Raw genomic sequence first — 144179 nt, forward strand, 5'->3', positions numbered from 1 at the left:
AAATAGGACTCTAAATATAGCATTCTATATGGATCTCTTGTGATATGGATATTGCAAGAGATCTGAATTCAATTAATCGTGCAGCCTTATCTGTAATCCCTTTTTGGAGCCGGTGGAACCTATGTGTGCTTGGACTGCCGGGGGCCTCCTAGTTTGGTACCCTCTGAGCCGGCTTGGGGTGTGATCGGATGTCCCCATAGTATGTTATACCAAGTGACCGACTGAAAGGGAACTTACAGTTATGAATATAACTACTGTTCCCTGAAGGAGGGAACGAGGTATAATATATTTTGGCCCCGCGCTGTCAGGGGGTTTGGACTCACTGAAGAGCGGTACTGAATTGAGGAAATTAATTTGAGCCCCGGTATTATAACCAGGAAGGCGGGGATCCCGAGGAATATGATTGGTCGTTGACTCCCCATAGTATTTTATACCTTGTCTCTTCCTTCAGGGAACAGTAGTTATATTCATAACTGTACATTTTTACACTTTCAAGTTAGGGATTTATGATGTGTAAATTCTGGGCCAATAACTATATCAATTTTTTTTATTTGCAATATCGACCAATACCGATATTTCTTTCTTCATGTTATGTACTTTTTAACCATTCTACCACAGATAGGCCGTCGTAGAGGGAAATACTAATTTGCCTCTCTTTTGAATATTGGCCAACTGACAGGGCTGGCATTTCCTCTTGAACTTTTTCTGACACTAACAGGAACAGTAAGTTGGGAAACGCCCCCATGATGTATCATTGATGGACAATTATTATTATGTTTTATTTAACCTTTATTTTATCCAGGTTAGTCTCATTGAGATAAAAATCTATTTTTCAAGAGAGACCTGGTCCAACCAAGAAAGCAGCAGGGGGGGATCAATGTTTGAGACAAATATCAGACATACTGTAACAACTTAAAGACACACCATACAAAAAAATAAAGAAATTGAAGTAGACACACATACATTTAAATTACAGAAACATACAATCCTCATAAATTAAACATCTATTATGTACCACCGCATCAAGTCCTAATGACAATCACATTCCTCAGTAACATGTGAGTCAACCAAATGTTTAAACTCCTACAACTAAACAAGATCCTGGAGTTTCAAGCTGGTCTGGAGAGAATTACAAGACCATGGAGCTTAGTTGATAAAACACTTTTTGCCATGATCCGTTCTGATTTTAGGAACCGTTAAAAGTAGGAGTGAGAACGTAACTGGTATTTATTTTCTGACCAAAATGGCCTTATAGATCATAGTATACCAATGTTTAAGCCTAAGTAGAGTCAACTAAGACCTAAGAGCTGCATGATACATGGAATCAATTGCCTTCAGAGTTGTGCCTGAGGTCTGCATATAAATTACATCACTGTAGTCCAAGACGGACAGGAATGTACACCGTACCAGCTCTTTTCTGGCCTCCAACGAAAAACAAGCCTTATGCCGTTAATAAAAACCTATTCCTATTCCGCCTTCAATTGCTCTATGGATTTTCCTTCCAAGGTAGAAATGATATGGTTTTCATAGTGTTTAGTATTGGAAAATACCATGCATTTTGTTTTAGAGGAATTCAGAAGAAGCTTCAAATCTGTTGAACATCGTTAAAAGCTGTTTGAGTTTTTTCAAAAGCCAAAGTCAAACTGCTGCCACTTGAATAGAGAACAGTGTCATCCGCGTAAAAATGTACGTCAGCTGTCTCAATAAGTCTCCCAATGTTGTTGGGTCCACCAACAAAATGAAGAACCCTAGTATAGATCAAATTCAAAGTATGGGAAGTATTTAAGATGCATTTAATGGTATCAGACCGTTCTTCTTTAAAAAGGAAATGTCTGTCACATAGAGAAGCTAGATATCAGAGCGAGAGACGTGTGGTTGAGGAAACAAGGAGTAGGTTCACGTAAAAGGTCATAGTGTGGTCAGAGCAGTAAATGATATGGAGAAGATGGTTGAGAATGCTGTGAATGTCTCAATAATAAGACTGTTATAGCGTGAGATGAAAAAAGTGGTGGGTCACAGTGTCATAGTTGAGTGTGTGAACGTGGTGAACTGTTCTTGTTCTGGATAAAAACACTCCCGTAAACCAAGAAAAAAAACTGCTTTAGTGCCATTAGTACGTCTGAATTAACTGACTTAACTGCTAAATGGTTTACTAGCTAACATAACCCTCTCAAAATAAAAAAGTCCATAACCCTCCAAAATAGGTTTCTAACCTCAAGGGCCTTTCCTGGTTAGATAAAGGATAAAAAAATACAATATTTATCTCTAATTGGTAATATTTCTTTCATAAATATGTTTTTCTAGAATTGATGTAATGAGTCAATATATAAAAAACGGTTTACTGGCAACATATCAATATTCCATTCAAAGTAGCCTAATATTTACCAAATATTCTGTATGTGAATATTTGGTATGGTGGTATTAATTTTAAGATTTTATAGGTTCAAGATTTACAACATTTCTTAGCCTTAAAAGTTATGCTCACTTACTCAGTCCTCTTATTCCCGTGTGGGACATTAAGCCGCAACAATCTTCTACCTCTGGAGTATGTCTTTGACCACAGCTTGTGCCCTGTATGTCCCATGACCATGAGAGACCCATCTCATACAGCTCAGCAGCCACCACGGTCTAGTCCAGATTCTACTCCACAATCCCTCGTAAATCACAAACTACAGGCTCTGCTCCAAAATGAATAGGGCAAATGAACACTATCCAATAGCTGTCACACCCTGGCTCTGGGGACTCTATATATTGAGCCAGGGTGTGTATATTCTATGTGTTGTGTTTCTATGTCGGGAGTTCTAGTTGTTGTATTTCTATGTTGGCCAGAGTGGCTCCCAATCAGAGGCAACGAGTGTCAGCTGTTTGCTGGTTGTCTCTGATTGGGAGCCATATTTAAACAGTCTGTTTCCCTTAGTGTTTGTGGGATCTTGTTTCTGTTTGGTTTGTTTCCGTGTTGGTTGTGTAAACCGTAGGACTGCACGTTTCGTTTGTTGTTTTGTTGTTAGATTATCACTAAAGATAATAAAGTTCAAGTATGTTTGCAACTAACGCTGCGCATTGGTCTACTCTCTACGACGATCGTGACAGAAGATCCCACCATACCAGGACCAAGCAGCGTGTCCAGGAGCAGGCAGTCTGGACGTGGGAGCAAATATTGGACGGGCAGGGGTCCTGGACCTGGGAGGAAATCCTGGCCGGGATGGATCGCCGTCCATGGAGTGAGACGGTAGAGAGGCGACGGAGAGAGGAGCAACGGCGTCAACAGTGTCGTCGTCGGACGGACGAGAGGCAACCCCAAAAAAAATTTAGGGGGGGGCACACGGCATGGGCGACGGGGCTGACGGAGGCAGACAAGGGGCGAATTCAGAAGGCCACCAGGTTACGGGAGCCATTGGTGAGAAGAGGGAAGGAAGATGTAGAGGCGCGGCGAGAGGTACTGAAGTGTATTGCCAGTCCGGTCCGGCCCGTTCCTGATCCCCATTTAAGGCCAGTGGTGTGTGTTCCCAGTACGGTCCGGCCTGTTCCTGCCCCTCGCACCAAGTGTACGGTGCGCGTCACCAGCCCGGCCCGGCCTGTTCCTGCCACTCGCACCAAGCCTACGGTGCGCGTCGCCAGCCCGGCCCGGCCTGTTCCTGCCACTCGCACCAAGCCTACGGTGCGCGTCGCCAGCCCGGCCCGGCCTGTTCCTGCCACTCGCACCAAGTGTACGGTGCGCGTCGCCAGCCCAGCCCGGCCTGTTCCTGCCACTCGCACCAAGCCTACGGTGCGCGTCGCCAGCCCGGCCCGGCCTGTTCCTGCCACTCGCACCAAGCCTACGGTGCGCGTCGCCAGCCCGGCCCGGCCTGTTCCTGCCACTCGCACCAAGTGTACGGTGCGCGTCGCCAGCCCAGCCCGGCCTGTTCCTGCTCCCCGCGTCAAGCCTACGGTGCGCGTCGCCAGACCGGCCCGGCCTGTTCCTGCCATTCGCACCAAGCCTACGGTGCGCGTCGCCAGCCCGGCCTGGCCTGTTCCTGCCACTCGCACCAAGCCTACGGTGCGCGTCGCCAGCCCGGCCCGGCCTGTTCCTGCCACTCGCACCAAGCCTACGGTGCGCGTCGCCAGCCCGACCCGGCCTGTTCCTGCCACTCGCACCAAGCCAGGGGTGCGAGTCGTCAGCCCGGTAAGGCCCGTTCCTGCTCCACGCACCAAGCCAGGGGTGCGCATCGTCAGCCCGGTCCGGCCCGTTCCTGCTCCACGCACCAAGCCAGGGGTGCGCATCGTCAGCCCGGTCCGGCCCGTTGCTGCTCCACGCACCAAGCCAGGGGTGCGCATCGTCAGCCCGGTCCGGCCCGTTCCTGCTCCACGCACCAAGCCAGGGGTGCGCTTCGTCAGCCCGGTCCGGCCCATTCCTGCTCCACGCACCAAGCCAGGGGTGTGCGTCGTCAGTCCGGCACAACCCGTGCCTGGAACACCGGTGCCTGATCAGGTACCGGTCAGTTGCTCCACTACGGAGCTTAAGCAATCCGCTCCTTCGATGTCCAGTCCAGCTCCAGCCAGCGGGGCCAGACCGGACCAGGGGCGCTACGGGGGGATTATTGAAGGGTGGTGGTCAAGCCCGGAGCCGGAACCGCCTCCGAGGAGGAATGCCCACCCAGCCCTCCCCTGTTTGGGTTTTGTTGAGGCGCGGTCGCAGTCCGCGCCTTTGGGGGGGGGGGTACTGTCACACCCTGGCTCTGGGGACTCTATATATTGAGCCAGGGTGTGTATATTCTATGTGTTGTGTTTCTATGTCGGGAGTTCTAGTTGTTGTATTTCTATGTTGGCCAGAGTGGCTCCCAATCAGAAGCAACGAGTGTCAGCTGTTTGCTGGTTGTCTCTGATTGGGAGCCATATTTAAACAGTCTGTTTCCCTTAGTGTTTGTGGGATCTTGTTTCTGTTTGGTTTGTTTCCGTGTTGGTTGTGTAAACCGTAGGACTGCACGTTTCGTTTGTTGTTTTGTTGTTAGATTATCACTAAAGATAATAAAGTTCAAGTATGTTTGCAACTAACGCTGCGCATTGGTCTACTCTCTACGACGATCGTGACAATAGCCCTATACTAACGTCACAAAAGTTGAGAAAACCAATCAGATTGCAGGTGAAACCCATCTGTGGGGTTATCTGTCAGTTCAGCTGTTACAAGAATGCATTTAACGAGCTGTAAGGAATGTGAAGAATGAATGAACGTTTCTTTGACAAAGCTTATCTAGGTAGACATATTTGCTTGACATGCGTTATTTAAGAATAAAAGTCAATAATCAATAATAATACAATTAATTTTGAACATGCTTTTCATTTAAAAACAATCTCAAAGTGCTAAAAAGTAAGCATATGTTTACTATTGAGAGTAACTGATTTTAATTAGCTTTAAGCCACGTTCACTTGCTAGTCAGAACTAGGACATTTCTGACTTGCTAAGTGGTTGAATGCGGCTCATGTTTAACTACAACCAGTTAGCAAATTGGACATTTCCGAGTTACCTATTACCGACTAGCACATTAATTATGTCTTAATGGTACAATCCGGGATATTTCCTGCACATTAACCAAATACATTATCAACGTTGTTCTCTGATAACATAAGGCTAATAATGTGCAACCTATGGAGATGGGAGCTTGGTAGTGTTAGGTGTTGGGTTAGGTAGTTTAGTTCTTACAGGGCCCGATTCAGACCGGAGATAAATTGACTAAAACATGGACTTAAGTACATTTTGGGGGACTTAAATCCATGTTAAATCACCTCATCTCAAGTTTGAATGGGGCCCTCAGTGCCTAGTGAAAGTCCACATACCCTTGCACAGTTTTCACATTTGCCGCCTTAAATTTAAATCTTAAAAATTATTAAATTGGGATTTCTTTCCACTGATCTACACAACCTATAACACATTTTCAAACTAAAATATATATATATAAAAAAACAAAGAAGTCTTGATTGAAGTCTTCACACCACTCTCACACCCCATGCACATTTTCATAAAAAATAACACAATTTGTTGAATGAGGTCCATCTGTTTGCAAAAGTGGTGGTATAGATCAGGGGAGGTTAAGAAATAATTCCAAGCCACTGAATGTTCTGTTGAGTATGGTCAAGTACGGACCGGTAATTAATCTGTGGAGGGTGTATCATATCACTCAGACACTGCAAAGATCGGGCCATCCTTCTTAACTGAGCTGAGGGACAAAATGGAAACTGCTCAGGGATATCATTATGAGGCTGAAGATGATTTTAAAATAGACAGAATTCATAATTGGCTTTGCTGAGAGAACTATGCATGGATCAACAGCATTGCATCACTCCACATTACTGGCCTGTATGACAAAGTGAGAATAAGGACGCCTGTGTTCAAGAAATCCATTCCCAATCATGCTGTTTGCAACAAGGCCCTTTAAGTAATTTTGTAAGACAACATTCACTTTTTGGCCTAAAATGAAAGTAATGTTTGGGTCAAGTCCAACACAACACCAAGTGAAACCCTGTAGGGTCATATTTGCGAACATTAGAAAATGTTTAAATTCAAGGTTAAGTTTAAGCATCAGCCAATTAAAATCGTTGACGTGGTGTCACGTAATAGAACGCTACATTGTAGCGGGTCTCATCAGATAATCTGGCACACGTTAGCCCTATGCTAACCTCACCAGGTGGCAGTGATTATATCATGTAACATATTCCTTATCAGCCTATCAAAGATCTTAAACTTTTTCTCCAGAAACCAATGGCATTTTTTAAATAGGTCAACTCGGCCACCAGAAGGATCCCACTGGACACACACACTGGTTTAATCAATGTTGTTCCCGCTACATTTAACCAATGTGGAATAGACGTTGGGATACATGTAAACCTTCAATTTGTAAACCTTGAAAGGGTCTAATCATATAATTATTTTTAGAATCCATTTTAATTTAGTATGATCTCTGTGGGACTAAAAGACCTAGTAGTAGTGTCATATAACTTTTATCATGTATTAACTTTTAATGTGGCATAAACACAACCAGTCATGTTTTCATCTGATTGTCAAACAACTACTTTAAAAAGGGTCTCCTGTTGGCTACCTGCGCACCTTTGTCCACTCACAAAATAATTCCAGCATCCAAACAGTGCACTGTGCACCCGCAATTTGATGAATGGAAAGAGACAAAATCTGTTACAAAAAACGAAAAGTGTAATGACATTCAGCGATTGTCATTAAGCACACTACACTTGTAGCCTAAATTGATACATACACTGTGCGTCTCGGTCACTTATCTCCGCCTTGTCAAAAAGTTTGTGTTCTCCTCAAACCACAACATTTGGAGGGTATACTGCCCGTTTTCAAGTCAAGTCACTCATTATGATGAAGCTGACATGCGGTAATGGTAGATAATGGTGTAAATGCCTATAATTTTCTTGGCATTTCATTTTAATTATTGTGCAAGGCTCACGTTTTACAAGTACCCCCACTATTTCCCCAAATACTTCATTTCTATTGGGCACAAAATAATCAACCAAACCAAAATAAACAGCAAATGCATTCAGCACATTTGTAGGGTCACAAGCTTGATGTAGTCATTGAGTGCTATGAATATGGGACCAAGTACATTTTGACTACTTTCATACATAATATGAATTTGTCCGAATACCTTTGGTCCCCTAAAATGGGGGGACTATGTACAAGAAGTGCTGTAATTTCTAAATTGTTCACCCAATATGGATGAAAATACCCTCAAATTAAAGCTGACAGTCTGCACACACAGACACTAAACACATTACGCCCTGTTCAAATTGATCATTAATGTGTCACCTGGTCAAATTGTTAACAACGCAGGATGGTGAATAATTCACAAACATACAATATCCTTTAAATAAATGCATATAAAAAATTAAAATTAAAGTTTAATCAAGAGTGATTAGAGACTGTCCCCGGCTGTTCTCTCTCTCTCTTCCCCTTCTGAACAGCGATTACTCACCTCGAACTGGACGAAGATTTTTTCTTTAATGAGTCCGACGTGAAGGATATTCTGCTTCCCGGAGACCAGGCCCAAACCCCTGTCAAAAATCCCTGTCATTTGCTTGAAGAAAAGATGGAGAAACAGGTCGGGGTGCCTTGTGAGGATTCGTAGACGAGTGAGTAAATTGCCACTACCATCCGTTCCATTGGCCAAAGTGCAATCACTGGAAAGCAAACTGGTTGCTCTACGGTCGAGACTATCCTACCAACTGGACATTAAAAACTGTAATATGTTTCACAGAGTCGTTGCTGAATGACGACACAGATAAAATAGAGCGGGCTGGGTTTTCCGTGCATTGGCAGGACAGAGCAGCTACGTCTGGTAAGACGAGGGGCGGGGGTGTGTGTCTATTTGTCAATAACAGCTGGTGCACAGTGTCTAATATTAAAGACATCTCAAGGTATTGCTCGCCTGAGGTAGAGTACCTCATGACAAGCTGTAGACCACACTATCTACCAAGAGTTCTCATCTATATTATTCGTAGCTGTCTATTTACCGCCACAAACCGATGCTGGCACTAAGACCGCACTCAACGAGCTGTATAAGGCCATAAGCAAATAAGAAAATGCTCATCCAGAAGCGGTGCTCCTAGTGGCTGGGACTTTAATGCAGGCAAATTTAAATGAGTTTTACCGCATTTCTACCAGCATGTCACATGTGCAACCAGAGGAAAAAAAACTCTAGACAACCTTTACTCCAGACACAGAGATGCATACAAAGCTCTCCCTCGCCCTCCATTTGGCAAATCTGACCATAATTCTATGGAAGTGGTCAGATGATGCGGATGCTACGCTACAGGACTGTAAGAAATCCCGCTATGCCCTCAGACGAACCATCAAACAGGCAAAGCGTCAATACAGGACTAAGATTGAATCCTACTATACCGGCTCTGACGCTCATCGGATGTGGTAGGGCTGGCAAACTATTAAGGACTACAAAAGGGAAACCCAGCCGCGAGCTGCCCAGTGACACTAGCCTACCAGACGAGCTAAATGCCTTTTATGCTTGCTTCGAGGCAAGCAACACTGAAGCGTGCATGAGAGCACCAGCTGTTCCGGAAGACTGTTTGATCATGCCGATTTGAGTAAGACCTTTTAAACAGGTCAATAGTCACAAGGCCGCGGGGCCAGATGGATTACCAGGGCGTGTACTCAGAGCATGCGCGGACCAACTGGCAAGTGTCTTCACTGACATTTTCAACCTCTCCCTGACCTAGTCTGTAATACCTACATGTTTCAAGCAGACCACCATAGTCCCTGTGCCCAAGAATGCGAAGGTAACCTGCCTAAATGACTACCGACCCGTAGCACTCACGTCGGTAGCCATGAAGTGCTTTGAAAGGCTGGTCATGGCTCACATCAACACCATCATCCCGGAAACCCTAGACCCACTCCAATTCGCATACTGCCCCAACAGATCCAAAGATTACGCAATCTCAATCGCACTCCAAACTGCCCTTTCCCACCTGGACAAAATGAATACCTATGTGAGAATGCTGTTCATTGACAACAGCTCAGCATTCAACACCATAGTGCCCACAAAGCTCATCACTAAGCTAAGGACCCTGGGACTAAACACCTTCCTCTGCAACTGGATCCTGGACTTCCTGATGGGCCGCCCCAGGTGGTAAGGGTAGGAAACAACACATCTGCCACGCTTATCCTCAACAACGGGGCCCCTCAGGTGTGCGTGCTAAGTCCCCTCCTGTACTCCCTGTTCACCTACGACTGCATGGCCAAGCATGACTCCAACACCATCATTAAGTTTGCTGATGACACAACAGTGGTAGGCCTGATCACCGACAATGATGAGACAGCCTATAGGGAGGAGGTCAGAGACCTGGCAGTGTGGTGCCAGGACAACAACCTCTCCCTCACTGTGAGCAAGACAAAGGAGATGATCATGGACTACAGGAAAAGGAGGGCCGAACAGGTAGTTGAGCGGGTCGAGAGTTTCAAATTCCTTGGTGTCCACATCACCACAAACTATCATGGTCCAAATACACCAAGACAGTCTTAAAGAGGGCACGACAACACCTTTTCCCCCTCAGGAGACTGAAAAGATTTGGCATGGGTCCCTAGATCCTCAAAAAGTTTCTACAGCTGCACCATCGAGAGCATCCAGACTGGTTGCATCACCGCCTGGTATGGCAACTGCTCGGCATCTGACTGTAAGGCGCTACAGAGGATAGTGAATATGGCCCAATACATCACTAGGGCCAAGCTTCCTGCCATCCAGGACCTATATATTAGGTGGTGTCAGAGGAAGGCCCAAAAGATTGTCAAAGACTCCATTCACCCAAGTCATATGCTGTTCTCTCTGCTACTGCATGGCAAGCGGTACCGGAGCGCAAGGTCTAGGTCCAAAAGGCTCCTTAACAGCTTCTACCCCCAAGCCATAAGACTGCTGAACAATTAATAAAATGGCCACCCGGACTATTTACATTGACCCCCCACCCCCCCTTTGTTTTTACACTGCTGCTACTCGCTGTTTTATTATCTATGCATAGCCACTTTACTCCTACATACATGTACAAATTACCTCGACTAACCTGTGTGTCACGATCGTCGTTAGATGAAGCGGACCAAGGCGCAGCGTGATATGCGTACATACTTTATTTCTAATACACACATGAACAAAAACAACAAAACAAACGATACGTGAAGTCCTGGGTTGAACACAAACCTTCCGGAACAAGATCCCACAAATAACTAGTGCCAACAGGCTGCCTAAGTATGGTTCCCAATCAGAGACAACGAGCTACAGCTGTTGTAGCTGGACTGGACACCTGTGGAGCGGAATGCTCTGGCTCCGGAGTGGAGCAGCTGACCGGTGCCGGACCAGGCACCGGTGGAACAGGCACGGGCCGTGCCGGACTGACGACGTGCACCACTGGCTTGGTGCGGGGAGCAGGAACGGGCCGGACCGGGCTGACGACGCGCACCACTGTCTTGGTGCGGGGAGCAGGAACGGGCCGGACCGGGCTGACGACGCGCAACACTGGCTTGGTGAGGGGAACAGGCCGGACCGGGCTGGCGACGCGCACCACCGGCTTGGTGCGGGGAGCAGGAACGGGCCGGACCGGGCTGGCGATGCGCACCACTGGCTTGGTGCGGGGAGCAGGAACGGGCCGGACCGGGCTGGTGACGCGCACCACTGGTTTGGTGCGAGGGACAGGAACAGGCCGGACCGGGCTGACGACGCGCACCACTGGCTTGGTGCGGGGAGCAGGAACGGGCCGGACCGGGCTGACGACGTGCACCACTGGCTTGGTTCGGGGAGCAGGAACAGGCCGGACCAGGCTGGCGACGAGCACCACTGGCTTGGTGCGGGGAGCAGGGACAGGCCGGACCGGGCTGGGGACGCGCACCAATGGCTTGGTGCGGGGAGCAGGAACAGGCCGGACCGGGCTGGCGACGCGCACCAATGGCTTGGTGCGGGGAGCAGGAACAGGCCGGACCGGGCTGGCGACGCGCACCACTGGTTTGGTGCGAGGGACAGGAACAGGCCGGACTGGGCTGACGACGCGCACCACTGGCTTGGTTCGGGGAGCAGGAACAGGCCGGACCGGGCTGGCGACGAGCACCACTGGCTTGGTGCGGGGAGCAGGGACAGGCCGGACCGGGCTGGCGACGCGCACCAATGGCTTGGTGCGGGGAGCAGGAACAGGCCGGACCGGGCTGGCGACGTGCACCACTGGTTTGGTGCGAGGGACAGGAACAGGCCGGACTGGGCTGGCGACGCGCACCACAGGCTTGGTGCGAGGGACAGGAACAGGCCGGACCGGGCTGACGACGCGCACCACTGGCTTGGTGCGGGGAGCAGGAACGGGCCGGAACGGGCTGGCGACGCGCACCACAGGCTTGGTGCGAGGGACAGGAACAGGCCGGGCTGGACTGTGGAGATGGACTGGAGGTCTGGAACGGAGAGCTGACACAACCCGTCCTGGCTGAATGCCTATTTCCACACACTCTGTGTGAGGCATCAGCACAGGACGTACAGGGCTGTGCACTCGTACTGACACTACAGCACGTGGCACTGGCGCAGGATATCCGGGACCGAGGAGGCGTACTGGAGGCCATGAGCGTTGAGCCGGCACACTCCGTCCTGGCTGCATGCCCACCTTAGCACGACACGTGCGTGGTGCTAGCACAGGACGTACAGGACTGTGCCGGAACACTCGCGGCACAGTATGTAGCTCCACATAACTCGGAACCTGCCCAGTCTCACGCTGCCTAGCCTGAGTACGGGGAGTTGGCTCTGCTCTACCTCTAGGCTCCGCCAACCACCCTTCCAGCCCCCCAAACCTGGTGGCCTCCTCTCCTAAATCGCCGATGCGCCCTGTAGCTGCCTCCAGCAGCCCCGTCGTCCATGCCGTGTGCCCCCCCCAAAAAAATTATTGGGGTTGCCTATGCGTGTCCGTCGTCGGCACGGTTGGTGCCGTTTCTCCTCTCTTGCCAGGGCCTGTACCTTTGCCCAGGGCCCTCTGCCCGCGAATATGTCCTCCCAAGACCACCATTCGCCCACCTGGGACATCGCCAACTCCTCCTGCTTGGCATGCTGCTTGGTCCTTTTATGGTGGGATCTTCTGTCACGATCGTCGTTAGATGAAGCGGACCAAGGCGCAGCGTGATATGCGTACATACTTTATTTCTAGTACACACACGAACAAAAACAACAAAACAAACGATACGTGAAGTCCTGGGTTGAACATAAACCTTCCGGAACAAGATCCCACAAATAACTAGTGCCAACAGGCTGTCTAAGTATGGTTCCCAATCAGAGACAACGAGCTACAGCTGTCTCTGATTGGGAACCACCCTAGCCAACATAGAAATAAACGATCTAGAATGAAACACATAGAAAACTAAACAATAAACCTACACATCCTGGCTCAACATGAAAGATTCGCCAGAGCCAGGGCGTGACACTGTGCCCCGCTCATTGACCCGATACCGGTGCCCCCTGTATATAGCCTTGTTATTGTTATGCAATCTTATTGTGTTACTTTTTATAAAAAAAATTACTTTAGTTTATTTAGCAAATATTTTCTTAACTCTATTTCTTAAACTGCATTGTTTGTTAAGGGCTTGTGTCAAGGTGTGCAGTATGTGGAAGGTGCGGGAATCAGGCGCAGGACACAGAAGCTTCATACAACAGTCTTTAGTGAATAAATACGAGCAAAAGTGCCCGGAGACGAGCGATACGCACACAGGCGTAAACAAACTGGAAAAATACTAACGCGCACACCAAGTGCGAAAACCTCTCCTAAAACACAAGGAGGGAAAACCAATACCGACACGAAGACAGGAAGCTCAATAACACACAACACATGACTAACAAAACGAGAACTTATAGGACACATAATCAACGCTAACTAACCACAGGTGTACAACAATCAGACAAAAGCAAACGAACATAGAAACATACAACGGTGGTAGCTAGTACTCCGGGGACGACGACCGCCGAAACCTGCCCGAGCAAGGAGGAGGAGCAGCCTCGGCAGATTCCGTGACAGTACCCCCCCCCTTGACGCGTGGCTCCAGCCGTGCGCCGACCCCGGCCTCGGGGACGACCAGGAGGACGCGGTGCAGGGCGCGTAGGGTGACTACGGTGGAACTCAGTCAGGAGAGACGGGTCTAGGATGTCCCTCCTCGGCACCCAGCACTGCTCCTCCGGGCCGTACCCCTCCCACTCCACAAGATATTGGAGACCGCCCATCCGACGTCTCGAATCAAAGATGACCGAACTGTGTACGCCGGAGCCCCCTCGATGTCCAATGGGGGCGGAGGAGTCTCTGCTATCTCACCTTCCTGGAGTGGACCAGCTACCACCGGCCTGAGAAGAGACACATGGAACGAGGGGTTAATATTCTTATACTCAATAGGTAGTAGTAACCTGTAACACACCTCGTTCAATCTCCTCAGGACTTTAAAGGGCCCTACAAACCACCGACCCAGCTTCCGGCAGGGCAGGCGGAGGGGTAGGTTTCTGGTCGAGAGCCAGACTCGATCTCCAGGTGCGTACACCGGCCCCTCACTGCGGTGGAGATCGGCGCTCGCTTTTGTCGACGGATGGCCCGCTGCAGATGGACGTGTGCAGCGTTCCCACGTCTCCTCCGAGCGCCCTACCCACTCATCCACCGCAGGGGCCTCGATCTGGCTCTGATGCCACGGTGCCAGAACCGGCTGGTAACCTAACACACATTGGAAAGGGGTTAGGTTGGTGGAGGAGTGGCGAAGATAATTCTGGGCCATCTCTGCCCAGGGAATATACCTCGCCCACTCCTCCGGCCGGCCCTGGCAATACGACCTCAGAAACCTACCCACATCCTGGTTCACACGTTCTACCTGCCCATTACTCTCCGGATGGTACCCCGAGGTACGGCTCACCGAGACCCCCAGGCGCTCCATGAACGCTCTCCAGACTCGGGAGGTGAACTGGGGACCTCGATCAGACACTATATCCTCAGGTACCCCGTAATGCCGGAAGACGTGGGTGAATAGTGCCTCAGCGGTCTGCAAGGCAGTGGGAAGACCTGGCATTGGGAGAAGACGACAGGCTTTAGAGAACCGATCCACAACGACCAGTATGGTGGTATTCCCCTGAGAGGGGGGAAGGTCTGTAACAAAGTCCAACGAGAGGTGAGACCAGGGTCGTTGTGGAACGGGCAGGGGTTGTAACTTACCCCTGGGCAGATGTCTGGGCGCCTTACACTGGGCGCACACCGAACAGGAGGAGACATAAACCCTCACATCCCTGGCTAACGTTGGCCACCAGTACTTAGCGCTAAGGCAGTGCACTGTCCGGCCAATACCTGGATGTCCAGAGGAGGGTGACGTGTGAGCCCAATAAATAAGTCGATCCCGAACCTCGAGCGGAACGTACGTCCGACCCACCGGACACTGTGGAGGGCTAGGGTCGGTACGCAACGCCCGCTCGATTTTAGCATCGACCTCCCACACTACCGGTGCCACTAGACAAGACTCCGGCAGTATGGAAGTGGGCTCAACGGACCTCTCCTCTGTGTCATACCGCCGGGACAGGGCGTCTGCCTTACCGTTCTGGGACCCAGGGATGTACGTGATTTTAAATACAAACCGGGTTAGAAACATGTTCCACCGAGCCTGGCGAGGGTTCAGTCTCCTAGCTGCCCGAATGTACTCCAGGTTACGGTGGTCAGTCAAAATGAGAAAAGGGTGTTGAGCCCCCTCAAGCCAATGTCTCCACACCTTTAGGGCTTGAACCACGGCTAACAGCTCCCTGTCTCCTACGTCATAATTCCGCTCCGCTGGGCTGAGCTTTTTAGAGTAGAAAGCACAGGGGCGGAGTTTAGGTGGCGTGCCGGACCGTTGTGATAGCACGGCCCCTATACCGGCCTCAGACGCGTCTACCTCTACCTGAAATGGTAAGGCGGGATCCGGATGCGCAAGCACTGGAGCCAAGGTAAACAGGGCCTTCAGTCTCCCAAATGCCCTGTCCGCCTCCGCTGACCACTGCAATCGCACCGGACCCCCCTTCAGAAGAGACGTTATGGGAGCTGCCACCTGTCCAAAACCCCGGATAAACCTCCGGTAGTAATTCGCAAAACCCAAGAACCGCTGCACCTCTTTCACGGTGGTTGGGGTTTGCCAATTACGCACGGCTGACACCCGGTCAACCTCCATCTTCACCCCTGACGCGGATAACTGATAACCCAGAAAGGAGACGACTCCTGGAAAAACAGACATTTCTCTGCCTTGACATACAGGTCGTGCTCCAACAGCCTACCCAACACACGACACACCAGGGCTACATGCTCGTCTCGGGTAGGCGAGTAAACCAGGATGTCATCTATGTACACGACCACACCCTGCCCCTGCATGTCCCTGAAAATCTCATCCACGAAGGATTGGAAGACTGAAGGAGCATTCATCAACCCGTATGGCATGACGAGATACTCGTAATGACCCGAGGTGGTACTAAATGCCGTTTTCCATTCATCGCCCTCCCTAATGCGCACCAAGTTATATGCGCTCCTGAGATCCAGTTTCGTGAAGAAACGGGCTCCGTGCAAAGACTCAGTCATGGTCGCAATCAGAGGGAGTGGATAACTGTACTTCACAGTGATCTGATTGAGACTACAGTAATCTATGCACGGGCGCAACCCTCCATCCTTTTTCTTCACAAAAAAGAAGCTCGAGGACGCAGGAGAAGTGGAGGGCCGTATGTATCCTTGTCTTAGAGATTCGGCTATGTAAGTTTCCATCAGGGGCGGTGTGTTCATTAGGGCGATATGGGCGACGCACTGCCAAACGGGAAAAGGAAGGGATTTTTTTTCTAATCAATTATATCACGGCAACAGTAGTTATCAGTGTTCTAATCTAGACGTCTGATCTGCCACTAAATGTCCAATCAGGCTAAAGTCGTGCTTCAAATGGCCCCGCCCCCTTTGGGGCGATTTCAGTCAGGTTGAAAATCGCCCAGGAGTCTCTCATAGACTCTCATGTAAAATCTTTTTTTTTCAAATATCAGAGCTTTCAATACAATCTCTATGGGTTCCGGGAGGGCTTGCACTTACGCGCTTTCGTCATACGTAACATAAGTAACCATGAACATAACTAAGAAAAGAGCGGGTAGCAGCGTCAATCAATTCACGTACTACTGTCAAGATGGCTAGCTTTGCGAGGCAAAGATGAAACTGAGGGCTCCACCAACCCTGGTATTTTTCTTGGACTTGTCAACTTTGTGGCACAATTAGATGAGGTGTTTGATGACCATCTTAAAAATGCTAAAGTTTTCAAGGGCACATCAAAGACCATTCAAAACGAGCTACTGGAGTGTATGCTAGCGGTCATGAGGGAACATATTGTGGAGGAGGTGAAGTCAGCGAACTTCGTAGCTATCCAAGCTGACGAGACCACGGACGTTTCTACACAGACACAGCTGGTGCTTGTGCTGAGGTACATAGATAGCAACCACAAAGTGCAGGAGCGCTTTTTTGAGTTCCTTCCCATCTCGGAATCAACCTCAGTCTCAATCGCCAGTGTGCTTTTGGAGAGACTGAACGGTCTTTTTGCCGACGACGAGAAAGTCAAACTCATTGCGCAAGCTTACGATGGAGCCAGTGTGATGAGGGGAGAGAAGGCTGGTGTGCAGCAAAAGGTGCGTGAGCATTTCAAGAATTCCCATTACGTGAATTTGATCATGCAGCAAGCTAGAACAGGTTCAGTACAAGTAATGTAGCCTCTCTCTCTCTTTGTCCCTCCCTGTCTGTCTCTTTAACACACACACGCCCAAATCAGGTCACAGTTGATGTTGTTTAAAATAGTTATTTTTCATTTTTTTTTAAGTAAAAAAAAAAAAAAATCTGTTCATGTTCATTTTTACAAATCTATACAATTGGCCAGAATATGGTTGTTCATATTTACAAATCTATACAATTGGCCAGAATATGGTTGTTCATTTTTACAAAGCCATACAGATAGCTGTGTTTACCTTTTCTATAAATTATTTTCAAATTCTGTTTTCAGGCAAAATGTCTATCACTGTTCATTTTCACAAATCTATACAAGAGGGCAGAATATGGAAGTCTATAAAAATTTCTTATTACCAATAACTTGCATCAATGTTTTCAGTAGCCTCTATCAAAAGCTCCTGCTTGCTTGTTGTGAATTATGCTCAGGTGCACATATTTCCAATTCAACCATGAGGCCTTTTGAAGCAAGTAATGTGTATATCAGTATTGACTTATATGCTGCCCCTGTCTTCATGTTGTTGCTGGACATATCTTTTTTAAAATGTGTGTAGGTCACCTAAATCATCAGAAAAATTGCCCCCCCTGAGAATTTTTTCAGGAGCCGCCACTGGTTTCCATAGCCCTCTTCTCCTCTTGGGACAGAGGATACACATGGCTCCGCGGAAGCGCTGCTCCTGCCTGGAGGTCTATCGCACAATTCCCCTGTCTATGAGGAGGCAAACGCGTCGCCCTCGATTTACTAAACACAAGTGCCAAATCCTCATACTCAGTGGGAATGCGCAGTGAGGACACCTGGTTTGGACTCTCCACCGAGGTCGCCCCCACGGAAACACCCAAACATCTCCTCTCACACTGGGCAGACCACTCCTTAAGAGCCCTCTCTTGCCACAAAATAGAAGGATCATGGGTACTCAACCAGGGAATTCCCAGCACCACCGGATACGCAGGAGAGTCGATAAGATATAGCTGGATAGTCTCCTCATGACCCCCCTGCATACACATCCTAAGTGGCGCTGTGACTTCCCTGATCAACCCCGATCCCAACGGACGGCTATCTAGGGCATGAACAGGAAATGGGATTTCAACAGGAAGTAGGGGAATCCCTAATTCTAAACAAAATTTACGATCAACAAAATTCCCAGCTGCGCCTGAATCTACTAGCGCCTTATGCTGGGAATGAGGTGCAACCTGTGGAAATCGCACAGGTATACAGAAGTGCACAACAGAGAGCTCTGGGTAAGTGGGACGCCTACTCACCTGGAAGGACTCCCCAGTGCAGGGCCTGCCGTCCTCTCCCCTAGGAGACCCTCCCCAACACCTGGCCGCGGTGTGTCCTCCACGGCCACAGTTGGTGCAGGGGATGGCCCCCCTCGTGCTCCTTCCCCTCTTCTCTCTAGCGCCAGCACCCCCGAGCTCCATAGGGCTCGGCTCGGAGGTGCTGGAGGGTGGAATGGACGAACCCCACTCGGAACGTCCGCGGGTGGCCAGCAGGGTGTCCAGCCGGATGGACATGTCCACCAACTGGTCGAACGTGAGACTAGTATCCCTGCAGTCCAGCTCTCGACGGACGTCCTCCCGAAGACTACAACGATAATGATCGATGAGGGCCCGCTCATTTCATCCTGCGTCAGCCGCTAGAGTCCGGAACTCCAGTGCAAATTCCTGGGCGCTCCTCCTCCCCTGCCGGAGGTAGAATAGACGCTCCCCCGCCGCTTTCCACTCAGATGGATGGTCGAACACAGCCCTGAAGCGGCGGGAGAACTCCACGTATGTGATCGTGGCGACGTCTATCCTCCTCCATTCGGCGTTGGCCCACTCCAATGCCTTGCCGGTGAGACAGGAGATGAGGGCGGAAACGCTCTCGTGTCCCGAGGGCGCCGGGTATACGGTGGCCAGGTATAGTTCCACCTGCAGGAGGAACCCCTGACACCCGGCAGCGGTACCATCATACGCCCCCGGGAGCGAGAGCCGAATCCCACTGGGTTCCGGAGCTTGGATGGGCGGACTGGCCGATGGTGATGGCAAGGTAGGGGGAGATGTGGGTGCCCCTCTGTTCTCCCATCGGTGCAGAGTGTTTATTACGTCCTGAAGGGCGGTCCCGATGCGGTTGATCTGGTCGTTCTGCTCGCGGACGCGCTCCTCCAGGAACTCGGATGCTAGTGCTGCTCCTGCTGATTCCATCTTGGTGTGTTATTCTGTCAAGGTGTGCAGTATGTGGAAGGTGCGGGAATCAGGCGCAGGACACTGAAGCTTCGTACAACAGTCTTTAGTGAATAAACACGAGCAAAAGTGCCCGGAGACGAGCGATACCCACACAGGCGTAAACAAACAGGAAAAATACTAACGCGCACACCAAGTGCGAAAACCTCTCCTAAAACACAAGGAGGGAAAACCAATACCGACACGAAGACAGGAAGCTCAATAACACACAACACATGACTAACAAAACGAGAACTTATAGGACACGTAATCAACGCTAACTAACCACAGGTGTACAACAATCAGACAAAGGCAAACGAACATAGAAACATACAACGGTGGTAGCTAGTACTCCGGGGACGACGACCGCCGAAACCTGCCCGAGCAAGGAGGAGGAGCAGCCTCGGCAGATTCCGTGACAGCTTGTAAGTAAGCATTTCACGGTAAGGTGTATTCAGCGCATGTGACAAATACAATTTGATTTGAAGGTGTCGTTAAACTCATTTGTGACACTAGTCATTTAGGCTACCTGATGCTTTATACAATTTTATGGGACTTCCATTGTTATTTCAGGCATAGCCCACACACTCAAGTTACACAAATGATATAAAAATGAGGCTTCGACCCATTTGCTAAGGTTGTAGGGAGTTTTTCTGCGCAAAAGCAATTACACAAGCATAGCCGCAGAAAGTAGTTTGATGGTGGGGCCGCTGTTTTTTGATAGTTTCTTTATTTCTTTTTTTTTATTGATTTGTTAGGGGGTGCTGCAGCACCCCTACTTCCCATGGCTATGTACACAAGCATTGATGGATACACTCAACAACAGTTGGGTAAAACAAATTGTGCAGACAAACTATTTCGGGGAGAGGGATACTATCTAGTGTGAGATAAAAGTTGTTATGCCAATAGTGTATATATATATTTTTTTTGTCATTTTTCGCAGACGCTCTTATCCAGAGCGACTTACAGTTAGTGAGTGCATACATTTATAATTTTTTGTTTTTTCATACTGGCCCCCCGTGGGAATCGTCACGACACGTTCGTTTAAGGACGGGTCAGACCAAGGCACAGCGTGAAATGCGTACATGTTTATTTAAATGAAAAAACACACGACAAAACAATAAACCAAACGAAACGTGAAGTCCTAAGGCTGAACACAGAACAAGCCTATACACGGAACAAGATCCCACAACTAACGAGTGCCAATAGGCTGCCTAAGTATGATCCCCAATCAGAGACAACGAGCGACAGCTGTCTCTGATTGGGAATCACACCCAGCCAAACATAGCAATACAACACCTAGACTGAAACATAGAAAACACTACATAGAACACCACACCCTGACTCAACATACAGAGTTCCATAAGTCAGGGAGTCAGGGCGTGACACCCACGGGGGGCCAGTATGAAAAAAAATATATATAATAATAATGTATGCACTCACTAACTGTAAGTGTCTCTGGACATGCTCTACCAACTGAGCTACATCCCTGCCGGCCATTCCCTCCCCTACCATGGACGAATTGTGCGCCGCCCCATGGGTCTCCCGGTCTCGGCCAGCTACGACAGAGCGCCACTCGGGAGAGCATTATTGATTGTATTGATCAACTTGGGTAACTAATTTTAACAGGCAGGTGACTTTGTTATCTCTTTCTCTGAGACTAATGATCTGACTGCAATCAATTTGCCTCTTATTTGAATGTTGGTCTTGAATGTGAGCTCACATAAGTCATTCCCCACTGTGTTCAGGATGGAGAAAAGAGAGCATTTTCTCTTGATAATAAGATTTTATCAACTCACATCATTAGATGTTTCTCCAACTTGCCTAAAGCAATGCTCTTGAACGACTTCCCTTTTCTGAACCCACAACCGTAGCTTTGCAAGCACCATGCTATACCAGCTGAGCTACACGGGACCAGACTATGTTTAGCAACAGCTGTAATATGAACAACTGTGTTTATGTTTTGTATGATGTTTTAAAAAAGTATTGTCATGATAAGAACTAGAGTTGGGAATCTCCTCAAAGGTGCTGTATTATTAAATGACAATGAGCATTGGTTCATCAACAAAATGACGAACCCCCCGTAGATCAAACATTCAGGGGGGTGCATTGTTTGGTATATTCAGTGTATAGGCAGCCAGCCAGGCCTGCACTGCATTTTGTATTCAACCCTTCTTCTGATTTCAACAGACGTCCCTCATTTACCCACAATTTTTTGGCCAACCATATGTACATCTATATCAGTCACTGGTTAAATTCCATCTACCTAATTCAAATACCTGTGTTTAACAACTGTCCAGTAATACAGAACTAAACACCTGCAAATGGCTGAGTATATATCTGGAAATTCTAAGATGTACAGGATGTGCTCAAAGGCTGGCAACTAGATAACTAGCTAACTCTTAAAACCTTGTACACACAATCAAGACGGTGGCTGCCTATCCCGGTATATACAGCACATTTGGAAAGTATTCAGACCCCTTTACTTTTTCCACATTTTGTTACGTTACACCCTTACTCTAAAATGTTTTTAAATTGTCCCCCCCCCCTCATCAATCAACACACAATACCCCATAATGACAAAGCAAAATCAGTTTTTTAATTTTTTTTTGCAAATGTATCAAATTAAATAAACGGAAATATAAAATTTACGTAGGTATTCAGACCCTTTACTCAGTACTTTGTTGAAGCACCTTTGGCAGCGATTACAGCCTCTAGCCTTCTTGTGTATGACGCTACAAGCATGACACACCTGTATTTGGGGAATTTCTCCCGTTCTTCTCTGCAGATCCTCTCAATCTCTGTCAGGTTGGATGAGGACCGTCACTGCTATTTTCAGGTCTCTCCAGAGATGTTCGATCGGGTTCAACTCCGGGCTCTGGCTGGGCCACTCAAGGACATTCAGAAACTTGTTCTGAAGCCAGTCCTGCATTATCTAGGCTGTGTGCTTAGGGTTGTTGTCCTGTTGGAAGAAGAACCTTCACCCCAGTCTGAAGTCCTGAACGGTCTGGAGCAGGTTTTCATCAAGGATCTTTCTGTCCTTTCCCTCGATCCTGACTAGTATCCCAGTCCCTGCTGCTGAAAAACATCCCCACAGCATGATGCTTCCACCACCATGCTTCACCGTAGGGATGGTGCCAGCTTTCCTCCAGACGTGACGCTTGGCATTCAGGCCAGATAATCTTATTTCTCATGGTCTGAGAGTCTTTAGGTGCCTTTTGGCAAACTCCAAGCGTGCTGTCATGTGCCTTTTACTGAGTAATGGCTTCTGTCTGGCCACTCTACCATAAAGGCCTGATTGGTGGAGTGCTGCAGAGATGGTTGTCCTTCTGGAAGGTTCTCCCATCTTCAAGGGATGGGAGAACCTTCCAGAGGAACTCTGGAGCTCTGACAAAGTGACCATCGGGTTTTTGGTCACCTCCCTGACCAAGGCCCTTCTCCTCCGATTGCTCAGTTTGGCCGGGCGGCCAGCTCTAGGAAGTGTCTTGGTGGTTCCAACCTTCTTCCATTTAAGAATGATGGAGGCCACTGTGTTCTTGGGGACCTTCAATGCTGCAGACATTTTTTGGTACCCTTCCCCAGATCTGTGCCTCGACACAATCCTGTCTCATAGCTCTACGAACAATTCCTTCGACCTCATGGCTTGGTTTTTGCTGTGACATGCACTGTCAACTATGGGACCTTATAAAGACAGGTGTGTACTTTTCCAAATCATGTCCAATTAATTGAATTTACCACAGGTGGACTCCAATCAAGTTGTAGAACATCTCAAGGATGATCAATGGAAACAGGATGCACCTGAGCTCAATTTCGAGTCTCATAGCAAAGGGTCTGAATACTTATGTAAATAAGGTATTTCTGTTATTTATTTATTTAGTAAACATTTCAAAAAACCTGTTTTCGCTTTGTCATTATGCGTTATTGTGTGTAGATTGATGAGAAAAAAAAACAAAAATCATCCCCCTTAATCTTAATAACGAGTTGTGCCACGTTAGCTGCAATGACTGCAACCAAATGCTTCCTGTAGTTGTTGATCAGTGTCTCCCATCGCTGTGGAGGAATTTAGGCCCACTCTATCATGCAGAACTGCTGTAACACAGCGACATTTGTAGGTTTTCATGCGTGAACTGCTCGTTTCAAGACCTGCCACAACATCTCAATTGCGATTAGGTCTGGACTTTGACTAAGCCACTTCAAAATTTCAAATGTGTTGCTTTTAACCATTTCATGTAGACTTGATTGTGTGTTTTGGATCATTGTCTTGCTGCATGACCCAGCTGCTCTTCAGCTTCAGCTCCTGTAGAATTCTCTGATAAAGAGCAGAATCCTGTCTGGACATGTCAATTTGACGTGACGCTGTGTCAATGCTAGCCATTTGTCTATCTTTAAGTTTCACCAGGGCTGAACTCGTTGAAATAAGATTAAACTTAGACTTGAATAATATACAATTGTTAAATAGCCATGCGACATAACTATAGCTAATTTGTAGGAGTTTCACAAATTCACTATGAATTCCAAGGTTTGATACGGAGCTCAGAGAAAAGTGTGTGCTCACAGCTTTTTCCTTTCGACACACCCACTCGCCCATACTCCGGTCGCCATATTGGGATGCAGCTACCCACTTCTTCTTCGGCAAGGTTTTTTTTGGCTGTTCGTGCACACAACGATTTTTCTCCAGACAAGCCGAAGTCTACGCCCATTCGTCGGTGATTGGTAAACAGTGGGGATTCTTCAATTAGATGTTTGTTTTCATTCAATGATAGACAACTCATTTTCATGCAAATTTTTCACTTGATAAATACTTAACCAAACATCTTAGTTTGATGTAAAATTGCACGACTAACATTTCCTGAGTAAAAAACATAAAAATGTATGACAGATTAATTATCTCAGATTAATTCTGACTATTTTGAGGAAGTCTGGACAAGATGGACAAACTATTGCTGCTTTTTTCTCATTCTTCTTCTTATTTGATGTTATGGCGGTCCGTAAACAAATGATATGTCCTTGCCGCCCCATACTGTTTTGGCTGTATATCAGCCTACTATTTGTAATATTAATTAATTACACTTTCTGGAAAAACAAACTAAAAACTAATGCCCTACCAACTAACCCTACACCCATTAAAACCTCACCACAATTTCACTACTTTGGCTCTATCTGATCCAATCCCAGGCCAACAGCCTAGGTGGATGGGACACTATCATTCAAATCTGGGGCCTGAAGGGAACCGCATCTTCAGAGAATATTCCCTGCAATTTTTCAGCAGTAAAGTCCTGGAGATCCAAAAACCTTTTTACCGCATTCACAATTATGTCAGGTTTCTTCAATTTCTTGTTAGATTGACTTGTACAATTTATCACCTGCGCAATAAATGCAACAAAATCCACCTTCTTCACTATCAATATGTCAGGATCCCTCAACTGATGAACAACACTTTCTGCAGGCTGTGAGGCATCCATTGCCATTTCTTCCTCATTTGTACTCACTCCATCCGCTATTTGCATTGCATCTGCTTAAGAGACCAGGTGGACAGCCTGGATTCTTGCTACTTCGACCTCCTTCACCCTTACAGGGCATTCCTGGAACGTGGTTCCCCCCACAATTGCAACACCATGTATCCACTGACTCTTCCACAACACACATTACATGACCAAAAGTATGTGGACACCTGCTCCTCGAACATCTCATTTAAAATCATGGGCATTAATATGGACTTGCTTCCATTCAGCCACAAGAGCATTAGTGAGCTCGGGCACTTATGTTGGGCGATTAGGCCTGGCTAGCAGTCTGCATTCCAATTCATCCAAAAGGTGTTCGATGAAGTTGAGGTCAGTGCTCTGTGTAGGCCAGTCAAGTTCTTCCACACCGATCTTGACAAACCATTTCTGTATGGACCTCGCTTTGTGCACGGGGACATGCTGAAACAGGAAAGGGCCTTCCCCAAACTGTTTCCACAAAGTTGGAAGAACAGAAACGTCTAGAATGTCATTGTATGCTGTAGTGTTAATATTTCCCTTCACTGGACCTAAGGGGCCTAGCCCGAACCATGAAAAACAGCCCCAGACCATTATTCCTCCTCCACAAAACTTTACTGTTGGCACTATGCATTGGGTCAGGTAGCATTCTCCTAGCACCCGCCAAACCCAAATTTGTCCGTTGGACTGCCAGATGGTGAAGCGTAATTCATCACTCTAGAGAACGTGATTCCACTCCTCCAGAGTCCAATGGCAGTGAGCTTTACACCACTTCAGCCTACGCTTGGTATTATGCATGGTGATCTTAGGCTTGTGTGCGGCTGCTCAGCCATGGAAACCCATTTCATGAAGCTCCCGATGAACAGTTATTGTGCTGACGTTGCTTCCAGAGGCAGTTTGTTACAACAGAGGACAGACAATTTTTACGCGCTGCACGCTTCAGCACTCGGCGGTCCAGTTCTGTGAGCTTTTGTGACCTAGGGAAAAATCGTGGCTGAGCCGTTGATGTTCCTAGACGTTTCCACTTCACAATAACAGCACTTACAGTTGACTCGGGGTCTGAGTGTCCTCCCATTTTTGGGGGCATCTAAAGTTGATTTCCTGAATTTGTAGCCGTCTCTAAAAAAAAAAAAAAGTTGCCAAAAATGCCCACAGTCATCAAGCTAGGTAAGAGACCATTATTAAATATGTTTAAGTGATTGATATGACCGAACTAGATCAATGATAATTCAACAATCAATATTGTGTTGCACCTTTAACCAATCACCTAACAACTGAACAACAGTTACAAACAAAGACTTAACTTTTGATTGTCTTTATTAAGACATCCTCTATATCAAATTTCAGCCAGAACGCAGAGCCAACCCGAGCTGCCTGCACGCCCGACCCCCACCAGTCTAGTCGATAATTCAACTGTCTCCCCAACACAACTTCCTTCCCATCTTTTTTATTAATTTTTTTGTCTCAAATGAAAGGTTTGGCCGGCCACCCAACAACCTGCCCGATTGACCCTATCCCCTCCTCTCTTCTCCAGACCATTTCCGGAGACCTTCTCCCTTACCTCACCTCGCTCATCAACTCATCCTTGACCGCTGGCTATGTCCCTTCTGTCTTCAAGAGAGCGAGAGTTGCACCCCTTCTCAAAAAACCTACACTCGATCCCTTCTTTCTTTTCTCTCCAAAACTCTTGAGCGTGCCGTCTTTAGCCAACTCTCTTGCTATCTCTCTCAGAATGACCTTCTTGATCCAAACAAGTCAGGTTTCAAGACTGGTCATTCAACTGAGACTGCTCTTCTCTGTGTCACGGAGGCTCTCCGCATTGCTAAAGCTAACTCTCTCTCCTCTGCTCTCGTCCTTCTAGACCTATCTGCTGCCTTTGATACTGTGAACCATCAGATCCTCCTCTCCACCCTCTCCGAGTTGGGCATCTCCGGCGCGGCTCACTCTTGGATTGCATCCTACCTGACAGGTCGCTCCTACCAGGTGGCGTGGCGAGAATCTGTCTCCGCACCACGTGCTCTCACCACTGGTGTCCCCCAGGGCTCAGCTCTAGGCCCTCTCTTATTCTCGTTATACACCAAGTCACTTGGCTCTGTCATATCCTCACATGGCCTTTCCTATCATTGCTACGCAGACGACACACATGCATCTCTGGCAGACATATCAGTGTGGATGACGGATCACCACCTCAAGCTGAACCTCGGCAAGACGGAGCTGCTCTTCCTACCGGGGAAGTACTGCCCATTCCATGATCTCGCCATCATAGTTGACAACTCTGTTGTGTCCTCCTCCCAGAGTGCAAAGAGCCTTGGCGTGACCCTGGACAACACCCTGTTGTTCTCCGCTAACATCAAGGTGGTGACCCGATCCTGTAGGTTCATGCTATACAACATTCGCAGAGTACGACCCTGCCTTACACAGGAAGCGGCACAGGTCCTAATCCAGGCACTTGTCATCTCCCATCTGGATTACTGCAACTCGCTGTTGGCTGGGCTCCCTGCCTGTGCCATTAAACCCCTACAACTCATCCAGAACGCCGCAGCCTGTCACACCCTGACTCTGGGGACTCCTATTTGTTGAGTCAGGGTGTGTATATTCTATGTTGTGGTGTTCTATGTTGTAGGTTCTATTATGTGTAGATCTATGTTGGCCGGGGTGGTTCCCAATCAGAGGCAGCTGTAGCTCGTTGTCTCTGATTGGGGCCCATACATAGGCAGCCTATTGGCACTAGTGGGTTGTGGGATCTTGTGCCGTGTAAGGTATGTTGTGTTGTGCTGCCTTGGACTTCACGTTTCGTTTCGTTTGTTATTTTGTTGTGGTGTTTAATATATAATAAACATGTACGCATATCACGCTGCGCCTTGGTCCGTCCCATCTATAAACGAACGTGACAGAAGGTCCCACCAAACGAGGACCAAGCAGCGTGTCCAGGAGCAGACAGCCTGGACCTGGGAGGAGATCCTGGACGGTAAGGGATCCTGGACTTGGGAGGAGATTCAGGCCGGGATGGATCACCGTCCTTGGGAGGAGACGGTGGAGGCGCGATATAGAGAGGAGCAGCGGCAACGCGGAAGGCGCCGGTCGAGGAAGAAGCCCGAGAGACAGCCCTAAGAATTTTTTTTGGGGGGGCTAAAAGGGTGGTTGGGGGAGCCTAGAGGTAGAGCAGAGCCAACTCCCCGTACTTTTTTTTTTTTTTTGTCATTTAGCAGACGCTCTTATCCAGAGCGACTTACAGGAGCAATTAGGGTTAAGTGCCTTGCTCAAGGGCACATCGACAGATTTTTCACCTAGTCGGCTCGGGGATTAGAACCAGCGACCTTTCGGTTACTGGCACTACGCTCTTAACCACTAAGCTACCTGCCGCCCCTGTATCTTTTTTTCACTAACTGTAAGTCGCTCTGGATAAGAGCGTCTGCTAAATGACTAAAATGTAAAAAATTTTTTTAAAAAACAGACATTCACCTACACATTAACACACAGAAACAGTACATCTTCCATATAATTAATATCATTGGCCTAATAGCACTGTAGTGCTCTTTGTACTTGCACAGAATATAGCTGGGTCACCCCGTCCTGCCCCTAGGTGTCCATGGCCCTGCAGCGCCCCAACATACCCCACTCAGCTTTAGAATCTTAGTGAAACATTCATTATTGGTTTCAGGTGTGTTAGGCCATGGCCAGAGTGACAACCAACAGTATGGCAGACCCCCAGGGCCAGGACTGAGCAGCCATAAATGTTTTCAATACAGACTCCTTTTGTCGTACAGTATTCCATATAAGGCATCCAGAACCTTATGAAAGTTGTACATGCTGAGATAAAATAACATACTCTTTGCCAGAATTCAGCCAGCTTCACAAGACCATAACAAATGCAAAAATGTCCCCTTTTGTGTTTTACACCTCCAGCAGAGGAATAACATTTCTGAGTGCATGATATTCAGTTTAACTGGCATATAGTACGTTCTATGGATGGTCTTAAACTGCAGCAATTTATGTCTGAGATTATATGAACATAACTGGGCATATCTGTATCCATTCATCCTTGTCATGACTTGCCCTCATGGGTTGAAGATCAAAAATGCCGGCTAGGCAAAGGTTTGAACACCCCCTTTCCTGGGGGTCAGTTTTATGACCGGTCGTAAATACCGTGCAGACATTCTCTTCCTTGCCATGAAGTATTGGGAGAAAGGACTCCTTTGTTAACAAAGGAAGTCTTCCCGCCAAGACTCCAACATCCAAAAGTGGATAATGAAACAATATTCCTACTTAAAAGATGTGGGAAATGGTTCGTGGGGACAATCATGTCAAATTAGTTACTATGTTGTGATGTCATTAAAGACAGTGGAACAACATATCTGTGTCTACTGACTGTGCACCATGACAGTGAAGCCTGCAGAGCTGTTTATACCGTGTCAGTGTGAAAAGTAGAGAGTTAGCTAGGGATACTGACAGATCAATAACGTTACATTGCTATACTGACTAATAGAAACTCACATTATGCTTAAGAAACTACAGAATATATCTGTCTTCAATTGTTTGGCTGCTGGTTTCATCGTTTGATTCAGGTTTAGTGTGATTGAGGCAAAAATAATAGCTAAAGTTAGTGAGCTAGCTAGCTAACGTTAACCAACTTTTGCCTAGCTCTAGCTAATGTTACATCATCAAATGTACTTAGGTTGAAACGGGACAAAACAAAGGCTACAAAAGATTTCCATACACACAACAGCTGTTAGATACTGCTACCTGACAGATAGCTAGAGGCTAGCTAGAGCTGAACTGGCGGTGGTAGCTACTAGCTAGCTAACTAGCTGCTAGTAGTTCATTCACTTCAGTCGAGAGGGGATGAAACATTGGCTAACGTAACATGTCAGTTACACTACTAGCTCAGCACTGGGAATAAAACATTGTTTTCTGTAAAACAGCAGTTACCTTGCCAGCTAGATCAGTCAACTAAAGAGTAGCCAGTTTCTGCTCTGCTTGCTTTTACAAATCTGAGAAAAAGCGCAACACAGACAGCAGCTGCCTCTGATCATCTCTCCAGTGCTGGTCCTATACACCAGCGTTTCAGAAGCTTTGCCTTCATCCAGCCTGTCCGCACGCTCTGTGGTGTGGTGTCAGACCGTTCCCTGAGGAAGGATGCAACGATCAAGGCTTTAAATGGTCAAATTTGGAGGATGACAAATACAATAATGTTTGGTATAAACTACTCTTGTAAAAAAATGTCTGACAACATGCAGACTTTCTCCATCAAGAAAACAGAGCTTATGATTCAAAAAGGTTTAAAATCAATGAAAGTCTCAGATCCAGGGTTAATACAATTGTGTTTGTGTATATAAGACATCACACAGGTGTGCCAACTAAAATATATAGCCCAAACAAGACGGAATAATAGGACAAATAGGCTGTGTTTTGACTGGCAGCCCAATTCTGATATTTGTTTCACTAGTTGGTATTTTGACCAATCAGATCAGCTCTTGGCATCCATGAATACACGCCACTGCCACAGTGGGCAATAATTTTGTTCCAGGGCCACATCAGGATTTGTTGTCAGACCGATTTGTTAATCAAAGCAATTTGCGGACCAGAAAAAGGGCATTTATTTTCAAATCTATAGGTCCATTATCATTTCTACATATTTTCTATATGGTTTTAGATGTTAATGTTAGGGATGCACCCTAGACTTAGATAGATGACTCAGCTTTGTATCTGTCCCATTCTGGCATCTGTGAGAGCACGGGCAGCTCCTTTGAGTATGAAAATGTATGCACTCACTAACTGTAAGTCGCTCTGGATAAGAGTGTCTGCTAAATGACTAAAATGTAAATGTAAATGTGTGGTCCTAAATCAATGTTATTTTACCTGAAATGCATAAGGTCGTTTTTTTCCTGGATCTTTGTACAATTTTAACCCATTTTGAGTCACACAAAATCGTGTGTTCCCTACTCTACAATTACTCCACAGATAAAGGGGGAAACCTAGTTAGTTTCTTGTAATCTCTCCTCCTTCATGGCTTCTTCTTCTTCGTCTTCTTCTTCTTCTTCTGTGGACTTTATATGGCGGTTGGCTACCAACTTTAAAGTGCATTACCACCACCAACTGGACTGGAGTGTGGACCTCAGTTCAGCTTTCAATCACCCAAGTGGGAATATGTTCCTAAAAACGCGAGCAGTTTGGATGAAATGATTGAATAACATCTATGTGTAACGCCTCAATCACACCGTGAGTCTATTTGCATTTTTGTACACCAGAAGTACATTCATTTCCAATGTAACGCTGCGTTTGCCTTGCAGCAGTTGCAGTGCGTTCTGTCGCCTTGATCACACCAACAGCGTTCTTGGGCTAAATGGGACACAACATTCTCTGGATATGTCTTCACAAAAGTTCAACATTCGCCTTCCGTTACCATTTCTTTCAAGCCGGAACGCATACAGTTTGCATAAGTTCGATAAATCCAACATATGCACCAAACAGAACTTTTGTTGCACACATATCCAGATGATGCTGTTTACTATTTTGCGCTAACCATATTTGTGTGATCAAAGCGTAACTTTATTTTACTACGATGGCAGAATGACGAATTCGTGAGGACTCAACAAGGAGGAATGTAGCCTACACTATAACTGTCAGCTTCCTGCTTCCCCTGTTTGTCTCCTGGCCTCTAGAGGTCAGCTGTGTTCCCCTTTGCCTTAGTTTTTCCTCATGTGTCCTAATTAGCTTATCTATGTCACCTGTGCCTTGTTTCCCCTTGAGTATTTTAGCTGTGTGTTTTCCCCTTGTTTCTCACTTGGTTATTGCGTCCTGTCTATGTGTCTCCTGCTTTGTCCCACCGTATCAGTCCTAGTAAGTTATTCGAAGTTATCTTTTGTTTGTTTTTCTCCCCTCGGGGAGTTGTTTTGTTTTGCCTCCTGTTTTGAACATTAAATCTACTTACCTGGAGTTTTGCCTGGGGTGTTTCATTTGGGTCCTACAACATCTCCTCTGTGGCAAGGGGTAGTACCCCCAGCTCTACACATTTGAGACCGGAGTTCTAGCCCGGCTTGTGACAGAATAACCAAGTCAATCATGGACCCAGAAACACTCAGTTCCCAGGACCTGTTGGCGGTGATCATTCGACATGAGGCTTCTTTCCAGCGCCATGAAGCCGTTCTCAGCCGACAAGAGGAGCTGATGGCTAGACATTCTCAACTCCTGGCCGAAATGATGAGTTCCCTTCACCAGCTCTTTGAACGCCTCCTTGGTTCTCCCCCTTCCCCCGGTCACCTCCCAGTGACGACAGGCCTTCTCGGTTGGCGGAGCCCCGACTACCACCTCCCAAGCCCTTTTCTGGGGATCCAAGCTCTTGTCAGGGTTTCCTCACCCAATGCTCCCTCACCTTCGAGCTCCAACCCTCAAGTTTTCCCACAGACCGTTCCAAGATTGCCTACCTCATTACCCTTCTTTCAGACAAGGCGCTCGCCTGGGCCTCTGCGGTGTGGCAGTCCCAGGAGGCCTGTTGTGACTCCCACGCTGCATTTGTAGAAGAGTTCAAGCGGGTGTTCGATCATCCTGTCAGTGGGCGGGAGGCTTCCAAGCGCCTACTGTCTCTCCGTCAGGGCCCCCGAAGCACGGCAGATTTTGCCATTGAGTTCGAACCATAGCAGCTAGGAGCGGATGGAATGATGAAGCGCTGAGGGTCTGCTTTCAGGGAGGGTTATCTGAGCCCCTTCAAGATGAGTTAGCCACCCGTGAACCAGCTGAAGATCTCGAGTCCCTCATAGCCTTGGCCATCCGCCTGGACAATCGTCTAAGAGAGCGGAGAACGGCTCGCCGTCAGGTGTCTCAGTCCCAAGTTCCTCTGAGCAGCTCTGTTTCTCCTGTTTGGACTCCGTCATTCAGAGCTGCCCCGGCTCCTGAACTGCCCCAGGATTCCCCGGAGAGCATGCAGTTAGGCCGTTCCAGGCTTTCTTCCAACGAAAGGGAACGTCGCATGAGGGAGCGTCGGTGCCTCTACTGCGGGGTTGCCGGCCACTTCCGCTCCACTTGCCCCGAGCTTTGGGAAACGCCTGTCCCCGCCCAGCTACAGGAGGGTTGTGATGGGGAAAATTAGAGCTCCTCCTACTAACGCGGTCCTAGCTATTCCAGCCACTCTGTCCTGGGAGGGCCACCAGCATCGGGTCCAGGCTATGATCGATTCCGGTGCCGCAGGTGATTTTATGGATGTAACCTTGGCTAAGGAACTTAAGATCCCTACCCAACTACTTCCTCAACCCCAGGCAGTTACAGCCTTAGATGGCAGACCTCTGGAACCAGGAAAAGTTACTGAGGCGACTCAGTCCCTGCGACTTACCATCTCTCAACACCAGCAGGAGGAGACCTTCTATCTCATTGACTCTCCCGAGTATCCTATTATCCTGGGTCACCCTTGGCTATGCAGACATAATCCCCAGATCGACTGGCCTACTGGCACCATTCTTAGCTGGGGTCCCACTTGCCAACTCACCTGCATGCTTCAGAGTTCCTCAGCCCCTAGTACCCAGTTTCAAGAGTCTGTTGACGTCTCCCGAGTCCCCAGTGTTTACCATCGGTTCAAAGCAGTGTTCAGCAAGGCCCGGGCTACTGCCTTACCGCCTCATCGCACTTATGACTGTGCCATTGATCTACTCCCTGGGTGCTGCCCTCCTAGAGGTCGGATCTTTTCCTTGTCCTCCCCCGAGCACGCAGCTATGGACACCTACATTAAGGAGTCCTTGGCAGCCGGCCTCATCTATGCCTCTACTTCCCCGGCTGGGGCGGGCTTCTTTTGTTGAAAAGAAAGACGGGGGTCTGAGGCCTTGTATTGATTACCGGGGACTCAACAAGATCACGGTTCGGAATCGATACCCTCTTCCTCTCATGGCCACTGCTTTTGAGCTGCTTCAAGGGGCTTCCATTTTTACTAAGCTGGATCTCCGCAATGCTTACCATCTCGTGCGGATCCGGCCAGGAGACGAATGGAAGACGGCGTTCAACACGCCCACGGGACACTATGAATATCGGGTGATGCCGTTCGGGCTCACCAATGCCCCCGCAGTATTCCAAGCCCTGATTAATGATGTTCTCCGGGATATGCTTAATCTGTTCGTCTTCGTGTACCTGGACGATATCCTCATCTTCTCGAGGTCACTGAAGGAGCATGAGGGGCAGGTTAGCCGGGTTCTCCAGAGGCTCCTTGACAATCACCTCTACGTTAAGCCTGAGAAGTGTGAATTTCATGTTTCTCAGACTCAGTTTCTCGGGTTTATTGTCACTCCCGGGCACCTAGAGATGGATCCCAAGAAGGTCAAGGCGGTCCACGATTGGCCCACACCTGCCACGGTCAAGGAGGTTCAACGGTTCATTGGCTTTTCTAACTTCTATCGGAAGTTCATTAAGAATTTCAGCTCGGTGGTAGCCCCCTTGACGACGCTTACCAAGGGAGGAGGGACCAAGATTCACTGGGGTCCGGAAGCAGCAGGGGCCTTCGAGGATCTCAAGCGCCGCTTCACTTCTGCTCCGATTCTGGTGACCCCTGACCCAGAGAGACCTTTCGTGGTGGAGGTGGACGCCTCAGAGGTGGGGGGTGGGAGCCGTCCTGTCTCAGAGGGGTGCGGATGGGAGATTACACCCTTGTGCCTTCATGTCTCGCCGCCTGTCTGAGGCCGAGCGCAACTACCACGTGGGGGATCTAGAGTTGCTTGCGGTTAAACTGGCCTTGGAAGAGTGGTGCCATTGGCTTGAGGGGGCTCAGCACCCTTTCCAGGTTCTCACAGACCACAAGAACCTGGAATATCTCCAACAGGCTAAGCGGATGAACCCTCGGCAAGCACGATGGTCCCTTTTCTTTAATCGATTCCAGTTCATCCTGACTTACCGACCTGGCACCAAGAACGTCAAGCCGGATGCTCTGTCTCGAGTCTATTCTCCCGAGGTACAAGAGAAGCCCTTGGCATCGATTATTCCGAGGTCTAGGATCGTCGCACCTCTTCAGTGGGAACTAGAAAGAGGGGTACGAGAAGCTCTTGCCCATGAGCCCGATCCAGGCGGTGGTCCTGCCGGTCGCCTGTACGTTCCTCTCTCGGTTCGGGCCCGCGTCTTGCAGTGGGGTCATGAGTCGCCCTTGACATGCCATCCTGGCAGTGCTCGCACACTGGAGTTCCTCCGACGGCGGTTTTGGTGGCCGGCCATCAAGAAGGACGTGCAGGTCTATGTTGAGGCCTGCCCTGTGTGCAACCAGGGAAAGTCGACACGCCAGCGACCCCAGGGACTGCTCCATCCCTTACCTGTTCCTCGAAGGCCATGGTCACACCTTTCTCTGGACTTTGTTACGGGACTTCCTCTATCCCAGGGCAACACCGTCATCCTTGTGGTGGTAGACCGTTTCTCTAAGGCTGCCCGGTTTATTCCCCTGCCCAAGCTGCCCTCGGCTAAGGAGACTGCGGAGCTCCTCATGAACCATGTCTTCCGGATATTTGGCATTCCCCTGGACGTGGTCTCTGACCGAGGTCCCCAATTCTCGTCCCGGTTTTGGGGGGCCTTCTGCAGGCTTATTGGGGCCACAGCCAGCCTATCGTCAGGATTCCATCCAGAGTCTAATGGCCAAACGGAACGGATTAATCAGGATCTGGAGACCACCCTGCGGTGTATGGCGGCCAGTAATCCCACGTCTTGGGCCACCTATATCATTTGGGCTGAATATGCCCACAACACCCTCCAGTCCTCAGCCACCGGATTGTCCCCCTTCGAATGCCAGTTCGGTTACAACCCTCCTTTGTTTCCAGAGGAAGAGGCGCAAGTTGGTGTTCCCTCGGCCCAGCGCTTTGTCCAACGCTGTAGGCGGACCTGGAAGAAGGCCAGGTGTACCCTCCTTCGGACCTCCCAGAGATACCAAAGTCAGGCTAATCGCCACCGCCGGACGGCCCCTAGTTTCCGAGCTGGTCAGAGAGTTTGGTTGGCCACTAAGAACTTGCCCCTCCGGGTCGAATCCAAGAAGCTTTCCCAGAGATACATCGGCCCTTTCCGCATTTCTAGAAAGGTTAACCCTGTGTCGTATCGTTTAGTTCTGCCTCGCTCCCTTAGAGTTAACCCCACTTTCCATGTTTCACTCCTTAAACCTGTCTTGTCTTCTCCTTTTGCCCCCCCACACAGACCCCCCGCCACCTCCCAGGATCATAGACGGCCAGCCAGCCTACACAGTCCGCCGGATACTGGACTCCCGGAGGGTCCAGAACTCTCTGCAGTATCTGGTGGACTGGGAGGGCTACGGGCCAGAGGAGCGCTCCTGGGTTCCGGCCAGGGACATCCTGGACCCAGGGTTGATCCGAGATTTTCGCACCCTGGGGCCAGGGTGTTCTGGAAGGAACGTCAGGAGTCGTTCCTAGAGGAGGGGGTCCTGTCAGCTTCCTGCTTCCCCTGTTTGTCTCCTGGCCTCTAGAGGTCAGCTGTGTTCCCCTTTGCCTTAGTTTTTCCTCATGTGTCCTAATTAGCTTATCTATGTCACCTGTGCCTTGTTTCCCCTTGAGTATTTTAGCTGTGTGTTTTCCCCTTGTTTCTCACTTGGTTATTGCGTCCTGTCTACAGTGGGGAAAAAAAGTATTTAGTCAGCCACCAATTGTGAAAGTTCTCCCACTTAAAAAGATGAGAGAGGCCTGTAATTTTCATCATAGGTACACGTCAACTATGACAGACAAAATGAGGAAAAAAAATCCAGAAAATCACATTGTAGGATTTTTTATGAATTTATTTGCAAATTATGGTGGAAAATAAGTATTTGGTCAATAACAAAAGTTTCTCAATACTTTGTTATATACCCTTTGTTGGCAATGACACAGGTCAAACGTTTTCTGTAAGTCTTCACAAGGTTTTCACACACGGTATTTTGGCCCTTTCTCCATGCAGATCTCCTCTAGAGCGTGATGTTTTGGGGCTGTCGCTGGGCAACAAGGACTTTCAACTCCCTCCAAAGATTTTCTATGGGGTTGAGATCTGGAGACTGGCTAGGCCATTCCAGGACCTTGAAATGCTTCTTACGAAGCCACTCCTTCGTTGCCCGGGCGGTGTGTTTGGGATCATTGTCATACTGAAAGACCCAGCCACGTTTCATCTTCAATGCCCTTGCTGATGGAAGGAGGTTTTCACTCAAAATCTCATGATACATGGCCCCATTCATTCTTTCCTTTACACGGATCAGTCGTCCTGGTCCCTTTGCAGAAAAACAGCCCCAAAGCATGATGTTTCCACCCCCATGCTTCACAGTAGGTATGGTGTTCTTTGGATGCAACTCAGCATTCTTTGTCCTCGAAACACGACGAGTTGAGTTTTGACCAAAAAGTTCTATTTTGGTTTCATCTGACCATATGACATTCTCCCAATCCTCTTCTGGATCATCCAAATGCACTCTAGCACGGGCCTGGACATGTACTGGCTTAAGCAGGGCACTGCAGGATTTATGTCCCTGGCGGCGTAGTGTGTTACTGATGGTAGGCTTTGTTACTTTGGTCCCAGCTCTCTGCAGGTCATTCACTAGGTCCCCCCGTGTGGTTCTGGGATTTTTGCTCACCGGTCTTGTGATCATTTTGACCCCACGGGGTGAGATCTTGCGTGGAGCCCCAGATCGAGGGAGATTATCAGTGGTCTTGTATGCCTTCCATTTCCTAATAATTGCTCCCACAGTTGATTTCTTCAAACCAAGCTGCTTACCTATTGCAGATTCAGTCTTCCCAGCCTGGTGCAGGTCTACAATTTTGTTTCTGGTGTCCTTTGACAGCTCTTTGGTCTTGGCCATAGTGGAGTTTGGAGTGTGACTGTTTGAGGTTGTGGACAGGTGTCTTTTATACTGATAACAAGTTCAAACAGGTGCCATTAATACAGTTAACGAGTGGAGGACATAGGAGCCTCTTAAAGAAGAAGTTACAGGTCTGTGAGAGCCAGAAATCTTGCTTGTTTGTAGGTGACCAAATACTTATTTTCCACCATAATTTGCAAATAAATTCCTTAAAAATCCTACAATGTGATTTTCTGGAATTTTTTTCCACAATTTGTCTCTCATATTTGACGTGTACCTATGATGAAAATTACAGGCCTCTCTCATCTTTTTAAGTGGGAGAACTTGCACAATTGGTGGCTGACTAAATACTTTTTTTCCCCACTGTATGTGTCTCCTGCTTTGTCCCACCGTATCAGTCCTAGTAAGTTATTCGAAGTTATCTTTTGTTTGTTTTTCTCCCCTCGGGGAGTTGTTTTGTTTTGCCTCCTGTTTTGAACATTAAATCTACTTACCTGGAGTTTTGCCTGGGGTGTTTCATTTGGGTCCTACAACATCTCCTCTGTGGCAAGGGGTAGTACCCCCAGCTCTACACATTTGAGACCGGAGTTCTAGCCCGGCTTGTGACAATAACGATAACTTGAAAACGAAATATGATAAAAAGTATTAAGGTGAAATGGGCCTTGCTTTGGTGTCATGTTTCAGGTAAGACACTTATTCCATCATAAGACATTGTCCGGGTTTTGGTGTGTTTTTTAGAGGACAAGCACGGAGCACCATACATTAGCGTAAGATAAGGTGTAATGCAATACATTATGACTGTTGTCCATTTTAATAGCCTATGTATTAATATATATATGTATATAGTATCTCTCCCTAACTATATAAACTATTTAAAATCATGCAGCAGTACACAAGATATTGTGGCCAGTTCTGAAGTTATAGGATGGTGCAACAAGTCATGCATGCAAAGAGCTTTTCTCCTCTTTTGTCCTGGTCAATTTTGACGAAGATTAATGTCTTTCTCTATTTTGTTATAGGTTAGGCCTACTGTAGGTTCTGACCGTTATAATGCTTGAACATGTATTTTTGTGATGATGTTAATTGATGTTAATTATAAAAAATAGGCTATAGGACTATCATAACAGTTTGAGGTGTTTTCCGACACTCGCAAAATGGTGTCAGCTAGATGCAAGAGTTTATTAAAAAAAATAATATGCGTTACAGCACTTTATTAAACAGTGTAAAAAGCTATAGGCTTTTCTAATCTTTTTTTTCTTTTTTATGTCAGTGTTTGCTTATACTGGATGAGCAGGAAAACAAATAGACAGAGAAACACAGAGCACCACGTTAATGTAGACATTTAGGACTGGTTTCCCGGACACAAATTAAGAATTTTGGAATTAAGAATGAATTTGGAACGTACATATAGAAATATGCTATGTAGAACAAAGATGCATCTGACATGTTGAAAAAGGAATAAAGTCTGCTCTATTCATGGGATTTCTATCTGCAATGTTCGAGATTGTTTTGCAACTTTATGTGGCCATGGTAACATTACCAGTAACATTACCTGCAACTCAATATTAGGAAGGTGTTCTTAATGTATTGTACACTCAGTGTATATTCTTTATATGTTTGTAATATTTCTGCTGTTGGGAAGAGAATAGGTATGCAGGAGGTGATGTATGTTTGTGCACATGGAAGTCTGATTTATGTTTACTATTGGTTAATCATCATTTTGACAATAACTAGACTAAATCATTATTCAAATGACAAAAATGTGACTTAATTATGTTTTAGTCAAAATCACTAAGACTACACTAAATTTTAAAAATAGTGCCAAAATCACACTGGTTTGGATAGGAAGAAACACTGTGCTGCTCTATTCATTGACTTATCTAAAGTGTTTGACACTGTCGACCATCCTTTACTAATTCAAAGATTGTCTGAACTTGGCCTGGATCAGATAACTTTGGTAGTTTTGTTAGCTATAGACTAGGTCATTCTTGTATGTTTTACTGTCTATGTAAATAATATTGGTCGATCTGCATTTTTTTTAAACGTACACCTGCATGCAGATGACACTGTTGTGTATGCTATTGCAGTTAAAACCAAGTACATGATGTTTTCCAATTCACTTGTATCTGATGATTTATGCATGTGTACATTGGATGCTGCCCATATTGATCGTGTCCCCTCTTATAAATATCTGGGCATCTGGATTGACGATAAGTTTATATTTTTAAAAGCATATGGATGAGTTAGTTAAGATGTTGAGAATAAAAATGGGCTTCTTCTTTATACAGTGCCTTCGGAAAGTATTCAGACCCCTTACATTTTTCCGCATTTTGTTACGTTACAGCCTTATTATAAAAATGATTAAATTGTTTTTTTCCCTCATCAATCTACACACAATACCCCATAATGACATAGCAAAAACAGGTTTTAAGACATTTTTGCTAATTTATATTTTTAAACTTACATATGACATTTACATAAGTATTTAGACCCTTTACTCAGTACTTTGTTGAAGTACCTTTAGCAGCGATTATAGCCTGAAGTCTTCTTGGGTATGACGCTACAAGCTTGGCACATCTGTATTTGGGGAGTTTCTCCCATTCTTCTCTGCAGATCCTCTCAAACTCTGTCAGGTTGGATGGGGAGCGTTGCTACACAGCTATTTTCAGGTCTTTGCGTTGCTACACAGCTATTTTCAATGGAAACAGAATGCACCTGAGCTCAATTTCGAGTCTCATAGCAAAGTGTCTGAATACTTATGTAAATAAGGTATTTCTGTAAAAAAAAATATATACATTTGCTAACATTTCTAAAAATCAGTTTTCGCTTTTTCATTATGGGGTATTGTGTGTAGATTGCGGTGACACCATTTATATGAATGCAACTGCTACTACACTGAAACCATTAGATGCAGTTTAGAACAGCACACTCTGCTTTATTATGGGTGACAGGTTCAGTACACATCATTGCATCCTATATCAGAAAGTAGGCTTGCCCTCCCCTAAGTCTCGTAGATCAATACGTTGCTCTCTTTTTGTTTATAAAGCCCTCTTGTGCAAACTTCCGTCATACCTTACTTCATTGTTAAATTACAGACATACGAATTACCAGACCTGATCACAGGGATGGCTTACTCTAGATGTCCCATTGATCACTACAGAATTACAGTAGGTAAATCTGCATTACGTTTTTTTCCGCCCCATATATGGAATGATCTGCAGAGCTCTCTTTACCTTGACGCTCTGGTGCCTCTAGGGCAATTCAGGTTGTACATTTTGTATAATTTGTGTACATGCAGGGCTCTCTTGCAAAATAGGTTTTGGTCTGAATGGGATTTGCCCGTCAAAATAAAGGTACAAAAAAATTAAGTAATAAAGGATTGTGTATTTTTTACAGTGATGGCATTTCAGTGATTGTGCAATTAACAGCAGAATAAGAATTTGCTGAGATAGTCTTTATTTCCATGTGAACTTAATTTTAGTGTGTACACTCTTAGAAAAAAAGGTGCTATCTAGAACCTAAAAGGGTTCTTCAGCTGTCCCCATAGGAGAACCCTTTGAAGAACCGTTTTTGGTTTCATCACATCAGGCCTTCACAGCTTTTCTTGATCGCTAAGACACTTTTAATTAAACGTTTCATGAAACTGATCTCCATCATAACCTAATGAGCACAACAGTATACTAAGTCACTCATTGCTTTCACACAAAATGCAAATGCTAAGCACATTTTTGCAAAACAGTAAACAAAACTCTCTACAAAATATGTAAATCTCAGTTGAGTAAATCATGTAAACATTTGGTGACAGCTGATACAAATTACACCCATGAATGTGAACCTTTTTTGCACATGTGCAAAACTTCTTTACACAATTGTTCAATCAGCAATTAGTCCTTTTTCATGCATTAAAATGGTCACTCACCTCTGAGTTGCTGTTTGCAAGGATGGACCAAGGAAGAGGCCGAGGGCAAGGACAAAGGAGAGGTAGAGGGGCCCATAGAGGAAGAGGGGTTCAGATGTGTGGAGGTGGAAAGTTTATGATTACCTTCTACATGACCAGATGTCCCTCCTAGACACAATGACTGCCTATTGTATGGCAATCACTGCAGAGGACTGCCAAGCGTGAATGCGCCATGCAAGGAGAGATTTTTCATCGCTGCACTGCATGGGAAAAAATCCAGTGTGATGTTGATGAAAACATGTGGCCTGATTGACAAGAACGAGTGGACTGAATGTGGTGTATATTGTATTGGTTTTGCCTTTTTTATTTTTTATTCTCTGTATATACTGTACAGCATAATTGAATTTGTAAAGGACAACATGGAAAAAGTTAAAAGAAAGCATTTTGTTTCTGGATATTCATGCTCTGAGTGACATTCTTTCTGCTTTGGTCATCTTTGGTAAAATCATCTTAGGAAAAAAAGAATACAGCCCATGCTGTGTGTTAGAAATTGCGTAATTCAAATCTGGTACTGGAACAAGAATCAAGAGATCTTTAATCCAAGCTAAATTTATTATATGCAAAATGTATGTATGATAAGTATGTTGGTTCGTATACGGGCTCACTGAAAAACCTCGCAGGGCAGACAGAGAGCTAAAAACATTGCTCCAGGTTCTTCCTCAAATACTCTGACAGAGAGTTTCCCACCTCTCTGCTGGCCAATCAGAGTAGAGACTTGAGCGTGGTTTAGACTTACTCAGCCAATCCGTTGACGCACTGGCTGTTGCCAGGCATAAGTCCTTATCATAACAACCTGTCTTGGTGAGAAGAGCCAGCTCCCCTAAACACCATTCCTACGTCCAAGGAAGGTTCACAGATCACAAAAAAGCAGTGTTCGTATCTGTGAGAAATACAAGTCTTATCTATTAGAAATACAAGTTTTATCTCATCCTAGCCCCTAACGTTCCTCACATGAATCACAGCCTGTTATGTGAAACAATTTATATCAGTATAGTTCAAACCTATGCTCCTCATTAATGCATTCCTTCTAAGCTATTCATCACTTCAATCCAATTATTAGAAAATAGAACCCAACAAGTGATAATATGTTTACTTATCTTTTATGGTGCATACTATTATTATAGTATCAGCAAATGCCAGATAAATATATAGGAAGTTTAACCATGTTAGGGTATATTGATAGTTGTCGTTACTATTTATTGGGCCATTGTGTAACGATTGATTGAAATAACTTTTCATTAGATAACAAGTTGTATGTTTTGATGGAGGTAGTTGATGTTGTGTCATGTATTTAATGTTTTGAGAGTCTTAATGCATTTTGCAAATGAAATGAGTCATTTTGGCCAACGTGTTTCAGTTGCGGCTGCATGTTAATTGTTTGGACACATTTTCTCAAGCATTCGAGAAAAACTGTAATTTGCTACATTGCTATGTTATTAGAGAAGAACTATGATATTTAAGTCAATGTGTTGATATTGAGTCTCTCTTTCTCTCCACAGTGCTCTGTGCAGCCCAGCATTCAGCCCAGCCAGAGACTCGGCAGGTGAAAGGCATCGTGGGAAAGTTTCTCTCTTTTCCAGAGAGGGTGTTAAAGTCTGGCAATTTACTTTATGGAGACCTTGGCAATATTGCACAGGTGTACTCTGGTAAACAAAGTAATACCAACCTTGTGAAGAGATTTAAATACCGCCTTCACTGGAACAATGTTACTGGATTCTTCACTTTGTCAGACCTACAAATAGAGGATTCTGGGGTTTATACCGTGGAGAATGCAGATGAAGTTGAAAAGAAGACGACACATACATTTCAGCTGACTGTGTACTGTAAGTGTGTGTGTGTGTGTGTGTGTGTGTGTGGGTGTGTGTTGTAAATGACAAAATCCTTAAAGTGGCAATCAGCAGTAGAAACGTTAATAAAGCGTTCTCCCCGCCCCTAGTTCTGTAAAAAGCTGAGGGATAGGGCTGGAGAAATGTAACCACTCTCAAATTCATAGACAGAGCTATGGATGCTAGGACTGATCAACCATTATATAAGAAGTATAGTTTTAACCATGTTTTGAGACTATATGGTGTTTGTTCACAATTTCTTTGTTTACAAACACCGGAGTAAAACAAGCTGATGGGTTCTCCTAAGCTCATGAGGCATTTATAAGTTATATTCTTCAAGAATCAATGGGTACATATCATTAATTTATAAGTCCAAAAATGGATATAACAACTGCTCTTTTCCACTTTAAAGATAAGTTCCATTTCAGCAATTCTCATTTTTTCATTATTTGTCTTCCAGATGATCTATCCAAACCTCAGGTGACGGTCCATGACAACAGCTCCTGTAGCGTGGTGTGTTCTGTGGAGAACGGGAGAGAGGTGACACTGTCCTGGTACAGAGGAGGGGAGATACTCAACCAGAGCAGCAGCCCTGACCTGAACATCACCCTCTCTCTACCTCTCAAGGTGGATGAACAGAACAGAGACTCTTACAGATGTGAGGCTGCCAACCCAGTCAGCAATGAGACCGCTGTTGTTCCAAATTCCTGTATAAAGAGTGATCCCTCCAAGGTGACAGGTAAAAAAAAAAAAAATGTACAGTAGCAATGGTAAATTGCTGATATCCAGACAATACCAAATTCAATATGAAACAATAAGTATGGTAGAGCTCATTTTATGAAACACAATGTTTTAATAAAAACATTGTTTTCTCTCTTTTTACTTTAGATGGTGATGAGAGGACTCGAGGTTGTCTTATTATTGCTGTAATCTGCGTTTTGTTTGCCTCCGGACTTGTTGGACTTGCAATCTATCTAAAGAAGGGTAGAAATGGACACTCACAAGGCAGGTATTTATCTTTTAGCAGGGTGAGGTCATTCTCCTTGTCAAAGTCAAACCTTTTTCAATTATCAAGGATAGTGTTTTGGAAAAGGTAGAACATTTTTGTCTGAACAACGGATGCAGGTCAAATGAAGTGGCATAGCTTCCACACTTCCTCTGCTTGGTCAGACAGTTACATTATCTCAGACCACTTCTCTAAATGTTGAAAAAGCAGAAGGCACATATACACAAGCACACTCTGACAATCATTACTTTTTAGCTTCTGTGGCGCCAAAAGGATTGCTAACACAGTCACAGGTATCCATAGTAACATGAGTCCTTAGTGTTTGCAGAACCTGTCTTGGGGGTGAGCATTTGTGCATATCTGCCAGTTACTCCCACCCACATTGTATATTTAATTTCCTTTATTTGCCTTTATAGATTCACCCGGAAGAAAGCAAGATGACATTCAGTATGCAGAGATAACTCACATTAAACCAGCAGATAACCAGGTTAGTAATAATGCTACAGGCTGATAAACATAGGAGACGTAATACAGCAGCTTTTGCAGCCCTCATGGCTACAACTATAGGATTTAGTTCTGTGCCAGTAGGTTAATGTGGTCTTGAGTTGCACAGACAACCTGAGTTTAATAACCTGCCTGATGTCATTGCAACCAGTTTTGCCCATATGATATGGTTGGGTTGCATAATGAGAAGCCACACAGCACATATTGTATTTACACTGAACAAAAATATAAATGCAACAGGTAGTGTTGGTCCCATGTTTCATGAGCTGAAATAAAATATCCCAGAAATGTTCCATATGCACATGAAGCTTATTTAACTCAAATTTTGTGCACAAATTCATTTCTCATTTGCCAAGATAATCCATCCACCTGACAAGTGTGAAATGTCAAGAAGCTGATTAAACAGTATGGTCATTACACAGGTGCACCTTGTGCTGGGGACAATAAAAGGCCACTCTAAAATGTGTAGTTTTGTCACACAACACAATGCCTAAGATGTCTCACGTTTTGAGGGAGCGTGCAATTGGCATGCTGACTGCAGGAATGTCCACCAGAGCTGTTGCCAGATAATGAAATGTTAATTTCTCTACCATAAGCCGCCTCCAACGTAGTTTTAGAGAATGTTGCAGTACATCCAACCTGCCTCAGGAGTATTTCTGTCTGTGAAAAAGCCCTTTTGTGGGGAAAAACTCATTCTCATTTTCTGGGCCTGGCTTTCGCGTGGGTGGACCTAACTCAGTAAAATCTTTGAAATTGTTGCATTTATAGTTTTTGTTCAGTATAGTAATGCCTTTGATCTTCCCGTGTCTTGAACAGTATTTGTCAAGTCTGTGGACTTTTAAGCTTGGCTTCTTGGTTCCTCCCACTACCTTTAGGAATGGTTTTAGATGTGTGTTGTGTTGACTGTTGAGTTACATACTGCAGAGCAATGAGACAAAGTATCTAATAATGAAACATATTACTCTTTTTTTTATTTGTCTTATTTTTTTGATTTCCTACACCTTTTCTCGCCCCTCCCCTCTCTGCCCCTCTTTCCTTGTCCCTCTCAATCCTTCCCTCCCTACCTCCTTCCCTCTCCCTGTCTAGGAGGAGCGAACAGCTATACCAGAACTGGATCCGCTTAGAGACAACCCTAACCTGACATCCGTTTATTATCACAGTTATATCGCATGGCGAACAGCGATGACGTTGACACTGCATGAAAGAGAGAGAAAACCGGAAGTTACTGAGAGGGTGACATGATAATTCACATCCAAGAGAAGGCGTTAAATCCTAAAGAGGACATTAAGACAAAATTATAGTAAATATTCATCTAGAAAACATAATGGAGGCACAGTTGTTACTGGAGAAAATTCCAATATAACCATTGCACTGTTGTTATTTCAGACTTCCTTTGTTGGTCATTCTCACAGTCTTTTGTTGAATTGGGGCCTTGATGAGATTCACTGACACAGACAAATTCAATAGCTATGCCTAGGGTTTTTAGTAGGATTATCCCTCTTTTCAAGTGCACATTGTCCCAATTTATAGGTTAAAACAAATGGAACCTATCTTTTAATCAAATTCACTAGTGTGTTTGCTATGCTAATGCTGGGCCAAAGCTTCTTTTCAGTATTGTCTGTTCTGTTTAAATGTAGGTGCCTCCCCTGTATCTTTTTATAGCTGGTCATTGTTTAGCTAGCCATTGGATAGCAGCTGTGTACATACAAAGCAGATGTTTGGTGAGAAAGCCACATATTCCTTAGAGGCAATGGCTATTAGGCTACGTTGGAAACAAAAAGTCAACAAGTAAATTTTTTCCTTTCACCATGTAGATCCTATTGAAACATTTCTAAGGGGTAGGTCTTTATTTGCCTTTTGACTCAGAAAGTGATCTTTGGTGACATTTTACTCATTTATTTTCACAAAATGCAGAAATGAGTGTAGTGCAGGTCTTGCTTGGACAACAACTGCGTTCATGCAGTTTGAATGTACAAAATTAACAGTTTAGTTTATTATGATGGACCATTTATTGCTTTTCCTTGTCTAAACAGTATGTAGCTCATCATCTCTTAATAATACAATCACTCCCTCCTGCATGCTCCTGCAGACACTCCTTCTATTACAGCATTTTGTGCTCCAAATATGTTTGCCCACATATATAACTGTGAAAAAATACCAAATCTACTGACAGCCTCCAGTGTAACAACTCACGATGGTATTTCATTTTTATACAGTTCTATTTCAGAGTAGTTACTGAGACTGAATATTATTATTTTATATTAATATATTATATTAAGATAATATAATTCACATTTCACTATTCTAAAATAAGCTTATTACTTATTCAAACTGATAGTGTACTGAGCTTTTTTTGTTGTACTGAGCTTCAATATATTAAGTCAGACTTACCCATACATTCCATACATTTCCTAATGTTAAATGGTCGTCAATCCCCCATACATGCTTGAAAAATATACTTACCTTATCACAACCCAAAATATGATTTAAGTTGACTCCATTGTTTATATTTTTGTTGTCATTTGAGTTTTTGTAAACAAAGAATGTATTACTACAATAACTTTTGAAAACTGTTAGTCTTTGCATCCATAGCTGCAGTCAAGAGTTTGAGATTGGCACAATTTCTCCAGATTCTGGTTTTAAAGTTTGACCTAGATAGTTTGTGTTTATGTATTGATATGTAGGCTACGTGTGCCTTTTTTTTATTGATGTTGTTCTGTCCTTGAGCTGTTCTTGTCTATTAATGTGTTCTGTATTTTGTCATGTTTTGTGTGGACCCCAGGAACAGTAGCTGCTGCTTTTGCAAAAGCTAATGGGGATCCTAATAAAATACCAAATACCAAATGTAGCCTATTTCTAGGGTCAAACTAAGAGGGACCACTGTAATTGTTTGGTGGTTTTCAAGTGTGTTTCTCTATTTGAGTTTAAGTGTATTTGGGACGTTTTGTCCAATTACTTTTAATGCCAGGCAGCTGTACATTTCTAATTTGAAAAGAATGATGACGAATCCTATTAAAGTTCAAGAAATTGCTTTCAAGGAAACACTGTTTTTCTTCTAACGTATTTCCCCATCTAGTGGTTGATCGTTTTTATCATCTAGTTGTTGAATGGTTTCATATTTCAGCATACTGTACTGTGCATACTACACTATTTTGTACTCTGAGCCAGTGTGCTGTATATTGTAAGTGTAACTTAAATCATTTGTCAGCTAAATGTTCTCATACCTTTCTATGCTTTTACGTTTTGACTGTGGTCATGCATTCTTGTGCCAATTGATATTTTATATAAAAACATGTCTTGTAAATTATGTTATTTTTAATTGGATTTGGTCAGAAAATATGAGTGCCTCATTTATCATTCTGTGCAAATTCAGATTGTTCAATGTTGGGAGTTCAGTGTTTTGTTACAGGAAATTAGTATCAAACACAGATTAGCCATACAGTCTTTCAGTCTGCAGCAGCATGGACAGGGTGGTGAGTACCTTTACATTTTCACTTTGATTTCTGATCTATAGCATTATGGTCAATATGAACAACTCCTTTTGGCTCCCCCTAAAACAAAGATGTTTCTGCAGCCCACACTGACAACCCCTCCTTCTTGTGCAGAGGTTTCTGGGTGTTGAACTTTTTCACCAGAAACCAGCCCATATGTATAATTAATGAAGTGTAGAAAATATATTTAGTGAACAAAGTGTAAACCAAATTAAGTAGAGCCTATACGTTGTGAATCATGTATTAATATCATCAAGGAACTCAGGGAACAGACAAGACAACAAGATTCAGATTGGGGGACATTCTATAGGCCTAATATAGGAGAGCTGGCAGAACAGTCGTCCTGTACTAAAATGTAAACGTTTCATCTTAATATTGATTAATTTAATGAAGATACCGTGCAAATAATTGTCTTACAAACGTTCAGATAAAGTGGTCTGACAAATCAACACCATCTATAAATGTTATATTCAACACACACTCTCAATTTTACATCTCCTCTTCTCTCCATCTGTATTCTCCACAGTATAACCCCAGAATCTTCTATCTGAAAGTCACAGAGTAGATCTCTCTGCACAGAGTAGGTAACGTAGATATCTCAGGATCAGTGGCGGCTCCTGAAAAAATTCTCAGGGGGGGCAATTTTTCTGATGATTTAGGTGACCTACACACATTTTAAAAAAGATATGTCCAGCAACAACATGAAGACAGGGGCAGCATATAAGTCAATGCCAGAAGCATTTATTGACTGATCTCAAAAGTGTTGGCTTACAAAAGCAAAATAAGTTATCACAGTAAAAATAATCAAGGGTGTTCTTTCACATTCCTCAACACTGCATAAACAATATGCATTTCCATACACAAATGAAATATCAGCTGAAAATACAGCATCTTGGTATTTGTTCAGATTGCAGGATCAACAAGAGCTTTTACCACATTTTTTACCTCATGGTTGAATTGGAAATATGTGCACCTGAGCATAATTCACAACAAGCAAGCAGGAGCTTTTGATAGAGGCTACTGAAAACATTGATGCAAGTTATTGGTAATAAGAAATTTTTATAGACTTCCATATTCTGCCCTCTTGTATAGATTTGTGAAAATGAACAGTGATATACATTTTGCCTGAAAACAGAATTTGAAAATAATTTCTAGAAAAGGTAAACACAGCTATCTGTATGGCTTTGTAAAAATGAACAACCATATTCTGGCCAATTGTATAGATTTGTAAATATGAACAACCATATTCTGGCCAATTGTATAGATTTGTAAATATGAACAACCATATTCTGGCCAATTGTATAGATTTGTAAATATGAACAACCATATTCTGGCCAATTGTATAGATTTGTAAAAATGAACATGAACAGATTATTATTATTTTTTTTACTTTTTTTAAAATGAAAAATAACTATTTTAAACAACATCAACTGTGAACTGATTTGGGCGTGTTTGTGTTAAAGAGACAGACAGGGAGGGACAAAGAGAGAGAGAGGCTACATTACTTGTACTGAAACTGTTCTAGCTTGCTGCATGATCAAATTCAGCTGATGCGCATAGCAATGCACGTAATGTGCATTCTTGAAATGCTCACGCACCTTTTGCTGCACACCAGCCTTCTCTCCCCTCATCACACTGGCTCCATCGTAAGCTTGCGCAATGAGTTTGACTTTCTCGTCGTCGGCAAAAAGACCATTCAGTCTCTCCAAAAGCACACTGGCGATTGAGACTGAGGTTGATTCCGAGATGGGAAGGAACTCAAAAAAGCGCTCCTGCACTTTTGTGGTTGCTATCTATGTACCTCAGCACAAGCATCAGCTGTCTCTGTGTAAAAACGTCCGTGGTCTCGTCAGCTTGGATAGCTACGAAGTTCGTCGACTTCACCTCCTCCACAATATGTTCCCTCATGACCGCTAGCATACACTCCAGTAGCTCGTTTTGAATGGTCTTTGATGTGAACTTCTTTTAAAGAGACAATCGAGTTGCACTGAACGCTAGCCATCTTTGATAGTAGTACGTGAATTGATTGACGCTGCTACCCGCTCTTTTCTTAGTTACGTTCATGGTTATGTTACGTATGACGAAAGCGCGTAAGTGCAAGCCCTCAGAAACCCATAGAGATTGTATTGAAAGCTCTGATATTTGAAAAAAAATAGATTTAACATGAGAGTCTATGAGATACTTCTGGGGCGATTTTCAACCTGACTGAAATCGCCCAAAAACGGGCGGGGCCATTTGAAGCACGACTTTAGCCTGATTGGACATTTAGTGGCAGATCAGACGTCTAGATTAGAACACTGATAACTACTGTTGCCGTGATATAATTGATTCGAAAAAAAATCCCTTCCTTTTCCCGTTTGGCAGTGCGTCGCCCATATCGCCCTAATGAACACACCGCCCCTGCTCAGGATCGACACAGTTGTCACAAAGTACAGTATATATTATATACTGTACGTAAGCTACAACATTTAGAGTCTGTGTTTTTTCCAGTTTAAACACCCCAAAACTTTTTTTGCTCATGCTACATCACTCGTCGTGAAACTAACTGCAGCATTTTCACCCATCTCACTTGTCTGCCCATGACCTATTTAACAAAGCACATTACCTGTTCCTCAACCACTCGTCTCTCGCTCTACCATCTGGCCCCTACATGACAGATAGACAATGACCACGTAATCACAGGAAACCACAAACATTTTCTGTTGATAGTGGAGCAGTCTAACTAACCTTTAACATGCAGTGTAAATACATGCCTACTTTGGATGAAATGTATGAGTGAAAAGCTGATCGGTATTACATTTTAATATATTGGTTGGGCATATCCTGCATAGATAGATGCATTGCATTCGGAAAGTATTCAGACCCCTTTACTTTTTCCACATTTTGTTACATTACAGCCTTATTCTAAAATAGATTAAGTCGTTTTTCCCATCAATCTACACACAATACCCCATAAAGACGAAGCAAAAACAGGTTTTTAGAAACTCGAAATTGAGCTCAGGTGCATGATGTTTCCATTCAACTCAGTTCAATTCTAATGATAGATTAATCAGTTAAGTCACAGATACAGTAAATGTGTAGTTTATAATCCTTGTTCCACAAGTCTGTGAATCAAAACAACTAATCAAGTGTTGGCATACTCTGTAGATATTGTGTCAGACTGGACTCAATGGACAGACGTTTGGTATTTTATGTAAATCTTTGCACCTCCAATAGGTAATATTGATTATAAAGACAGAAGGTTACTTAAGACAGAAATTATAAGAGGAAGGTTGGTTGGGGAGGATGAGTGGGGCGTATATTGCGACCGTCTAGCAATCAAAATGTTGTGTGTTCGAGCCGCGTCAGGGTCAACTGTAGCATTTTAGCTTACCCTTCCCCTTACCATTATTATAACTTTAACCCAATTCACCTAACCTTTTACGTAAATTATCCTAACCTTTGTCGTTAGTTTTCCTAACCACTAAAGTAAATTCTCCCCATAATTCTCCTTTGTTGTTACAACACAACAAGCAACCTGGTCTCAGAGAAAGACATATAATACTATACTTCCTCCAAGATGTATGATAAGTTACTCATCCAATTTGTAAGAACTATGATACTATCCTCTAGTTTGTGTGATATTATACGACCGCTATTTAATTCATAATGTAACCTAACATAAAGTAATCTATTATAATAAATGGTGGGGAAGAGATTTATATATTAATCTAATGAATTCCCCTGAGGCCAGGTTTCAGGTACAGTGCAGACAACTACCTTTAAGAGCTTCCTTCTCCCATGAGAGCTCAATTGAAAACCCTATTTACCTCGCTCTCTTTATATATCGTTCTCTCTCTCCAACAGAAGTAAACAAAGGAATGGTTTGCAGTGATGCAAATAAAACACATTGTTTCAATACAACAAACCAACAACCTATAGTTAAAATAGTAGGAAACATCAATGTTGCAATGAAATTAAGATAATTAATTAAATTAGTCTATCTACTCAAACTCTGCACCATTTCTCTTACATCAACATAAATAGATTATTCTTTAATTATTATATGATAGACAAAATTAGTTATTTATTAATTATGTTTTTGGGGGGGAATATGGAAAACCCTTTCCCAAGATGTTGAATAGGACGCATGACTGACTGCAAGACTAATTCCCCTATCTGGACTAGGACTACCCTAATCAATAAAGCATCCATATCGTATGCCTATGCAATGTCCTTTCATTTTAATTATATTATTAGGACATACAGGACTACATTTAAGGTTTACGTGTAGCGGTAAAATAGGCTTCTGGTATGTTGAGCACAAATAGTTGCTCTAACATAATTTCCATCATGTTAGGCTTTTATTTTACACAATTTATATTAAATCAGTCATTTATATATTCATAGTAGTTATTGCAATCAATAAACCAAATGCACATCATTTAAGTAAATAAAAGTAAACATAGGCCTACATACCAACAAGACATACCAGCCTCAACTTAACTTTAGCCCTCCATAGCAGGTCCTAATGGTTAGACCTTACAGGTGCACGTGAGATCTCAACAGACCTGGTCTCACCACCAACCTAACCTCTCTCTCCCTCTGGAGGTAGAGAGAGAACATTACAACTCCATTTACAGCTGTGTAGCTGCCGACCCTGTCAGTAACCAGACCATCACCGTCAACATCACTACACCCTGTGAAGATGGAGACCCGGGAGATGAGGAAGGTAAGATCAATCATTATCCATTATTGCCATCAGCTCTGAGCTCAATAAACTATTGTATAAATCTATTTTGAGAGGAAGGCTTAGTAGACTTGTTGTATTGTGATTAACCTGAGTTTAGATTGGTCAAGAGCACCTTCTATTGGAGAAAATATAGAATTTCACTGTGAACTTATACAATTATATACTAGCACTTGTGGACCCCAGGAAGAATATCTGCTGATTCTTCAACAGCTAATGGGGATCCGAATACAATTAAAACTGTTTGCGGTTTGCATAACCTTGTATGCTTCTGTGTTCTATTATGTGAGGTACACTATATATGTATTGCATTTGTTTTTCACCCACACAACAAAGATGAGAGACATGGATGAAGATACTCTTATCCCAGCAGCCTTTGTGGTGTTCTTCAAAGGACAAAAAGCCATTTTAAAACCGTCCCGCAACTTCTGCAGTGTCTACAGACATCCCCCAAATGTAACTTGACCTACTAATTTGAATCTCTTTTGAATATTGGCCAACTGACAGAGCTTGCGTTTCCTCTTTAACTTGGGAAACACCCCCATGATGTGTCATGTTTTATTTCACCTTTATTTACCCAGGTTAGTCTCATTGTGATAAAATCTATTTTTCAAGAGAGACCTTGTCCAACCAAGAAAGCAGCAGGGGGGAACAATGTTTGAGACAAATATCAAACATGCTGTAACAATTTACAGACTTAGACACACCATAAAAAAAAGACAATTGACGTAGACACACATACATTTCAATTACAGAAACATACAATCGTAATAGATAAAAAATATATCATATGTACCACCGCATCAAGTCCGAATGACAATCACATTACTTAGTAACATGTGAGTCTACCAAACGTTTAAACTCCAAGGAATCAAGATCCTGGAGTTTCAAGCTGGTCTGGACAGAATTACAAGACCACAGATGTCACGGTCGTCTAGCAGCGAAGGAGACCAAGGCGCAGCGTGTGCAAGAAACATGACTTTATTAATTAAAGTTTCGAACTACAAACAAAAGACGACTCATGAAGTCCACGGTTACACTGACCGAAACGGAACAAAAACCCACAACACCCAAAGGAAAACATACAGATTAAATATGGCTCCCAATCAGAGATAACGAGCAGACAGCTGACACTCGTTACCTCCGATTGGGAGTCACATGACTACACAAGAACTAACCAAAACCACTCACACCCAAATGAACACACCCTATTCCCAACATAACCAAAACAAAACCCAACAAAACGAATACACCCTGGCTCAAATACAAGTCCCGGAGCCAGAGTGTGACAGTACCCCCCCCTAAAGGCGCGGACTGCGACCGCGCCTCAACTAGGGCTAACCAAGGGAGGGCTGGGTGGGCATACCTCTTCGGCGGTGGTTCTGGCTCTGGTCGTGGTCCCCACCCCACCATAGTCACTACCCGCTTTCGTAGCCTCCTCCAAATGACCACCCTCCAACTTAACCCCACCGGATTAAGGGGCAGCACCGGACTAAGAGGCAGCACCGGACTAAGGGGCAGCACCGGACTAAGGGGCAGCACCAGGATAAGGGGCAGCACCAGGATAAGGGGCAGCACCGGGATAAGGGGCAGCACCGGGCTAAGGGGCAGCACCGGACTAAGGGGCAGCACCGGACTGAATGGCGGATCCTGGCTGGCTGGCTCTGGCGGATCCTGGCTGGCTGGCGGATCCTGGCTGGACGGCTCTGGCGGATCCCGGCTGGACGGCTCTGGCGGATCCTGGCTGGACGGCTCTGGCGGATCCTGGCTGTACGGCTCTGGCGGATCCTGGCTGGACGGCTCTGGCGGATCCTGTCTGGCGGAAGGCTCTGGCTGATCCTGGCTGGACGGCTCATGGCTGGCTGACGGATCTGGCTGCTCATGGCTGGCTAACGGATCTGGCTGCTCATGGCTGGCTGAAGGATCTGGCTGCTCATGGCTGGCTGACGGATCTGGCTGCTCATGGCTGGCTGACGGATCTGGCTGCTCATGGCTGGCTGACGGATCTGGCTGCTCATGGCTGGCGGAAGGCTCTGGCTGATCCTGTCTGGCGGAAGGCTCTGGCTGATCCTGTCTGGCGGAAGGCTCTGGCTGATCCTGTCTGGCGGACGGCTCTGAAGGCTCATGGCAGACGGGCGGCTTTGCAGGCTCAGTACAGACGGGCAGTTCAGACGGCGTTGGGCAGACGGGCAGTTCAGGCGCCGTTGGGCAGACGGGCAGTTCAAGCGCCGTTGGGCAGACGGGCAGTTCAGGCGCCGTTGGGCAGACGGGCAGTTCAGGCGCCGTTGGGCAGACGGCAGACTCTGGCCGGCCGAGACGCACTATAGGCCTGGTGCGTGGTGCCGGAACTGGAGGTACCGGGCTGAGGACACGCCTCTCAGGGCTAGTGCGGGGAGAAGGAACAGGGCATGCTGGACCCTGGGGACGCACATAAGGCCTAGTGCGTGGTGCCGGAACTGGTGGTCCTGGGCTGAGGACACGCGCCCCTGGCTTGGTGCGTGGAGGAGGACTGGGCCTTACCAGGCTGACGACTCGCCCCCCTGGCTTGGTGCGAGTGGCAGGAACAGGCCGGGCCGGGCTGGCGACGCGCACCGTATCCCTGGTGCGAGTGGCATGAACAGGCCGGGTCGGGCTGGCGACGCGCACCGTATCCCTGGTGCGAGTGGCCGGAACAGGCCGGGCCGGGCTGGCGACGCGCACCGTATCCTTGGTGCGTGGAGCAGGAACAGGCCGGGTCGGGCTGGCGACGCGCACCGTATCCCTGGTGCGAGTGGCCGGAACAGGCCGGGCCGGGCTGGCGACGCGCACCGTATCCCTGGTGCGAGTGGCATGAACAGGCCGGGTCGGGCTGGCGACGCGCACCGTATCCCTGGTGCGAGTGGCCGGAACAGGCCGGGCCGGGCTGGCGACGCGCACCGTATCCTTGGTGCGTGGAGCAGGAACAGACCGGGCAGGGCTGTCGACGCACACCGTATCCTTGGTGCGTGGAGCAGGAACAGGCCGGGCAGGGCTGTCGACGCACACCGTATCCTTGGTGCGTGGAGCAGGAACAGGCCGGGCAGGGCTGTCGACGCACACCGTATCCTTGGTGCGTGGAGCAGGAACAGGCCGGGCTGGGCTGGCGACGCACACCGTAGGCTTCGTACGTGGAGTAGGAACATGCCGGTCCGTACTGGGAACACACACCACTGGCCTTAACCGGGGATCAGGAACGGGCCGGACCGGACTGGTAACACACCTCAGTCTCTCACGCCGTGCCTCAACTACTTCCCTCCCTCTACTCGCCAATGGCTCCCGTAATCCGGTAGCCTTCTCTCCACGTCTCCCTGTGGCAGCCTCCTGCTGCCCAGCCGCCCAAGCCATGTGCCCCCCCCAAAAAACTTTTTGGGGTTGCCTCTCGTCCTTCCAACGATGGCCCTGCTGACGCCGTTGCTCCTCTCTCGCCAGGGCCTTGATCCTCCCCCAAGGTCCCTTGCCCCCGAGCATGTCCTCCCAGGACCACGATTTGCCCACCTGGGCCATCGCCAGCCTCTCGATCTCCTTACCCGGCGCTTCCTCCCATGTCCAGCTGTCTTGCTCCTGGACACGCTGCTTGGTCCTTTTACGGTGGGTTTTTCTGTCACGGTCGTCTAGGAGCGAAGGAGACCAAGGCGCAGCGTGTGCAAGAAACATGACTTTATTAATTAAAGTTTCGAACTACAAACAAAAGACGACTCATGAAGTCCACGGTTACACTGACCGAAACGGAACAAAAACCCACAACACCCAAAGGAAAACATACAGATTAAATATGGCTCCCAATCAGAGATAACGAGCCGACAGCTGACACTCGTTACCTCCGATTGGGAGTCACATGACTACACAAGAACTAACCAAAACCACACACACCCAAATGAACACACCCTATTCCCAACATAACCAAAACAAAACCCAACAAAACGAATACACCCTGGCTCAAATACAAGTCCCGGAGCCAGAGTGTGACAACAGAGCTTAGTTGATAAAACACTTTTTGCATGATCAGTTCTGATTTTAGTAACCGTTAAAAGTAGTGAGACATTAACTGGTATTTATTTTCTGACCTTGTCAAAGAAGAACAGCGATAAAGTGGCAGTTTTCCCAAAATGTCTTTATAGATCATAGTATAACTATGTTTAATCCTAAATAGAGTCAACGACGACCAGCCAACAGCACTATAGAGATCACAGTGATGTGTCAGATGCTTTTGGTTGGTAATAAACCTAAGAGCTGCATGATACACAAAATCAATTGCCTTCAGGGTTGTGCTTGAGGTCTGTATATTAATTACATCACAGTAGTCCAAGACAGACAGGAATGTAAACCTATTCTAAACTTGATCTTCTTTACCAGGTTCTCAACATGATTAGTGAAGCTCAGCTTCTCATCTATCCAAACTCCCAGATACTTGTACGTCCTCACTTGCTCTATGGAATTTCCTTCCAAGGTAGTAAGGACATGGTTTTCAGAGTGTTTATTATTGGAAAATACCCTGTATTTTGTTTTAGAAGAATTTAGAAGAAGCTTCAAATCATACAGATTCTGTTGAAGGATGTTAAAAGCTGTTTGAGCTTTTTCAAAAGCCAAAGTCAAACTGCTGCCCCTTGAATAGAGAACAGTGTCATCCGCATAAAAATGTACGTTACATCAAATCAAATCGAATGTATTGGTCACATACACATATTTAGCAGATGTTATTTCGGGTGTAGCAAAATGTTTGTGTTCCTAGCTCCAACAGTGCAGTAATATCTAACCATTCAGAACAATACACACAAATGTCACGAGTTGCAAAGCCAGAACCCAGAAGCAGACCAGGACAAGGTAAGTTGAAACGAAGGTGAGTGTTTATTTACAATTCAAGAGTGATGCTGAATAATCCAGGGAACAGAGCGGAAGGCGTTGATTAGTTGTTGGGGGTGCAGTGGTTGATCCCATCATGGGTCGGCAGCCGCCGACCACCAGGCAGAGGTTGGATGAAGGTTCCGGACGGGTGACTGCAGATGGAACAAAACGGAGGTAAGTAAACAACAAGGTGCAAAAACAACAAAACTAACGCTAGGCTCTAAGACTGATACTCTGGTAAACCTACTGTTCATGGCTAACGATCCGGCAGGGAATGGATGTTAGGCCAGAGCCTAAGAAGGGTGATGATCAGGACCAGGTGTGCAGATTGCTGATGGGATGCAGGTGCGGAAATCAAGAGAGCTCCCCGGAGCGTTCCAGAACCCTCGGGAAACTGGAGATCACGAGCAGAAAAAACTAGTCCACAGACAGGACCCGACTCAGACTGCCGGGATCGTTACAGTACCCCCCTCCGACGAACGCCACCGGGCGGACTCCCGGAGCGCCAGGATGGAGGCGGTAGAAGTCACGGATGAGGTCAGCATCTAGGATCTGTCGCCGCGGAATCCAACTCCTCTCTTCAGGACCATACCCCTCCCAGTCCACGAGATACTGGAAACCCCGGCCCCGCCGTCTGGAATCCATGATTCGTCGCACCGTGTAGGCAGGACCACCTCCGATCATCCGAGGAGGAGGAGGAGGAGGCGGAGGAGGCAACAGAGGACTGAGGAAAACCGGCTTGAGGCAGGAGACATGAAAGGTGGGATGGACTCTGAGCGTCCTCGGTAGTTTGAGTCGAACTGCCACTGGATTGATCACCTTCTCCACCACAAACGGACCAATGAACTTCGGTAACAACTTCCTAGACTCAGTCCGTAACGGAAGATCCCGTGTGGCCAACCAGACCCTATCTCCGATGGTATAGGTGGGAGCGGGGATCCGGCGACGATTCGCCTGGAGCTGATACCGGTCCGAAACTCTAAGGAGTGCCTTTCTGGCCCGATGCCAGGTCCGGTGGCAACGACGAATATGGGCCTGAACAGAGGGCACTGAGAGCTCCTTCTCCTGAGAAGGGAACAAGGGAGGTTGGTAGCCATACAGGCACTGGAAGGGAGACATCCCAGTGGCAGATGTAGGGAGAGTATTGTGGGCATACTCAACCCAAGGCAACTGAGAGACCCAGGAGGTGGGGTTGGAAGAGACCAGGCAGCGTAGCGTGGTTTCCATCTTCTGGTTGGCTCTCTCCGCCTGACCATTGGATTGGGGGTGAAAACCAGATGTGAGACTGACTGTAGCTCCAATGGCCAAACAGAAGGACTTCCAGACAGCAGAGGTAAACTGAGGGCCACGGTCGGAAACGATATCACTGGGCAACCCGTGGACCCTGAAAACCTCCCTAACCAGGATCTCGGACGTCTCCGAGGCAGAGGGAAGCTTGGCAATTGGCACAAAGTGGGCGAACTTGCTGAATCTGTCCACGATAGTCAGAACGACCGTGTTCCCCTCAGAAGCGGGCAACCCAGTGACGAAGTCCAGGGCCAGATGCGACCATGGTCGCCGGGGAATAGGAAGGGGGTGAAGTAGTCCAGAGCTGGGCCGATTGGTACTCTTATTCTGCGCACACACTGGACAGGCAGCAACAAAACCCCGAGTATCCTCGGCCATGGCAGGCCACCAAAAACATCTGCGAAGAAACGCCATTGTCCGAGCCACGCCAGGGTGACAAGCCATCTTGCTGGCGTGGGACCATTTGAGGACAGCAGGACGAACCGACTCAGGCACAAACAACCGACCGGGTGGACCGTTACCGGGACCGGGCTGAGTCCGAAGGGCCGCCAGCACCTCCTCCTCAATCTTCCACATAACTGCTCCCACGACGCAGTTCCGGGGGAGAATTGTCTCGGTCTTGGACCCACTCTCCTCCGTCTTGGAGAACATCCAGGACAAGGCGTCCGCCTTGCCGTTCTTAGATCCAGGTCGGAACGTCAGGGAAAACTTGAATCATCCGAAAAACAACGCCCACCTGGCCTGACGGGAGTTGAGACGTTTAGCCGATTGCACGTAAGCAAGATTCTTGTGGTCAGTCCAGACAATAAACGGTTGCTCCGCCCCCTCCAACCAGTGGCACCACTCCTCCAAGGCAAGTTTCACCGCGAGAAGCTCCCGGTTACCCACATCGTAATTCCTCTCCGCAGGCGAAAGGCGACGAGAGTAGTAGGCGCAGGGATGGAGTTTACTGTCCGTGGAGCATCGCTGCGACAGGATGGCGCCAACTCCCACATCAGACGCGTCCACTTCAACGGCGAACTGACGGGCCGTGTCCGGTTGAGAGAGAATCGGTGCGTTGGTGAATCGCCTCTTCAAATCCAGAAACGCTCGATCCGCCTCCGGATTCCACTTGAAGGTCCTGATACTGGAAGTCAAGGCAGTTAACGGAGCGGCCACACGGCTGTAATCCCGGATGAATCTGCGGTAGAAATTCGCAAACCCCAAAAATCTCTGGAGCTGCAATCTCGTACCGGGCTGGGCCCATTCCAGAACCGCTCTAACCTTCTCCTGGTCCATCCTAATCTCTCCCCTGGAGATGATGTACCCGAGAAAGGATGTCGTGTGGGCGTGAAACTCGCACTTCTCGGCCTTCACGAACAGGCGATTCTCCAACAATCGCTGCAGAACCTGCCGGACATGCTGGACGTGGTCGGAAGGTTCCTTCGAGAAGATCAGAATGTCATCCAGGTAAACAAACACAAAGAGACCGATCATATCTCTCAGGACGTCGTTCACCATACTCTGGAATACCGCTGGAGCATTGGTCAGTCCAAACGGCATCACCTGATACTCGAAGTGACCCATCGGTGTATTGAAACCCGTCAACCACTCGTCCCCCTCTCTGATCCGGACCATGTGATACGCATTGCGTAGGTCTAGCTTGGTGAACACCGTAGCACCCTGTAAGGAGTCGAAGGCAGAACTCATCAAGGGCAGGGGATACTTGTTCTTGACCGTGATGTCATTCAACCCCCGATAATCAATGCACGGTCGAAGAGAGCCATCCTTCTTACCCACAAAGAAGAATCCTGCCCCCAGGGGGTGATGACGAGGGACGAACGAGACCAGCAGCTAGGGACTCCTTGATGTAGGTCTCCAAAGCCTCACGTTCAGGTCGGGAGATACTGTATAACCTTCCCTTGGGGTAGACAGCTCCAGGGAACAGGTTGATGGCACAATCATATGGTCGGTGGGGAGGGAGTGACAGAGCCTTCTGCTTACTGAAAACTTCCCCCAAATCGTGATATGTCTCGGGAACCAGGGACAAATCTGGGGGTTTAGCCTCAATCACCTGACTGGGAACCGAATGGGGACAGGCAGTCTTGAGACAGTTAGCATGACAATCAAGGCTCCAACTCGTTACCTTGCCCGTCACCCAATCGAACGTGGGATTGTGTTCCTTCAGCCAGGGGTATCCAAGGACCAGAGGAACATGGGAAGACGGCAGAATGAAGAATGAAATCATCTCAGAATGATTCCCCGACAACAGCATCTTAACCGGTTCAGTCCTCATCGTGATACGTGCCAGACTACTGCCGTCCAGAGTGGTAGCTTCAATGGCTTCCGGCAATTGCTCCTTGGAAAGCCCCAGCTGTTCCACCAACTCGGCATCTAGAAAGCTTCCATCGGCACCTGAATCGATAAAAGCGTTAATCGCTAAGCTCTGATTCCTGTTCATAAGGGTAGCCGGGAAACGGGGTCTGACAGAGGTATTGAGAGGTCGAAACTGGCTCGCTAAAAGTCCTCCCAACTTTAGCGAGCCGCGCAGTTTGACGACCCGACTGGAACCTGAGAAGCTGATCGGTTGGACGGAACCCATTGCTTCTCCCTCCTTCGCTCTCGGACTCGATTATCCACCCGAATAGACAAGGCTACCAAGCTGTCCAGGTCACTAGGCTCCGGATAGGAGATCAACTCATCCTTGAGCTGCTCCGACAGACCCTGGTAAAAGGCCGCTTGCAGAGACTCCTCATTCCACCCACTCTCCACAGCCAACGTCTTGAACTCGATCACGAAGTCGGCCACGCTGCGAGTTCCTTGGCGAAGCGAAAACAGGCGCCTAGCTGCGTCCCTCCCTCGGACGGAATGGTCGAAGAGCTTCCTCATCTCGGCCGTGAACCCCTGGTATGAAGCCATGCAGGGATCCTGTCGTTCCCAAACGGCTGAAGCCCACTCCAGCGCTCGACCACGCAGCAACTCAATCACAAAGGCTATCCTAGCCTTGTCTGTGGCATAAGAGTAGGGCTGTAGATCGAACACTAATCCACACTGCATAAGGAAGGAACGGCATCTTCCCAGCTCCCCCTCATATTTATCCGGCGTCGGAACCTTGGGCTCACGGAAGGACACAGCTCCAGAAGCGGCAGGCGAGATGGGTGAAACCGGTAGTGGATCCTCCACCGGAAACTTGCGTTGGTTCTGGACCTCCGTCAGACCGGTAGAAAGGTTCCGAACTGACAACGCGATCTCCTGTAGTACCGTGCTATGATGGCCCAACATCTTCTCCTGCTGGGTAATGGCATGGCGAACAGAGTCCAGGTCCGCTGGGTTCATTACTGGCCGGATCGTTCTGTCACGAGTTGCAAAGCCAGAACCCAGAAGCAGACCAGGACAAGGTAAGTTGAAACGAAGGTGAGTGTTTATTTACAATTCAAGAGTGATGCTGAATAATCCAGGGAACAGAGCGGAAGGCGTTGATTAGTTGTTGGGGGTGCAGTGGTTGATCCCATCATGGGTCGGCAGCCGCCGACCACCAGGCAGAGGTTGGATGAAGGTTCCGGACGGGTGACTGCAGATGGAACAAAACGGAGGTAAGTAAACAACAAGGTGCAAAAACAACAAAACTAACGCTAGGCTCTAAGACTGATACTCTGGTAAACCTACTGTTCATGGCTAACGATCCGGCAGGGAATGGATGTTAGGCCAGAGCCTAAGAAGGGTGATGATCAGGACCAGGTGTGCAGATTGCTGATGGGATGCAGGTGCGGAAATCAAGAGAGCTCCCCGGAGCGTTCCAGAACCCTCGGGAAACTGGAGATCACGAGCAGAAAAAAACTAGTCCACAGACAGGACCCGACTCAGACTGCCGGGATCGTTACAACAAATATAAAAGTAAAAGAATGGAATTAAGAAATATATAAATATTAGGACAAGCAATGTCTGAGTGGCATTGACTAAAAACACAGTAAGATACAGTATATACATATGAAACGGGTAAAACAGTATGTAAACGTTATTAAAGTGACTAGTGTTCCATTTAAAGTGACCATCTGCTGTCTCAATAAGTCTTCAAATGTTGTTGGGTCCACCAACAAAATGAAGAACCCTAGTATAGATCAAATTCAAAGTATGGCAAGTATTTAAGATGTATGTAATGTCACGTAGAGAAACTAGATAGTAGAGCTAGAGACAAGTGGTTGAGGAAACAGGCAGTGGGCTTCACGTAAAATGTCCTAATGTGGTCAGAGCAGTTAATGAGATGGGGAAGATGGTTGAGAATGCTGTGAATGTCTCAATAATGATACTGTTATAGCGTGAGAAGAAAAAAGCTGTGGGTTTTGAGGGTGTCGCAGTTGTCATAGTGTCATAATTGAGTGTCTGAACGTTGTGAACTGTTCTTGTTCTGGATAAAAACACTCCCATAGAACAAGAAAAGAGACTGCTTTAGTGCCATTAGTACATCTGAATTAACTGACAACTGCTAAATGGTTTAACTAGCTAACAGTGCCTTGCAAAAGTATTCATCCCCCTTGGCGTTTTTCCTATTTTGTTGCATTACAACCAGTCATTTAAATTGATTTTTATTTGGATTTCATGTAATGGACATACACAAAATTGTCCAAATGAAATGAAAAAAATAACTTGTTTCAAAAAATTCTAAAAAATAAATAACGGGAAAGTGGTGCGTGTGTAGCCGGCGCGGTCTGCTCGTTGCCGACTACTGCGTTGTGTTCCGGTGCACTGAAGACAAGACACTGGCGTACTTGAAGGCACTTTATTGTGTACAACTCTCTCAATCTGTTCAACATCAAAGAGAGAAAATGTTCAAAACTCTACCCTCGACCAGAATCCGCCTCTCTCAGTCGAGTACAATGCAGACTCAGTATAATCACATTCAAAAATACAAGGAATAAAATACAACATAATTGGAAAATAAACATCACATCTGGTGTATATTTTATGTATCTGTCATATTGCATGTTATCTCTGCCAAAAACTCTGAGCTTTTAGCCTTTACATTAATACTGTGCAACATGACATAAACCATCTTTCAAATAGGTAATACATACAGTAATATGCACGAAGCAACATGTAATCCTTCACATTTGAGCTTCTCAGTGCCATTAAACACTAATCAATACATGAAAACATTTTAAATGAACACATATTTTTAACCTGATATAGGGAATACATACCTGTTCAACATCAAAGAGAGAAAATGTTCAAAACTCTACCCTCGACCAGAATCCGCCTAACATAAAAAGAACAACGTGGGCTTCATCACAAGAGGATAGACGATTGCTAACTTACAGCTAAACAAAACACGAGGTTAGCTAAGTTAGCAATTTCTCAAACTCTCAAAAATAGCTAAATTCACGACACAGCTTGATTAAATGTACGTACACTCATCATATAATATACATACAAGTTACTATGTGCACTGAAACGTTTTAGTTTTAACAGGTATATCAAGTTTATATCACGCCGAAGTGAACACATACCTCTCTCAGTCGAGTACAATGCAGACTGAGAAAAGCATGACACCCCTCCGTATATAACCAAACCAACACTCTAGAGGGCGCACTTACACAACTAACTCTCCCAATATCTGTAGACTACACAAAATGCTGAACAATACAATATTTTGGTGAAATCAACTCACAAAATAAAATAAAAAATAGAAAATGAACGGTTGCAAAAATCTGTAATTCTTTGACCTGTTACATTCACCCCTCTTTAATTTCACCAAAATCCTTCACACTTCGAGGGTGGAAAATAACCAAAAACATATAGAATAAAACTCTTGTCCACTTGGTCCAAGATAGCCCTGGGACTCCATTTCCCATATACAGCGTATAAAGCTACTTACAAAGTAAGTTAAAAGAAAACAGCAGTTGATCAGGCTACTGCCCCTTCTAGTGAATATGATGCCTTATACATCATATGAAATCTTGGAACACTTTCCCTCCATTATGAACATCTCATGACCCAGGTCATACTACTGGTAATAAAGAAAAATATCTCAATCTCAAAAATGTATCTAAAATAAAGAACGGAAAGACAGTGACCTTCTGACTCCTGTAACAAAACCCTTGGTGAGTGGTTTTTGCACCATGTTCTCTATCAAGCGATCGACTGCCTTAACAACCCTGCCAGTACGTGTTCTGACAACCTGACTTTCAAACCCTTGTACTTGGGAGGGTATCTGACTATCAATCAGTGTAACAGGTGAATTGACGTCCGAAGACCCTGTCTCATCTAAGTCAGGAACATCAATTGGGGCAACAGAGTCAGTGTCAGTCATGTGCAAATCAGGGGGGTCACTGGAATCCGACAAGTCTCTCACAGGTGAGTATTCATTTTCCCCTTGGCCTCTGACCTCTTTAGACTGGGCTCTCGTGGGTGTCAGTTGAACAGACTTCCTGGACAGAGAGTGGGGCATCTCATTCTCCATCTCAGACTCATCAGCTTCTCCAATAGACTCAGAGTCAGAGGATGCGTTCAACTATGAACATGTACGGTCCTCAGAAGCATCTACTGCTAGGCCACTCAAAGCATCAACAGAAGGAGGCTGAAACTCACTGGCCACATCCGAGGCAGCTCCATTCGTCTCTTCATCGCTTAGTTCTGGCACGGGCAAGAAGCTCACGTCCAACATCAAATTCCGATGAACAACTTTTGTTTTCCCACTTTCGTCTCTGACTTTGTAAACGTGAGTCTGAGGGTTCCGGTCTATGATGGTATACATAGTGGCTTCCCACTTATCCGCTAACTTCCTCTTCCCCCTCTCTGCTTTATTAGCTAACAAAACTCGGTCGCCAACGTTCAAGTGGGTTCCACAAACTCTCTTGTTGTAGCCATCAGCTTGATGTTGCTGTCCTTTCCTCGCATGCTGCTGAGCTATGTCGGCAGCCACATGGAGGTTCGCCATCAGTTTCTCTGCATAGGTCTTATAATTCACCACGACTGGATCCCTCAAGACTTGTTTGAAGACCATGTCTACTGGGAGTCTGGGGACTCGACCAAACATCAAATAGAATGGAGGATATCCAGTTGTTTCATGAGTGGTGGCATTATACGCAAAAGTCAAAGTCTGTATCTGTTGGGCCCAGTGTTGCTTAGCTGTCAGGGGTAGGGCACGCAACATACTGCCAAGTGTCCTATTGAACCTTTCGGTTTGCCCATTTCCCATGGGATGGTATGCTGTTGTGTGTGTTTTCATAATCCCTGTGAGGCTGAGGAGTTCAGCTATGAGTTTGCTTTCAAAATTGGCCCCTTGATCAGAATGTATTCGCTCTGGGAAACCGTAGATGCAGAATACGTTATCCCATAACTTCTTTGCTATTTGCTTTGCAGTTTGGTTTACGCAGGGAAAGGCATGAGCCAATTTTGTAAAGTGGTCTGTTATGACTAACACATCGACAGATCTTTGCTTACAGTCCTCAGCACTCCAAAAATCAATGCACACCAGCTCCATGGGTGCCGAAGTGCGAATGCTCTCCAAGGGAGCTCGGGCAGCTGGTTCAGGGGTCTTTGCAAGGATACAGCGTTGGCAGCATTTCACATATTCCTTGATGTCTCTTCCCATTTGCGGCCAGAAGAAACGCTGTCGGGCGAGGTGTGCTGTTCTAGCCTGCCCTTGATGCCCAGCGAAATCATGCACACCAGCGAGAGCTTTGGCCTTCAAGCTAGCAGGCAGCACAAACTGATACCTCTTCTCTCTGCTTAATGGGTCTTTGGTTACCCTATATAGGACTCCGTCCTGGACTTTTAGATGATGCCACTGCTTGCACAGTGTCTGGGTCGTAGGAGCTAACCTCCTCCTCCCTCGCCTAGGTGGTGGTTCACCCCTCTGAATGAGTGGCAGGACTTCCTGATAACTGGATCTATTTCCTGGCTGTGCCTTAGCTCGCAGATGGAGAGGGCTGGAAGTGTGTCTTGTTCTGACGGCACCGCCTGGGGAAGAACATTGAGAAACTGTGTTGCTCTTATCTCTGCTCCCCTTTCCCACTCTACATGAGCTTCACAAGCAGATTTCACATGAGAGGGTTCTTGACTGCCGGCCAGCCTGTCTTGAGTGGGGTCCATAGTTACACAGCACCCTGCATCAAGTGCCTGGAGACACTGGGTCTTACTCCGGAAGAGATCTTGGACTTTCTCCTCTTTGGTTCCCTCCGCCTCGGCCAAAAGACTTTCATAGGGCTTACTGATCAACCTTTGGCTCACTGATTTAGCAAACGGATCTCTACTCAGGGCATCTGCCACAATGTTCTTTACCCCAGGAATGTGTTTGATACTGAAGGTGTATGGGGAAAGCTTTGCCACCCACCTCTGTTCGCAAGCGTCAAGTTTTGGTTTGGTCATTATATAGGTCAAAGGATTATTGTCGGTCCACACTGTAAAAGTGTGGCCTTTCAACCAGTGGCTGAATTTTTCACAAACACTCCATTTGAGCGCCAAGAACTCCAGTCGGTGAGCAGGATACCTCTTTTGTGAGCCAGTGAGGGTCTTGCTGGCAAAGGCGATCGGGCGTGCCTTCGTTTCTCCTTCTGGTATCTGGGACAGAACTGCCCCAAGGCCATCAAGAGACGCATCAATGGACAAAACCAAGGGCTTAGAAAAGTCTGGATGGCTAAGGACCACACAATTCAGGAGCTTCTCCTTAAGGCCGGCGAAAGCGGAATCGCAGTCAAGGGTCCAATCCGCAGGTTTGAGCTTTCTGTAGACTCCCGCATTCTGACTGTACTTCCCGGCCTTTCCTCTCCGTTTCTGGCCAGCTGTGAGAGCAAACAGGGGTTTTGCGATGGAGGAGCAATTTGGTATGTAGTGTTGGTAATAAAATACCATCCCCAGGAACGACTTCACTCTGCGAACTGAAGGAGTGCAGCCATCATCTTCCATCAAGTCCCTCTTTGACATTTTGGTGATGACCTCGACCTTCTCTGGGTCAACAGCAACACCGTCACTGTCAACGATGTGTCCGAGAAACTTCACAGATCTCTGCAACAGATGGCATTTTTTTGGACTCAACTTTAGATTGTGCTCCCGTAGCCTCTGGAAAACAACCTCTAATCTGCTGAGGGCCTGCTGTTCATTGGGGGCAAATATCAAGAGATCATCTAGGTAGCACAAGAGACTGCTGAAGTTAAGATCGCCAAAGATACTCATCATCATCCTCATGAAGGACGCTGGACTGTTGCAAAGCCCCTGTGGCATTCTGTTATACTCGTGCAGGCCTAATGGTGTTGTGAAAGCGGTATACTTTTTGTCCTCCTCATGCATGGGCAAGTTATAAAATCCAGACGTGAGGTCCATGGTGCTGAAGACAGCATTACCGCCAAGGGCAGCCAAGCAGTCCGATTGATGGGGCAAAGGATGAGCATCCTTGATAGTTCTTGCATTCAGCCATCGAAAGTCTGTGCATATCCGGAGGTCGCCATTTTTCTTCCAAACCATCACGAGTGGAGAAGCATATTCACTCATTGATTTCCGTATGATTTCCTGTTCCTCCAACTCGGTGAGAACTTGGCGCAGCTTTTGATAGTGAGCTGGCGGCACTCTGCGATATGGAAGACGGAAGGGACGGTCGTCAGTGAGGCGGATCCTATGGGCAAAGCCCTTGGCTTCTCCACAGTCAAGATTATGCTTTGAAAATATATCCTGATATTTCTCCAGCAATGTCACAAGTTGGAGCTTGGTGGAGGGGCTCGCTTCACAATGATCAATGTCGACATTTCCTAGACCAGACTTCTGCAGTCTATCTTTCAGGTCACCATTGTCGTCCTGTTCCACATGAGCCACTCTAACAGAGCCAGCATCACTCTGACAGGAACCCTGGAACAGTGTGAGATCTTCAGCTGCAACACAAGTAGAGACGTCCGCAAGCTTGCTGTTCCTTTTCAGTGTGAGTGGTTTGTCTGAGATATTAGTGATTTTCATGGGAGTCCAGCCATCTCCCCATAGCGGTGTTACCACTCTCCCCACCATAATGCCCCGAGGCACGCACCTGGAGGTTGTAGGCTCCACCATAACTGTACTCCCAGGTGACTTGGGTATATTACTTGGCAGTCTTCCCCACAGCAGGTACTCTTGTTTGGGAAGGAGAGTCACCGCCTGAGTTAGCTTCACTGTCCCTACTTTTCATGGGACATCTTCACCCCTCCATCTTGTGAGACTGGTCATCATTTCTAGAAACTGTTCGCCATCTGGAGACCCTTTTGTGTTGCTCGAGATAAGTGTCCAATAACTGTTCTCGTTTTTCAGCTGATGCAGTACACGTTTCAACATGTTGGTGCCTACTATTATGTCGTCTTTCTGACCAGTGATCACCAGAACTGGGACCATGCACTTTACCCCATACAGACTTAGTTCCATGTCATACATGCACTTGGGGCGCACTTGTACTCCTCCACAGCCAACAAGGATGATATGCTGTGAGAGTTCTTGATGTGGGGTCAAGACGCTATCCGATAGTAGTCTCTGCTCTGCCTCTTCACTTATCGTGCAGGCCATTGAGCCTGTATCGAGGAGCCCTTGCAACTGAGCACAGCCATTAACTGTCACCGGTGCGTGAAATAACTCACTGAACGTCTCAACTCTGTGAATATTCTGAACAATTACCGTGCAATTATCAGACATTGCTTTACAGACATTGACATACATCTCCTTCAATTCTTCACTTTCTTCAAGGGTTGAATCTTCAACGCTCACACATCCCCCTTTCCGTATGTGAGCTATCTAGTTTAAACTGGCTCCAACTTGCTCAGAGTTAGGTGGTGTGTGCGCTAACTGTGGCTGAGCGTTAATTCTTGGCCGGCGCTGTTGGCATTCTCTCTTCCAGTGGCCGGGCTTGTAACAGCCCATACAGAGGTTCGCCTGTCTACAGTGTGCAGTAGTTGAATGTTCGGCAGACTGACAGACTTTACATCTACTCTGAACAATGGCTGCTGGCCCCCTGCTTGGTGGCACGACTGCTGTTGTGTGTGCCGTCTGCTCTAGCACACGGTTCAGCAAGCCAATGAGAGACTGCATGCAGATGCTCTCTGTCTGAGGAGAGGATGGAAGCCCCATTGCCTTTGGGTAACCAGTAAGGTCTGTAGGGTTTTCAGCAGCGACTGTCTCTGTGGTTAATGCCTGAGCATGTGCACCAATGTTCTTTGGCCGATAAGATTTGGCTTGACACATTGTTCTAGCCTCTCTCTGATGTTCAACGAGGTGTTCCTGAATCTCATTTGCTGTCCACTTTTCAGCTGTTTTGCACTTTAGGACACTTGCAAGAGCGGGGTCGGGACAGTGTTTCACCAGCATCATTGTGACTTCGTGAGAGGGGTCCTCAATGTTTCGCCCCTGCCTTCTCAGACACTCATCTGCGACATCCACAGCCTTGTTCAAGCGTATCCAATAGTCCATGGGACTTTCTCCGGCCAGAGGAAGTGTGTTATAGAAATCTGCTAAAGGCATAGAGGAGTAGGTTAACTCACTGAAATGTTGTTTCAGAATATCAAAGACGAGCTTGGAGTTCTCAGCTGGCTGCAGCGATGGCATACTGTGCAGGGTAACTTTAACAATGTCTCTAGCCTTTCCCATTAGTCTTGACATTATCTCCTGGGAGTGCTCTTGCGGGTGTACACCCCTCTTATTCAGGTAAACGCTCATAATCTCTTCCCACTCATGCACTGTGTGTTTGTCTGTTCCATCACCCCTGAAGTACGGCGGCTCTTTGACATCTGTTTTCATGACTAACTTTACTCCTGTCATGTTCAAATCAGACTGTCCATATCCTAAGTTCAGGCTAGGCGTAGGAGTGGTTTGGTTATCTGCACTACCAACAGATCTCTGTAATTGGCTAGCAATGTTCTCTCCTATTTCATGAGCTAACTGTGTGATGAGACTCCCTAGGTCTGCAGAACTCACATGTGAACTAGACACTGGCTGACGTGGAGAATGTTCATCTGTTTGGGTGTGAGTGTATGAAAATGCAGGACAGCCCACTGAACTAACGCTGCTTGCAATGTCTGGAGCATCTCCTAAGCTACGCATGTGTGGTGCGGGGGAATATTAATCAGTGCGTAAGCGTGTGGACGAGAGTACAGGTCTGCCTAGTATACCAGCACCCCTAACCGGCGTGCTCTCCACCATACTCATAAACCTGCCCCTCCCCAGGCTTACCCCTGCAGCATCTCCAACACTAAATGGTGTCTGCGCATCCTTACCATCAGTCATTAAAAAAAAAAAATAGAAAGTTGTAATAGACTATGGTAATGATATGTGAATCACCAGAACATGTGAATATGAAAAAAAAATTGTAAAATGATAGAAGTAGCTGAGGTAAGCAATTAAGAGCTACAATTTACACATTAATGTTTGCTCTTATACTTGTCAACGTTCCGAAGAGGTTCCTACTCGTCACAGCAACCACCGGCGATCACCCTGGCGATGATCTGAAGCGAAGATATCCGGGTCACGGCACCAATGTAGCCGGCGCGGTCTGCTCGTTGCCGACTACTGCGTTGTGTTCCGGTGCACTGAAGACAAGACACTGGCGTACTTGAAGGCACTTTATTGTGTACAACTCTCTCAATCTGTTCAACATCAAAGAGAGAAAATGTTCAAAACTCTACCCTCGACCAGAATCCGCCTCTCTCAGTCGAGTACAATGCAGACTCAGTATAATCACATTCAAAAATACAAGGAATAAAATACAACATAATTGGAAAATAAACATCACATCTGGTGTATATTTTATGTATGTGTCATATTGCATGTTATCTCTGCCAAAAACTCTGAGCTTTTAGCCTTTATATTAATACTGTGCAACATGACATAAACCATCTTTCAAATAGGTAATACATACAGTAATATGCACGAAGCAACATGTAATCCTTCACATTTGAGCTTCTCAGTGCCATTAAACACTAATCAATACATGAAAACATTTTAAATGAACACATATTTTTAACCTGATATAGGGAATACATACCTGTTCAACATCAAAGAGAGAAAATGTTCAAAACTCTACCCTCGACCAGAATCCGCCTAACATAAAAAGAACAACGTGGGCTTCATCACAAGAGGATAGACGATTGCTAACTTACAGCTAAACAAAACACGAGGTTAGCTAAGTTAGCAATTTCTCAAACTCTCAAAAATAGCTAAATTCACGACACAGCTTGATTAAATGTACGTACACTCATCATATAATATACATACAAGTTACTATGTGCACTGAAACGTTTTAGTTTTAACAGGTATATCAAGTTTATATCACGCCGAAGTGAACACATACCTCTCTCAGTCGAGTACAATGCAGACTGAGAAAAGCATGACACCCCTCCGTATATAACCAAACCAACACTCTAGAGGGCGCACTTACACAACTAACTCTCCCAATATCTGTAGACTACACGAAATGCTGAACAATACAATATTTTGGTGAAATCAACTCACAAAATAAAATAAAAAATAGAAAATGAACGGTTGCAAAAATCTGTAATTCTTTGACCTGTTACACGTGCATATGTATTCACCCACTTTGCTATGAAGCCCCTAAATAAGATATTGTGCAACCAATTACCTTCAGAAGTCACATAATTAGTTAAATAAAGTCCACCTGTGTGCAATCTAAGTGTCACATGATCTCAGTATATATACACCTGTTCTGAAAGGTCCCAGAGTCTGCAACACCACCAATCAAGCGGCACTATGAAGACCAAGGAGCTCTCCAAACAGGTCAGTGACAAAGTTTGTGGAGAAGTACAGATCAGGGTTGGGTTATAAAAAAATATCTGAAACTTTGAACATCCCACGGAGCTCCACTAAATCCATTATTAAACCTGCCAAGAGAGGGCCGCCCACAAACTCACAGATCAGGCAAGGAGGGCATTAATCAGAGAGGCAACAAAGATACCATTACACAGTTTTCACCGTTTGGCGCCTTAAATGTAAATCTTAAAAGGGATTCAATTGTTGTTTTTTTTGTTCACTGATCTACACAACCTACAACACATTTTCAAACAAAAGAGCAATTGTAGAAATGTCCCAATACTTTTGGCCCTGTAAAATGGGGGAACTATGTTCAAGAAGTGCTGTAATTCCTAAACGGTTCACCCAATATGGATGAACATACCCTCAAATTAAAGCTGACAGTCTGCACACACAGACACTAAACACATTACGCCCTGTTAAAATCGATCATTAATGTGTCACCTGGTCAAATTGTTAACAAAGCAGGATGGTGAATCATTCACAAACATACAATATCCTTTAAATAAATGCATGTCGCTACACCCGTAATATCATCTGCTAAATGGTCCTCTGTAGCTCAACTGGTAGAGCATGGCGCTTGTAATAATAAATATAATATAATATGCCATTTAGCAGACGCTTTTATCCAAAGCGACTTAGTGATGCGTGCATAATTTTTTTTTGTGTGTATGGGTGGTCCCGGGGATCGAACCCACTACCTTGGCGTTACAAGCGCCGTGCTCTACCAGCTGAGCTACAGAGGACCACGCAAGGTAGTGGGTTCGATCCCCGGGACCACCCATACACAAATGTATGCACACATGACTGTAAGTCGCTTTGGATAAAAGCGTCTGCTAAATGGCTTATTATTATTATAATAAATATGTCTATGTGACCTCTCCTGCCTCGAAATGGAATGCTCATCCACCATCACTCAACATTTAAACATTCTCTGGAGAAGAAAGAATGCGCACACAGGATAAATTAATCTATAACAGTATTTTGAGAGACAAATTAACAGGTTAAGTGAGATGTGTTACCTTTGATGTGGTTTCATCATACTGAAAAACACTGCAAAGGTTCCTGGGTACACCACCAAGGCTGCTGCTGGGATAACAGGATAACATCTTCCTCCATGCCCCTCTTTTTTGTGTTGCATGTGAAAATAAACACAGCTGTAGATCGAGTTGTAGTTGTGGAGCCCGCTGGATGATTGGATGGACTGTAGGCAACAATGCTGTTTTCTCGACGAAAAAGACTGAAGGTGACGCTACTGTATCTCCTCGGTATGTACCCCTTGATTTTTGTGACTGTGGTTGTAAAAACGACAGCTGTCGTTAAACTAATTTGTGACACCTTTAGTAATTTTTCCACATGAGAAACGTCATCTGTGTATATGTAAGCTATACATGTAGGCTTATGAGTCTTATTAGTTATGTTCCCAAATTTAATTGCTATACCTGCAGGCTAGGCTAGCTGATGCTTTATACAGTTTTATGGGACTTCCACTGTTGTTCCAGGCATAGCCTTCACACTCAAGTTACACAGCTGATATAAAAAGGAGGCATCGACCCATTTGCTAAGGTTGTAGGGAGTATTTCTGTGCAAAAGCAATTATACAAGCAAAGCCGCAGGAAGTAGTTTGATGGTGGGGGCTGGGTGCTTTTTTTTGTTAGTTTATTTTCTTTTATATTTTTCAGGGGGTGCTACAGCAACCCTACTTCCCATGGCTATGTTCACAAGCGTTGATGGATGCGCCTAACAACAGTTGTGTGAAACAAATTTTGCAGACAGTCTTTGTATCGCAGAGAGAAAGCGAAGTTGATCAACTTGAGTAACTCATTTTAACAGGCAGGTGACTTATCTATTTCTCTGAGAATAATAATCTGACTGCAACCAATTTGCCTCTTATTTGAATGTTTGGCTTGAATGTGAGCTCCCACAATTCCCCACTGTGTTCAGGATGGAGAAGAGAGCATTTTGTCTTGGTAACAAGATTACATTAGATGTTTGTCCAACTTGCCTAAAGCGCTGCTCTTGAACAACTTCCCTTTTCTGAAACTGTAATTTGAACAACGTATTTTAAAACATTATTGTCATGATAAGAACTAGGGTTGGATTCACATTCCACCGCGGACAAGGGTAGGGGTGAAAATATCTCCGTTATAATAAAGCACTGCAAGAATCTATCATATTTGAATTCTGATTTTAAAAAATAGCCTTTTATAAACACATTTCATGCAATTCTACATTATTTGACATGTCTGGTGACAAGCGGAATTTTTAATATCACATCAGAGCAAGACGATGAACGAGCGCATGCTGCAGCACCAGGTATATTTTTATTTCTATTCAGGCTATTAAAAAAGAGGATAGTTGTAGTTTGGAACAGTGCTAACAGAGTAAAAATGTTGCGCAACAAAAGCAGTTACATCTGAAGTATCTAATCGCCGAATTCAAGAAAAAGCCATTTGTTTTTTAACACTGCAGCCGCATATCATCAGGTAGGCCTATATGCACTTAGTTTCCCGAATGTAAAAAAATCTTCTAATTTGTTATTTTATTCCATGATATTGTTACAAAATAGATTTGTGTTGACTGTGATTGGTGCATGGGAATATAAGAGCATCTGCTATGCTAAATTAACAAACTAGGCATGCATAGATCACCACATGATCCTCAAACCAAAGACTGGCCAAACTCGTGTTTCTAAAAGTTAATTCAAAGGCACTGTATAGCTTCATAAGGAATTTTGTTTCATTATTATTTAATTCTAAGTAATTGTTTTGGGAAATTTCTATTTTTACCGCCTAAATGCAAAATGTATAGGCATGTTAAGGATCGGACCCTTTTTTTCAATTTTCGTTTAAAATGACCTACCAAAATCTAAGTGCCTGTAGCTCATGACCTGAAGCAAGGATATGCATATTATTGATACCATTTGAAAGGAAACACTTTGAAGTTTGTTGAAATGTGAAATGAATGTAGGAGAATATAACACATTAGATCTAGTAAAAGATAATACAAACAAAAAAACATGCATTTTCTGTTTGTTTGTTCATCATTTTTGAAATGCAAGAGAGGCCATACATTGTAATTTAGATGTTGTCCACGAGATGGCAGCAATGTGTGTGCAAAGTTTCAGACTGATCCAGTGAAGAATTACATTACATTTACATTTTAGTCATTTAGCAGACGCTCTTATCCAGAGCGACTTACAGTTAGTGATTACATATTTTTTTTATACTGGCCCCCTGTGGGAATCGAACCCACAACCCTGGCGTTGCAAACGCCATGCTCTATCAACTGAGCTACATCCCTGCCGGCCATTTCCTCCCCTACCCTAGACGACGCTGGGCCAATTGTGCGCCGCCCATGAGTCTCCCGGTCCCGGCCGGCTGCGACAGAGCCTGGATCTTTACATTTAAGTCATTTAGCAGACGCTCTTATCCAGAGCGACTTACAAATTGGTGCATTCAACTTAGGATAGCCAGTGGGACAACCACCACTGGGGGATGGGGGGTGTAGATGGATTACTGTTAGACTATTCCAGGTATTCCTTAAAGAGGTAGGGTTTCAAGTGTCTCCGGAAGGTGGTCAGTGACTCCGCTGTCGTGGGGGAGCTTGTTCCACCATTGGGGTGCCAGAGCAGCGAATAGCTTTGACTGGGCTGAGCGGGAACTGTGCTTCCGTAGAGGTAGGGGGGCTAGCAGGCCAGAGGTGGATGAACGTAGTCTGCTCGTTTGGGTGTAGGATCAGAGCGTGATCACTACACAAAATTTGGTATGAAGTCTGTCAGGAGTTTGCTCAAATGTGCCGAATTGGTCAATTTATACATTTTCAAGTACATAACTATAGAGAACATAAAAAAATGCTATGGTATTTAAAAAAATAAGTTTACACACTCGCAGGAATGTCATACATGATGGATCATTCGCTTCCCTACAGAATATGCACCAACTTTCAAACATCTAGGTGGGAAAATGCGATATTTTCATTATGCAGGTTCTAGGGTATTCACATGAAAATCTGTCCCAATTGGATGAAAACCTAGCTTATGACATAGGTTGAGCTACAAACTTCTATAGCAGAGGAGACAAACTTACTTTGCTTGGGAAGTAATGTGTGATTCTATCACTGTCAATTGAAGTTCAACATTTCAACAGGCTATTCAACAACATACTCTCTCTCTAAATCAGTCAGGAGTAAGCCAGGTAGCCTTGGAAGGAACAAAAATGAAATATTTAGGCTATATTATTATTTCAAGGCTATAGCCTGCCATTTAAGAAATAAATTGTGACGCATTTGTGACATGCTACAGCCAGGCATGAGCACTCAGCATTTCAACAACACATCAACAACAGCACTTTAAAACCTCTATGGGATCGGTGTCCCTAAACTGGGACAGTTGTTGCTCAATATGCGATAATGTGACTAGCATGATGTTGTAAACAGCCAACTTTCCGGGACATAGACATGTCTTATATGGGCAGAAAGCTTAAATTCTTGTTAACCTAACTGCAGTGTCCAAATTACAGTAGCTATTACAGCAAATAAATACATACTGGTTTGATACATTCACCTCTGAAGGTAAATAATGTACTTACATTCAGTAATCTTCCTCTAATTTGTCATCCTGAGGGTCCCAGAGATAAAATGAAAATAGTTTTGAGAAAATCAATGTGTGATGACGTGGTGCACACAAAGTTTTAATGTACCGAATAAAAATCGAAAGTTCAATATGTTTCCATTGCATTTTCAACTCTACCAATAGTTTTGTCACGAGCAAATGTGTACTATGGTCTTGGCATGTGCGGTCTAGCCAGCAGATCCCAGATACAGTGTTTAGGCTGTGCGGATATAGTCTACATCAGGGGTAGGCAACCCTGGTCCTGGAGTGCCGCAGGCACTTCATGTTTTTGATATAACTGACCTGGAAACCAGGTGTGGTGAATTTAGGCAATCACTGAACTGCTGAATTACCTCAGTTGGTCAGGTGTGGTGCCTAGTTGGACCAAAATCCAGAAATACCTGCGACACTCCAGGAACAGGGTTGCCTACCCCTGGTCTATATGATGAGATTATTATGGATTTTTTATTTGTAAAACGGCAGTCAAGTCTTGATCATAATGTCACCAGAATCAGATCCTCGATATTTATTGGAAAGGAGCATCAAGATCACTTTCAACACCCTGTGAAGGTGTTAAGTTATTTAATCTGTAGCCTAATAAACTGCATGTTTTCGAGTCATAGTGGGAGGACCACACACTATCATCGTGCGACTCCAAGTTTACTTCGATATGATGGTTTGTCGAACGGACAAATGATTGTCGGCATTTATAAAACTGTGATTTTATTCACAACTGCGGATAGAAACGTGGTTAAAGAGACAAACCAAAGATATCCCATATGCATCGGAGTCACGTCTTTACTCAACATTTTACAGGTTGTTTCTAGCTTACAGCATTGAGGACTAAAGCGTTTTTTATAGATCGCTTTAAATAATCAGGTCCATTATTTTTTTCTATATCTTAAGCTAACAAGGGGTAGGCCTAAGCCACAATACACTCACACATACACCCTCAATTCGAGTCCTGGTTTTAACTTAACACCCTTCACTCACTGACACAGATATTTACATTTTAGTCATTTAGCAGATACTCTTATCCTGAGCGACTTACAATTAGTGCATTAATCTTAAGATAGCTAGGTGAGACAACACATGACAATCGTACCAAGTACATTTTCCCTCAACAAAGTATTTATCAGCAAAGTCAGAGCTAGTGGGAAAAGATAAGTGTTATTTTTTGGGGAGGGAGGTTGGTGTCGGAGGCACTGTGAGAGTTATTTAAGATACTCTCCGTTTTCGAAAGATGGGCAGGGACTCCGCTGTGCTGACTTTAGGGGGACGCTTGTTCCACCAGTGGGGTGCCAGGACAGAGAAGAGCTTTGACTGGGCTGAGTGGGAGCTGCCCTACCATTGGTGTGGGAGGGCCAAGAGACCAGAGGTGGCGGAACGGAGTGCTCGGTTTTGGATATAGGGTTTGAGCATATCCTGAAGGTAAGGAGGTGCAGTTCCCCTTGCTGCTCCATAGGCAACCACCAGGGTCTTGAAGATGATTCGAGCTTCGACTGGAAGCCAGTGGAGTGTGCGGAGGAGCGGGGTGACATGGGAGAACTGAGGAAGGTTGAACACCAGGTGGGCTGCAGCATTCTGGATGAGTTGCGGGGGTTGGATGGCACAAGCGAGGAGCCCAGTCAACAGAGTTGCAGTAGGGACTTGCGCCACTTCCTGTGTGAGGAACGGTTGTACTCTACGGATGTTGTATAGCATGAACCTGCAGGAGCAAGTCCTTGCTTTGATGCAAGTCCTTGCTCTCCTCTTTTCTCTTTGTCTAAAGAGGAGAGCCTAGAGCCGTGCCCTGGGGGACACCCGTAGTGAGAGCAGACACCGATCCTCTCCACACCACCTGGTAGGAGCGACCTGCCAGGTAGGATGCAATCCAGTAGTGTGGCGAGCCTGAGACGCCCAACCCTGAGAGGGTGGAGAGGAGGATCTGATGGTTCACGCTGGTGAAGGCAGCGGATAGATCTTGGAGGATGAGAACAGAGAGAGTCAGCTTTGGCAGAGAAGAGAGCAGTGGTGTAAAGTACTTAAGTAAAAATACTTTAAAGTACTAAAGTAGTTTTTTGGGTGTATCTGTACTTTACTTTACTATTTGTATTTTTCCAACTTTTACTTCACTACATTCCTAAAGAAAATAATGGACTTTTTACTCCATACATTTTCCCTGACACGCAAAAGTACTCGTTACATTTGACAAGAATATTGTCCAATTCACACACTTATCAAGAGAACATCCCTGGTTATCCCAACTGCCTCTGATCTGGCGGACTCACAAAACACAAATGCGTGTGCCCCTGGCTATCCGTCTGGTTTGCTTAATATAAGGAATTTAAAATGGTTAATGCTTTTACTTTTACTTTTGATACTTGAGTACATTTTAGTAATTCCATTTACTTTTGATACTTAGCTATTTTTAAAACCAAATACTTTTAGACTTCATTTTTTTAGGAGGGTAAAACAATCCCCATTTTATTATAAATTGATATTACAAAAAAAGCATTAAATACATTAACATGGGTACGTTTACATGCACAATAATCAGATATTAAAATGATTGACAGGCAATGTATGTAAGTAGTCATGTAAACACCTTACTCTGCTCATCTTAAATCGGCTTAAGGTAAAAATGGAAGTAAGTTTACGCCGAATAAAACACCATATTTTTTTTTTTGCAATCTTTTGAATTATTATGACTTGGAAACAACTTAATCGGCGTTCCAGCAATGTATCTGATCTGTGCATGTGCCAGCACCAGTAGCGCAACCCTTCCTCTAATGGGCGAGTGAAGTGAGTTCGGGAAAAACTGAAAAAATGCATCTTAGGAATAGTTTTCACATACACACTTTATACTGTATGTCCGAACTCGGAATCAAATAGGCTTCACAAAAAACATGGTCACTCTGGTTGCCCGATTTCAGATGTGTCCATGTACACAGGATTATTAGGGAAATCATTCTTCTTGCAAAGCATGTAGGCATAAATGTTTTAAAACAAACTATTATATTAATCTATCCACAATAATCGTATTATTGTGTGCATGTAACCCTGCTCATTAATAATTGTGAGTTACGTTTCTAGACTCTCTTGGGACTGCTCAGTAACCATTGCCTCTTAGGCTATTAATTTTTTTCTGACCACTGGACCTGAAAAGACTCAACAGTGTCCAGTTTAATTGTAAACAAACAAACACACATTTTACCTCTGAGCCGACATGTGTAGTACTGTTAATCTCCGTGATGGGTTTACCATTGATGACCATACAGAACCCTGAGCAACTTCATGAAACCCGTTCCTGTCGGGGAGGCCATCGTTATGGCTTTGTGACCTCATCAGCCTCATCCCCTGATGAATCCTGCGTAAGGTCCACAGTGGCGACTTCCGTTGACACAGCACTGGTGGTTGCAGTCACACTACTACCACTGTATGCCTCCATCTTCTCCAAAAGTGCCAAAGATTGTGTCGTTCTGCTCACGCCATCTATAACAAATCCCCAAGAGCCGTCAGCCAGGTATTCTACCTCTGTATTGTCCTGAAAGCCCTCCAACACCAGGATCACAGTCAGTAACCCATCGATAATTAGCTGACTAAGGAACTTGCTCGCGACACACTGGGCAGGTCCAGGTGGGCATCTTCTCATTCATCTGCAGGTAGAGCGTCCCGTCGACGCATTGGAGGTGGGCGCACTTACGCCCCCTGCAGGGCACTGACAGACTCATCTTCCCCAGCGGACAGATAAGGGACACTTGTAGTCCTGTTGTGGTCACCTCACACTCTGTGTCGAGACGCAGCTTCTCCTGGATGCGCTTTCTGCAGAATGTCAGACTCTCCACTGATTGGCTCTTCAGTTGACTGAGGAGGTCTGAGGGGGACAGCACCTTCACCAGGTACACAGCCACAGAGTACCTTTAGCTACATCTCTCCCACCAGACAAATACATGAGATGAGGGGAGGAGGCTGAGAGAAACTGCTGGCGTTATGTTGATGGGTGTACAGTGTCTGTGAAGTTCTGGTAGGGGTATGAGTTTCTGATCCACAGGCATGTTGGGTATTGATCCTCCTCGTACCCAAGACACTCTGTGAAGCAGAATCTGAGAACCACCTGGACACTCGGCACACATGGTCGCAGCTCCTTGCAGTTTCTGTTCTGCTCCACTTGCTTTGGCGTCAGCCTGATGATGAACTCCTGGTTCTGCATGTTGGAAAAGAAGCCCATCAGTTGTGTGGGGGGTAGGATTGTCCCCAGGGTTTGGTAGAAGGGAAGGGGTACCATCTGGAACAATCTAGGATTGTGTGTGATGGTTTATGTGGGGTTGTGTGTTGGCTCCACCACCGGCGCCATGGTCTGCTCCTCCTGGTGGCTTCCAGGAGTCCTCTGGCTGTTGCCAGGAACTGTCTGGTAGGAGTAGCGTTCCTGGTAGAGCTGGCGCTAGACTGTGAGCAGGTGGGAATTGCACTGGGTCTGTATAACCCCCACAGCTCTCACCAGCAGATTGGACTTAATCCCACTCTTGGTCTGGCCCATGGCAGCCATTAGAGAACGTAGCTCTGTGACACGGAGATGCGTCAACATCCTAATTGCTTCTTCTATGTCCTCCGCCAACTGAAATTACTTACTCTTAGAGTGACACGATGGATCAGAAAAATGAACGGTACTTCAACAGATCAGGTGCTCTTGATTGGCTCACCAGGTGTGTCAAAGGTCGGTCGAAATGTTGGTTGTGTTCCCCCTTTTAGACTTTTACTCAAGTAGCATTTTACTGGGTGACTTTTACTTGAGTCATTTTCTATTAAGGTGTCTTTACTTTTACTCAAGTATGACAATTGAGTACTGTTTCCACCACTGGTGGAAGAGAATGTAGGTGGTGAATACCATTACCAGGCCCTCCTTAGGGATGTAGAAGTGCTTAATGCAACGGAGGAGGAACAGATGTCGGCTGTTCCTTGAGGTAGGCCACAAGATATACTGACACTGTCCTACAGCAAATCTTGATACCTCACTACCTGATGTCTATTAAAGAAGAAGTTGCCTATCCATCTGGTGAGTGATGGACGAAGCCCGAGGTCTTACATCCTGGTGATGGCGAGGCATGGTCGAAAGCTTTGCTGAATTCGGCGGTCACCAGGGATCAGTTGATTAGGTCCACAGACAATGTCTTGTCGATCGGCCTTGTATACATCCATACTGTTGTGTGTCAATTTGGGGTAGGATATTGGTCAGAGCCCATTCAGTGATAAAGCTCTCAGCTTCTTTGCTCAGGTGGTACAGTACCAGTCAAAAGTTTGTACATACCTACTCACTCCAGGGTTCTTCTTTTTTACTATTTTCTACATTGTTGAATAATACTGAAGACATCAAAACTATGAAATAACACATATGGAATCATGTAGTAACCCAAATAGCCACCCTTTGCCTTGTTGACAGCTCTACAGCGATACGCCATCCCGGTATCCCTTTCTTTTCTTTCCAAAACCCAGGGCCCAGGGATTTTTTTTTTTTAATGCCAGAAATTATCATATGTACACAGCACAACAACGGTCCTTGAAAGCACAGTGCTTCCCTTCAAAATAATTGTGCAAATATCCCCATCTCTTCATGGTGATGGGGATATGGTTTGTGGATGCTTTACTGCCTCAGGACCTGGACGACTTTCCATAGAAGGAACCATGAATTCTGCTCTGTATTAGAGAATTCTACAGGAGAATGTCAGGCCATCCGTCTGTGAGCTGAAGCGCAGCTGGGTCATGCAGCAAGACAATTATCAAAAACACACAATCAATTCTACATTAAAATTGTTAAAAATCAACACATTTTTAGCTTTGGAATGGCTGAGTCAAAGTCCAGACCCAATCCCAATTTAAATGTTGTGTTCAAGAATGGCTTTTTTCCCTTCATTCAGTTTACAACCATTCATTATTGGTTTCAGGTGTGTTAGGCCAAGGCCAGAGTGACAACCAACAGTACGGCAGACCCCCAGGGCCAGGACTGAGCATCCCGGCAGCTAGGGGTTGCCTAAATGGGTATCTCCCCTGATCTGGGAATGTTTTCAATAGACTCCTTTTATCATATAGTAATCCATATAAGGAATACAGACCTTATGAAAGTTGCACAGTATACCCTTAATCGTGTAATCAATCAAATCTAGTGATACATAACTTGACATTTCTGCCATCCATTGTGACATTGTGGGAGGATAACCAACCTTCCAATTAATGGCAATGCATTTCTTAGCCACTATAAATGCTAGGTTTCAGTTGTTTCTGATAAGTCTCCAGTATCAACACTTCCAAGCAAAAAAAAACAGGGACAATCTGTAGACATGCTGAGATAAAAGAACATACTCTTTGACAGAATTCAGCCACCCATCACAACATTTACATTTTAGTCATTTAGCAGACGCTCTTATCCAGAGCGACTTACAGTTAGTGAATGCATACTTTATTTTATAAAAAATTAAATTATAATTCATACTGGCCCCCCATGGGGAACGAACCCACATCCCTGCCGGCCAAACCCTCCCCTACCTTGGACGACGCTGGACCAATTGTGCGCCGCCCATGGGTCTCCCAGTCACGGGAGATAATCTATGCAAATATGCCCCCTTTTGTGTTTTACACCTCCAGCAGAATAATGACATTTCTGAGTGCATGATATTCAGTTTACCTTGCATATCGTACATGCTATGGATGGTCTTAAACTGCAGTAATTTGTCTGAGATTAGAAGAACATGACTGGGCATTCTAACATATCTGTATCCATTCATCATCACCAATAGTGTCTCCCAGGTCTTCCTCATATTTTTGTTTTCAAATGTTTTGTGTCATCGGGAAAAAGCCACTATCAACCCTTGATACAGTTTGGATATTAACTTTAGAGGTTCATCAGACTGCCTTAAAATAGTTTCAATCTTTGAAGCTTCTGACTTGTCCAGTGTTGGCAGCACAGAGAGAATAAAGTGTTGTATTTGGAAAAGTTCACCTCTGCTCCGTCACAGACTGTTCTTCCCTGGCTACCTGACCCTGATGAGACCCCTGTCACCATCTGATCCTGCTCAGATGAGGCATGACAAATAATTGCCTTGGTGTACATTAATACATTATATTATCCAAGAAAATTCAATGGTTCAATAGTTGAAAGGACCATTATTCCCAGATCACAGACTGTAGCCTACCCATCAACTCAAGATGGAACTTTGTAGCCATTCACTGATTATGATAATATACTGTACAATTCACCTGAGCTCCGTAGACTGGTCTTCCCTGGCTGTCTGAAACCTGCTGGGACACCTGTCACCATCTGATCCTGCTAAGAGACATGAGCATAGTGTTGTGTACTGACAGTGAAGCCTGTAAAGCTGTTTATACCGTGTCAGTGTGAAAAGTAAAGAATTAGCTAGGGAAACTGACAGATCAATGACGTTACATTACAATAGTGACTAATAAAACTCACATTACGTCAAAATATATCAGTCTTAAAATCGTTTGGTGTCTAACTGAAGTATATTCCCATTCATATTTTAAGTTCACTTGAGTGATTAGGAACACTTAAGTGGTAAGCCATGACTTCCTGTTTCACTGGGGTATAAATATGTGACACACAGGCCAAGTTCCCATATTCATCCATCTCTATGGGAAAGACCAGAGAACACAGTAATGATGTGCGACAAAAGGTGGTTGAGCTGCACAAATCAGGAAACGTCTTTAGAGAAAATAGATAAACGGTTGAAAATGCCCATTTCCACTATCATGGCAATAATTAAGAAGTTTAAAGCAACTGGAGATGTTAACAATTGGCCTGGAAAAGGACGTGTGTCTATACTGACCCCACGTACAGGGAGGGAGGATGGTTAGAGTGGCCCAAAAATCTCCAAGGATCACAGCTGGAGAATTGCAGACGTTAGTTGGTTCTTGGGGTCAGAAAGCCTCCAAAACTACGATAAGACATAACCACAAGTTGCTTGGGAGGGTTGCCATAAAAAAGCCTTTGCTGCCATCAAACAACAAACTCAAGTGCCTACAGTTTGCCAAACGTTACTGGATTTGTCAATGGGACCGGGTTCTATGGTCAGATACCAAAATATAGCTTTTTGGAAACAGACACCAGAGGTGGGTTTGGTGTAGACAGAAAGATAGCCATGCAGAAAAGTACCTCATCCTCACTGTGAAGTATTGTGGTGGATCTTTGATGTTGTGAGGCTGTTTTTCTTCCAAAGCCCCTGGACAACTTGTTAGGATACATTTTTATCATGGACTCCAAGTACCAGTAGATATTAAATCAAAACCTGACTGCCTCTGCTAGGAACTTAAATCTTCCAGCAGGACAATGATCCAAAGCACACCTCAAAATCAACACAAAAGTGGTTCACTGACCACAGAATCAAGGTTTTGCCATGGCGATCCCAGTCCCCTGACCTAAACCCCATAGAAAATCTGTGGGATGATCTGAAGAGGAGAGCCCACAAGCATGGACCTTGGAATCTGAAGGATCTGGAGATTCTGTATGAAGGAATGGTCTCAGATCCCTTGCCATGTGTTTACAAACCTCATTATGCATTATAGGAGAAGACTCAGAGCTGTTACCTTGGCAAAGGGAGGTTGCACAAAGTATTGAATCAAGAATTTTTTTCTTTCAGTTATTTTACTTTAAATGTTCGATTTTTGTGAATATTTTGAATGAAAGACCAGGAGGATAAACAATGAAGAAATTTTTTTCACAGCCAGTTTTGCTAATATTTACCAAGGGTGCCAATATTAGTGGAGGGCACTGTATGTATTGTATCTGTCCCTAACTATATAAACAATTTAAAATCATGCCACTGGCTTTAGCCAGTACAAAATATATTACAGGCAGTTCTGAAGTTATAGGTTGGTGCAACAAGTCATGCACGCGAAGAGCTTTTATCCTGGTCAATTTTGACTATGATTTATGTGTTTTGCTATTTTGTTATAGGCCTACTGTAGGTTCTGACCGTTATAACGCGTGAACATGTATTTTTGTGGTTGTTTATTATTAAACATAGTCCTATAGCCTAACAACATGTTTCCGACACTCGCAAAATTCTTTCAGCTAGATGTTTTTAACAAAATATGTGTTTCAACAATTTATTAAACAGTGTAGAAAGCTACAGTCTAATCTTTGTTTTTATGTCAATGTTTGCTTATCCTGGATGAGCAGGAAAACAAATAGACATAGGGAAATACAGAGCACCACGTCAATGTAGACATTTAGGGCTTGTTTCCCAGACACAAATTAAGAATGAACATTTCAAATTGAACGTTTTTTAGTCAAGGACCAGTCTGACAAAATTGTTGAATCTCTAATCAACTGATAGCTTAGATCTTAGCTAGCTACAAAATCTATTCTAAATGTGCATCAGTCAGGCTTCAGACCAAGGCATAGCACCATCTCAGCAGCATCACTGGTTTTAAATTAAGCAGTGGTGGAAAAAGTACCCAATTGTCATACTTGAGTCATTTTCTATTAAGGCATCTTCACATTTACTCAAGTAGAAGTGAAAGTCACCCAGTAAAATACTACTTGAGTAAAAGTATTTGGTTTGAAATAAACTCAATTATCAAAAGTAAAATGTAATTGCTAAAATATACTTAAGTATCAAAAGTAAAAGTATATCATTTAAAACTCCTTATATTAAGCAAACCAGAAGACATCATTTTCTTGTTTATTTTAATTTACGGATAACTAGGGTCACGCTCCAACACTGACATCATTTACAAACGAAGCATGTGTTTAGTGAGTCATCAGATCAGAGGCAGTAGGGATGACCAGGGATGTTCTCTTGATAAGTGTGTGAATCTTATTTTCCTGTCCTGCTAAGCATTCAAAATGTAAAGAGTACTTTTGGGTGTCAGGGAAAATGTATGGAGTAAAAAGTACAATATTTATTTAGGAATGTAGTGAAGTAAAAGTAAAAGTTGTCCAAAATATAGATAGTACAGATATGCAAAAAAACGACTTAAGTAGTACTTTCAAGTATTTTATTAAGTGGTAAATTGTTTGGATTAGTGTTAATCTCGTCAACAAAAATAGTGACTAAAATATTCACCAAACACCTATTTTTCAAGGGGAATTACCAAGACCATAGCCTAACTGGCTAAATATAACAAGAACAAACTATAGGCTGAAATATTTTTCATTTCAATTTACTAAAACCAATTTTTGGAGAGATTGAGAGCTTTTCCGTGTCTATGCAGCGCCGTTCTGTTCAGCAGAACGCCACAGCCTACAACAGCTGGTGAGTTGCAGGTGAGCAAGAGTTGAGGGTGGGCAGAAAGACAGACAGACTCCACTCCCATTATAGGCTACACATCGCGCAGGTGACTCGTGCAGTTGACTCTCTCTGCCTGGTTAAGAAACACATGCTGCTTTACTCAATTAAAAACAATAGCAGCATTGGTTTTAAATAGTGATGCAACAGTCTAGCTATGTTTTCTATCCATTGAGTGTAGATGTGGGCTGTCTTTGAATTTCTAGTCTCGCTCAACCCTCTCACTTTCCCCACTGCATTTCATAGCCAGGTTCAGTATAGCCAATGTAGCCAAGTCTCCCTCTTTTCCTCAGCGAAGACGGCTTGGTTCTAGCCCTTACAGTTCAAAAGATATGACCCATAATACCGTCGCTACGTTTTTATTCTTTCTATTGTGCATTGGCAGGCCTCATTTTAAAAGCGGGCCTAAAACTAGCCTACTTGCGGGCCGGACTGTTAACCATTAAGTTTAGGCTACACCTTGTTCAGTCATGTTACCTCATTAGCTAGCTATAGCTAACATCCTGGGTCACATTCAACAGGAGGAAACATTTTGGAATGTACAGATAGAAATATGCTATGTAGAACAAACATGCCTCTGGCATATGGAATAAAGTCTGCTCTATTCATGGGATTTCTATCTGCAACATTCGAGAAGCTTTACCAGTAACATTACCTGCAACTCAGTATTAGGAAGGTATTCTTTAATGTTTTGTACACTCAGTGTATATTCTTGTATATGTTTAATATTTCTGCTGTTGGGAAGAGAATAGGTATGCAGAAGGTGATGTATGTTTGTGCACATGGAAGTCTGATTCATTTTACTATTGGTTAATCATCAATTTGACAATAACTAGACTAAATCATTATTCAAATGACAAATATGACTTTATGATATTTTATTCAAAGTGACTAAGACTACACTAAATAAAAAAGTGACACTAGTTTGGATAGGAAGAAACACTGTGCTGCTCTATTCATTGACTTATCTAAAACGTTCGACACTGTCGACCACTCTTTGCTAATTCAAAGGTTGTCTGAAATTGGCCTGGATCAGGCATCATGTAGACTACTAAAGATAGCGTTAGTAGTATTGTTAGCTATAGACCGGGTCATTCTAGATAGGTTTAGTCGCCCTCTAAAACTATTTTAGTAAGTGCTTTTCATTAACACATTGGCCTACCTTGTTTTCCATGAAAAGTTGTGTTCTCTCTCTCGTGAGGCAGAAACCAGGCAGGCAGGACAGGACAGGAAGGTTGTCACTCTGTAGGCTGTACCTAGCAGACCACTGTGACTGACAAGTGAATCCACCTGTCGCAGCGAGCGTGGGGGTAAACTTGTGAAATCCCAGGGACAGGGTTGTATTCACTTGACGAAACAGAGGAATGTTGGCTGAAATTGGAGGACTTGTATTCACTTGATGAAATAGAGGAATGTTGGCTGAAATTGGTAGCACCCTTACACCAGGGAACCAAAAAGTGTTCGACCTGGAACCAAAAAAAGGGTTTTACCTAGAACCAAAAAGGGTTCTCCTATGGGAACAGCCAAAGAACCCTTTTGGAACTGTTTTTTCTAAGAGTGTATACAAACAAATTCATAGAGCTACCAGTCCTGTCATTTCTTTCCTAACCATCACATCAGGCTTTTACAGTTTTTCTCGATCGCTAAGACACTTTCAATGAAACTTTGAATGACACAGATCTCCATCATAACCTGAGCACAACAGTATTATTTTTTGTAAAATTGTAAGTCATTTCTCATTGCTTTCACACAAAATGCAAATGCTAAGCAAATGTTTGCAAAACTGTAAACACAACTCTCTACAAAAGTGGCAAAATTCAGTTGAGTAAATCATGCCAAATAAAATATAAACATTTGGTCACAGCTAATACAAATTACTCTTCTGCATGTGTGCAAAACTTATTTGCCCAATTGTTCAATCAGTCATTATTCATGCACTAAAGAGGTCGCTCAGCTCTGAATTGCTGTTTGCAAGAATGGACCAAGTAGGAGGCCGAGGGTAAGGACAAAGGAGAGGTAGAGGGGCCCATAGAGGAAGATGGGTTCAGATGTGTGGAGGTGGAACGTTTAGGATTACCGTCCACATGACCAATGTCCCTCCTAGACACAACGAATGCCGGTTGTACGGCAATCACTGAAGAGGACTGCCAAGCGTGGATACACCATGCAAGGAGATTTTTTTCCTCGCTGCATTGCAAGGGAAAACATTCAGTGTGATGTTGATGAAAACATGTGGCCTGATCGACAAGAACGAATGGACTGAATGTGGTGTATACTGTATTGGTGTTTTTTTTACATTGCTTAGTTTTTGCCATGATTTGTTAGCTTGGTGTATTTTATTTGTATTCTCTGTATATACCGTACAGCATCATTGCATTTGTAAAGGACAACATGGATAAAGGTCAAATAAAGCCTTTTTGTTTCTGGATTTTAATGCGCTTGAGTGACATTCTTATTGCATTGGTCATCTTTGGTCAAATCATTTTAGGACAAAAGAATACAGCCCATGATGTGATAATATGTTTACTTGTCTTTTTATGGTCATACTATAATTATAGTATCAACAGATGGCAAAGACATGTAAAAGAGGGTTAACCATGTTAGGGTATATTGATAGTTGTAGTTACTATTTATTGGGCCATTGTGTAACGACTGATTTTGAAATAACTTTTCATTAGATAACAAGTTTTGTTTTGATGGAGGTAGTTGATTTTGTGTCATTTTGGCCAACGTGTTTCAGTTTCGGGCTACATGTTAATTGTTTAGAAAAAGTTAATTCTGTTTGGTCAAATTTTCTCAAGAAATTTTATTAGAGAAAACGTATGATATTTAAGTCAATGCGTTGATATTGAGTCTCTCTTTCTCTCCACAGTACTCTGTGTAGCCCAGCATTCAGCCCAGCCTGAGACTCGGCAGGTGAAAGGCATCGTGGGAAAGTTTCTCTCTTTTCCAGAGAGGGTGTTGAAATCTGGCAGTTTACTTTATAGAGACCTTGGCAGTATTGCACATGTGTACCCTGGTAAACAAAGTAATACAAACTTTGAGAAGAGATTTAAACACCGCCTTAACTGGAACAATGTTACTGGATTCTTCACTTTGTCAGACCTACAAATAGAAGATTCTGGGGTTTATACTTTGGAGAATGCAGATGAAGAGAAGATCAGCCATACATTTCAGCTGACTGTGTACTGTAAGTGTGTGTTGTAAATTATAAATTCATTAAAGCGGCAATCAGCAGTACAAACAATACTAAAGCGGTCGCTTTATTGGTTTGGTAAAAAGCTGAGGGATGGAGCTGGAGAAATGTAACCACTCTCAAATTCATTGACAGAGCTATGGATGCAAGGACTGATCAACCATTATATAAAAATTATAGTTGAAACCATGTTTTGAGACTATAGTGTTTGTTTACAATTTATTTGTTTACAAACACTGGAGTAAAACAAGCTGATGGGTTCTCTGACGGGGACTAAGCTCATGAGGCATTTATAAGTTATGTTCTTCAAGAATCAATGGGTCCATATCATTAATGTATAAGTCCAAAAATGGATGTAGCAACTGTTCTTTGCCACTTTAAAGATAAGTTCCATTTCACAAATGCTCATTTATTCATTATTTGTCTTCCAGATGTTCTGTCCAAACCTCAGGTGACAGTCCATGACAACAGCTCCTGTAGCATGGTGTGTTCTGTGGAGAACGGGAGAGATGTGACCCTTTCCTGGTACAGAGGAGGAGAGATACTCAACCAGAGCAGCAGCCCTGACCTCAACATCACCCTCTCTCTACCTCTCAAGGTGGATGAACAGAACAGAGACTCTTATAGATGTGAGGCTGCCAACCCAGTCAGCAATGAGATAGCTGCTGTTCCAAATTCCTGTATAGAGAGTGATCACGCCAAGGTGGCAGGTACAAAAAAACATGTGCAGTAGCAATGTTAAATTGCTGATATCCAGACAACACCAAATTCAATATGAAACAATAAGTATGGTAGAGCTCATTTTATGAAATGCAATGTTTTAATAAAAAAATTGTTTTCTCTCTTTTTACTTTAGATGGTGATGAGAGGATTCGAGGTTGTCTTATTATTGCTGTAATCTGCGTTTTGGTTGCGTCAGGACTTGTTGGACTTGCAATCTATCTTAAGAAGAGGAGAAATGGACACTCACATGCAGGTATTCATCTTTTAGTGGGGTGAGGTCATTCTCCTTGTCAAAGTCAAAACATGTTGTGCACAACCTTTTTCAATTATCAAGGATAGTGTTTTGGAAAAGGAAGGAAATGTTTGCCTGAACAATGGATGCAGGTCAAATGAAATGGCATATCTTCCACACTTCCTCTGCTTGGTCAGACAGTTACATTATCTCTGACCACTTTTCTAAATGTTGAAAAAGCAGAAGGCACATACACACACAAGCACACTCTGACAATCATTACTGTATAGCTTCTCTGGCGCCAAAAGGATCGCTAGCACAGACACAGGTACCCAATGTAACATGAGTCCTTAGTGTTTGCAGAACCTGTCTTGGGTTGAGCATTTGTGCATATCTGTCAGTTACTCCCACCCACACTGTATATTTCATTTCCTTTATTTGCCTTTATAGATTCACCTGAAAGAAAGCAAGATGACATTCAGTATGCAGAGAACTCACATTAAACCAGCAGATAACCAGGTTAGTAATAATGCTACAGGCTGATAAACATAGGAGATGTAATACAGCAGCTTTTGCAGCCCTCATGGCTACAACTATAGGATTTAGCTCTGTGCCAGTAGGTTAATGTGGTATTGAGTTGCACAGACAACCTGAGTTTAATAACCATCCTGATGTCATTGCAACCAGTTTTGCCCATATGAAATGGTCGTTTTGCACAATGAGAAGCCACCCTGCATATATTTTTTGCTTTCCTACACCCCCCCCTCTTTGCTTGTCCCTCTCAATCCTTCCCTCCCCACCTCCCTCCCTCTTCCTGTCTAGGAGGAGCGAACAGGTATACAAGGACTGAAGTCAATTAGAGACAACCCTAACCTTACATTAGTTTATGATACACTCCAGTTACATCGCATGGCTGCCAGCGAGGATGTTAACACTGCATGAAGGAGCAAAACAGGAAGGTTCTGAGAGGGTGACATGCTCATTCACATCCAAGAGAAGGCTTTACATCCTAAAGAGGATGTTAAGACAAAATTATAGTAAATATTCATCTAGAAAACGTAATGGAGGCACAGTTGTTACTGGAGAAAATTCCCATTTAACCATTGCGATGTTGTTATCATTTCAGACTTCCTTTGTTGGTCATTCTCACAGTCTTTTGTTGAATTGGGGCCTTGATGAGATTCACTGATACAGACAAATTCAATAGCTATGCCTAGGGTTATTAGTAGGATGATCCCTATTTTCAGGTGCCCATTGTCCCAATTTATAGGTTAAAACAAATGGAACCTATCTTTTAATCAAATTCACTAGTGCGTTTGCTATGCTAATGCTGGGCCAAAGCTTCTTTTCAGTATTGTCTGTTCTGTTTAAATTTAGGTGCCTGCCCTGTATCTTTTTATAGCTGGTCATTGTTTAGCTTGCCATTGGATAGCAGCAGTGTACATGCAAAGCAGATGTTTGGTGAGATAAAGCCACCTACTCCTTAGAAGCAATGGCTGTTAGGCTATGTTGGAAAACAAAAAGTCCATAGGTTGATTTTTTTCCTTTCACCATGTAGATTCTATTGAAACATTTCTGAGGGGTAGGTCTTTATTTGCCTTTTGACTCATAAAGTGATCTTTGGTGACATTTTACTCATTTATTTTCGCAAAATGCGAATTATTATTAAGTGTAGTTCAGATATTGCTTTGATGACAACTGTGTGCATGCATTTTGAATGTACGAAATTAACAGTTTAGTTTATTATGGTGGACCATTTATTGCTTGTCCTTATCTACACAGTATGTAGCTCATCATCTCTTAATAATACAATCACTCCCTCCTGCACCCTCCTGCGGACACTCCTATTAGAGCATGTTGTGCTCCAACTACGTTAGCCCACATATATAACTGTGAAAAAATACAAAATCTACTGACACCATAGTGAGTTGTTGCACTGGAGGCTATTTCATTTTTATACATTTGTATTTCAGAGTAGTTACTGAGACTGAATATTAAGATAATATAATTCACATTTCACTCTTCTAAAATAAGCTTATTACTTATTCAAACTGATAAAGTGTACTGAGGTTTTTTTGTTGTACTGAGCTTCAATATATTAAGTCAGACTTACCCATACATTCCATACATTTCCTAATGTTAAATGGTCGTCAATCCCCCATACATGCTTGAAAAATACTTACCTTATCACAACCCAAAAAATTATTTAAGTTTACTCCATTGTTTATATTTTTGTTGTCACTTGAGTTTTTGTAAACAGTGTATTACTACATTAACTTTTAAAAACTGTTAGTCTTTGCATCCATAGCTGCAGTCAAGAGTTTGAGATTGGCACAATTTCTCCAGATTCTGGTTTTAAAGTTTGACCTAGATAGTTTGTGTTTATGTATTGATATGTAGGCTACGTGTGCCTTTTTTTTTATTGATGTTGTTTTGTCCTTGAGCTGTTCTTGTCTATTAATGTGTTCTGTGTTTTGTGTGGACCCCAGGAACAGTAGGTGCTGATTTTGCAAAAGCTAATTGGGATCCTAATAAAATACCAAATGTAGCCTACTTCTAGGGTCAAACTAGGAGGGACCACTGTAATTGTTTGGTGGTTTTCAAGTGTGTTTCTCTATTTGAGTTTAAGTTTATTTGGGACGTTTTGTCCAGTTACTTTTAATGCCAGGCAGCTGTACATTTCTAATTTGAAAAGAATGATGACTAATCCTATTAAACTTCAAGCAAACAATGTTTTTCTTCTAATGTATTTTCTCCATCTAGTGGTTGAATGGTTTTATATTTCAGCATACTGTATACTGTACTGTATATACTACACTATTTTGTACTCAAATCAAATCAAATTCTATTGGCCACATGCGCCGAATACAACAGGTGCAGACATTACAGTGAAATGCTTACTTACAGCCCTTAAACAACAGTGCATTTATTTTTAACCAAAAAGGTAAAAATAAAACAACAACAAAAAAAGTGTTGAGAAAAAAAGAGCAGAAGTAAAATAACAGTAGGGAGGCTATCTATACAGGGGGGTACCGGTGCAGAGTCAATGTGCGGGGGCACCGGCTAGTTGAGGTAGTTGAAGTAAAATGTACATGTGGGCAGAGTTAAAGTGACTATGCATAAATAATTAACAGAGTAGCAGCAGCGTAAAAGGATGGGGTGGTGGGGCAGTGCAAATAGTCCGGGTAGCGATGATTAGCTGTTCAGGAGTCTAATGGCTTGGGGGTAGAAGCTGTTGAGAAGTCTTTTGGACCTAGACTTGGCACTCCGGTACCGCTTGCCGTGCGGTAGCAGAGAGAACAGTCTATGACTAGGGTGGCTGGAGTCTTTGACAATTTTGAGGGCCTTCCTCTGACACCGCAAGGTATAGAGGTCCTGGATGGCAGGAAGCTTGGCCCCAGTGATGTACTGGGCCGTACGCACTACCCTCTGTAGTGCCTTGCGGTCGGAGGCCAAGCAGTTGCCATATAACAGGCGGTGATGCTACCAGTCAGGATGCTCTCGATGGTGCAGCTGTATAATTTTTTGAGGATCTGAGGACCCATGCCAAATCTTTTCAGTCTCCTGAGGGGAAATAGGCTTTGTCGTGCCCTCTTCACGACTGTCTTGGTGTGTTTGGACCATGATAGTTCGTTGGTGATGTGGACACCAAGGAACTTGAAGCTCTCAACCTGTTCCACTACAGCCCCGTCGATGAGAATGGGGGCGTGCTCAGTCCTCTTTTTTTTCCTGTAGTCCACAATCATCTCCTTTGTCTTGGTCATGTTGAGGGAGAGGTTGTTATCCTGGCACCACACAGCCAGGTCTCTGACCTCCTCCCTATAGGCTGTCTCATCGTTGTCAGTGATCTGGCCTACCACTGCTGTGTCGTCGGCAAACTTAATGATGGTGTTGGAGTCGTGCCTGGCCATGCAGTCATGGGTGAACAGGGAGTACAGGAGGGGACTAAGCACGCACCCCTGAGGGGCCCCCGTGTTGAGGATCAGTGTGGCAGATGTGTTGTTACCTACCCTTATCACCTGGGGGCGGCCCGTCAGGAAGTCCAGGATCCAGTTGCAGAGGGAGGTGTTTAGTCCCAGGATCCTTAGCTTAGTGATGAGCTTTGAGGGCACTATGGTGTTGAATGCTGAACTGTAGTCAATGAATAGCATTCTCACGTAGGTGTTCCTCTTGTCCAGGTGGGAAAGGGCAGTGTGGAGTGCAATAGAGATTGCCTCATCTGTGGATCTGTTGGGGTGGTATGCAAATTGGAGTGGGTCTAGGGTTTCTGGTATAATGCTGTTGATGTGAGCCATGACCAGCCTTTCAAAGCACTTCATGGCTACAGACGTCAGTGCTACGGGTCGGTAGTCATTTAGGCAGGTTCTTAGAGTCCTTGGGCACGGTGACTATGGTGGTCTGCTTGAAACATGTTGGTATTACAGACTCAGTCAGGGACATGTTGAAAATGTCAGTGAAGACACTTGCCAGTTGGTCAGCACATGCTCGGAGTACACGTCCTGGCAATCCGTCTGGCCCTGCGGCCTTGTGAATGTTGACCTGCTTAAAAGTCTTACTCACATCGGCTACGGAGAGCGTGATCACATAGTCATCCGGAACAGCTGGTGCTCTCATGCATGCTTCAGTGTTACTTGCCTCGAAGCGAGCATAGAAGTGGTTTAGTTCGTCTGGAAGTCTTGTGTCACTGGGCAGCTCGCGGCTGTGCTTCCCTTTGTAGTCTGTAATAGTTTTCAAGCCCTGCCACATCCGACGAGTGTCAGAGCCAGTGTAGTACGATTCAATCTTAGTCCTGTATTGACTCTTTGCCTGTTTGATGGTTCGTCGGAGGGCATAGCGGGATTTCTTATAAGCGTCCGGGTTAGAGTCCCGCTCCTTGAAAGCGGCAGCTCTACCCTTTAGGTCAGTGTGGATGTTTCCTGTAATCCATGGCTTCTGGTTGGGGTATGTACGTACGGTCACTGTGGGGACGACATCATCGATGCACTTATTGATGAAGCCAGTGACTGATGTGGTGTACTCCTCAATGCTATCTGAAGAATCGCGGAACATGTTCAGGTCTGTGCTAGCAAAACAGTCCTGTAGCTTAGCATCTGCGTCATCTGACCACTTTTTTATTAACCGAGTCACTGGTGCTTCCTGGTTTAGTTTTTGCTTATAAGCAGGAATCAGGAGGATAGAGTTATGGTCAGATTTGCCAAATGGAGGGCGAGGGAGAGCTTTGTATGCGTCTCTGTGTGTGGAGTAAAGGTGGTCTAGAGTTATTTTTTTCCTCTGGTTGCACATTTAACATGCTGGTAGAAATTTGGTAGAACGGATTTAAGTTTCCCTGCATTAAAGTCCCCGGCCACTAGGAGCTCTGCATCTGGATGAGCGTTTTCCTGTTGATTTATGGCCTTATACTGCTCATTCAGTGCAATCTTAATGCCCGCATTGGTTTGTGGTGGTAAATAGACAGCTATGAAAAATATAGATGAAAATTCACTTGGTAAATAGTGTGGTCTACAGCTTATCATAAGATACTCTACCTCAGGCGAGCAAAACCTTGAGACTTCCTTAGTATTTGATTTTGTGCACCAGCTGTTGTTTATAAATATACACAGACCGCCACCCCTTGTCTTACCGGAGTCAGCCGTTCTATCCTGCCGATGTAGCGTAAAGCCCGCTAGCTGTATGTTATCCATGTCGTCGTTCAGCCACGACTCGGTGAAACATAAGATATTACAGTTTTTAATGTCCCGTTGGTAGGATAACTGTAAACTTAGGTCATCCAATTTGTTCTCCAATGATTGAAGATTGGCTAATAGGATTGATGGGAGCGGCAGTTTACTCGCTCGCCGTCGGATCCTTACAAGGCACCCCGACCTACGTCCACGATATCTCCGTCTCTTCCTCATGCGGGGATTTGGGCCTTGTCGGGTGTCTGTAGGATATCCTTCGCGGCCGCCTCATTGAAGAAAAAATCTTCGTCCAATACAAGGTGAGTAATCGCTGTCCTGATATCCAGAAGCTCTTTTTGGTTATGAGAGACGATGGCAGAAACATTATGTACAAAATAAATGACAAATAACGCGGAAAAACACACATAATAGTACAATTGGTTAGAGGGCTGTAAAACGGCAGCCATCTTCTCCGGCGCCGTAAAGAGCCAGTGTGCTGAGCCAGTGTGTACTCTGAGCCAGTGTGCTGTATATTGTAAGTGTTATTTAAATCATGTGTTAGCTAAATGTTCTCAAACCTTTCTATGCTTTTACGTTTGGACTGTGGTCATGCATTATGGTGGCAATTTAAATTATGCCATGCCAATGTTATTTTTAATCACATTTGTTCAGAAAACATGAGTGCCTCATTTATCATTCTGTGTATTTATGTTATGTATTTTTCCACAAAGTTCAGATTGCTCAATGGCGTGACTCCAGTGTTTTGTTACAGGAAATTAGTAACATTCCTGTATAAAACACAGATTAGCCATACACTTTCAACCCTTTCTATTTTCACTTTGATTCCTGATCTATAGCATTATGGTCAGTGTAAAGAACTCCCTTTGGCTGCCCCTAAAACAAAGATGTTTCTGCAGCCCACACTGACAACCCCTCCTTCTGGTGCAGAGGTGTCTGGGTGTTGAACTTTTTCACCAGAAACCAACCCATATATATAATTAAGTGTATAAAATATATGTAGTGAACAAAGTGAAAACCAAATTAAGTAGAGCCTTTACGTTGTGAATAATTTATTAATATGATCAAGGAACTCAGGGAACAGACAAGACAACAAGATTTAGATTGGGAGACATTCTATCGGCCTTATATAGGAGAGTTGGCAGAACAGTCGTCCTGTACTAAAATGTAATCGTTTCATCTTAATATTGATTAATTTAATGAAGATACCGTGCAAATAATTGTCTTACATGCATGTAAAAATAACTATGATAAAGTGGTCTGACATAATATCATCCCCATCTGTAAATGTTATATTCAAAACAAACTCAAATGTACATCTCCTCTTCTCTCCATCTGTACTCTCCACAGTATAACCCCAGAATCTTCAATCTGAAAGTCTGACACAGTTAAGTATCCTGTAACATTGTCCAGTGTAGGCGGTTTTTCTTTCCCACAATCTCTTTCACCTGCTGAGTTTCAGACTATGCTAAATGCTGGGCTTCACAGAGTAGATATCTATACACAGAGTAGATCAATTGTATCTCAGTATCAACACGCTTGTCACAAAGTAGAGTATGTATTATATACGTAAGCTACAACATTTAGTCTGTTTTTTCCTGTTAAGACCCACCCAAAATAATTTGTTTGGGTCATCCTACATCACTCGTCTTGAAACTAACTGCAGCATTTTCAACCATCTCACTTATCTGCTCATTATCTTTTTAAAAAGCACATTACCTGTTCCTCAACCACTCATCTTTCACTCTACCATCTGGCCTCTACATGACAGATAGACACTGACCACATAATCACAGGAAAGCACAAACATGTTCTGTTTAGAGTGGAGCAGTCTAACTAACCTTTAACATGCAGTGTAAACACATGCTTACTTTGGATGAAATGCGTGATTGAAAAGCTGATCGGTATTACATTATAGTATATTGGTTGGGCATATCCTGTATAGATAGATACAGTGCATTCGGAAAGTATTCAGACCCCTTGACTTACTCCACATTTTCTTACGTTACAGCCTTATTCTAAAATGTATTAAGTAGATAGTTACAGCGTCATAGAAGGAATTGCCCTCAAACTTAGTTGAAATGGGAAACAAAAAAGTATATACTGTTCCTGTTATAGTGTGAGAAAAGGAAGTAATGGGTGAGAAGGAAAGACATCTTTCAGGGGAAAATACCCTGAAATCAGTTAACAGTCACCGTTACTGTAAATGTGTAGTTTATAATCATTGTTCCACATGTCTGTGAATCAAAACAACCAATCAAGTGTTGGCATACTCTGTAGTTATTGTGCCAGACTGGACTCAATGGACATACGTTTGATATTTTACGTAAATCTTTGCACCTCCAATAAGTAGTATTGATTATAAAGATAGAAGGTTACTTAAGACTTCACTATTATTCTACAATGTAAAAAATAGTAAAAATAAAGAAAACCCTTGAATGAGTAGGTGTGACCAGACTTTTGACTGGTAGTGTATATCGCGACCTTCTAGCAATCCAAAGGTTGTGTGGTCGAGTTGCATCAGTGTCAACTGTAGCATTTTAGCTCACCCATCCCCTCACCATTATTCTAACCTTAAACCAATTCACCTAACCTTTCATGTAAATTATCCTAACTTTTGTTGTTAGTTTTCCTAACCGCTAATGTAAATTCTCCCCATAATTCTCCTTTGTTGTTACAACACAACAAGCAACCTGGTCAATCTACACACAATAACCCATGGTGACTAAATGAAAAAACGTTTGACATGTTTGCACATTTATAAAAAATAATAAACAGAAATACCTTATTTACATAGGTATCCAGACCCTTTGCTATGAGACTCAAAATTGAGCTCAGATGCATCCTGTTTTCATTGATCATCCTTCAGATGTTTCTACAACTTGATTGGAGTCCACCTGTGGTAAATTCAATTGATTGGACATGATTTGGAAAAGCACACACCTGTCTACATAAGGTCCCACAGTTGACAGCGTAAGTCCGAGCAAAAACCAAGCCATGAGGTCGAAGGAATTGTCCGTAGAGCTCCGAGACAGGATTGTGTCGAGGCACAGATCTGGGGAAGGGTACCAAAACATTTCTGCAGCATTGCAGGTCCCCAAGAACACAGGGCCCTCTCTCATTAAATGGAAGAAGTTTGGAACCTCCAAAGCTCGTCCTAGAGCTGGCCGCCCAGCCAAACTGAGCAATTGGGGGAGAAGGGCCTTGGTAAGGGAAGTGACCAAGAACCCTAGGTCACTCTGACAGAGCTCCAGAGTTCCTCTGTGGAGATTGGAGAACCTTCCAGAAAGACAACCATCAATGCTGTACTCCGCCAATCAGGCCTTTATTGTAGAGTGGCCAGATGGATGCCACTCCTCAGTAAAAAGCACATGACAGCCCGCTTGGAGTTTGCCAAAAGGCACCTAAATTACTCTCAGACCATGAGAAACAAGATTGAACTCTTTGGCCTGAATGCCAAGTGTCACGTCTGGAGGAAACCTGGCACCATCTACCGTGAAGCATGGTGGTGGCAGCATCATGATGTGGGGATGTTTTTCAGTGGCAGGGACTAGGAGATTAGTCAGCATCGAGGGAAAGATGAACAGAGCAAAGTACAGAGAGATCCTTGATGAAAACCTGCTCCAGAGCGCTCAGGACCTCAGACTGGGACGAAGGTTCACCTTCCAACAGGACAACGAGCACACAGCCAAGACAATGCAGGAGTGTCTTCGGTACGAGTCTCGATGTCCTTGAGCTGCCCAGCCAGAGCATGGACTTCATCAAACATCTCTGGAGATATCTGAAAATAGCTGTGCAGCGACGCTCCCCATCCAACTTGACAAAGCTTGGGAGGTTCTGCAGAGAAGAATGGGAGAAACTCGCCAAATACAGGTGTGCCAAGCTTGTAGCATCATACCCAAGAAGACTCAAGGCTGTAATCGCTGCCAAAGGTCCTTCAACAAAGTACTGAGTAAAGGATCTGAATACTTATGTAATTGTGATATTTCCGTTATTTGTTTTGTTTTTTACATTTGCAAAAATGTCTAAACCAGTTTTTGCTTCGTCCTTATGGGGTATTGTGTGTAGATTAATTTAACAAAATGTTGGAAAAAGTCAAGGGGTCTGAATACTTTCTGAATGCACTGTACATCCTCCAAGATGTATGATAATGTACATCATCCAATTCGTAAGAACTATGATACGTCCTCTAATTCGTGTGATATTGTACAAACACTATTCCATTCATAATGTAAGTGAACATAGATTACTTTATCATACTAAATGGTGGGGAACATATTTATATAGTAATCTTACGAATTCCCCTGAAGCCATGTTGCAGATATTTTGCAGACCACAACCTGTAATAGCGTCCTTCTCCCATGAAAGAGCTCTATTTAATACCCTATTTACCTCTATCTTTATATATCTCCCTGTCTTGCTCTCTCTCCAACAGAAATAAAGACAGAAATGGTTTGCAGTGATGCAAATTAAACACACTGTTTCAATACAACACACCAAAAACCTGTAGTTAAAATAGTCGGAAACATAAATGTTACAATGAAATTAATTAAATTAAAGTCTATCTACTCAACCTCTGCACCATCTTTCTTATATCAGCATAAATAGATCATTATTGGGCTCCAGAGTGGCGCAGTGGTCTAAGGCACTGCATCTCAGTGCTTGAAGCGTCACTACAGACCCCCTGGTTTCAATTCAAGGCTGTCTCACAACCGGCCGTGATTGGGAGTCCCATAGGGCGGCGCACAATTGGCCCAGCGTTGTCCGGGTTTGGCCGGTGTAGGCCGTCATTGAAAATAAGAATTTGTTCTAAACTGACTTGCCTATTTAAATAAAGGTTGAAACAAATTATTACATGATTGACAAAATGAATTAGTTATTTATTAATTATTTTGTGGGGGGGGGGGGAAATATGGAAAACCCTTTCCCCAGATGTTGAATAGGACGCATGACTGACAGCAAGACTAATTCCCCTATCTGGACTAGGACTACCCTAATCAATAAAGAATCCATATCGTAGGCCTATGCAATGTCCTTTCATTTTAATTATATTATTAGGACATACAGGACTACATTTAAGGTTTACGTGTAGCGGTAAAATAGGCTTCTGGTATGTTGAGCACAAATAGTTGCTCTAACATAATTTCCATCATGTTAGGCTTTTATTTTACACAATTTATGTAAAATCAGTCAGATTTATAGCAATCAATAAACCAAATGCACATGATTTAAGTAAATAAAAGTAAACATAGGCCTACATACCAACAAGACATACCAGCCTCAACTTAACTTTAGCCCTCCATAGCAGGTCCTAATGGTTAGGACCTTACAGGTGCACGTGAGATCTCAACAGACCTGGTCTCACCACCAACCTAACCTCTCTCTACCTCTGGAGGTAGAGAGAGAACATTACAACTCCATTTTCAGCTGTGTAGCTGCCGACCCTGTCAGTAACCAGACCATCACCGCCAACATCACTACACCCCTGTGAAGATGGAGACCCGGGAGATGAGGAAGGTAAGATCAATCATTACCCTTTATTGCCATCAGCTCTGAGCTCAATAAACTATTGTATAAATCTCCTTTGAGAGGAGGGCTTAGTAGACTTGTTGTATTGTGATTAACCTGAGCTTAGATTGGTCAAGAGCACCTTCTATTGGAGAAAATTTAGAATTTCACTGTGAACTTATACAATTATATACTTGCACTTGTGGACCCCAGGAATAATATCTGCTGATTCTTCAACAGCTAATGGGGATCCGAATAAAATAAAATAAAAACTGTTTGCGGTTTGCATAACCTTGTATGCTTCTGTGCTCTATTATGGGAGGTACACTGTATATGTATTGCATTTGTTTTTCACCCACACAACACCACACAACAAAGATGAGAGACATGGATGAAGATACTATACTCTTATCCCAGCAGCCTTTGTGGTGTACCCAGGAATCTTTGCAGTGTTTTTCAAAGGACAAAAGGCCATTTTAAAACCGTCCCGCAACTCCTGCATTGTCTACAGACATCCCACAAATCAGCTTTTGTCAACAAGGTTTGGCCTTTGGCCCAATTTTTTTCTGAGCTAATAGTGGATAAGAGTATAGTATCTTCATCCATGTCTCTAATTAGTATATACATTTACATTTTACATTTTAGTCATTCAGCAGACGCTCTTATCCAGAGCGACTTACAGGAGCAATTAGGGTTAAGTGCCTTGCTCAAGGGCACATTTACGTCATTTAGCAGACGCTCTTGTCCAGAGCGACTCACAAATTGATGCATTCACCCTATAGCCAGTGGGATAACCACTTTACAATTTTTTTGGGGGGGGTAGAAGGTTTACTTTATCCTATCCCAGGTATTCCTTAAAGAGGTGGGGTTTCAAATGTCTCCGGAAGGTGGTGAGTGACTCCACTGTGGGGGGGGGGGGTAGAAGGATTACTTTATCCTATCCCAGGTATTCCTTAAAGAGGTGGGGTTTCAAATGTCTCCGGAAGGTGGTGAGTGACTCCACTGTGGGGGGGGTAGAAGGATTACTTTATCCTATCCCAGGTATTCCTTAAAGAGGTGGGGTTTCAAATGTCTCCGGAAGGTGGTGAGCGACTCCGCTGTGTGTGGGGGGGGGGGGTAGAAGGAATATATAATATTAACATCATTAATTGGCCTACACTACAACTTGAACAACATTTTTAACACATCTGGTTAGTACATAATACATTCAGTGACAATAACATAATCATTTTGATCGGAATAAGTTAATAAAATCATAATTTCTTTATTCAATTATAATTTTTGTCTTTGTGCGTTTATTGGTGGGGGGAAACAGTTCTACTGTAGTCTACACTACTTTTTTTAACGTCAACATTTGTTTCAGAACAATTAGCTTGATAGCAAGAGAAAAGTGTCTAAAGAAAGGTGGATAAAAGGTTTCAGGGAAGAATGTACAGAGATATGGGTTAATCTTTCCATCTTTTCCCAATGCCAAGCCAGTGTGTTTTATTTGCAATGAAAATATCGCAGTTTGAATTATTTGCAATCTCAGACGTCATTATGAATCTAAGCATAGAACTTTCAAAGTGGATTTCCCGCCCCAGACAGAGGCCCGATTGAAAAAGATTTTATGAGCGTAATCAAATAAAAATGATCTTATTGTCACTGAATTTATTATGTACTAATCAGATGTGTTAAACATGTTCAATTTGTAGTGTAGGCTAATTAATTGTGCTAATATTATATACTTATTATGTTCTGGCCCGCCGACTATTGGCTCAGAAAAAATTTGTCCCGAGGCAAACCTATTTGACAGACCCTACTCTAAAGGATGTAGAATTTGAGTTTGAGTGACAGGAAGTAGAATTTATCTCAGTGCAATCAAATATTCTCTATTATATTGACAAGATAGTCAAGTGACTGCTCTAACAATGGAAATACTTGTCCTATAAGATGGAAGGCAGGTGGGAGAAGGCGAGATTATGTGGGACCATTCTATCCAATGAGAGGGCAGACACGTTGTGAACAACAGGCCATAGAGATAGATAGAGGACTCATATTTGTATCTGTGCCATTAAAGCGTCAGTGACAGCATGGGCAGTGCCATTGAGGCTGTCTCCATTTTATAGTAGACAGTTTTCTTCTTCTTCATTGGCTGATTGCTCCCATCCCAGTTGACTACTTTAAAATGGTTGAAGCCCTCAATGGCAATGTCCATTAGAAAACAGGTTATATCCATGATAAGTCCCGTGTAGCTCAGTTGGTAGAGCACGGCGCTTGCATCAATCAATCAATCAATCAATTTTATTTTATATAGCCCTTCATACATCAGCTGATATCTCGAAGTGCTGTACAGAAACCCAGCCTAAAACCCCAAACAGCTAGTAATGCAGGTGTAGAAGCACGGTGGCTAGGAAAAACTCCCTAGAAAGGCCAAAACCTAGGAAGAAACCTAGAGAGGAACCAGGCTATGAGGGGTGGCCAGTCCTCTTCTGGCTGTGCCGGGTGGAGATTATAACAGAACCATGCCAAGATGTTCAAAAATATTCATAAGTGACAAGCATGGTCAAATAATAATCAGGAATAAATCTCAGTTGGCATTTCATAGCCGATCATTAAGAGTTGAAAACAGCAGGTCTGGGACAGGTTGGGGTTCCATAACCGCAGGCAGAACAGTTGAAACTGGAATAGCAGCAAGGCCAGGCGGACTGGGGACAGCAAGGAGTCACCACGGCCGGTAGTCCCGACGTATGGTCCTAGGGCTCAGGTCTCTCAGTTGGCAATTCATATCCGATCATTAAGAGTTGAAAACAGCAGGTCTGGGACAGGTAGGGGTTTCGTAACCGCAGGCAGAACAGTTAACTGGAATAGCAGCAAGGCCAGGCGGACTGGGGACAGCAAGGTGTCAGCATGCCCGGTAGTCCTGACGTATGGTCCTAGGGCTCAGGTTCTCAGAGAGAACGAGAGAATTAGAGAGAGCATACTTAAATTCACACAGGACACTGGATAAGACAGGAGAAGTACTCCAGGTATAACCAACTGACCCCAGCCCCCCGACACATAAACTACTGCAGCATAAATACTGGAGGCTGAGACAGGAGCGGTCCGGAGACACTGTGGCCCCATCCGAAGAAACCCCCGGACAGGGCCAAACAGGAAGGATATAACCCCACCCACTTTGCCAAAGCACAGCCCCCGCACCACTAGAGGGATATCCTCAACCACCAACTTACAATCCTGAGACAAGGCCGAGTATAGCCCACAAAGGTCTCCACCACAGCACAAACCAAGGGGGGGCGCCAACCCAGACAGGAAGATCACGTCAGTAACTCAACCCACTCAAGTGACGCACCCCTCCTAGGGACGGCATGAAAGAGCACCAGCAAGCCAGTGACTCAGCCCCTGTAACAGGGTTAGAGGCAGAGAATCCCAGTGGAGAGAGGGGAACCGGCCTGGCAGAGACAGCAAGGGCGGTTCGTTGCTCCAGAGCCTTTCCGTTCACCTTCACACTCCTGGGCCAGACTACACTCAATCATATGACCTACTGAAGAGATAAGTCTTCAGTAAAGACTTAAAGGTTGAGACCGAGTCTGCGTCTCTCACATGGGTAGGCAGACTGTTCCATAAAAATGGAGATCTATAGGAGAAAGCCCTGCCTCCCGCTGTTTGCTTAGAAATTCTAGGGACAATTAGGGAGGCCTGCGTCTTGTGACCGTAGCGTACGTATTGGTATGTACGGCAGGACCAACTCGGAAAGATAGGTAGGAGCAAGCCCATGTAACGCTTTATAGGTTAACAGTAAAACCTTGAACTCAGCCCTTGCCTTAACAGGAAGCCAGTGTAGGGAAGCTAGCACTGGAGTAATATGATCAAATTTCTTGGTTCTAGTCAGGATTCTAGCAGCCGTATTTAGCACTAACTGAAGTTTATTTAGTGCTTTATCCGGGTAGCCGGAAAGTAGAGCATTGCAGTAGTCTAACCTAGAAGTAACAAATGCATGGATTAATTTTTGTGCATCATTTTTGGACAGAAAATTTCTGATTTTTGCAATGTTACGTAGATGGAAAAAAGCTGTCCTTGAAACAGTCTTGATATGTTCGTCAAAAGAGATCAGGGTCAAGAGTAACGCCGAGGTCCTTCACAGTTTTATTTGAGACGACTTTACAACCATCAAGATGAATTGTCAGATTTAACAGAAGATCTCTTTGTTTCTTGGGACCTAGAACAAGCATCTCTGTTTTGTCCGAGTTTAAAAGTAGAAAGTTTTCAGCCATCCACTTCCTTATGTCTGAAACACAGGCTTCTAGCGAGGGCAATTTTGGGGCTTCACCATGTTTCATTGAAATGTACAGCTGTGTGTCATCCGCATAGCAGTGAAAGTTAACATTATGTTTTCGAATAACATCCCCAAGAGGTAAAATATATAGTGAAAACAATAGTGGTCCTAAAACGGAACCTTGAGGAACACCGAAATGTACAGTTGATTTGTCAGAGGACAGACCATTCACAGAGACAAACTGATATCTTTCCGACAGGTAAGATCTAAACCAGGCCAGAACTTGTCCGTGTAGACCAATTTGGGTTTCCAGTCTCTCCAAAAGAATGTGGTGATCGATGGTGTCAAAGGCAGCACTAAGGTCTAGTAGCACGAGGACAGATGCATCGCCAGGGTTGTGGGTTCGATTCCCACGGGAGGCCAGTATGAGAAAAAAAAGTTAAAAAAATGTATGCACTCACTAACTGTAAGTCGCTCTGGATAAGAGCGTCTGCTAAATGACTTAAATGTAATAAGTCCTCTATCTCTAAGACAACAGGCACAACTCAATGTTTTTTTCAAAGTTGCCAAAATGCCACATGCGTCCACTTATCTCAGTGCATTCATAACAACCTTACCATTACGAATCTTCTATTCGATCAAATAAGCCTCATCTAGCAAACTATCAATACAATTTTGTGTTGACCAAATTGAACTCTCTTTTGACCTCCATAATAACAATTCCTCAATTTGTGGGCTTATCTTCATGGACAGATTTGGTGCAGGACAAAACCTCTCGCTTCGCCTCTTCCTCTCTGGTGCAATTCGAACAGTCGCTAAGATTATATTTGGTTGTGATCTTTGCAAAATAACTATTTTGGATGCAGCAGTTGTTAGCTTGAATTCTAACGCTCAGTGATATAGGCTGTACAAAAGCTAGCCAAAGAGTCATTTTACTGGTTGAAGTTGAAGTGTTTTTTAAGTATAATGCAGTTGATTTGCGATGATGACACAACATTTATATTAAGGTATGATGGCGGACTGAACACAGCGGTGCATATCGCCTGAAGATAAAAACGTAATATTCAATATCTGTAAGTTAAATATTTGCACTTCACATACTCAATCTGGATAACAAAACAAATCATACGGCTAGAGAAATGTATCGACAAATATTACGAAAACAAGCAACACCCAAACATGATGGAGAGTAAACAAGGAGAACCAATCTCCAAAAGAAAACGCGACTCCTCGAGGGATACAGACGACTTATGCTTTTCACCACCGGGACTGGTAAGGGTGGAAACTGATCAGTTAAGTCGATAAGTGACAAACTGGGCATATTTGAATGATATATAAAGGATTTGAAGGAGAGCCTCGAGATGAGTGACGAAAAAGATGCGACAACGGAGAAAGAAACAAACAAGCTAAAAGGGACAGTCAATAAGATTGAAACGGACGTTAATTACCTTAAAAAGGAGAATTTTTCTGGGAAAAGCCTTACTTGACATAGACCAGATCTATGAGAGAAAATCTGGTACTTACTGGTATCCAAGAAAGAGAAGAAGAAGTTACTAAAATTGTGGTGAAGGAATAATTTCATACAGCGCTTCAGATCCCACATGATGCTGTCGAAAAAAATCAAACTCGAATGTGTACACCGTTTCAGACAGAGATATGAGCGCTCAATCGTTGCCAAATTTAAAGATAAAATAATGGTTACCATAGAAAAGTTCCCATAGAGGGGTCGAATAATGGAACACCCAATACTAGCCATGGTAGGGATTGTAATAAAAATATGTAAAGAAATATATAGAAAAGTAATAAAACAATTGTTAAAGAAATAAACTACAACTACACTATACCATTCAAGATAGGGAATGTTGTAAAATAATTAGTATTCAACTTTCCATTTATAGTATTTTATAAATGGATAAGACGGCATTAGAAGAAAGGATCATTAACAAAATAATACATCTTCAACTATAACGAATTGGAAAACAAAAGTATTCAACAAGGTGGAGATAAAAACACAGCAAACAGAGGACATAGAAGGCACAGTATGTGTGGATGTATATCAATGGAAGGTGTGGTGTGTTTTTGTGTTTGGAAAAGTGTGGAGTTAAGTGAGTGAGAACGGAAACGGTTGCATATCCCAGAGCCCATGTGTGTCTGTAAGCAGGGGTTGTGAGAGCTTTCAATTTTGTGCAAATAAGGGATGTACATTTTTAAATAAATTATACATTTAGTTTATTTATTGTCCTATCATGATAGAGTGGTCCCCAGCCCTATACCCTAGACACCCACCTGAGCGACCCATACACTAAGGAGAAGTCCTTATCTGTTTCATGGGCCTACTGTAAGTAGCCTATACGCAGCCAAAACAAAGATAAATGCGGTCAGAGACCCACTAAAGCAGCACAGTCCCCTCAAGATTCTGAGCCTGCCTGGCAGGGTTGGTCCTACAAAGCCAGAGCCCCCTGATGGGAGAGCATAATATACAAGGAAATTCTCAAAGCTGCTAATGAGAACCTTGAAGACCTTGTACCTAGCCGGTGGGGATTCCGGTGGGGTGCCACCCCCCAGGTAGTGGCAGTGCTGGCAACACTAGCTGCAGTAACCCATGGGGATGGGGTCACACTCGGACAATCAGAGAAGGGGCATATTATTGTGGCCCTGGTGGCACAGGATAATCAAAGGTCTTAATGCACAGAGATGCTTGGGAAAATGGTCACAACAAGGGACCAGCATGTGTGTGTTTCAGGGGAAGGGGGTGTATCTGATCTCCATCACCTAGGACTTGACATTGATTAATCAAATCTCCCAATTTTTGCTCAATATTGCATGCCTTCTCAAACAGCTGCAACTGTATATGCATTCGTAAATCTAGTCCTTTCTTGAGTTGTGCTCAGGGATGTAACAACCGTTGAGCATCTGAGCTTATGGTTGATTGTGGGGTTGAGTGTGTATGTGTGCCTGTGTGTGTGTGTGTGTGTGTGCATCCCACATCTGTTGCTAGGGGGTAAGGATGTTAGGGACAATATATGATGAATCACAATAATAAAATAATATTTGCTTGCCAAAAATGTAATGTAATGCAATGGCAATCCTGGTTATAGGTAACAATCTTTTGCATGAACTGCCTACATTATTACACATATTATTTGTTAATGATGGAAATTAAGATAATCAAGATTTCTGAATATACACTACCGGTCAAAAGTTTTAGAACACCAAGGGTTTTTCTTTATTTTAAATTTTTTTTTACATTGTAGAATAATAGTGAAGACATCAAAACTATGAAAGACACGTATGGAATAATTTTGTAAAACAAGTGTTAAACAAATCAAAATATATTTTATATTTGAGATTCTTCAAATAGCCACCCTTTTGCCTTGATGACAGCTTTGCACAGGCACCACATAGACAGACATGGGCAATATTGCTGGAAATGAATTGGCAGATAGTGTTTAGTTATTTGAACAACCAATTAATCTAATAGCAACAAATAAATAATATACATGTTTCAAAATTGCCCTTTGAATGTAGTGTAAATTCCAGTACATTACACTGTTTCCACATTAGGCAATACACTTGCACTACCCATTTTAAAATGTACTGAACATCCAATATCTATAAAATTCTATCCCATATGTTGTGATCATTGAATACATCTTTGACAATGTAATCAAATGAAAGAAAGGAAAGTAACATACTGTTTAGCAGGCACTAGTTTGCATCAAGCTTGTCTTGAGTATTTGGCCATAGGTTCGCAGTAAATATCCTCATTGTTCATGCACCTGGGGTAAAACCTTTCTGCATGGCGAATCCAAGCCTGACAGACAGGTAGGTCTGGATTGAAATCATTGCTTGGCTCATCCATGGCCTGAAGGAGAGTGGTACGCTCATGTGTATGGCAAACATGCATCTTCCACCTCTATTGTAATTGGGAATTGTATTTTACAGTATTGTTGTCACTTTGGATAAAACTGCATATATTACAGTATTACAGTATGGTATTGGCCAATGCAAGTTTTGTCAAGTAAACCTTAACCAGAGCTGCCAACTCTCACGCATTTACCGTGAGAGACACACAATTTACTCTGATCACACGTTCTCACGCTACACCTCTTATATCTCATGATGGAATCCCCAAAAAGTGTAGTTGTTTTTCTGTGTGCTTTATTTTCATGAATTGTGTGCAGGTATTAATATGAAAGCAGCATCTCTCCAAACGCAATCATCATTACTTCTGGTCGTCTGCTGCAACCCAAAAAAATTCCTTCCTACTCGTTGCTACGGTGAAAGTTGATACAGACTGCGCTTGCGCATTGTCATCACATTTCACTGACAGAATTTAGTGGTCAGCAGCTCTTGTCATCTTACAACACAAGACAAGTCCCCATAGAGAATTCACATCAAAGAAAAAACAAAGTACTGAAGGTAAGCAATGTAGTCCGTGTTATCAATTACATAAATTACAATGTTGGGTTTATGTTGGCTAGATAGAAAGCTAGCTAACATTTTATTTTATTTATGGAAAACTAGATAAATAAATGTAGATAAGGTTAGCTTTTCTGCTAGCTAGCTAGCTAGCTAGCTAGCTAGCTAGCTAGCCTACTAGTGCTGGCTTGCCAAGGAGTCTCAAGTTCCCCCTAAAAAGTGTCATTGGTTGAGCACAATGTGCTGCTAGCGGTGACAGATCACCTGGGGCCTCTGTTCAACGAGTGTTTCACTGATTCCCAGATTGCTAAAGACTACAATTGTGCCTGTACAAAGACCACCTGTATAATCAACGAAGCTGTCGCACACATTTAAAAAATGAAATGGTGATGAATATGAAATACAATCCGTACACGATCATCACAGATGGATCCAATGATACAGGTAGGCCTATTAACGTATATGGAGATACCCCCTCCCCCCGAGCAGAAAATCTCACTCCAAGCTATCTCTGAAAGTTGGCAGCCCTGCCTTAACTTTGCTGGATATTGGGGAACACAGTCAGTCATTCTTCTCTCCTTTGAGAAATGGACACCCAGCAGGGTGTGCAACACAACCTAGAGGTGGATGCTGCACCTCAACAAGAGGATCCAAACATCTCAGGTCAAGCACCTCCAGATGTGATCAACACTCCCTACACAAGGTCTGGTAGGGCCATCCAAAGACCTATACACCTGAAAGACTTTGTGTGAATGTAAATGTAAAAAATATTGTAACGGACAGTCAGAGACATTAAACAAATATTTAGTTCACATTCAAGTTTATTGCAGACATGGACTACAAGCCAAAGTTAGGTAGAGTCTGCCTTTGTTGTAAAAAGTAAATTAAATTAAATAAATAAAAGGGAACATGTAGCAATATTGATGTTACTCATATTGATGTTACACAGGAAACGGAAACCACTTGTTACTTACCGCCTTCATGTACTTGATGTACTGGTTAACAACATGCATAATAAAGTTTGCTTAACTAAATATCTTTGTCTGTCGTGACTACAACGAAAGGCATATTGAAACACCTCACATAATAGAATACAGAAGGCTACAGTACAAGATAACAGTGAAATTCAAATGGCGCCGGAGGAGATGACTGCCGTTTTACGGTCCCCTAACCAATTGTGCTATTATGTGTGTTTTTTCGCGTTATTTTGTATTTATTCTGTACATAATGTTTCTGCTACCATCTCTTATGACCAAAAAGAGCTTCTGGATATCAGGACAGCGATTGCTCATCTCGTATTGGAAGAAGATATTTTCTTCAACGAGTCGGATGCAAAGGATTTTCTACAGACACCCGACAAGGACCAAATCCCCGTGATTCGCATTAGAAAGAGACAGAGATATTGTGGACGTAGGTCAGGGTGCCTTGTGGTCCTCTGTAGCTCAATTGTTAGAGCATGGTGCTTGTAACGCCAGGGTAGTGGGTTCGATCCCCGGGTCCACCCATATGTAAAAATATATACGCACATGACTGTAAGTTGCTTTGGATAAAAGCGTCTGCTAAATGGCATATTATTATTATTATTAAGGATCCGACGGCGAGCGAGAAATCTGCCTCTTCCATCACTCCTATTAGCCAACTGACAATCATTCGAAAACAAAATGGACAATCTACGATCACGGATATCCTACCAATTAGACATTAAAAACTGTAATATCGTATGTTTCACCGAGTCGTGGTGGAACGACAACATGGATAACATACAGCTGGTGGGATATACGACAAGGGGTGGCGGTCTGTGTATATTTGTAAACAACAGCTGGTGCAAGAAATCTAATATTAAGGAAGTCTCAAGGTTTTGCTAGCATGAGGTAGAGTATCTCATGATAAGCTGTAGACCACACTATTTACCAAGAGAGTTGTCATCTATATTTTTCATGGCTGTTTATTTACCACCACAAACCGATGCTGGCACTAAGACTGCACTCCATGAGCTGTATAAGGCCATAAGCAAACAGGAAAACACTCATCCAGAGGCAGCGCTCCTTTGGCAGGGGACTTTAATGCATGGAAACTTCAATCCTCCCTACCTAATTTCTACCAGCATGTTAAATGTGCAACCATAGGGGGAAAAAAAACTCTAGACCACCTTTACTCCACACACAGACATGTGTACAAAGCTCTCCCTCGCCTTCCATTTGGCAAATCTGACAATTTTTCTATCCTGCTGATTCCTGCTTATAAGCAAAAACTAAAGCAGGAAGTACCAGTGACTCGGTTAATAAGGAAGTGGTCAGATAACGGAGATGCTATGCTACATGACTGTTTTGCTAGCACAGACTGGAATATGTTCCGGGATTCCACCGATTGCATTAAGGAGGACCTCACATCAGTCACTGGCTTCATCAAAAAGTGCATCGATGACGTCGTCCCCACAGTGACCGTATGTACATACCCCAAGCAGAATCCATGGATTAAAGGCAACATCCGCACTGAGCTAAAGGGTAGAGCTGCTGCTTTCAAGGAGCGGGACTCTAACACAGACGCTTATAAGAAATCCCGCTATGCCCTCCGACGAACCATCAAACAGGTAAAGAGTCAGTACAGGACTAAGATTCATTCGTACTACACCAGCTGCGACGCTCATCGGATGTGGTAGGGCTTGCAAACTAGACTACAAAGGGAAGCACAAGCACGAGCTGCCAATTGACACAAGCCTACCAGACGAGCTAAATAACTTCTATGCTCGCTTCGAGGCAAGTAACACTGAAGCATGCATGAGAGCATCAGCTGTTCTGGATGACTATGTGATCACGCTCTCCGTAGCCGATGTGAGTAAGACTTTTAAGCAGGTCAACATTCACAAGGCCGCAGGGCCAGACAGATTACCAGGACACGTACTCCGAGCATGCGCTGACCAACTGGATAGTGTCTTCACTGACATTTTCAACATGTCCCTGACTGAGTCTGTAATACCAACATGTTTCAAGCAGACCACCATAGTCCCTGTGCCCAAGAACACAAAGATAACCTGCCAAAATGACTACTGACCCATAGCAATCACATCTGTAGCCAGAAAGTGCCTTGAAAGGCTGGTCATGGCTCACATCAACACCATTTTCCTATAAACCCTAGACCACCCCAACAGATCCACAGATTATGCAATCTCAACTGCCCTTTCCCACCTGGACAAGAGGAACACCTACGTGAGAATGCTATTCATTGACTACAGCTCAGTGTTCAACACCATAGTGCCCTCAAAGCTCATCACTAAGCTAAGGACCCTGGGACTAAACACCTCCCTCTGCAACTGGATCCTGGACTTCCAGACGGGCTGACCCCAGGTGGTAAGGGTAGGTAACAACACATCTACCACACTGATCCTCAACACGGGGGCCCCTCAGGGGTGTGTGCTCAGTCCCCTGCTGTACTCCCTGTTCACCCATGACTGCATGGCAAGGCACGACTCCAACACCATCATTAAGTTTGCCGACGACACAACAGTGGTAGGCCTGATCACAGACAATGATGAGACAGCCTATAGGGAGGAGGTCAGAGACCTGGCCGTGTGGTGCCAGGATAACAACCTCTCCCTCAACGTGACCAAGACAAAGGAGATGATTGTGGACTACAGGGAAAAAAAGAGGACTGAGCACACCCCCATTCTCATCGACGGGGCTGTTGTGGAACAGGTTGAGAGCTTCAAGTTCCTTGGTGTGCACATCACCAACAAATTATCATGACAGTCGTGAGGAGGGCACAACAAAGCCTATTCCCCCTCAGGAGACTGAAAATATTTGGCATGGGTCCTCAGATCCTCAAAATGTTCTACAGCTGCACCATCGAGAGCATCATGACTGGTTGCATCACTGCCTGGTATGAGGGTAGTGCGTATGGCCCAGTACATCACTTGGGCCAAGCTTTCTGCCATCCAGGACCTCTATACTAGGCGGTGTCAGAGGAAGGCCCTAAAAATTGCAAAGACTCCAGTATTCTAGTCATAGACAGTTCTCTCTGCTACCGCACGGCAAGCGGTACCGGAGCGCCAAGTCTAGGTCCATAATGCTTCTTAACAGCTTCTACCCCCAAGCAATAAGACTCCTGAACAGCTAATCATGGCTACCCGGACTATTGCATTGTCACCCCACCCCACCCCCTCCTTTACACTACTTCTACTCTCTGTTTATTATCTATGCATAGTCACTTTAACTCTACACACATGTACATATTACCTCAATTACCTCGACTAACCTGTGCCCACGCACATTGACTCTGTACCGGTACCCCCTGTATATATCCTCCCTACTGTTATTTTATTTTACTGCTGCTCTTTAATAATTTTATTTTTTTATTTTTTACTTATCCATTTTTTACTTAACATGTATTTTTCTTAAAACTGCATTGTTGGTTAAGAGCTTGTAAGTAAGCATTTAACTGTAAGGTCTACACCTGTTTTATTCGGCGCATGTGGCAAATAAAATGAGATTTGATTCTCATTCTTTTTTTTTCTACTAGAAGGTGGTCTTTAACAACATACACTGGTTCACCACTACACAACAAGTCTACTAACCACTCTCAATATCTCAAGGGGGATGGGTAATATAGTGTAATGAGCTCAGAGCTGATGGCAATCATGGATTATATGATTTCTCACAGCTATGTCTTCTCCAAGGCCTCCATCTCCACAGGGTGTTGGGATGTTGACGGTGATGGTGTGATTACAGAAAGGGTTGGCAACTACACCACTGTAGATGGAATTGTAATCGTATCTCTCTACCTCCAAAGGGAGAGACAGGCTAGTGATGAGATCAGGGGGGTGTAATCATTAGTCCAAACAGTTGCAACTAAAACAACAAGTTCTATTAGACAAATTCAGGTAGGTCCCTCCTTGGTCTGTTTGCTTCTGTTTAAGAAATATTTTGCAACAGAATTGGCATAATGAATACACCCCAGAGGGCTGCTGGTCTGGTTGAGTCTATTCTCTCCTCTGTACAAGGACAAAGTCACATCTTTCCAGTTCTTCACAGTGCACACCACTGAACAGCTTGAGCTTTAGAGGAATGAACCATTTGTTCAGATGGAGAAGGCTTGCCAGACTGATGCTCATGCTGCTATATTTTGTCATTGATGGTATGTTTATTTTGTTGTTACTGATTTGCTGCACTAACTAAAAGTTTATTTGGAAGATGATAGATAAGTAGCCTAATGTTTTTATTTTAAAATGTTCAATGTTTTAATTAGTTACATTGGAAATGTAAAACATTTTAATCTATGTTTGTTGTGTTTCCTGACAAGGGAGACTAGCAGCCTAGGAGCTGGAGTTTGTGGTGCACAGACCGAATGGGAATTTTCCTAATTTTGTAAATGCTAAATAATTTAAACAGTGGCACATTTAAACAGTGTGCCTATCGCTACGAATCATTCCAAAATAAATTTCCTCTCTCTCTGGAGAGATATCCTCCTGTATCCTGTCCGAGCATTAGACAAATATTTACAGTAAGGGATGTCGAACGGACAGAAATGTTGTCGATCTTTATAAAATGTCTCCTTTATCTGCCGTTTCCATTACACATGTCGCAATTTGTCACGCCCTGGCTCTGGGGACTCTGAAATGTTGAGCCAGGGTGTGGATTTTCTATGTTTAGTTTCACGGGGTAGCTTCTATGTTGTGATTTCTATGTTTTGGGTTTTGTTCTAGATCATATAGATCTATGTTGGTCAGGGTGGTTCCCAATCAGAGGCAGCTGTTGCTCGTTGTCTCTGATTGGGAGCCATACTTAGGTAGGCTGTTTTCAGCTATTCTTTGTGGGATCTTGTTCTGATTTGGTTTGTGTTATACCGTAGACGTCACGTTATCGTTGTTGTTTTGATCGTGTGATCATTCTAAATAAATAATATGTTCACCTTCAACGCTGCGCCTTGGTCTACTCCTTACCTCGATCGTGACACAATTATGGGACTTCCTATGGGAAGAGTCGTTACATCTCTCCAGCCCCATTCCTCAGCTTTCTAGCAAACCAAGTGGCATAGTTGCTGTTTTGTTGTTTTACAAAGTAAGGAGTGGGCCTTTAGTATTTTCCCAGACAGACAAGTTCAAGTAAATCCATGATAATTGCCCCAATTTGTTAAATCTGTAGTTCTGTAGTTAGAAACAGATAAGATTAGCATTCCTAGATTATACATTTTTGAAATATAATTTGATCTCAGAGAAATTAAGCTAATTGATTGACCCTAAATTGGCCATTTTCATCTATAGGATTCATTCACATTAACCATAAGCACTCCGTTACGTTTAGCCGGATGTCATTCATTTGAATGGGGACAGTCCACAGCAGACTGGAAATGCAATGCCCCCTTGTGGTTGAAGGATCCATTGTGGTTGAAGGATCCAAACTATGCGTCTTCTTCAGTCCTGCCAGAGTCTGTCAAAGAACAGGAAGTTACCGAACCACAGAAGAAGATAAAAATATGTGGTTTTCGACAATGGGTTTATGGGATAGCTAGCAACTTGTAAACAATTACCCATTCCTATAAGTGAGTACTATTTTCATGACTTTTACCTCCCGTTTTAGTTTATTGTAATGGTAACGATGTTTGTTTTTGATGATAATTAAAACTCTTAAGGCTCAGACCCTTTTTTTCAATTTTCGCCTAAAATGACATACCCAAATCGATCTGTCTGTAGCTCAGGACCTGAAGCAAGGATATGCATATTCTTGATACCATTTGAAAGGAAACACTTTGATGTTTGTGGAAATGTGAAATTAATGTAGGAGAATATAACACATTAGATCTGGTAAAAGATAAGACAAACAAAAAAACATGTTTTTTTTTGTTGTTCCATCATTTTTGAAATGCAAGAGAAAGGCCACAATATAACATTGCAGTTTAGGCGCAATTTAGATGGCAGCAGTGTGTGTGCAGAGTTTCAGATTGATCCAGTGAAGCATTGCAATACTGGACTATTTTGTGTGAAGTCTGCCCAAATGTGCCGGATTGGGCAATTGATACATTCTCAAGTACATAACTATAGAGAACATACAAAAATGATATGGTAATACAAAATGCAAGTTTACACACTCCCAGGAATGTCATACATGATGGATCATTAGCTTATACACTAACTTTCACACATCTAGATGGCCGGGCGGGGTGGGTGTGGAGCCAGAGACAGCAGGGGTTCAAACTGTAGAACCCAGTTCCTACATTTGAATATAAAAATGGATTTATCAAACAAAACTATGCTACATTTCATCTCTGGGACCCTTAGGATGAAAAATCTTAGCAAGATTACTGAATGTAAGTACATTATTTACCTTCAGAGGTGAATGTATCAAACCAGTTGCCGTGATACGTTTTTTGTTGTTTTGCACTCACCTCAAACAATAGCATGGTCTTTTTTCACTGTAATAGCTACTATAAATTCGACAGTGCAGTTAGATTAACAATAATTTAAGTGTTCTGCCCATATAAGACACGTCTATGTCCTGGAAAGTTTGCTGTTACTTACAACAGTCATGCTAATCACATTAGCGCACGTTAGTTCAACCATCCCGTATACGGGCACCGATCCGTAGAGGTTAAAAATAGATCGCTAGCTACAGTATAGCGTAGCTTTTAGATAGCTAGTTAGCTGCTCTGTAAGCTAGCTTGACTTGCTAGAAAGTTACAGAAACAAGTTGATGAAAAAGTAACTAAACAAACATGTTTTATTATCAACTGAAACAATATATTTCTACTGTCTTGAATGAAAATAACATATTTTTAATCTCCCAAAATAAATGAAATCCCTGACGAGAGGCTGGGCTATATTTTGTCTTGCGTGTTGTGAAACACTCCCTGAGCTCTTCGCCCAGTAACGGAACGAGATTGCATGAAGATGACATACGGCATCATTAAATACATCACAACTTAAATGGTGCATACTTGTGTTCTTTTGGACACAGTATTGCAGTAGGTTTGTAATAGCTGCAATATATACATTCCTACTGCACTGCAACATTTTTGTAGCTAAGGGATGGCTTATCCGAAGATGGCTTAGCCTACTCTCTGAATAGCCATGTGTTTTCAGATAGGCCTAACAAGATTCAGGTGTTACAATTGTACAGCAGTCCCGACGACGCTCTGTGTAAACGTTAATAATCCTCGGTTGCAATACAGTTTCGGAAACCTTTGAAATGTTACTTTCAAATCATAGAGAAATAATTTTCAAAAACAAAAAGGATCCCACGGCCTTATTTCCATATTACACCAACTCTGTGTGTGCTTGTTTATGGAACAGAGAGACGACCACTAATTAGCTATCTAGCATCTCAGAACACCTGTATGTAACAGCAGAGGGAAGCCAGAAAAGTGTTGTAACTGAAAAGATTAGTTTAGATCAAGTCTCGAGGACTGTTTTGGCTGCCAGATCCAGTTCACATCTGGACATAAAATATAAGGATCTTGGACAGTAAAGGAGTAGGCTATCCATCATGGGCTAGGATACCGGTTGCTTGCCTATCAGCAGATTCATTCCTCTTTCCACTGCTGTTATAGAGACATCCTCTTGTTTATCCTATCTGAGCGTAGGCCGTCTATGGCATTTTGTTACACAAATATTTACAGAGGGAGATAAGGAGGGTGAGCGAGAGGGAGAGAGAGCATTCAGTGGCTTGCGAAAGTATACACCACCCTTGGCATTTTTCCTATTTTGTTGTCTTACAACCTGTAATAAAAAGGGAATTTATGAGGGTTTGTTTCATTTGATTTACACAACATGCCTACCACTTTGAAGATGCAAAATATTGTTTTTGTGAAACAAACAAGAAATAAGACAAAAAAACAGAAAACTTGAGCGTGCATAACTATTCACCCCCACAAAGTCAATACTTTGTAGAGCCACCTTTTGCAGCAATTACAGCTGCAAGTCTCTTGAGGTACGGCTCCATAAGCTTGGCACATCTAGCGACTGGGATTTTTGCCCATTCTTCAAGGCAAAACTGCTCCAGCTCCTTCAAGTTGGATGGGTTCCTCTGGTGTACAGCAATCTTTAAGTCATACCACAAATTCTCAATTGGATTGAGGTCTGGGCTTTGACTAGGCCATTCCAAGACATCTAAATGTTTACCCTTAAACCACTCAAGAGTTGCTTTAGCAGTATGCTTAGGGTCATTGTCCTGCTGGAAGGTGAACCTCCTTCCCAGTTTCAAATCTCAGGTTTTCAAAAACAGGTTTCCTTCAAGAAATTCCCTGTATTTTAGCGCCATCCATCATTTCTTCAATTCTGACCAGTTTCCCAGTCCCCACAGCTTGATGCTGCCACCACCATGCTTCACTGTGGGGATGGTGTTCTCGGGGTGATGAGAGATGTTGGGTTTGCAACAGACATAGCGTTTTCCTTGATGGCCAAAAAGCTCAATTTTAGTCTCATCTGACCAAAGTACCTTCTTCCATATGTATGGGGAATCTCCCACATGGCTTTTGCGAACACCAAACGTGTTTGCTTATTTTTTTCTTTAAGCAATGGCTTTTTTCTGGCCACTCTTCCGTAAAGCCCAGCTCTGTGGAGTGTATGGCTTAAGGTGGTCCTATGGACAGATGCTCCAATCTCCACTGTGGAGCTTTGCAGCTCCTTCAGGGTTATCTTTGGTCTCTTTGTTGCCTCTCTGATTAATGCCCTCCTTGCCTGGTCTGTGAGTTTTGGTGGGCGGCCCTCTCTTGGCAGGTTTGTTGTGGTGCAATGTTCTTTCAATTTTAAAAAAATGGATTTAATGGTGCTCCGTGGGATGTTCAAAGTTTCTGATATTTCTTTATAACCCAACCCTGATCTGTCCTTCTCCACAACTTTGTCCCTGACCTGTTTGGAGAGCTCCTTGGTCTTCATGGTGCCGCTTGCTTGGTGTTGCCCCTTGCTTAGTGGTGTTGCAGACTCTGGGTCCTTTCAGAACAGGTGTATATATTCTGAGATCATGTGACAGATCATGTGACACTTAGATTGCATACAGGTGGACTTTATTTACCTAATTATGTGACTTCTGAAGGTAAATGGTTGCACCAGATCTTATTTAGGGGCTTCATAGCAAAGGGGTTGAATACATGTGCACACACCACTTTTCCGTTATTTATTTTTTAGAATTTCTTGAAACAAGTTACCAATTTTGACTGTTTGGTGTATGTGCATTACATGAAATCCAAATAAAAACCCATTTAAATTTCAGGTTGTAATGCAACAAAATAGGAAATAGCCAAGGGGGATGAATACTTTTGCAAGGCACTGTATGTGATGGTGTGTGTGCAAGGGTGGTGGTGTGTGTGTGGGCGCTGTGACTATTAAAATCTACCCTAACCAGAAACTGTGGATAGATTGCAGCATTCGCGTGAATCTGAAAGCGCGAACCACCGCATTCAACCATGGCCCGTCAAGATGGTCACCATTGTTCCAGTACCCAAAAAAGCAAAGGTAACTGAACTAAATGACTATCGCCCTGTAGCACTCACCTCTGTCATCATGAAGTGCTTTGAGAGACTAGTCAAGGATCATATCATCTCTACCTTACCTGTCACCCTAGACCCTCTTCAATTTGCTTACCGCCCCAATAGATCCACAGACGATGCAATCGCCATCACACTGCAAACTGCTCTATCCCATCTGGACAAGAGGAATACCTATGTAAGAATGCTGTTCATTGACTGTAGCTCAGCATTAAACACCACAGTACCCTCCAAGCTCATCATTAAGCTCGAGGCCCTGGGTCTGAACCCCAACTGGGTCCTGGACTTCCTGACGGGCCGCCCCCAGGTGGTGAAGGTAGGAAACAACATCTCCACTTCGCTGATCCTCAACACTGGGGCCCCACAAGGGTGCGTGCTCAGCCCCCTCCTGTACTCCCTGTTCACACATGACTGCATGGCCAAGCACGCCTCCAACTCAATCATCAAGTTTGCAGACGACACAACAGTAGTAGGCTTGATTACCAACAATGACGAGACCGCCTACAGGGAGGAGGTGAGGGCTCTCGGAGTGTGGTGCCAGGAAAATAACCTCTCACTCAACATCAACAAAACAAAGGAGATGATCGTGGACTTCAGGAAACAGCAGAGGGTGCACCCCCCTATCCACATCGACGGGACCGCAGTGGAGAAGGTGGAAAGCTTCAAGTTCCTTGGCGTACACATCACCGACAAACTGAAATGGTCCACCCACGCAGACAGTGTGGTGAAGAAGGCGCAACCGAGCCTCTTCAACCTCAGGCTGAAGAAATTCGTCTTGGCACCTAAAACCCTCACAAACCTTTACAGATGCACAATTGAGAGCATCCTGTCGGGCTGTATCACCGCCTGGTACGGCAACTGCACCGCCCGCAATCGCAGGGCTCTCCAGAGGGTGGTGCGGTCTGCCAAACGCATTACCGGGGGCAAACTACCCGCCCTCCAAGACACATACAGCACCCGATGTCACAGGAAGGCCAAAAAGATAATCAAGGACTTTAACCACCCGAGCCACTGCCTGTTCACCAGCTATCATCCAGAAGGCGAGGTCAGTACAGGTGCATCAAAGCTGGGTCTGAGAGAATGAAAAACAGCTTCTATCTCAAGGCCATCAGACTGTTAAATAGCCATCACTAGCACATTAGAGGCTGCTACTGCCTATTGAAATCACAGGCCACTTTAAGAAATGGAACACTAGTCACTTTAATAATGTTTACATATCTTGCACTACTCATCTCATTTGTATATACTTCATTCTATTCTATAATATTCTACTGTATCTTAGTCCATGCCGCTCTGTCATTGCTTGTCCATATATGTATATATTCTTAAATTCCATTCCTTATTGGGTATATGTTGTGAAATTGTTAGATATTACTTGTTAGATATTACTGCACTGTCGGACCTAGAAGCACAAGCATTTCGCTACACCCGCTATAACATCTGCTAAACATGTGTATGTGACAAATAAAATTGGATTTGATTTGATTTGATTTGGAGGCCCAAGGCAGAGGCCAGTCTGAGGCACCCGCCCATGTCTATTTCAACACAATCATGGTTGCTGAACGTAGGGCTGTTCGGAGATGGCTCTTTTAGGTGAACGAAGCAGAATTAAAAGGCTAACTGAAAATACTTTTCCTGACCGATTTGTTCGTCAATAGCTATTTGCGGCCCAGAAAAAGGGCAGTTGTTTAAAATATATAGGACCATTATCATTTCTACATATTTTCTATCTGTTCTCTTTCAGTCGGTCACTTGGTACAAGATACTATGCAGAGTTAACAACCGATCATTTTCACCTGAAGAAAACCGAAATCACGGCCAACGTGTCAATGGATGCCGAGCCCACCCTCGGAAGCCCCGCCTTCCTGGCTATAATACTGGGGCTCGCATTCATTTCTTTAATTCTCTTCAGATCGCCTGAAGGAAGAATGTGTCAAGCAATTTACAAACTTTTCAAGCAGACAAAGACTACGAAATTCGGCTCTGACTTAGGTCTCTGTTAGTGGGTTGAGAGTACTCGTCCCCCTAGATGTTGCGGGTTTTGGGTCTTGGTATCGGTTTTTGTGTTTGCTAAAAGCCAACTATTTTCTGCTCTGCTTGTGTAGCTAATGCTTCATTGCTTGGGTAAGATTTGTGTTTGCTAAAAACTCACTATTTTCTGCTCTGCTTGTGTAGCCAGCAGAGGTGGGACAAAGTCATTGTTATGCAAGTCACAAGTAAGTCTCAAGTCTTTGCCCTCGAGTCCCGAGTCAAGTCGAGTCAAAGATGAGGCAAGTCCCAAGTCGAGTCAAAAGTCAAAGCCATCAAGTCTCAAGTCGAGTCCAAAGTCCTACCATTTTAGTTTCGAGTCATTTCAAGTCCTCTTACCACAGAAATAAAATGTATACAAATCATGTATGTCTGTAAGATTTGTATTTATTTAAACCTTTTATACAATAACATTAATCAAATACAGCAAAAAAACATAACATTTAATTTTCACAAAAAAAAGCTTGTATTTGAACAGCATATTGCACTAGAACAATGAGAGAGAGAGAGAGAGAGAGAGAGAGAGAGAGAGAGAGAGAGAGAGAGAGAGAGAGAGAGAGAGAGAGAGAGAGAGAGAGAGAGAGAGAGAGAGAGAGAGAGAGAGAGAGAGAGAGAGAGAGAGAGAGAGAGAGAGAGAGAGAGAGAGAGAGAGAGAGAGAGAGAGAGAGAGAGAGAGAGAGAGAGAGAGAGAGAGAGAGAGAGAGAGAGAGAGAGAGAGAGAGAGAGAGAGAGAGAGAGAGAGAGAGAGAGAGAGAGAGAGAGAGAGAGAGAGAGAGAGAGAGAGAGAGAGAGAGAGAGAGAGAGAGAGAGAGAGAGAGAAGAGAGAGAGAGAGAGAGAGAGAGAGAGAGAGAGAGAGAGAGAGAGAGAGAGAGAGAGAGAGAGAGAGAGAGAGAGAGAGAGAGAGAGAGAGAGAGAGAGAGAGAGAGAGAGAGAGAGAGAGAGAGAGAGAGAGAGAGAGAGAGAGAGAGAGAGAGAGGTTTACGGGGAAGGACAAACACCAAAGCTCTGGAGGTAAAAACAGTGTGGGAACCTGCACTGCAAATGAACAGATCTTACTCCATGTGAAACTCCTACCACAGGAGAGAGAGAGCTGTGTGGACAGGTGATGAGCAGAGAGTGAGTGTGTGTGCGCGCATGCGTGCTGTGGACAGGTGGAGGGAGGCCCCTATACTGCATTGCATTTGCAAAAGATCAAATTGGCCAAAAGTCTGTCAGTCATTTGTGCACGATGGGGACGCAGAATGATGCCACCATGGCTGAAAACTTCGCTCCACTGGAGCACTAGAAGCAGGCACTGCCAAGACTCGGATGGCTACTTGAAAGAGTGAAGGAAGAGTCTTACTGTTCAGTGCCCAGAACAAAAGGGCATTCTGTCCTTCTGCCATGTCAATGTAGTGACTTAGCTGTACTGCTGGTGGGGTCCCAACATCCCTTTTCTGCCTCTTATGGTATGCAGCAAACAGCCCTTCTCCTTCCATGTCCTCTAGTTCTTCTTCAGCAGGCACCGGCACAGGCTGCTCTGTCTCTGCAGCATCTTGCAGGATCAATTCTAAAAATAAAAATAAAAACGTGTCACAACAGCAGAAACAAAAGAGCCCTTATTTCTGATGTTGATGATACTGTTCAAGACTGAAATTTTTTATTATTGTTAAAGTCAGATTAATATCACATTAGATCCTATATCAGATTAAGATCAAATTATTGTACGTTGCATTTAAGTTGCATTGCAAGTCAATAATATTTACCTTTAACTCGTTGTGCCACCTCTGCCTTGATGTCACGGTTGACCAGCACATGGGGCTCAATCCACAGCAGACAAAAGGCTGGATCCAAGGCAGCTGCTTTCAGGTAGACTGTGTCTGAAAAGGGGGGCAGTGATCCCTTCTTGAGACTGGGCCATTTTTACATTAATGAAGATCCCAAGAAATCTTTTTTTCAGGGATGCCTGCAGACCTCTGACCAGGCCACTCAGGAAACGAACTTGAGGCTTCAGCTTCTCAAGATGGTGATTGAGGGACAAGATGGATGGAACAACTGCACTGATTGTAATGACTTTCTCCCCCTGTGTCAAATCAGTTGCTTCTCCGAACGGTTTTAAGATGTCCACCAACTCCTTCAGCAGATTCCACTCTCGTGGTGTGAATGACAGTTCTTTATGCCCGGCCTTCTCAAGAACTGCGCAGAGCTTTTGCTGATCACAATGAAGGACTGCTTTTACCTGCCGCAGTGTGGAATTCCACCTCGTGCTCACTGCAGCAGGGATGCCTCTGTGCTCCCCAAATTCACCATCGAAGATGTCTTTAAACGTTGTGCTTGTGTGGAGCAGGGAGCTAAGTTTTGATAACTTGGAGAGAGAAGGACATGCCGCTTTTGTTTCTTTCAAACCGTCTCCCACAACCAGCTGCAATGTGTGTGCAAAACACTGCAGGCGCTGTTTCTTTGCCATAGCAGCATCGACGGTTTGCTGGTCTTCTTGGGTTAAGTCATGCCATAGCTCAGGATCATCAAGATTATCTCCAGCATCTTCATCTTCCTCCTGTTCGCTGGGGAAGCAGACTGTAAATGCCTTGCGCATGTTAGCAGCATTGTCACTAATTATATAGTCCAATTTAGCTTTGATGTTGTATTCATCACATATTGCCTCAAATTGGTCACAGATTCGCTCTGCTGTGTGAGAGCCTTTGAAGCGGTTGCAGGCCAAGAGATTAGTCTTTAGCTGTACCCTCTCTGCATCTCGCTCCATCCAGTGCACAGTGACACCAAGGAATCCCCTCATCTTTCGATCAGACCAAATGTCCACAGTGACTGAAACATGGTCAGTGTTGCTCAATTGAGTTTTTAACTTTGACCGTCTCTCCTCAGCAAGGCTCTCTGTTTTTGTGGTCAGCGTTCGGCGACATACTGGGGTATACTTGCTGTCCAGCACAGCCAGAAAGTGACGAAAGCTCTTATTTTCCACAATAGACAGAGGGAAATTGCAATCAATAATCAAGTCAGACAGTATCGCATTGGAGATGGCCTTCTGCTGTGGGTGGGTCAGGCTGTAACGCCCTACACGAGTGTCAAGGAATTGTGAGATTGAAGGCTGTTGTGGTTCATCTACGATGATTTTGTTCATCTGGTATTCTTCATACCTGTAACAGAGAAGAATATGAAACAGATGTCAGAAAATCCTTTACAGCCACACATGTTGTATTTGAAACTACTCTTTACTCATATCAATGTTGTTGTGTTAATATTCATTGCCTATTGTACACTACGGTTTACGATAATACATTTCAGTGTCAGTGTATGCAATATTAAGAATATTTTCACTGCTTCAAAATTCATAAGAAAGCCCTTTCCCTCAAGAAACTGAAGTCATATGCTTTATAGCAGTGGTTTTCAAAGTGGGGACGGGGACCCTTGGGTGCCGCGAGGGGGTTCTAGGGGGGCCATGGCAAGTTGGCATGAAAAGTATAGAAAAACAAAATAATTGAATAAATTAAATAACTAAAGTAAACCAAATTAAACCAAAAATAAGCTAAACAATATTCCCATTAGTTAAGAACTGCACTATAATAATCTATTGCATCTCTGAACATTACTACTATAATCGTTATTATTTTATTATATACTGTATATATCCCAGTGGTGCGCTGCCTCACAGACCTACTGTAGACTACGGTAGCACTCTGTCCATGCGCTGTCTGCTGTTTGGGCATGATATGAAAAGGGAAGGCTAATGGTGGATCTACTGTGACTGTGTTATCATTTTCCTCTTTACAATGTATACGTCTTACTATGTTTCCTGTTGTACTTGGATGGGTTTAGGGATGCACCAACTACATCCGAGTTGTGAAAGGGGGTGCATTCATTGTTTAATTGTGATATTTTGTCTTCAGCGACAGTTCAGCTTAGTTGTGATTAACCAAAATTACATAAACGACCTCAATGAGGCAGCACACCAGCAACTCTGAAACTGAATTCTAAAACGCTTAACGTGAAAAACGCTTAACGTTGCTTAATGCTTAATATACTAAGACAGTAATATTATAAGACCAAACTCTGCAAATATCATATTAATAAAGCATACTATGTACAAAACATCAGATGAGCCCAGAATACATAGTAGCCTACATAAGACATGTTAAGCCTTTTCTTATAATGGTTTTCTATGGGAGGAAAACACTTAACGTGTTGTTAAACGTGTTTGCGTTCATATTCTGGCCTCATCTGATGTTTTGTACATTTAGTATACTTTATTAATATGATATTTATAGTTTGGTCTTTTAATATTACTGTCTCAGTATATTAAGACACGTTAAGCCTTTTCTTATAATAGTTTTCTATGGGAGGAAAACGCAACGTGTTATTAAACGTGTTTGCGTTCATATTCTGGGCTCATCTGATGTTTTGTACATAGTATACTTTATTAATATGATATTTACAGAGTTTGGTCTTTTAATAACACTGTCTTAGTACATTAAAGAACGTTAAGCGTTTTTCACGAAAGCGTTTTAGAATGTCCATATAATAGCAGTTCAAAAATCCATATTTTTGTAAGCATGAACCAGCAAGGGAGACGTGCGTTTGTCTCGTTGATACAGTAAATATGCAGCAGCTAGCTAGTAAGTTACGGTACATCCGATAAGGTGCGTAGCATTCGTTCAAAACTTACCTTTCTTTGTGCAACTTCAGGTGTCGAACAAAGTTGGACGTTGTGGCAGCTCCTTCTGTAATCTTCGATCCGCATGTTTTGCAGATTGCAACTCGTTTTTTGTCGACTACCTCGTAATTTTTATAGCCAAACCAAACTATCTTCGGTATCATTTTGACAACTGGCGCGTTGTTGCTTGATGTGCTTCATTGGTTGTCTTGCAATGTGCCTGCTTAGATGCTGTCGAATCAAAACAACGTGGGACTACAGTGATTGGATAACGTGCAGGCAGCGCGCGCTCTCTGTATGCATACAGGTGGATGGTGCACATTTTTTTCACAGATGCAGATAAACGGAGAGCGGCGCGGCCGTGTGAAAATTTTTTTCCCCAGTTTTCATGGGAAGTAGCAAGTCTTCTCGAGTCATAAGGCGCAAGTCCAAGTGAAGTCACGAGTCATTGATGTTAAAGTCCAAGTCGAGTTGCAAGTCTTTGTACATTTTGTCGAGTCGAGTCTGAAGTCATCAAATTCATGACTCGAGTCTGACTCGAGTCCAAGTCACATGACTCGAGTCCACACCTCTGGTAGCCAGTGCTTCCTTGCTTGAGTAAGATGGCCAGTGATAAGAGTAAGTTCAAAAAGGCTAACCAGCCGAGTTTGAACCTCCAGCCATACCCTAGGACGTGTGGTTTCACAATGAAAATGAAAGATACTCAGGAGTGCTGTCCTGTTTGCCTGGGGTAGAAGCACACTTAGGAGCCTTTGGCTCATACCAGTTCGTGTGACAATTGTCTCCAGCTGCGTTCAACTTCCATTGAGCATCGGGCTGACTTTGTGAGAGAGATTGGGGCTCCTGGAAAAGGGTCTTCTGGTGAAAAGACCTCGGGAATAGGGTTGTCTGAGGCCGGGAGAGAGCAGAGACGATTTATCTGGCAGTGTTTAGAGTACGGATTCCGGGATGATATACTATCCCTGGTTGGCTCTGGAGGATTTTCAGAGTGTGAATCGTATGACATCAGTCCGGGGGAGCCTAAGGCCCCGGCTTTGGATTCCGCGGGGGAGAGCGAACCATTTGTGGTTAATGCGCCTTTTGATGGAGCCGTGTCGTAGGGCAGCAGATCACCTGGGGGTGGATTGGCCGTCTTTTCCCCTGCAGCAGAGTTCCTCCAGCATTGGGGAAGGCATTTACCTCCTGTCCCTGCAGCGGTGAAGCGTCGCTTACCCCGTTTAAAGATTTTGCCGATGAGCCAAAGGTGGCCTGGGATACCCCACTTTTGGCGAGGCTGGTGATACCAGGTTATGGCGAGCTCATGAATGTAGAGGGTATGGAGGAGGTGGGGCTCATTTGCACACCACCGATGGATGGAAAGCAGGCGAGTTACTTAGCTCCAGAGGTTAACAAGGGGGCAAATCCTAGAGCGGTGCTTCTGAATAAACAGTGCCGGTTCTCGGAGGATCAGCTGGACAAAGTGTACCAGGCTGAGAGTGTGTAAGCCCGGTCGTTAAATGTGGTCACAATGCTGCAGATGTATCATATCGATTTGCTGCAAGAGTTAAATAAGAACATGGAGGTGGGGTTCTCATGGGCCGGGTAGTGTCCCGTAGAGTGATCATGACAGAAGCATCCTTACTGGGATGGGGAGCGCGGTGTGTGGGCTACTCGGAAAGAGGGATTTGGTCAGCAGCGCAAAGGGTGCTGCATATCAATTACCTAGAGCTACTGACAGTTTTGCTAGCGCTGAGGCATTTCCTTCCGATGTTGGCGGGCCAGCATGTTTTGGTAAGGTCAGGACGGCAGTGGCGTATATCAATAGGCGGGGGCGGGGTTCTCTCTCTCTCCTAAACCTGGCACATTATCTGTTCTTATGGAGCAGTGTGCATTTCCTGTCACTCAGGGCGACGTATCTTCCCAGATATCTCTACTGAGTGGAGAATACACCTCGTTGGTTGGGTTTATCCTTTTCAGAACTCTTTGGTGGACATTTCGATGGTCTTGCAAGAGCTTTTTGAGCAGGGCCTTTCTTTTTCCACATTGAAGGTTTATATGGCAGCCATCTCGGCATGTCACATAGTGTTTGACGGCTCTACCCTGGGGTCCCATCCTCTGGCGGTGCAGTTCCTGAAAGGCGTGCGTCGGCTCAGACCTGTGTCTTAACCTATGGCACCAACCTGGGACCTGGCTTTGGTCCTGGACGCTCTGTATGAGCCTTATTGGAGTCTGTGGATCTGAAGGTCCTTTCCTACAAGACTGTCCTGCTCATGGCCTTGGTGTCGACCAAGCACATTCGGGAACTCCACATGCTATCAGTACAACCTTCCTGTTTGGAGTTTGCACCTGGCGACTCCCAAGGTTATGCCTATGTCTTACAGGTCCCAGCTTTCAAACTGTTCCCTTTCTCACCTACTCCAAATGGGTGTGGCGGCTTCTTGGTCATTGTCTGTGGCATGACGATTGGTGATATCTGTGCTGCAGCAAATTGGGGTTCCCCACATATATTTGTGAGGTTTTATCGTTTGGATGTAACTGCTCCCAGTGTGGCTCATAGTGTTCTTATGGCTGGGACCGGGAGTGGATGTTAGGCAGCGTGCAAGTTGTGCATTTTTCCGGGTTACCACAGTTCCCTGTGAGTTTGAACCTTGGGCTGCGGCAGCACTTAAAGTGCGCATTATCAGGGTTACCTCAGTTTTCTGTAGATTTGAGCCTTGGGCTGCCATGGCAGAATGCGAGTACACGGTTTCCTTCCAGGTTACTGCAGGTGTCCTGTGGGTTTGAGCCTCGGGCTGCAGTGGTTCATCGACTCTGGTCGATGCTATGCAGCGCGCATGTGCATTTTACCAAATCACGACAGGTGTTCTGTTGTTTTGGACATGAGGTTCTGACATTTTAGGCTTGCAAGGTAAGTATTGTTTTTGAAACCATGGGGTTTATGGAATTGGGCTGCAGTGGCAGATTGTCAGTGTGCATAGCCAAGCTGCAGCAGGTTCTGGTTCCCTACATGTGGCTCTGGCAGTTCAGGCTTCTCGGGTAAGTATTAGGGGAAAATGTGGCTTCTGTAACTAGGGCTGCACGATATGGGCAAGAAATCGTATTCCAATAATCTTTTGCCAAATATTGCAACTGCGATTTCACTTGAGATTTATATCAAAACACTTGGGTGAATAGATGGAATCATAGAAGTAGGATGAAAGCAGCATCATTCTTGTTTGGAATAATCTGTTGACTGCATTTGACCTAACGGAAACAGCATGCAAACTTATGAATCAAATCAAAATCAAATCACATTTATTGGTCACATACACATGGTTAGCAGATGTTATTGCGAGTGTAGCGAAATACTTGTGCTTCTAGTTCCGACAGTGCAGCAGTATCTAGCAAGTAATATCTAACAGTTCCACAACAAAAACCTAATACACACAAATCTAAGTAAAGGAATGGAATAAGAATATATACATATAAATACATGGATGAGCAATGTCATTATCAGAGTGGCATAGGCTAAGATGCAATAGATATTATAGAATACAGTATATACATATGAGATGGGTAATGCAACATATGTAAACATTATTAAAGTGGCCAGTGGTTTTCAAGTCTGTATGCAGGCAGCAGCCTCTCTGTGCTAGTGATGGCTGTTTAACAGTCTGATGGCCTTGAGATAGAAGCTGTTTTTCAGTCTCTCGGTCCCAGCTTTGATGCACCTGTACTGACCTCTTCTTCTGGATGATAGCGGGGTGAACAGGCAGTGGCTCAGGTGGTAGTTGTCATTGATTATCTTTTGGCCTTCCTGTGATATCAGGTGCTGTAGGTGTCCTGGAGGGCAGGTAGTTTGCACCCAGTGATGTGTTGTGCAGTCCGCACCACCCTCTGGAGAGCCCTGCCATTGTGGGCGGTGCAGTTGACGTACCAGGCGGAAATACAGCCCGTCAGGATGCTCTCAATTGTGCATCTGTAAAAGTTTGTGAGGGTTTTAGGTGACAGGCCAAATTTCTTCAGCCTCCTGAGGTTGAAGAGACGCTGTTGCGCCTTCTTCACCACACTGTCTGTGTGGGTGGACCATTTCAGTTTGTCAGTGAGATGTACGCAGAGGAACTTAAAACGTTCCACCTTCTCCACTGCTGTCCCATCAATGTGGATAGTGGGGTACTCCCTCTGCTGTTTCCTGAAGTCCACGATCATCTCCTTCGTTTTTTTGACGTTGAGTGAGAGGTTATTTTCCTGACACCACACTCCGAGAGCCCTCACCTCCTCCCTGTATGCTATGTCATCGTTGTTGGTAATCAAGCCTACTACTGTTGTGTCGTCTGCAAACTTCATGATTGAGTTGGAGGCGTGCATGGCTACGCAGTCATGGGTGAACAGGGAGTACAGGAGGGGGCTGAGCACGCACCCTTGTGGGGCCCCAGTGTTGAGGATCAGCAAAGTGGAGATGCTGTTTCCTACCTTCACCACCTGGGGGAGGCCTGTCAGGAAGTCCAGGACCCAATTGCACAGGGCGGGGTTCAGACCCAGGGCCTTAAGCTTGATGATGAGCTTGGAGGGTACTATGGTGTTTAATGCTGAGCTATAGTCAATTAACAGCATTCTTACATAGGTATTCCTCTTGTCCAGATGGGATAGGGCAGTGTGCAGTGTGATGGCAATTGCATCGTCTGTGGACCTATTGGGGCGGTATGCAAATTGAAGTGGGTCTAGGGTGACAGGTAATGTGGAGGTGATATCTTACAGCGAGGAAGAGGAATTGTGCTGCTTGAGTGATGGGGCTTGTTGTGCATGGAAAGCAGCCGCAAGAGGGGGAAAAAAATGTTTTTTTTAAATAGGACTCTAAATATTGCATTCTATATGGATCTCTTGTGATATGGATATTGCAAGAGATCTGAATTCAATTAATCGTGCAGCCTTATCTGTAATCCCTTTTTGGAGCCGGTGGAACCTATGTGTGCTTGGACTGCCGGGGGCCTCCTAGTTTGGTACCCTCTGAGCCGGCTTGGGGTGTGATCGGATGTCCCCATAGTATGTTATACCAAGTGACCGACTGAAAGGGAACGTACAGTTATGAATATAACTACTGTTCCCTGAAGGAAGGAACAAGGTATAATATGTTTTGGCCCCGCGCTGTCAGGGGGTTTGGACTCGCTGAAGAGCGGTACTGAATTGAGGAAATTAATTTGAGCCCCGGTATTATAACCAGGGATATGATTGGTCGTTGACTCCCCATAATATTTTATACCTTGTCTCTTCCTTCAGGGAACAGTAGTTATATTCATAACTGTACATTTTTACACTTTCAAGTTAGGGATTTATGATGTGTAAATTCTGGGCCAATAACTATATCACATTTTTTTATTTGCAATATCGACCAATACCGATATTTCTTTCTTCATTTTATGTACTTTTTAACCATTCTACCACAGATAGGCCGTCGTAGAGAGAAATAATAATTTGCCTCTCTTTTGAATATTGGCCAACTGACAGGGCTGGCATTTCCTCTTGAACTTTTTCTGACACTAACAGGAACAGTAAGTTGGAAAACGCCCCCATGATGTATCATTGATGGACAATTATTATTATGTTTTATTTAACCTTTATTTATCCAAGTTAGTCTCATTGAGATAAAAATCTATTTTTCAAGAGAGACCTGGTCCAACCAAGAAAGCAGCAGGGGGGGAACAATTTTTGAGACAAATAACAGACATACTGTAACAACTTAAAGACACACCATAAAAAATAAAGAAAGAAATTGAAGTAGACACACATACATTTAAATTACAGAAACATACAATCGTCATAAATTAAACATCTATTATGTACCACCGCATCAAGTCCTAATGACAATCACATTCCTCAGTAACATGTGAGTCAACCAAATGTTTAAACTCCTACAAGGAAACAAGATCCTGGAGTTTCAAGCTGGTCTGGAGAGAATTACAAGACCATTACATTTACATTTACATTTTAGTCATTTAGCAGACGCTCTTATCCAGAGCGACTTACAGGAGCAATTAGGGTTAAGTGCCTTGCTCAAGGGCACATCGACAGATTTTTCACCTAGTCGGCTCGGGGATTAGAACCAGCGACCTTTCGGTTACTGGCACAACGCTCTTACCCACTAAGCTACCTGCAGATTAGTTGATAAAACACTTTTTGCCATGATCCGTTCTGATTTTAGGAACCGTTAAAAGTAGGAGTGAGAACGTAACTGGTATTTATTTTCTGACCTTATCAAAGAAGAAGAGCAGTGGCAGTTTTCCCAAAATGGCCTTATAGATCATAGTATACCAATGTTTAAGCCTAAGTAGAGTCAACTAAGACCTAATAGCTGCATGATACATGGAATCAATTGCCTTCAGAGTTGTGCCTGAGGTCTGCAAATAAATTACATCACTGTAGTCCAAGACGGACAGGAATGTACACCGTACCAGCTCTTTTCTGGCCCCCAACGAAAAACAAGCCTTATGCCGTTAATAAAAACCTATTCCTATTCCGTCTTCAATTGCTCTATGGATTTTCCTTCCAAGGTAGTAATGATATAGTTTTCATAGTGTTTAGTATTGGAAAATACCATGTATTTTGTTTTAGAGGAATTCAGAAGAAGCTTCAAATCTGTTGAACATCGTTAAAAGCTGTTAGAGTTTTTTCAAAAGCCAAAGTCAAACTGCTGCCACTTGAATAGAGAACAGTGTCATCCGCGTAAAAATGTACGTCAGCTCTCCCAATGTTGTTGGGTCCACCAACAAAATGAAGTACCCTAGTATAGATCAAATTCAAAGTATGGGAAGTATTTAAGATGCATTTAATGGTATCAGACTGTTCTTCTTTAAAAAGGAAATGTCTGTCACATAGAGAAGCTAGATATCAGAGCGAGAGACGTGTGGTTGAGGAAACAAGCAGTAGGTTCACGTAAAAGGTCATAGTGTGGTCAGAGCAGTAAATTATATGGAGAAGATGGTTGAGAATGCTGTGAATGTCTCAACAATAAGACTGTTATAGCGTGAGATGTAAAAAGTGGTGGGTCACAGTGTCATAGTTGAGAGTGTGAACGTGGTGAACTGTTCTTGTTCTGGATAAAAACACTCCCGTAAACCAAGAAAAAAAACTGCTTTAGTGCCATTAGTACGTCTGAATTAACTGACTTAACTGCTAAATGGTTTACTAGCTAACATAACCCTCTCAAAATAGGTTTCTAACCTCAAGGGCCTTTCCTGGTTAGATAAAGGATACAAAAATACAATATTTATCTCTAATTGGTAATATTTCTTTCATAAATATGTTTTTCTAGAATTGATGTAATGAGTCAATATTTAAAAAAAACGGTTTACTGGCAACATATCAATATTCCATTCAAAGTAGCCTAATATTTACCAAATATTCTGTATGTGAATATTTGGTATGGTGGTATTAATTTTAAGATTTTATAGGTTCAAGATTTACAACATTTCTTAGCCTTAAAAGTTATGCTCACTTACTCAGTCCTCTTATTCCCGTGTGGGACATTAAGCCGCAACAATCTTCTACCTCTGGAATATGTCTTTGACCACAGCTTGTGCCCTGTATGTCCCATGACCATGAGAGACCCATCTCATACAGCTCAGCAGCCACCACGGTCTAGTCCAGATTCCAAGGCATCTACTCCACAATCCCTCGTAAGTCACAATCTACAGGCTCTGCTCCAAAATGAATAGGGCAAATGAACACTATACAATAGCCCTATACTAATGTCACAAAAGTTGAGAAAACCAATCAGATTGCAGGTGAAACCCATCTGTGGGGATATCTTTCACCAATCTGTCAGTTCAGCTGTTACAATAATGCATTTAACGAGCTGTAAGGAATGTGAAGAATGAATGAACGTTTCTTTGACAAATCTTATCTAGGTAGACATATTTGCTTGACATGCGTTATTTAAGAATAAAAGTCAATAATCAATAATAATACAATTAATTTTGAACATGCTTTTCATTTAAAAACAATCTCAAAGTGCTAAAAAGTAAGCATATGTTTACTATTGAGAGTAACTGATTTTAATTAGCTTTAAGCCACGTTCACTTGCTAGTCAGAACTAGGACATTTCTGACTTGCTAAGTGGTTGAATGCGGCTCATGTTTAACTACAACCAGTTAGCAAATTGGACATTTCCGAGTTACCTATTTCCGACTAGCACATGAACTATGTTTTAATGGTACAATCCGGGATATTTCCTGCACATTAACCAAATACATTATCAACATTGTTCTCTGATAACATAAGGCTAATAATGTGCAACCTATGGAGATGGGAGCTTGGTAGTGTTAGGTGTTGGGTTAGGTAGTTTAGTTCTTACAGGGCCCGATTCAGACTGGAGATAAATTGACTAAAACATGGACTTAAGTACATTTTGGGGGACATAAATCCATGTTAAATCACCTCATCTCAAGTTTGAATGGGGCCCCCAGTGCCTAGTGAAATCCACATACCCTTGCACAGTTTTCACATTTGCCGCCTTAAATTTAAATCTTAAAAATGATTAAATTGGGATTTCTTTCCACTGATCTACACAACCTACAACACATTTTCAAACTAAAATATATATATTTTAATAATTTTTATATTAACAAAATTATTAAAAAAAATAAAAAAAAGTATTGATTGAAGTCTTCACACCACTCTCACACCCCATGCACATTTTCATAAAAAATAACACAATTTGTTGAATGAGGTCCATCTGTTTGCAAAAGTGGTGGTATAGATCAGGGGAGGTTAAGAAATAATTCCAAGCCACTGAATGTTCCGTTGAGTATGGTCAAGTACGGACCGGTAATTAATCTGTGGAGGGTGTATCATATCACTCACTGCAAAGATCGGGCCATCCTTCTTAACTGAGCTGAGGGACAAAATGGAAACTGCTCAGGGATATCATTATGAGGCTGAAGATGATTTTAAAATAGACACACTCCACATTACTGGCCTGTATGACAAAGTGAAAATAAAGACACCTGTGTTCAAGAAATCCATTCCCAATCATGCTGTTTGCAACAAGGCCCTTTAAGTCCAACACAACACCAAGTGAAACCCTGTAGGGTCATATTTGCGAACATTAGAAAATGTTTAAATTCAAGGTTAAGTTTAAGCATCAGCCAATTAAAATTGTTGACGTGATGTCACGTAATAGAATGCTACATTGTAGCTTGTCTCATCAGATGGGGATGTAGCTCAGTTGATAGAGCATGGCGTTTGCAATGCCAGGGTTGTGGGTTTGTTTCCCACGGGGGGCCAGTATAAAAAAAAAAAAGATATATATATATATATGTGTGTGTATTCACTAACTGTAAGTCGCTCTGGATAAGAGCGTCTGCTAAATGACTAAAATGTAAATGTAAAATCAGATAATCTGGCACACGTTAGCCCAATGCTAACCTCACCAGGTGGCAGTGATTATATCATGTAACATATTCCTTATCAGCCTATCAAAGATCTTAAACTTTTTCTCCAGAAACCAATGGCATTTCTTAAAATAGGTCAACTCGGCCACCAGAAGGATCCCACTGGACACACACTGGTTTAATCAATGTTGTTCCCGCTACATTTAACCAATGTGGAATAGACGTTGGGATACATGTAAACCTTGAATTTGTAAACCTTGAATGGGTCTAAACATATAATTATTTTTTGAATCCATTTTAATTTAGTATGATCTCTTTGGGCCTAGCAGACCTAGTAGTAGTGTCATATCACTTTTATCATGTATTAACTTTTAATGTGGCATAAACACAACCAGTCATGTTTTCATCTGATTGTCAAACAACTACTTTAAAAAGGCTCTCCTGTTGGCTACCTACGCACCTTTGTCCACTCACAAAAGAATTCCAGCATCCAAACAGTGCACTGTGCACCTGCAATTTGATGAATGGAAAGAGACAACATCTGTTACAAAAAACGAAAAGTGTAATGACATTCAGCGATTGTCATTAAGCACACTACACTTGTAGCCTAAATTGATACATACACTGTGCGCCTCGGTCACTTATCTCCGCCTTGTCAAAACGTTTGTGTTCTCCTCAAACCACAGCATTTGGAGGGTATACTGCCCGATTTCAAGTCAAGTCACTCATTATCATGAAGCTGACATGCGGTAATGGTAGATAATGGTGTAAATGCCTATAATTTTCTTGGCATTTCATTTTAATTATTGTGCAAGGCTCACGTTTTACAAGTACCCCCACTATTTCCCAAAATACATCATTTCTATTGGGCACAAAATAATCAACCAAACCTAAATAAACAGCAAATGCACTCAGCACATTTGTAGGGTCACAAGCTTGATGTAGTCATTGCGTGCTATGAATATGGGACCAAGTACTTACATTTTGACTACTTTAATACATAATGTGAATTTGTCAGAATACTTTTGGTCCCCTAAAATGGGGGGACTATGTACAAGCCGTGCTGTAATTCCTAAACGGTTCACCCAATATGGATGAACATACCCTCAAATTAAAGCTGACAGTCTGCACACACAGACACTAAACACATTACGCCCTGTTCAAATCGATCATTAATGTGTCACCTGGTCAAATTGATAACAAAGCAGGATGGTGAATAATTCACAAACATACGCCGGAGGGGATGGCTACATTGTTTGTAACTGATTTTGTACATAAAGTTTCTGCTACCGTCTCTTATGACCGAAAATAGCTTCTGGACATCAGAACAGCGATTACTCACCTCGAACTGGATCAGGCCCAAATCCCTGTCAAAAATCCCTGTCATTCGCACGAAGAAAAGACGGAGATACAGGGGGCGAAGGTCAGGGTGCCTTGTGAGGATTCGTAGGCGAGTGAGTAAATCACCGCCTGGTATGGCAACTGCTCGGCATCCGACTGTAAGGCGCTACAGAGGATAGTGCATATGGCCCAATACATCACTAGGGCCAAGCTTCCTGCCATCCAGGACCTATATATTAGGCAGTGTCAGAGGAAGGCCCAAAAGATTGTCAAAGACTCCAGTCACCCAAGTCATATGCTGTTCTCTCTGCTACTGCATGGCAAGCGGTACCGGAGCACCAAGTTTAGGTCCAAAAGGTTCCTTAACAGCTTCAACCCCCAATGCCATAAGACTGCTGAACAATTAATCAAATGGCCACCCAGACTATTTACATTGACCCCCCTTTGTTTTTACACTGCTGCTACTCGCTGTTTTATTATCTATGCATAACCACTTTACTCCTACATACATGTACAAATTACCTCGACTAACCTGTGCCCCCGCACATTGACCCGATACCGGTGCCCCCTGTATATAGCCTTGTTATTGTTCTGCAATCTTATTTTGTTACTTTTTATGAAAAAATGTACTTTAGTTTATTTAGCAAATATTTTCTTAACTCTATTTCTTAAACTGCATTGTTTGTTTTGGGCTTGTAAGTAAGCGTTTCACGGTAAGGCCTGCACCTGTTGTATTTAGCGCTTGTGACAAATACAATTTGATTTGAAGGTGTCATTAAACTCATTTGTGACACCTTTAGTCATTTAGGCTACCTGATGCTTACTACAACTTTATGGGACTTCCATTGTTGTTTCAGGCATAGCCCACACACAAATTATATAAACATGAGGCTTCGACCCATTTGCTAAGGTTGTATGGAGTTTTTCTGCGCAAAAGCAATTACACAAGCATAGCCGCAGAAAGTAGTTTGATGGTGGGGACGCTAATTTTTGATAGTTTCTTTATTAAAATTGTTTAATTGATTTGTTAGGGGGTGCTGCAGCACCCCTACTTCCCGTGGGTATATACACAAGCGTTGATGGATACACTCAACGGGGGGGTGCATTGTTTGGTATATTCAGTGTATAGGCAGCCAGCCAGGCCTGCACAGCATTTTGTATATAACCCTTCTTCTGATTTCAACAGACGTCCCTCATTTACCCACAATTTTTTTGCCAACCATATGTACATCTATATCAGTCACTTGTTAAATTCCATCTACCTAATTCAAATACCTGTGTTGAACAACTGTCCGGTCATAAAAGAAAGATACAGAACTAAACACCTATGAATGGCTGAGTATATATCTGGAAAATCTAAGATGTACAGGATGTGCTCAACGGCAGGCAACTAGATAACTAGCTAACTCTTAAAACCTTGTACCCACAATCAAGACGGTGGCTGCCTATCCTGGTATATACAGAGCATTCGGAAAGTATTTAGACCCCTTTACTTTTTCCACATTTTGTTACGTTACAGCCTTACTCTAAAATGTTTTTAAATGTTTTTTCCCCCCCCCTCATCAATCTACACACAATACCCCATAATGACAAAGAAAAAAACAGTTTTTTTTTTGCAAGTGTATTAAAATAAAAAACGGAAATTTAACATTTACGTAGGTATTCAGACCCTTTACTCAGTACTTTGTTGAAGCACCTTTGGCAGCAATTACAGCCTCTAGTCTTCTTGCCTATGACGCTACAAGCTTGGCACATCTGTATTTGGGGAGTTTCTCCCGTTCTTCTCTGCAGATCCTCTCAATCTCTGTCAGGTTGGATGAGGACCGTCGATGCTATTTTCAGGTCTCTCCAGAGATGTTCGATCGGGTTCAAGTCCGGGCTCTGGCTGGGCCACTCAAGGACATTCAGAAACTTGTCCTGAAGCCACTCCTGCGTTATCTTGGCTGTGTGCTTAGGGTTGTTGTCCTGTTGGAAGAAGAACCTTCACCCCAGTCTGAGGTCCTGAACGGTCTGGAGCAGGTTTTCATCAAGGATCTTTCTGTCCTTTCCCTCGATCCTGACTAGTCTCCCAGTCCCTGCTGCTAAAAAACATCCCCACAGCATGATGCTTCCAACACCATGCTTTACCGTAGGGATGGTGCCAGCTTTCCTCCAGACGTGGCGCTTGGCATTCAGGCCAGATAATCTTGTTTCTCTTGGTCTGAGAGTCTTTAGGTGCCTTTTGGCAAGCTCCAAGCGGGCTGTCATGTGCCTTTTACTGAGGAATGGCTTCTGTCTGGCCACTCTACCATAAAGGCCTGATTGGTGGAGTGCTGCAGAGATGGTTGTCCTTCTGGAAGGTTATCCCATCTTCAAAGAGGAACTCTGGAGCTCTGACAAAGTGACCATCGGGTTTTTGGTCACCTCCCTGACCAAGGCCCTTCTCCTCCGATTGCTCAGTTTGGCCGGGTGGCCAGCTCTAGGAAGTGTCTTGGTGGTTCCAACCTTCTTCCATTTAAGAATAATGGAGGCCACTGTGTTCTTGGGGACCTTCAATGCTGCAGAAATTTTTTTGGTACCCTTCCCCAGATCTGTGCCTCGACACAATCCTGTCTCATAGCTCTACGAACAATTCCTTCAACCTCATGGCTTGGTTTTTGCTGTGACATGCACTGTCAACTGTGGGACCTTATATAATCAGGTGTGTACTTTTCCAAATCATGTCCAATTAATTGAATTTACCACAGGTGGACTCCAATCAAGTTGTAGAACATATCAAGGATGATCAATGGAAACAGGATGCACCTGAGCTCAATTTCGAGTCTCATAGCAAAGGGTCTGAATACTTATGTAAATAAGGTATTTCTGTTATTTATTTATTTAGTAAACATTTCAAAAAAACAGTTTTCGCTTTGTCATTATGCGTTATTGTGCGTAGATTGATGAGAAAAAAAATCAAAAGTCATCCCCTTTACACTTAATAACGAGTTGTGCCACGTTTAGCTGCAATGACTGCAACCAAATGCTTCCTGTAGTTGTTGATCAGTGTCTCACATCGCTGTGGAGGAATTTTGGCCCACTCTATCATGCAGAACTGCTGTAACACAGCGACATTTGTAGGTTTTCCTGCATGAACTGCTTGTTTCAAGACCTGCCACAACATCTCAATTGCGATTAGGTCTGGACTTTGACTAAGCCATTTCAAAATTTCAAATGTGTTGCTTTTAACCATTTCATGTAGACTTGATTGTGTGTTTTGGATCATTGTCTTGCTGCATGACCCAGCTGCTCTTCAGCTTCAGCTCCTGTAGAATTATCTGATACAGAGCAGAATCCTGTCTGGACATGTCAATTTGACGTGATGCTGTGTCAATGCTAGCCATTTGTCTATCTTTAAGTTTCATCAGGGCTGAACTCGTTGAAATTAGATTAAACTTAGACTTTAATAATATACAATTGTTAAATAGTCATGCGACATAACTATAGCTAATTTGTAGGAGTTTCACAAATTCACTATGAATTCCAAGGTTTGATACGGAGCTCAGAGAAAAGTGTGTGCTTACAGCTTTTTCCTTTAGACACACCCACTCGCCCATACTCCGGTCGCCATATTGGGATGCAGCTACCCACTTCTTCTTCGGCAAGGTTTTTTTTGGCTGTTCGTGCACACAACGATTTTTCTCAAGGCAAGCCGAAGTCTACGCCCATTCGGCCTTGATTGGTAAACAGTGGAGATTATTCAATTAGATGTTTGTTTTCATTCAATGATAGACGACTCATTTTCATGCACATTTTTCACTTGATAAGTACTTAACCAAACAACTTAGTTTGATGTAAAATTGCACGACTAACATTTCCTGAGTAAAAAACATAAAAACGTATGACAGATAAATTATCTTAGATTAATTCTGACTATTTTGAGGAAGTCTACCTGTCTGTCTGTCTGGCTAAGGCTTCTCAAGATGGACAAACTATTGCTGCTTTTTTCTCATTCTTCTTATTCTTTGATATTATGGTGGTCCGTAAACAAATGATATGTGCATGCCGCCCCCTGCTGTTTTGGCTGTATATCAGCCTACTATTTGTAATATTAATTAATTACACTTTCTGGAAAAACAAACAAAAAATAAATGCCCTACCAACTAACCCTACACTAAACACATTAAAACCTCACCACTATTTCACTACTTTGGCTCTATCTGATCCAATCCCAGGACACTATCATTCAAATCTGGGGCCTGAAGGGAACCGCATCTTCAGACAATATTCCCTGCAATTTTTCAGCAGTAAAGTCCTGGAGATCCAAAAACCTTTTTACTGCATTCACAATTATGTCAGGTTTCTTCCATTTCTTGTT

The 144179-nt window shown here is 44.0% G+C and overlaps 1 protein-coding gene and 1 pseudogene across 1 annotated transcript; one reads left to right on the forward strand and one right to left on the reverse strand.

The window, feature by feature from the left end:
* The first annotated feature begins 38307 nt into the window (after positions 1–38307).
* On the forward strand, positions 38308–94581 carry LOC121557893 (SLAM family member 9-like). The gene is made up of 6 exons (XM_041871351.2): positions 38308–38382; positions 43156–43479; positions 43943–44221; positions 44371–44491; positions 44905–44975; positions 92968–94581. Exons 1-5 carry the CDS (start codon positions 38331–38333, stop codon positions 44927–44929), a joined length of 801 nt encoding a protein of 266 aa, XP_041727285.1. The 5' UTR covers positions 38308–38330; the 3' UTR covers positions 44930–44975; positions 92968–94581.
* On the reverse strand, positions 81022–81981 carry LOC121557897 (annotated as a pseudogene).
* Positions 94582–144179: the final 49598 nt, after the last annotated feature.

Source organism: Coregonus clupeaformis, chromosome 22, assembly GCF_020615455.1.
Source record: "Coregonus clupeaformis isolate EN_2021a chromosome 22, ASM2061545v1, whole genome shotgun sequence".
In the NCBI taxonomy this organism is placed as follows: Eukaryota; Metazoa; Chordata; class Actinopteri; order Salmoniformes; family Salmonidae; genus Coregonus; species Coregonus clupeaformis.

Excerpts from the sequence above, each read along its gene's own strand:
- LOC121557893 (XM_041871351.2), top strand. The coding sequence starts at position 38,331 with ATGATAAAAAGTATTAAGGTGAAATGGGCCTTGCTTTGGTGTCATGTT. Across the intron at positions 43,480-43,942 it reads ATTTCAGCTGACTGTGTACT|ATGATCTATCCAAACCTCAG; the intron begins GTAAGTGTGTGT and ends TTTGTCTTCCAG. Across the intron at positions 44,222-44,370 it reads TGATCCCTCCAAGGTGACAG|ATGGTGATGAGAGGACTCGA; the intron begins GTAAAAAAAAAA and ends TTTTTACTTTAG.